The sequence below is a fragment of the Lynx canadensis genome, chromosome A1 (assembly GCF_007474595.2).
Source record: "Lynx canadensis isolate LIC74 chromosome A1, mLynCan4.pri.v2, whole genome shotgun sequence".
NCBI lineage: Eukaryota > Metazoa > Chordata > Mammalia > Carnivora > Felidae > Lynx > Lynx canadensis.
The window spans coordinates 182,580,050-182,724,228 of record NC_044303.2 but is presented as its reverse complement, the minus strand read 5'-3'; positions in this window follow the sequence as shown (position 1 = coordinate 182,724,228).

The following is a 144,179-nucleotide window of genomic DNA, read 5'->3' as shown; positions in this document are numbered from 1 at the left end:
CGATCTCGCAGTTCGTGGGTTCAAACCCCACTTTGGGCTCTGTGCTGACAACTCAGGGCCTGGAGCCTGCTCAGATTCCATGTCTTCCTCTCTCTCTGCCCCCTCCCTTGTTCACATCTGTCTCTCTTTCTGTCTCAAAAATAAACATACCAAAAAGAAGAAGAAGAAGAAGAAGAAGAAGAAGAAGAAGAAGAAGAAGAAAGTGAAAATGGTGGCCATTCTGTCAGACGTAGGGGAAGAAATTAGGGCGGGGGTGGGGGGTGGGGAAGAGGTTATATGCATACATCCACCCATGAGACATAAAACCACTCCTTCACAGCAGCACCAGAGTTAAGGGTGATAATTTTTTCTAGGTACTACTAATTTTATTCCCAACCCCCTTTCCTCCTACTTTAAAAATTCATGTCAGTTTGCTCTGTCTCATTTCTCTCAGGCCCCTCAATCCATTATGGAGAGCTTTGTTATTAGCTATTAACAACACCAGAAAATATTATTCACTATGTTGAGAGTGGTCTTGAATGAATGATCTTTCCCAACCTGTGAATATATCCTACTAAAGAGAAATATGTTTATAAGGTTTTATGGACTGAGTTGCTGCATTGGAATTGGTTTATTGGAAAAAAAATTTAAATTAGATTCTTTTGTTTAAAAAGTTATGTGTTGAATAGCTGGGAGTCAGGAAGTGATTTCACAAAGGAAATATAAATATATTATGATGAATTTAAGTAGTACAAAGAATACAGAAAGCTTTACATGTAAATTGACTTTATAAATTAGATACCATAAGCTGATAATAGAACATAGTAATACCCATGGACAAATTCCAGTCAACATAAAATTTGAACGCTTTGAAGATACAGCCAAATCTGTTCTGTTAGAAGTAATAGAAATTTTCTGCCAGTGATGGACTTAACACAGTGGATAACCTTTTCATTAGGCAATTATGTGTTTCAGGCCACAGGATATTCAGTATATATTTTTGTTGTACTTTTTCAGATGTCAGTGACCCCATTTCATAAAATTTAAGTCATACCGAGGTTTTAAACATCTGAAGAAAATCAATAGATGAGACATTGAAGACTATTATCTACCCACTGAAAATATTTTTTTCATTCTCTCTTTTAAAAAAAAATATTGGTCAAAGCTCCACCTAAACATCAAAAAAATCATTGAAAAACCTGGGTGATAATTACCCGTGTCTTGGATTTTACAGTAAAGCGCTTTTGTATCTTTGTAGCATTTGAAGTTCTAATCCACTTGGTACAATACCCTAGGAAAGGAGGCAAGGAATGTAAAACCACGCTAATCCATTGAGCAATGTTTAAAAAAATAAAAGAAAGAAAGAAAGAAAGAAAGAAAGAAAGAAAGAAAGAAAGAAAGAAAGAAAGAAAAAAGGTATTACTCTAAGTCGGGCTTTATTACCATCACAATCAATAGAAACAAATTTGTAGTCACAGTTCACCTTAAGTGACACTAATTAAAGAGAAAATGGTGTGTAATTAATGTGTAATTAAATTGCAATTCCTAATTAGTTTGTTTGGGCTATTAGGAACTTACCATTTAGGCTTTCAGGAGAAGCTAGTAGATTTTTGTCTGAGTCTAACTTCAAATATGTTTCAATGATACAGGGAGTTCTGTGTTACTTGAGAGAGTAGATCCAAGACCACGGGGTAAAAATTATAAGGAGCTTATACATTAAAATAGAACATTTAAAAAAATGGACTTATCTAAAAGCAAAATGAGCTGCCTGCTATAGATGGATGATCCCACCACTGGAGAAAAGCAAGGAGAGGTGGGATGACTGATATGCTGACCATTTGAGAGGCGGGATGCAGAAGGTGTTGGTGGAAATGTGGCGCAATCCTTAAGGCTGCTGAAAGCCATCAGCTGCTATCATTGTATTGTTCTAGTAACTATATCTCAGGGATACAGATATCGGACTGAGAGCTCTGAGGCATGTTCTGTATTACCTGCACTTACCTCTCCCAATACTTGCTAAAGTGAAAAATGAAGATGTTTCTGTGTCCACCTTTTGGTTAAAGTAGCCCATGTATCTCTTTCCACTCTCTTCACTGAAAAGCTAGAGAAAAAAGAAAACATAAATGATTTTAAGGATAACCATTTGTGCTTCATTTTGTAAACCAATCCAGATCTCATTCCCCTTCTTTGGAAAGGGGATAGGAGCAGGGATTTGTTACATTTTAAGGGATGTGTAAACAACTGTCTCTGACCTTCCCTAGTTCTCAGAAACAGGGCTTAGCAATTTCCCAGCATCACTCTGTAACCCTCTAATCGGAGAAAGCCATGCAGTGTCTTAATGATTAAGTATTAGAATGTTATTTCAGTTAGTTTATTGAAGATGTCTGCACCTAAAATACAATATGGGCACTCAGTAACAGGAAACTTAAATTACAGAGAGGCAGACATGGCAAAGTACTGGCAAAGCCCAAAACCCCTGAGAGAATGGCCCACTGGTATTGAGGAGGATTAGGTTTAGAAGTTTCAGGGATCCCGAGTGAGAGAAGTATAGAATTCTGGCTTGAGTGGTAAAGGATGGCCCTCACATGTGTCACAGTCTCCGAGATATCCCAAGTTGCTCTTCTTCAAAAGTCCATCTGTTAGGTTTCTTTCATTTGTACAAAAATTGACAGTAAAATAATGAGGATTTGTTGTTGTTTTGTTGGTTGGTAACTATGGGGTAGAATTAAAAGAAGAGCTGGGAAATGCCAAGCAACTGAACACTGGGAAATACAGGAACCAGGGTGACACTGATGTATCTAGAAAATGGGATTTGATGGGTTGCCACAACAGGGGAATAGCACACGAGAGAATCAATTCCTACAATTTCCTTCTTCTGCATTATCACACTCAGAATTCGCATGTCCAGGAGACACAGTGTGACTGGTCTGGGGTCACATATCCTCCGTCCTGGTTAGGTCGGGGCTCTTCAGTGTCAAGAGCAACAACACTTAGAAAAGCAATTCCCCTAGAAAAATCTGTATACTCTTATTAAAAGAGGGGAAATTGGATGTAGGGCAGGAAAAATAAACAACCGCCAAATAAATAGGAAACAAAATAAAAGCAAGAACACTTGTATACCAGTAGCTGCAGAAAAATAGGCTTTCAACATTCATTCCACAATTATTGATTGAGTGTCTGCAGAGTGTGAGACACTTCGCTCACATTAAAACAAGCTTTGCTTTCACACTGCTGCCTGTCAATGAAGGATACATTATGAAAAGAGACCTTTAGCTTTTAGTGGTCATTTCACATTAAGACTAAATATCCGCATCTGTGTTCACAGTGTTATTTTTCTCCAGTTAAAGATCTTTCTTCTCTCATTTGAAATTTCTTTTTTGAAGGAAGGTTTCATGTGTAGATGACGGTAAATCACAGGAAACAAAAAGCTTCAGTCTCAGTCCCAGCTCCAGTATCATGTTTTTTTTTTTTTCCAGTAACCAATATCAAGACACAATATTCTCACACACACACACACACACACACACACACACACACAATCATAACATTGTGGTAGATATTAGAATATCTCCGATCCAGTTTTCTAGTGGTAGTCACGGTTCTTCATTTGCAAGAAATAAAGAATAGGCTAGGGTATGATACTAGAAACAAAACTGATTCAAATCAGATGGAGCACAAAAAGAGAAATTACTAGAGGGCTTCAAAGGTATCTCAAGGCAAACTAAGGTCAAGAATTCAACAGAGTCTCATGATGGATGAACGGGAAACTGAGAGGAAAAACTCAAATCGCTACCATCTGACATCCAAGCATATCTGTACCTTTATCTTTTTTGAATCTTAGATGAAATGGCACTTCAGTGTGGGCTCCCCTGTTTTCTCTATTAATCAGAGATCTGTTAGGCAGAGCCTAACACAGGCTCGACCTCACAAACCATGAGACCATGACCTGAGCTGAAAGCAAGAGTTGGACACTTAACCAACTGAGCACCGTAGTGTTCCAGTCTTTGGTCAATACCTACAGTCACAGCCTACCCTATGGTCCTTTGCCCTCCCCAAATCAGACTACCTCACTCTTCTAAGAACACATCCTTCATTTTTACTTCTATGACTTTTATTTTCTCTGACATTTTCATCATCAATATTATTCATTCCTGTTCACATCCTCCCCACTCGTATTTTAGGTGCCATCTTTTAACTCATAAAGACTTCCCTAATCTAATTAAGAATTGCTCCTTCCTCCTCTCTATAGTCACAGTACCTTACACTGCCTTCATTTAATCTACTTAACTCAGACAACCCTTGATTATTATTACTGATGTTACTTCCAACAATAGATTACAAGTTTACAGAGTGATTGCTATGAATCAGACACCATGCATAGTCCTTGTCCAAACAACCCTATAATAAATACAATTTTTGCCATCTTATGGATAAGGAAACTGGTGCTTAGCAAAGACAGACAACTTGATCAAGAACTAGTAGCTAATAAATGGCAGAGCCAGGATACAACTCCGAGTCCATTTGAACCCCAATCCATCCTCTGAACCACTATATGATAATTACTGCCCCTTTGTGGGCATGTCTTTCTCCTGCACTTGATTATCAGCCCTCAGAGGCAAGGATCATGTTGAGTTCATCTTTATACACACTCTATGCTTAATAGAGTGCCTTTCAGATAGCCAGGAAACATGTTTAGAATTAAATCAAAACTGTGTGCTTTCAGCATCATGAAGCAATGGGAAGGCGTCTCCATGAGAATCATTTGTCTGTAATTTCCACGTGCAGAGTTCTTTGCATTCCACCTGTCATTTCCTCCTTTTGAATTCTCCTCCTAGGGTTTCTCATTATGATGCATCACCTAAATTCCTCTTAGTTAGGACATCTAATGCAACATGACTAGTGCAACATGAGCACAGAAGCCCTAGAGAACTGAATAGCAGGAAGGTTGTTTTCACCACACTGGATTTAAGGGAAGTTATAAAAAATATATGTTAAAGGTCAGCAGTGAACCTCCAAGTTAAGAGCCCTGCTGCGGATGGGTTCCATCCTTCTTCCTAGTGCACCAAACCACTGTATTCCCATAGAAATTGAGTTGAATAAGCTATGCAAGCATCCCCATTTATTTTTTCCAAGAAAATTGCCTTATTAATGTACAGTATGGAAATAGTGCTCCATGTCAGACCTAACAAGAAGAATTTGGACTGCATGTATACATTGAAAATTTCATCCTGTGTTTCCCATCCAGCGAATCTCGGGAGTTTTCTGATTGTAAGACTCTGCTTGCTTCTTCAGCAATCCCTTCCTCTGAAAACAATCCCTTCTGAAATGACCTCCTTCCAAAATATCCCAGATGTCAAACAGACATGGCAACAAGATCAGCAGTTCAGTGACCCCAAATAAATGTTTCATAGGGACTAGGTCTCCAGGCCAGGATGAAATCAACCTAAAATAATAGGAAAGTCAGGAGAGTACAGTGGTTAGCTTAATCGCATGGATTGTGGAGCCCTGAAGACTTGAGCTCAGATTCCAACTCTGTCCCGTAATAACTGTGTGACATGAGGGATTAATACATGCTGTCTAAGCATTACCATGTAAGTAGAAAAGTTAGTAGTAAAATTCTCCTTTCCTCTTCTTAGGTTTGCTGTGAAATTAAATTAGATAATATTTGTAAAGTGTTAATACAATGTATGTCTAACACAAAATAAGGCTCAGTAAATAATAGCTAATATATTTAGCAGTAATAAAAATTTACACCAAAATTTATGACATATAAGGTATTACCAACAGAATGTCTTCTTTTAAAAGAAAATAATGGGATCAGTTAACTTAGAGAAGCAGCCTAATAAATGAATCTAAATGGCAGAATTCATACGCTGGGGACACCACCCCATTTGTTTTTTTAATTTTTTAATGTTAATTTATTTTTGAAAAAAAGAGAGAGAGAGACAGAGCATGAGCAGGGGAGGGGCGGAGAGAGAGACAGGGACACAGAATCCAAAACAGGCTCCAGTGTCTGAGCTGTCAGCACAGAGCCTAATGTGGAGCTCAAACCCATGAACCGCAAGATCATGTCTTGAGCCGAAGTTTGATGTTTAACTGACTAAGCCACCGAGGCGTTCCCACCCCTATTTTTAACATCGGGATAGGGGGTGATTTTTCAGGCTACAGAAAGCAGACTGTGAACTACCTCCTCATTCTCTTATATACCTTAGCACATCAGCTTCAAAGGCTATAGTAGATGAGAATTGAAGACTGAGTTGATATTGCAAAGTGAAGAAAACATTTCTCCAACACAGGACTATCACTACATTTGGTCTCCTTAGGGCATGCTGGCAGAAGCAACCTTGTAAGTTTCAAATTCCAGAGGCTATAGATTTTTGTTCTCTTTCTTGGCAAATCTTCTTTGTCCATTTTCCATATGAAAGCAAGAAGGTCATTAATCACACTTATTTAAAAGATACTATGGTAAGCATCTTTTAAATATCCCAATTGTATGCTCAGTTTTAGACACCTGGATTTATAGGCTTCCTCCCAGGTAGTCTAGATTCTGTGCAATTTTTTTTAATGTTTTTACTGATATGCTCTGAAATTGTGAAACTGGTAATCTTCACAATAGTGGTAATCTATTACATATATATATTTTTGGTGCCTTGTTTAACTTTTTAAGTTTTTATTGTAAGGTCATCTTTTTTTCTTTTTTTATATTTTATTTTATTTTATTTTAAATTCTAGTATAATTAACATACAGTGTTATGTTAGTTTCAGGTGTACAATATAGGGATTCAACACTTCCATACATCACCCTGTACTCATCACAAGTGCACTCCTTAATCCCCATTACCTACTTCACCCATTCCCCTACCCACCTCCCCTCTGGTAACCATGAGTTTGTTCTCTACAGTTAGGAGTCTGTTTCTTGGTTTCTCTCTCTTTTTCTTTATTTTGCTCAATTTTTTGTTTGTTTGTTTCTTAAATTCCACATATGAATGAAATCATATGCTATTTGCCATTCTCTGACTTATTTCACTTACCATTATACTCTCTAGATCCATCCATGTCATCACAAAAGGCAAGATTTCATTATTTTTTATAGCTGAATAATATTCCATTGTGTATATATACCACATCTTCTTTATCCATTAATTTATTGATGGATACTTGGGCTGCTTCTATAATTTGGGTATTGTAAATAACACTGTCATAAACATAAGGGTGCATGTATCCCTTTGAATTAGTGATTTTGTATTTCTGTGGTAAATGCCCAGTAGGGCAATTACTGGATCTTAGAGTAGTTATATCTTTAACTTTTAGAGGAATCTCCATACTGTTTTCCATAATGGCTGCACCAGTTTAAGTTTTTACCAACAGTGCAAGAAGGTTTCTTTTTCTCTATAGCCTTGCCAGCACGTTGTTTTTTGTGTTTTTGATTTTAGCCATTCTGTCAGGTGTGAGGTGATATATCATTGTGGCTTCATGTCTTTAGGCTTAAAATGAGTCTCTTGTAGGCAGCATATAGATGGGTCTTATTTTCTTATATGCTCTGTCGCCCTATGTCTTTTGATTGGGGCATTTAGACCATTTACATTCAAAGCAATTATTGATAGATATGTATTTATTTCCATTTTGTTATTTGGTTTGTGGTTGGTTTTGTAGTTTTTCTCTGATCCTTTCTTCTCTTTCTTTCCTGGTTTGCTGGTTTTCTTTAGTAGTATATTTGGGTTTCTTACTCTATATTTTGAGTATCTATTAACATTTGTTTTTGATTTGTAGTTATCATCTTGTTTACACATAACATCCTCTGCATATAGCAATCCATCATTTGAACTCATTCTTTACTCCTCTCCCCTCTGTGTTTCAGATATTTGTGTCATCTTTTACATCCTTCTATTTTATGCTTCCTATTTTTCTTACTCTTACTTATGGTTTTTGCTTTCCACTCACAGGGTCCCCCTTAACATTTCTTGTAGGGCTGGGTTAGTGGTCATGAAATCTTTTAACTTTTGTTTGTCTGAGAAACTCTTTATCCCTCCTATTTTGAATGATAAACTTGTTGGGTAAAGTATTCTTGGCTGCAGAGCTTTCCCTTTCAGTACTTTGAATACATTATGCACACTCTTCTGGCCTATAAAGTTTCTGTTGGAAAACCAATTAATAGCCTTATTAGGTTTCTTTTTTATGTAGCTCTCTTCTTTTCTCTTGCAATATTTAAAACTCTTTTTTATTACTATATACATATATGTGTGTGTATATATATACATATATATATATATACATCATATATATATATCACTATATACATATATTTTTTTTTTCTATTTTAATTACTACGTGTCTTGGTGTGGACCTCCTTGGGTTGAATTTGTTGGGAGATATCTGTTTCCTTCCCCAGATTTGGGAAGTTTTCAGCTATTATTTCTTCAAATACATTTTCTGCCCCCCTTCCACTCTCTTCTCCTTTTGAGATCCCTATCATGCAGACATTATTATGTTTGCTGGAGTCACTGAGTTATCTAAGTCTGTTCTCATTATGCAGTATTTATTTGTCTCTTACCTGCTCAGCTTGATTGCTTTCCATTACTTTTTCCACCAAGTCACTGATACATTCCTTAGCTTCCTGTAGCCTACTATTTATTCCATCAATTATATTTTTAATTTCACTTCTTGAGTTCCTTCTCTCTGATTTGTTATTTTTTATCTCTTTGTTGAGGGTCTCACAGATGTCCTACACTTTTTTTCTGAACTCTAGTGAGTATCTTTATGATCATTACTTTAACTTCTGTATCAGGCATATTACTGATTTTTCTTTTGCTTGGTCTCCTGTTGTGATTTTGTCATGTTCTTTCATTTGGGATATATTTCTCTGTCTCCCCCTTTTGTCTTCCTCCCTGTGTCTGTTTCTCTGTATTAGGAAAGTCACCTACATCTTCTGCTCTTGAAAGTAGTGGCTTTATGAAGAAGAGGTCCTTTAGTGCCCTGCTGTGCAGTGTCCCCTGTTCGCCAGAACCTAGCGCTTCAGGGGAGTCTCCAATATGTATTGGTTGTGTCCTGCTATTGTGTCTGAGTTGCTTTTCCTTTCAGTCCAGACATCTGCACTGACTCTCTGCTTGTTGTAGACTATGCTTGTTCTCAGTGATGTTAGTGACATCCAGGCAAGCCAGTTCTGAGGAAGCTTTACAGGAGAAAGGCTCAAGGGCAGTGCAGCAGTGTTAGTAAAATTTGCACTGAGACATTGGTCTGAGTCTGGGTACCCTAGTAGTGGGTAGCCACCAGGGTATAGCGGATAGGAGTGGTGGTTGGGGTACATGGCATCTGTGCACACAGTGGCTGGGCAAGAGTGCACAGGGCGTTAGCAAAATTTGCATTGAGTAACTAATCCTGAGCTCCCCGGAAATGTGGTGGTGGCCAAGGGAACATGGCATCTGTGTGAGGGCAGCTGGGTATTGAGCATGGTGGCTGAGGCATACAAAGTCTGTGCATGTAGCGGCTGGGCAGGATGTGTGCAGCATAAGCAAAATTTGTGCTGAGACACTAGTCCTAGGCCAGATTTCTGAAAGCACAAGGGCATGGCCCTCAGAGGCAGCAGCTGGGTTGGGTGCATGCAGTATTAACAAAAATTGCACTGAGCCTAGGACCAAAGCCAGCAGGGTTGGAGTAAGCAAGTCAAGAGAACCTGTGGGTGGCGCTCACTATTAGCAAGTTAAGTAGCAAGTGTCATGCAGTGCCACTGCCCACAGGTGGCTCTGTGTTCATGCTGGAGGGTGGGGGAGGAAAATGGCACCCACCAGCTCTTCTATTCCCAGATAAGTCCCCAGTAAGCTCTGAAATCAGTATAAGCAGATCTCTCTCCTGTTGCACAAGCTGTCCTTTCTATGTTGCCTCTCCTTTGGCTATTGTCTCTTTATGGGCACGGACTGGGCTATCACTTACCACCTCCAGGTGCTGGGTCAGCTGACTTTTAAAGCTCCAGGCTTCAAGTCCCACTGGTTGGTTGTACAAACTCACAGAATTCAGCCCCTCTGGTTTTTAAGACCACACTTTTTGGGGACTGGTTTTCCCTGTGTGGGCTCCCTGGTGCTTTCCTCTGTCCACTCCTTCCCTCCTGAGGACAGCTCCTGACTACCATTTTCTGCCCTTCCTAATCTTTCCCACATGTCTTCTTCTCTACATGTACCTGTGGAGCTTATTCTGCCAGTCTTCCCTCTCTGGTTTATTGACTTGAATGTGAGGGATATCTAATTGTAAACATGGGTCTGGATGGGCTTAGTGTCCTCCTACTCCACCATCTTCCCAGCACCCCCCAACCTGTTTTGGGCTATCTACCTCATATTTAAAAGTTTAAAGTAGATAAATCTTAGAAGAAGCATTGTGCAGGTTAATTGCAAAATTACTTATACAGTTAACTACTGGGCTTTCTGTATTCTCCCCATTTTCTTATCAGTTTACTGCTGAAAAATAATGAAGGGAAAGATGGACCAGTAGATCAAAGGACATGAAGATGTTGTAACAGAAAAGAGGGGGGCAAGAAAAGAGGAAAACAATCAAAGATATTAAAAATAAAAAGCAATAAGCTAAATTGAAGTATACAGGAAATAAAAGGGACCAAGATACCAAGAAAAAGGAGAAGAAGATGATGAGGGAGCATAAGGCAAGCTGAGGGCAAAGCACAAGCTAGTACACACACCTCCCCCCTTCCACCCAGGTGGGATATGTGTGATATTCTTCAGGCATTCCTGGCTGCCCAAGAGCAAAGGAAAGGAAGGAAAACAAATGGTTAACTGTTAGAGATCACAGTCATGCAGGACATCAGTCTCCATCAGTTTACAAATTTCAGTAAATTACAAGAAAAAGGCAATCTTATCAATAGCCTAATCTCCAGAAACCTATAGATTCAGTTTACTGCAGCCCCTAATATCACCCTCCCCTCTGCAGTGATGTAGGGAACAAAGGCAAGAAGGAAATGGCAAATAAAATTGAATTTCTTTATAACCTGCAGCCCACTGACAAATACTTGAGTTAAATACAGAGTATAACATTTCTTGAGGAACCCCCTATTGTCCTAATATTAATGCCTAACTAGAAGAAAAACAACCTTAGCTTGACAATAGTAAGGCCTCAGTTACCTTAGGAGTCCTCTTTAGCACATCAAAGTCCTTCTGCCATTACCTCCCCAATTCCATAGTATATAACCAGTCATTCTTCACAACCCCAGTGCAGCTCTTTCTGCCCACAGGTCCTGTCCCACCAGCCCCCCTCCCCACCCACCCCCCGGCCCGCCCCACCCTGTGCCTTAATACATTCACCTTTTTTGCACCAAAGGTGTCTTAGAGACTTCAAGAATTCTTTCTTGGCTGTCTGCTCTGAACCCTCCACCACTCCAAAACCCATCAAAAACATGGGAGAAAAAATCTACTAAATAAATTGTCATTCAAATTTCTGGTGCCTGGTAGTAAAGCTCCTTTCCATGGTCCTGGAAAAAGTTTCTTAAAACCCTTTTCCTAAAAGATTTTGCTTGTGCTTATTCAGGGGATCTAACAAAATAAGGATGCTTTTGAGCTATTGATTGGTGCAAATGTGGCTTAATAGCAGAATCATTACTTTTTTAATCTTGGAACTGCCAGTCCCTACTATTTTCAACTGAACTTCAAGTTGTTCGATTACAGGCTGCCATTACTAATTGTTTTTAAATTTCATAGGACATATCTAGTTCAGGAAGTTTTGTTCTTCAGCAATAGATTTTTTTTTTTTTTTAAGGCCTTAGTTTTTAGAACTTTATCTGCTTGGGCTTATGAGCATCTAATTTTGGATGTCTTAATCTTGAAACAGCTTGAACTTGGTTGATCACTTAGAAAAATGTGGTCTCAGTGACTCCTGAGTAAAATATAATTTGGGTCACCATCCCCATTTGCTCAGTAGTATTAAAATGATGCATTCCTATAGGTATACATGGGCTGGTATCCCTGTCTGTCCTACAGTTCTTTACTGGAATTGAGCAGAAAAGGTCAAATGGGGGGTAATATGTCAAAAGGCTGTAATTAAGATTTAGAAAGATTAATACCGATGGTATTTAATGAAATTGGCTTTTAGAGGAATGCTCATCTATTACTTTGATATTTAACATTTTTTTCTTATTAAAATGTTAGTGCTGAATAGAAGCTCACAATCAGTGGCAGAAATATGAGTTTATAGAGCCATCAGCGAAGGGGGTCACAACTAATAAACAGAGGGGGGGTTGTGTGCATGGTATTGATGATAAAATTACTAAGCTTTTCTAGTTGAGATATAATTTTGTGGTGTTTTTTCCAGAGATTTAATTTTTTTTTATTGCAATAATTAGCAAACTGACTATATCACTTCAGTGCACTGATAGTTTTTTTTTTTTTTAGTCATTTCAGATGTTTATAAAAAATCTCAAATACATATAGAAAATTAAAAAAACCCATTGATAGAAAAAAAAATCTATCAATTTTTTACAGACAGGAGTAAATTTTGCCTCTTAGGGGAATATACTATCGTTAAATCCAGCCTATCGCATTGAAAAAAGATTCTAGTCTAAAGTAGCACTGATGCCTTTTGGTGTTTTGAAGAAGGAGCTGTTTCAAATTGTAAGGAAATTTCCATTTCAAAAATAGCTACTGAACTATCACAATGACTGCTTTGCATATATTTTTGGTCACAAAAATACTATTGTTATTTTTTACTATGGATATGCAAATGAGATGTTGATAGGATTAAGTTCTGTCACCTTCTGAGACAGTCTTAAGCTTGCACTATTGAAGTTTTCCTTTCCCCACCCCACTATTTCCTTTACATTTAATTAAAGCCATCAAACTCATTTTACTCTCCATTCTGTGTGAGGTTTCCCTCTCCCTTCTCCTTATGGCTTTTCGCTCGTGATTTTTGCCGGAGTCTTATTTCGTGTTCCTCACATTTGCTTCAGGTTGTGACTTATTTCATCTCAGGGCATCTTTTTCTACTTTCAGTTCAGAAAATTATTTTTCCATTTATATTTAAAATACAAGGAAAATTCAATAGGTTATTATCATAGGCCTATTTGGACTTACTATATCCCAATTAAATACGCTAGGTGCTTTGGTGCCATGTAAATGATTTATTGCATTTGTTTATGAATGAAAACTAAAATATGCATTTTGGGAAGCTCATAATGGTATCAAATGTGCGTGTGTGTGTGAAAAACAACTAATTGTCACTGTTATGTCTGTTTCTGTGTTTCTAAATCCTACCAACCATCCACCTTTTAAAAAAAATGCATGTAAATACACATGCACATTCACACGCACTCCAACAATGAGTGTTTAGACTTAATAAAAGGGTTGCATACTATGTTCCATTCTTGTAAACAGACTAAACACATACTCATAAAAAGGCTTGAATACCTAGCATTCTAAAAAATTTTGTTGTTTTTGTTGTTTTTTAAGAAAACCAATTTAGGTGTGAATGGAATAAGATAGACTCACTGAATTAGGTAGAATGAGAACTACCCCCCCTTGGAGGGGGAAGAGCTTTCACAGCTGAGGCATTTCAGAAAGGATTTCCTTCTGCGACAAAGAAAGAGAGAATTCATGTCCTGAAAATATTACCATATTTCCTGGGTTAGTTATCTGCAAATCATAAATTGATGTAATTAAATGAGTTGTTACATTGCATATATATATTTTTGTAACCATTTATTTTAAAGCTTATTTATTTATTTTGAAAGAGAGCTTGTGCATGTGAGAGAGGAGGAAAAAGAGAGGGAGAGAGAGGGAGAGAGAGAGAATCCCAAGCAGGCTCAGCTCTGTCAGCACAGAGCCCAACACAGGGCTCGAGCTCATGAACAATGAGATCATGACTAGAACCAAAATCCAGAGACCCTCGCTCAAACAACTGAGCCACCCAGGTGACCCAGACTGCATATTCTTTATATGCATGCATGTACACACACACATGCATTGCTGTAGTCCAATCAAATTAAGTATATTCTTTCATGTTAAAAATTATTTCATATTCCTTTTATAACTATGGCATAAACATCTTATCCTTAAATATGTTTTTCTTAATCCAAATTAACATAAAAATATTATTAAAATAGTTCTTTAGTTTCAAATATTTAATTAATATGTATTTTGATTAAATCACTAACTTTTGAAGTTTTACTGCTCTTGGCAAACTGTTTTGTACACATCCATTTTCCCATTCATATTATTTATTTGGAAATGGAATTTGGTGGATATCTGTAAAATTAATTTGCTTTAGAAACCTCTATTCTGCTCACAAAGCAGGAAATTCTCTGTAGATTATTATTTTTTATTTAAAAAAATGTTTTAATGTTTATTTATTTTTGAGAGAGACAGAGACAGAATGCGAGTGGGATGGGGCAGAGAGAGAGGGAGGCACAGAGGGAGGCTTCAGATTCAAGCAGTCTCCAGGCTGTGAGCTGTCAGCACAGAGCCTGACGCGAGGCTCGAACTCATAAGCTGTGAGATCATGACCTGAGTGAAGTCAGACTTTCAACCGACTGAGCCACCCAGGCCTCTCTGTAGATTATTTTAAAAGTCAAAATATATCCATACATAACATGTAAATATTAAAATATGTATCCAACTAGGAGACTGTGACCAGTGGAGACAAATGTTCTTAAACCAAAGAATGAATAAGAATGCTTGTAAAACCTCGTAAGTCCAGCTGAGTGTTCAATATGGAGATTAAGAAATTGTGAACACTCATTCTTAATTAACATTTTTTCAATTTTGAATATTAATTTAGTTCTCTTTGGAGACACATGAACGATATTATAGAAAAGGTATAATTTTGAAGCATTGCAATACAATGTGTGAAAATGCTTTAAAACTTAGAACTCAGTCAAATGAGCTATTTTGAAAACTACTGAATTGTAGTAAAATCTTTTCCATTTGCATGTGACCTTCCTCCTTTCCTACCTTCTTTTCTTCCCTCCCTTCTTCCCTCCTTCCTTTCTTCCTTTTCTTTCTCTCTCTATTTCTTATAAGTTTTCATGTGTGAGTGCAGTATATGGAGCAGTTGTATAATATGGAGCAAAGACAGTAAGGAATTTAAGGTGATGCAGGAGAGCCATTTATTTGAAATTGGGCTCATAATTTACTCAATTACATATAATGATGTTGAAAATCAGATGACAAAACAATATTACTTGGGCAATTACTTTTTGTTATAAAAGACATAGTTATAACTATATAGAGTATATATGTGTGTATATGCATGTGCATGTGTGCACATGTGTAACTAAAAAAGATTAAAAGAGTTAAAAAAACACTATCTGTAGTTGGTTGCATTATTGATGATTTTTTTCTTCTGTGTTTTTCCATATTTTCCAAAATTTCTGTAATAAATACGCATAATTTTTATTACAGTGAAATTTTTTTTAAGTTTATTTATTTATTTTGAGAGAGACAGAGAGCATGAGCAGGGAAAGGTCAGAGACAGAGGGAGAGAGAGAGAATCCCAAGCAGGTTCTGCACTTCAAGTGCACAGCCCGACACTGGGGCTCAGTTCCACAAACTGTGAGATCATGACCTGAGCCAAAATCAAGAGTCTGACACTTAACCAACTGAGCCACTGAGCTGCCTTTGATAGTACATTTTTAAATGAAGAAGGAAGGAAGGGAGAAACGGAGGGAGAAAGGAAGGAAAAAAAGGAAGTCTTTATAATCAGCAGAAATGCTTTTGTGAAGCTGAGGAGGTCACTTTTGACAGAATTTCCTGCTTATCAACTGTTCTCTTCTGTATCTGGATTTTTAAAGAGCCAAGAATTTTTAAGTATGGAAGATCTATCATTAGCATAGATCTTTGAAAAGAGGGAATAATTCAGTGTGAGGGTGTGTGTGTGAGAACATGTATTCAGACGACTTCATGACATATATTGTCTTAATTTGTTCTAGTTTCGCAGTAAGTGTAGTTTGCTTTCTCTAATTCCCTGAGTAACTCTGACTGGCATGAAAGAAAACACACCTGGAGCCATGATCTGAGTTTGTGAGAAGATGACACGTGATTGACTGTTAGCCCAGGTTTCAACAAGTGAATAGCTGTGACTCAGATAAAATGGACTCGAAGAGATTTCCCTGTACATTCATGGGAACAGGAATTGTATATTACACATGATACATGTTTTGCACTTACAAAGCATGCTTGGTACCTAGGAGGCTCATAATGAATGTTTGTAAATCTTTGCATTGTTAATAAAATTGGACAGTGTTATTTTGTTGTTGCTGTTTATTTTACTTTTTTTTAAAGTTTATTTATTTAAACTGATTCCCATTTCAGAATCAGTTTACAGATTCTGAGCACAGCAGGGGAAGAACAGAGAGAGAGAGAGAGAGAGAGAGAGAGAGAGAGAGAGAGAGAGAGATGGGGACAGAGGTTCCGAAGCAGGTTCTGTGCTAACAGCAGAGAGTCCTATGTGCAGCTCGAACTCATGAACTGTGAGATCATGACCTGAGCTGAAGTCAGATGCTTAACCAACTGAGCCACACAGGTGCCCCCCAAATTGGACAATGTTTGAATCTAGACCAATTCTTTCTAACTTATTAGAACCTTACCTGCTCCTACCCCATGATTTCGGAAGTATAATCAATACAAACATTATTCTCAAAGCACAGGCTCAGGTTTACACAGAGGGAGACACTTACAGTCTAGGATTTCAGGGATGTCAGATGAAAGACTTCTATTATGACAGTGTGCCCTGTGTCTGTTCGTTATCATATCTGGATTGTCTGTATCACTTAAAGTCAGTTTTTCTGGAAATGCAAACTGTGCATAGATTACCTGCATCAGAATCATCTTAAGTGTTTGCAAACATGCAGTTCTTGGAACTCACTCCAAACCTATTATTTACACTAAGTTTGAGAAAATTGGGTGATAGTAATAATCCCAAATCTAGACTCTTACATACAATCTTAGCATGATCTCAAAATAAGGATTATATCAGCTCTCTTACCCCATTCCCATATAATCTCTGTTCCAAGTAGATCTTCATATGTGGCAGAGAGGGTTTATACTCTACAGTGGGAAAGTGGTCTGGATCAGTGGGGGTGAACCTGAAAAAAATGTAAAAGTTAGACAAATATATTGATTGATCCGCAGAATTACATGGGAATGTTTTTGCCCTTTGTTAAGCTGTTTGTTGAAATTTAACATATATACAGAAAAGTTTATATATTGTAGGCGTGCAATCTAACATATCAAACATATTGTAAGCATAAATCTAACATACGGGTGCAATCAGCAATCAGATGGAGAATCAGAGCATTTCCAACATTCGAGAAGCCGCTATGTCTCCCTTCCTTTCATAACTTTCCCCCTGGCCCAGGGTAAGCATTATCCTGACTTCTAACACCAGAGATTAATTTTGCATTTTTTTGAACTTTAATGTAGATGTAATCAAACAGAATGAATTATTTTGTAATTGGCTTATTTCAGTCCACGTTTTATTTAATTCATCCATATTGTTGATGTAGTAGTTCTTTTATTCTTCTTCAGGCATGCTATCTGTTTGGTGAAATATGCTATGAGGTGTTTGTTCATGGATGGGTATGGATGGGTATTTTAGTAGTTTCCTATTTTAAAATATTATAGAGAGTGCCACTATGAGCATTCTACTACATGTCTTTTAGTTGAATATGTGACCAAGAGTAGAATTACTGGGTCACAGAGTATGCATAAGATCAGTGTTAGCAGACACAATCAAATAGTTTTCCAGAGTGATTTTATCAGATTTCCCTCTAGCAGTGTGAGTGTTCTATATGCTCCACATCCTTGTCAGCACTTGTCGTTTTTAAACCTCTTTCATTTAAGCCACTCTGGTTAGTATGTAAGTATCGTATGGTAGTTTTGAATTCACATGGGAAGTTTCTATACCTATCATTGTTAATTGGTTTGTTTATTTGTTTGTTTTAAATATCTACTTTCTGTACTTAAACCTCAGAGTTCTGATTCAATAGGAAAAGAAAGGGTCTTGGAATTCAGGATATTTTAAAGCTCTCTGAAGTGAAACTGATTCCCATTCTGACATTTGAACCACTGGCCTAAGATAACCGGCTTTCAAGGACAGAGAAGGGAATCGATTATTTAATGGATACATTCAAAATGCTCCCACTGGGATGTGAGCATAAGGAACTCATAGATAATTGGCTCAATGAGGCAAGATTTTTTTTTTAATTTTTTTTATGTTTATTTATTTCTGAGACAGAGAGAGACAGAGCATGAGAGGGAGAGGGGCAGAGAGAGAGGGAGACCCAGAATCAGAAGCAGGCTCCAGGCTCCGAGCTGTCAGCACAGAGCCTGACGTGGGGCTCGAACTCATAAACTGTGAGGTCATGACCTGAGCCGAAGTCGGTCACTCAACCGACTGAGCCACCCAGGCACCCTGAGGCAAGATTTTTAAAAATGTTTTTTTAATGTTTATTTATTTTTGAGAGAGAGAGAGAAAGAGGGAGGGGCAGAAAGAGAGGGAGACACAGAATCCAAAGCAGGCTCCAGGCTCTGAGCTGTTAGCACAGAGCCTGATGTGGGGCTCAAACTCATGAACTGTGAGATCATGACCTGAGCCGAAGTTGGGAGTTTAACCGACTGAGCCATCTCAGTGTCCCAAGGGAAGATTATTTTTAAGTTTGTATCAACCATTTTAACAGAGATTTTTAGATATTCTGCCAAGATATCCATCAAAGCAGGGTTATGCCCAAAATGTATAGTTCAGTGTTTCAAAGTAATTTAATATGTAACATAGGGCTCTATATTAGGGTTCTCTAGAGAAACAGAATAGGATATCTATAAAAGGAGATTTATTATAAAAATTGGTTCACAAGTATTATGGAGGCTGAGAGGTCCTATGATGTGCTTTCTGCAAGCTGGGGAACCAGGAAGGCTGGCAGCGTAATTCAGTCCCAGTTTGAAGGCCAAAGAACCAGAAGAACGAATGTCGAAGGCTGGAGAAGATAGATATCCTAGCTCAAGCAAAGAGAAGAAATTTGCTCTTCCTCTGCCTTTTTTTTTTTTTTTTTTTTTTTTTTTTTTTTCCCTATTTAGGCCCTTAACATTTTGGATGATGTCCACCCACACTGGTAAGGGCAATCTTTACTCAGTATACTGATAAAATTTCCAATCTCTTCTTGAAACACCCTCATAGATGTACCCAGAAATAATGTTTTACCCTACATGGCCAAGCGAACACATATTAAGGATCAGCTCTGAATATTACATCTAATTTAATTGTTGCAAATCTGGGGACATAATCCTATGAGTTATTTCGGGTATCTTACCTTTAGCACATTCTGATCAAGCTTTATAGTTTCCACCAGGATGAAAATGATGCAAGAAGGAAAATAACCACACCCACAAGCTTTTTATAGTCGCTGTGATATCTACACATTTATATCAAATACCTGGTTAGGATTAGGTGATAACAATCCTAACTGAGATACCAGAAACTACTGCTGAAACTCTGAATGAGCAATGGATAATTTTAGCTTTTTGGTTTTAGAACTCAAGAAGGCAATGTTGGGGATATCAAATTATCTTTATGTATGTTATCAGATCAGGGTGTTTTACCTGACAGAGAATCAATTTTAAGTCTCATCTAGAGAGTGAATGAGAGGATTTCAAGTTGCTTTACCTTCTTCCTTTGTGTCATTCTTTGACACATGCTGAATGACATCAGTGGGCTTTACTGGAGATACTTACTTTAGCTTTGGTTAAAGGCATTACCTGTATGTATTTCTTCTATTAAAGCCCACCACGCTGATGTGAGAGTAATAAAACAACAGAGTTTGGCGCCATCCATCTTTTGTTATAGATTGCTGAAATGATGTTGGAGAGTGTATTTATAAGTAGTGCATACTAGTGTTGCCAAATATTGACTTTGCTTGCTAACTCCATCACATAAAACTTCTGACGACAACCTAAGTAAAGTTCAGTTGAAGATAAAATATTGCAAAATAAATGCCAAAAATGGAAACCATTTTTCAAAACACTAAATTAGGAAGTTAAGAAATCGGGGCAATTAATCAATATTTCAAAATGATGAATATATTTTACAAAACACCACTTGAAATGAAAAGCTCAAAAGGGAGGTTTTTCTTGTATGCTTAAAACAATGTTTATTTTAGGCTGCTGTGGCATATTTCAGATGAGGCTTTGGAAAAACACTTTACGTAACACTTGGCTATAGTTACATTCTTCATCAAAACGATCTGAAGAAATACATGTAAATCATTTAGTATTTGATGCTAATAATTAGTATACATGTTATTGAGAACCTATGTTCTCAGTGCTTTACCAACATTTAGTCTGCTCTCTTTAAAGCCTGTATTATTATTATCCTGATTTTAGAAAATATACTAATGGTAAAACAATATTCAGTCATTTCACAGTTTTGTGCTAGATAATTCCAAAATTTAACAACAAGTTAGAGTCACCCAAGTTCATGGGCTTATATTCCTTCAGGGTAGGTGAGGTGAGGAGAACAAATGAGGAAATAAACAAGAAAATAAAATGTGTTAAGACAAATCAAGAGATAAGATAGGAAATGTGTATTGCCTAGAACATAGGACTAGGCAAAGAAGGGAGAAATTAAGGCAAGATATCATTGTTTGCATGCAGAAATCCACCTGCAGGCAAACTCTCAGCATATCTAAAATAACCAAAGAAACAAACAAGATATTGTGACCAGAGTGGAATTTAAAATATAGTTGTGAAGATATATAAATACAAAATATTTAGGTAAGAGTTCAGTAGTGGCCTTAAATACCATCTATATGCTAACGGTCCCCTATATGTTATCTCCATCCCAGTCTGATTCCTGGACTTATAAATCCACGTGTCGATATGATGCTTTAACTTAGATGCCACTTTGCCATCTCAATCTTTGCCATACTCTTTGATACATTTGTATCTTAGAATTTTAAATATAAGAGTCATTTCTCTTTGGTTAATTATAGCTCCATTGAGATGACTCATTTTCTGGACTTGCCAAAGAATAAGGACTGATTTTATAATATGATAAGTATAAACAATTTCTATTAGTAATTTTTTGGGAAACTTACAAGGAATGCCCTGATTTCCTTACTGGTCTAAAAAAAATCATTGAGGACCTATTCAAGCCAGTCCTAGACAACAGTAGGAGAAAAGAAACCAAATCCCTGTCTTCAAGGAGCTTATGTTCTAGTGTAGACATAGTGAAGCAAAAAAAAAAAAAAAAAAGGGAAAAAATTCAGGATAAATAAAGTGTATATTTATCCCAACACAAAGAAAGGCCATTTGGAGATGTTGTAGCAGGAAGGACTTCTTGAGGAAGGAATGCTTGATACAAATAAAAAGTTTTTTAAAAAAGGTACTTCGATGGAGAGCTAAGATTACATTTTTTGGAAGACCGAAACATCACAACATGAGCCACTACATATTACTATCTTTAAAGCTTTGAGTTATAGCAAGTTGGTTTTGTCCACCTCCATTTCGGCCATATGGAATTTTGTGTTGCCAACTGAGGTATAGCAAAGTATATGTACATTTTGTCTAAAATCTCATTTTTCTCACTAATTGGCTGACAATAAAATAGTTCCCAGATGATTACTAATTTAGACATTAAACACATCCCTGCCATCTCATTCTTCCATTTCCAGCAATCATCCACATATTTTTTTAATGGTAATTAGCCAACTTTTATTGTTTAGCACTTCGTAATTACAAAATAGCTTCCAGTCATCATTTAGATATGTCTAACACCATTCCGAATGAGTTATTGGAAATCCATGCTTTGTGTGTGATTGCAAAAAAATTAAATTTCTTCAATACTATTTTGCCTTTTTCAATGAGTACCTTTGTATCTCACTTCACTTGCTTTATACCTACCATCTCCTATTTGAATGTGAAAATTTTGCTGCAAAAATACCAGCTTCTAGCTTAATCTCTCATTAAAGAAACAGAACTTTTTACAATATTAAGATAATTTATTTTGGTGGTGTTCAACATTTAGACACTAGTATAATTATACATACTGATTTTATGGCACAACATTTTGGGAAAATGAGTATCAGTTTCCTATTCCTTGTTTTTGGTTTTTACTTCTAGTTATACCATTTCAAAATAAATAATTTATCATGTTTTATTTGAAATCAAGAAACCCAGCTATAAGGTAAAACCAGCTGATGTACTTCAAGTTCAAGAGAAATAATTCTAATTAAAAATTGGACAAGGAAAAAGCTTGGTATAAATATAAGTGGAATTATTAGAGACTTATTTTGTGTTACCTTGGGTGTACTTTTGATTGAGTTCCTATGATTTGGAATCAGTGTACTTGAATTTCCCTTTCCAGATGCCCGTTGACTCTTTGGTTGTGCCCTTTCTAAACCTCAGTGTTGGGATCGGTACAGTGGGATTAAATAGAGTAGTTAATGCAAATAATTGCTATAGGAACGTTCATGGAATAAATGTTTCTTTTATTCTTACAGAAGTAAAATTCTCCAGAATAGGGAAGACCTTATTCCAGATATAGGATTGCATATGCAGAATATATCTTGGTAGCATATACCTCTCATGGAGTTGTTACTTAGAGAAGTAGCTGGTAATACTTAAAACACTTTGTGATTAGCCACCCATAAAAGCCAGTGCTCCACCCGATAAGTCAGAGAATTTCCAGTTCAGTAATCTCCTAGTCACTCTGTGTGACTTTTATTATAGAAGAAAAGGATTTTAATAGCAGAATATACCAGTTCATTGGATCAGTTAAGTTTCTGTTATATCCATAGACCCTTAAAGCTCTCTTTGTAATCAGCCACTTCCATCATTTAACTGCCTTGTTTTGTGTTTTGGCAACAGACCCCAAGTGAATGGGCCTATCTGGGGATGAGAAGAAAGAAAACCACCCAAAGGCCCTTTTTTGCCTTTGCAAACTGATGGTTTCCAAGCAGTTTTCTGGTGTTTGGAAACACTCTGTAGTAACTGGGGGAAGAGGCAGCTGTGCTTTGGCCCACATGAGGTAATTTGCAGACACATTTTAATTGCCTTTTAGGGAGCATGAAGGAGTTCCAAATAGTCTAATGAGTTCCAGCAAACACCTGTGAAATGCTTTTAGACGGCCATGTAATACTGAAATTAAGAATGTAATGCAGCAATTGGAGGCATGGTGGTTTTTCTTTTTCTTCCTTCCTTTCTTTCTTTTTTTTTTTTTTTTTCCTGTCTTCTCTGAAAAGGATAGCGAGAAATGTTTTAAAGACTCCTTGAGTATAGTTGGTTTTCCACTCACCAAATGATACTTTACCTTTGACTTCTTGGACTAATAGAACGAATTCAGTAAGGCTTGATAGAATCTTCACATCAACTTTAAAAAAAAATGAAGACTCTTGAAAATACACTAAAATTCAAATGAGAGGGATATTAGGCAGATAGTTAAAAATCTAAAACTATACTTCTATTAGTCAATAAATAATATTAAATGGATAGATCTGAGATTTAAAATAATCATAATGATAGATGGAAATTGTGCAAGATGCCGCATAGCTTTTCTTCCTCTCTCCTTCCCTTCTCATTGTCTCCCTCTCTGCTGCCTCCCTCCCTCCCTGTCTCTCTTCTTTTCTTCATTCCTTCACTTTGTTAATGGTTCATTGTCAATTTAAATAAAGGTATTTTGAGAGATGAATGGCATTCTAATCTTTCTAGTAGGCTCTTAGGAACAAATGAACTGCAACAGAGGGAAAATTAGTATAATTTGGAGATTTAACAAAAACAAAAATTCAGAAATTATCGCCTCATTCTAACTTCAAACATATTATTATTTTATGAGTGTGTTTGTGTGTGTACCACTATGTAAGTACATCCTCTTCCTTCTGAGAACTAACAACTATCTTGAGATGTGTGTTCATCATTTGCAAAGACCTCTTTATACTTTTAATACATATAATATATAATATTTCATATACATACAGGCACAGACACATACACACAGTCCAACAAAATAGAATACTCTAAAATGAAATCACTGCATTGTTTTCCTGCAGATGTTCTTTTCTTTTTAGTATAGCTGTAAAAAACATCAATGTTAATAGATGTTGCTATAATTTGTTTATTTTCATGGCTGTATAATGTATCATGGTAAGAATGTCCACATTTTATTCTTTTGTTATAACATTTAGATTGTTTTCACTTTTTCACTATTACAGGCAATGCTTCTCCCATCTATGACTGTAAAAGTATTTCTTTAGGCAAAGAATGGAATTGGTAGGTGACAAACTGTATGCACTTTTGACTTGACTGTATTTTGCTGAATTTCTCTCCAAAGTGGTTATACCAATTTACTTCTCTACCAGCAGTGCATAAGAATTCCTATAGATCTGTATCTTTGCCAGTTGCTGAAATTGCCATTTTCAGCTTTGTCTATTTGATGGATAGGAAATTCCAATTTGATTTTGTATTTCCTGATGATTAGTGAGATTCTACACCTTTTGTATGCATATTGATACTTTATGTACAATCTGTGAATTTCCTATTATTATCTTTTTTCATCTTTGTTTTTTATTTTTTTAATGTTTATTTTCAGAGCCATAGAGCACATGAGTGGGGGGGGGGGCAGAGAGAGAGAGAGAGAGGGAGAGGGAGAATCCCAAGCAGGATCCATGCGGTCAGTGCAGAGCCCAATGAGGGGATCAATCTCATGAAGTGTGAGATCATGACTTGAGCCAAAATCAAGAGTCAGATGCTTAACCGACTGAGCCACCCAGGTGCCCCCCACCTTTTTTTTAATTTTCTTAAATGGACTTTAGGAGTTTTTCTATTTTGGCCACAAAAATGTCCTTGGTTATATGCATTACAAGTACCACCTTTTTGTCTACAGTTTATGTTGTTTACTTTGCTATATTTGCTTTTGACACACACAAAATTTGAATTTTAATTATTTATGATTTGTCTTTCTATGTCTCAATTTAGAAAGACTTTCCTAGTCTGGAGATAATAAAGTCACAATATTAGAGTCTTTTTTGTATGTAATAAAGTTTTGTTTTTCCTATGTTAAAAATTTAATCAAGCCATGTGGAGTTTGGGCTGTGTATTTTGTGAGGTAGGGATCCATGCTTTTCCCATATGGCTATCCCATATTGTTAGCACCTGCTAACAATGCTAACTATAGCACCTATCTTGCTCATTTGCAGTGACCTGTGTTACATATTAAGTTTCTATATGTACATGCCTCTAGAGCTGTGCCCTAATGTGGGAGTCTACTGGTACAGTAGCTATTTCCATTTAAATGTATTTAAAATTAAGCAGAATTTAGAAATTTAGTTTTTTTAGTCGCACCAGACATATTTCAAGTTCTCACTAGTGATATGTGACTACTCACTACTTTATTGGACATTGCAAATACAGAATATTTCCATTATCATAGAAAGTGGAATTGGACACTTTATTGGAAAGTGCTATTAAAGTATTAGGTGCTCTGGTAGGATTAATTCACCTCCTTCTACTCCTGCCTGTCACTGCCCCAGTGCCACAGTATCTTAATTTGTATGGTGTCTCTATAATCTTAGTATTCTAGGGTGGGTCACTTTTTCTTATTCTTATTTTTTGGAGGCTTCTTCCCTATACCTGAATTTTTGTTTCTCAATGTAATTTTCAGTATCAGTTCTAGGGAATTTGATTAGAATTTCATTGAGTTTATATAGAAATCTGGTGACACTTTATATCTTTATGTTATTGTATTTCCAATCTTAAATAGGATATACTTATTCATTAATTTAGAATTTTTTTTTAATTTAAAGTTTTCTCTACAAATATCATGTACATTTTGAAAAGCTTTAATTATAAGCACTTTAAAATTTTTGTTACTGTTCTAAATTGTACTTTTCTTTTACATCACCTGTTTATAGTTTGAGTATGGCAATATCATTACTTTGTATATATTGAGACTTTCTCTAGCATTCTCACTGAATAACTAAACCTTTTTCATTCTATAAAATCTCTTAAGTTTTCTGAATAGACAATCTAAATATTTGTGAATAAGGACAATTTTTTAATATTTTATTTCAATTTTTATAAACTTTATTTCATTTTTATTGATTTTAGTAGAGATTTTTAGTACCATTTGGATTAGATTTTATAGGAATGATAGTGCTAAAATCCCATGTTGTTTTTTTAGTCGATAAGTTTTTATAAGGTTAAGAACATTTTTTATTCCTACTGTTCATGACAGTTTTACTTAATTATAAATTACTCTTAAATTTTGTCAAATTACTTTTTTATAACTATGTTATAATATTGTTTCATTATTCCAGTTAATATGGTAAATTAATAGTAAGTATCATGATATTAAAATGTTTTTACGTACCTAAAAGTATCCAACTGATCCTGCATTATTATTATTGTTGGGCGTTGTTAAATTATTGGATTTGGTCTTCTAACATTTTGTTTAGGAATTTTTTTTTTCTATGACTAAAAATAAGACTGGCCCATATTTATCCTTTATCAAACCACCCTTCTTTATCTTATCTTTAAGAGTTGTGCTGACTTGGAAGCGTTTGCTTGATATATGACAGAGCTTGAAAATATCTATTCTTTCGCTATGTCTTGAAAAAGTTTGTATTTCAGTTATGAACTGTTCCTTGATTATTTGTTAGAAATTGTTATCTGGGCCCTGTGTATCATTTCTTGGTATAAATTTGATTTGCTAAATACATTTCTTTTAGAGTTAATAGTGGTCTTTTGATGCTTTCTTTTTCTTCTCAGTCACTTGTGGGAAGTTGAATTATCATAGGAACATTTTCTTTTTGTCTGTTTCCTAAAATATCATTCTCTTTTTATCTTGTTAATTTCTGCTCTGCTATCTTTCATACCTAATATTATTCATTTTATCTTTTTTGTTATTTATTTGCAAGCTCTGTTAGAGTGTATTGTATTAGTCTTTACAAAGAATCAGCTTTTGGTTTGGTTGGTCATTGTTAGTTTAGCTTTCATTTATCTTTTATTATTTTTTTGCTATTTTTTCTACATTTGCCTTCTTTCATTTTCCTTTGGATTTATCCTGTTGTTGTTGTTTTTTTCTACTTTCTTGAGTTGGATAAATGCTTAGACCATTTTTAATTGTGAGCATTTTTCTCATTCTTAAGGTAAGAGTTAAGGTCCTGTTTTTTTCTGATTCCTACTTAGCTTCATCCCACAATTATTTACATTTTTATTAATAGTTATTTCTAACTATTTTACAGTTTTTGTTTTGATTTCCCTCTTAACGCATTATGTATTTAAAATAATGTTTTTGGAAACTTGGTTCTTTTTTGTTTTAATGTTTGTTTACTTGTTTGTTTTTTTTGGGGGGGGGGGGTGAGGGACAGAGAGATGGAGACAGAGAGTCCCAAGCAGGCTCTGAGAGGTCAGCACAGAGCCTGACATGGGGCTGGATCTCAGGAATTGAACCATGAGATCATGAACCCAGCCAAAAATCAAGAGTCAGATGCCTTCACCAACTGAACCACACAGGTGTCCCTTTTCTTTTTTCTTTTCTTTTTTTTTTTCTACCTACATTTCATTCAATTATAGATTTTTGTGTGATTCTGATACTTTTAAATAAGCTGAAATTAGTTTTCTAGCTCAAGATGCATTTGCTTTTCTTCATATTCTGTGCATATTTGAGCAGAATGTTTGTTATATAATTGTTGAGGAAATAGTCTAATATATGTCCATTTAATTGAGATGGGTGAATAAGGTGTTGAAATCTTATCTTTTCTTACTATACTTTTTGTTTTTTTTTTTAAGTTTTTTTGTTCTGTTTTACAAATGACTTAATAGAAAAGATGTGTTAAAATACCCCAATATGATTGTGGATTCGTCAAAATCTATACATTTTTGTTTATATTTTGATGTTACATCGTTAGGCTTATACACGTTTGAATTCAATGAATTGAATATTTTATCATTAGACAGTAACCTTCTTTATCTCTAATAATGTTTTTAACCTTATGGCTTATTGGTCTGGTGTTAAAATATTTACAAACTTTCTTTTTGACTAATATTGTAAATCTCTTCATTTTTTTAAATCTTTTCATATTTCTATTCAGCTTATACAAATTGGATACTACATATAGTTTTTGTCTGTGTGTTTATTTATTTTAGTGCATTTTGACAACATCTATATTTTAGCTAGATGATTTAAATTCCATTTATAGTTACTATGATTACTTGTAACGGTTATTTTAACCATAAAATTTTATGCTAGTTTTTCCTCATTTTTAATTCTCTTTTCCTTTCATTGATTTCATTTTTCATATGTTCATTCATTCATCTGAAGTGATTTATTAAGTGCTAGGTGAATGCTAAGCACTCTCTTGTATGTTGGGAAAATAGCAGTGGACGCTATTGCCTTCTGAGAGCTTACAATGTAGACTGATGATAGATAATAAACTCATAAAGAATTATAAGATCTTGTTTGTCAGAGGTGACAAACACTAAAGAGAGAAATAAAGCAGGAGATTATCAGTGAATAAAATGATTACTGACCACCTATTTCAAGATTTTAAGGGGGAAGAGGCAGTGATTCTTTTCAGTGGAAACAGCAAAGTTTTAGGTGAGTGCATAGACAGAGACTTGGCAATTTACTCTGCCATAATATGAGAGGCGGGCAAGTCTCTTATTCTTCTCATTTTCCCTAATCATCTTCACTTTAATAAAAACATGATAAAGTCTGTCCATTCAGCCTTCCTATTTTCTTGAGCATTTCATATGGGAAGGTGATAGCTGTCCCCTCTGACAATGTTCTTTAAGAATGATCATGAATGCATACTGGATGTCACTTTGTCAGCATCTAAAGTCTCAGATATTACAAATTAATTTCCTCAAAAATGCCCCCAATCTTTATCATAGGAAAACTATGAGTGCTAATGAGATTATACTCATAATTATGATGAATCATTTGAAATGCTACTATTCAGTCATTTTGACTTCAAAATGTGGACATTTCATACAGATTAGCCTTATTCAAAGCCTCATAATACACTAGTGATATTCAGATCTGTTGCTTAGTGTGATTATTGTATGTATTGGTATTGTTAAAAAAGCTTGATTTTGTAAAAAATGATAAAGCCACATGTTTTAAATTGTATTTTCTGCTTTATTTGTGCAATGTGACTGTTTCCCCATCAAGCACCAAGAAGTATGGCTTATTGGTAGGTTAGAATAAATACGTAGGTACGTCAGGTAGTTAATATTACCATTTTAGCAGATAGAAGTATAGATTTGACATTTTATATTTTGTTGCTGAGTCTTGCCAGATTGATTTATGACAGACAATAAAGCTGTCAGAGGCCTTTTGTTGTTGGCAATATTTTAGTTCTCAAATTATGAGAACACTGAAAGTTTTGCTGTACATGGAGAAGAAAAGTAGTTCTTTGACTGATATGAATGAAATGACAGTTCATCCTGAGAATAAGGCCTGGTGCTATGACTGGGGTGTCACTGCTTCCTTAGCAATCAAAAATCCCATTAAAAAATCACTCCTATTACACATTTGGCTATAACATGTAGTCAACTTGGCTACCAGGGCAATGCTGTTTAGGAAATGGAAAATGAAGAAAGGAGTAGTTCAGTACAGGTTCCATGTCATAAAAGGACTATTTGCTCCTGGAAGACTTAAAACCTCTGTTTTCCTTGTCCAAATCATGTAAGAACATTGTTTTACTTTATTTCAGGTGTCTTGAACACATTTAGAAGTTCAGTTATTTTATGTTCTTCCCCTGAAATTACTGCTTTTGGGCAAGATACACATTTGATCTCTGTTACATTTATAAGTAGATTTTTAAAAAGTAAAGTTCTATCGGATCCTTCTTGCCAGTGATCTTTCATCAGAACCAAAATATGCTAATACAAATAGGAGGATCACAATTTAGATGGCCAGGAAAATCACGACATGTTCATAGCACAGAGAATGACTGGATTGATTCCAACTTACTAGAAACTACCAGATTGCATAACATAGGTAACATAAGTGTTGAGGCATAAAAAAATAACATTTAGGTGATGAAAAAGATCATTTGATTCTTCAGGATGAAGAGGGGTAGGATCAGAGGCCACTGTCATGAAGAGTCTGAAGACAATTAGGTTTTTCTTATTATGAGGGTTAACAATAGGCTAGAATTTCTCCTATATCTTATTTTGCTAAATTGTCTGCCCTCCCCCCACTCCCCTGCCCCCTGGCTGGAGTTACATTGGAAAATTCCTCTAACCCCATGCTCAAAAAAGAGTGAGGATTAAGGAGGTGAAAGGAGGAGGTTATTTATGTTTTTGTATGTAAAAATTACAATAAAGGAGGTAGCAATGATAAAGGGAAGAGATTTCGTTGTCTTAACTAACTCTAGAAAAAATTGGAACTTGACGACTGTGGAACAGTCCCATGATGTTATGAAATAGCTGCAATTGAGATTATCACTTCTTAAATCTTAACTAGTTCCTGGTCAATTATTACATTCTGCCACATAAATTTCTATTTGGGATTTTCAAAAGTAGAGTATTCTTCCTCACTTAAATCAAGCTTTCTCCTGTGATTCTTCATCCAGAATAGGTGGTCTACCTTTGAGTTAAGTCTCAGATATCACTTCTCACAATTGCTTTGCAAAGAACACAAAATAGGACTGAATTACAACAGTGTTGGAACTCTGTAACAATGCTAGTATAAGAATGCTACTGTCCTTTAATAGCATAGAATGTTTATTTTCCCATAAGAAGTTAATAGTATCTCAAAAGTCAGAACATGTAACATGGAGTTAGGAAGCATTTGTTTCTTGCCTGTCGGGCATGTGGTATGTAATCATTTCCTGCTACAGTTCAATGAAGACCTAGAAAGGAGTGTTTGTGTCAAGTGCAAATGTTTCATTCTATGAACATTAATTACCTGTATTATACACTCCAGACCAATTAGTTATATTTTATTTTTTCCCCATCTGAAAATCTTGGTTTTTAACTTGTATATTAGTTCACTTATATTTACTATAATTACTGATATATTTGTCCTTAAATCCAATATTTTCTATTTTTTCCTGGCTTTTTCATTTTTTTCTTCATCTTTCTTTTCTCTTAGGATAAGCAAACATTTTTATTAGTTCATTTTATTTTATTTATTTTTTAATTTTTTTTAACGTTTATTTATTTTTGAGGCAGAGAGAGACACAGCATGAACGGGAGAGGGGCAGAGAGAGAGGGAAACACAGAATCGGAAGCAGGTTCCAGGCTCTGAGCCATCAGCCCAGAGCCTGACCTGGGGCTCGAACTCACGGACCGCGAGATCGTGACCTGAGCCGAAGTCGGCTGCTTAACCGACTGAGCCACCCAGACGCCCCAGTTCATTTTATTTTAAAATTGGTAGATGATTAACCTAGAAATCACGACATACATTCTTGTTTGTTATTCTTATTTTTTTACATTTACCAGTTTATTGAATGATATGGTAAATGATAAAAAGTAATAGCCAGATGAAGTGATGCAGCGGGCAAGATATAGGGAAAGGGTACAGATCTTCCTTGCCATCTCTAAGCATGCTCCTCACTCTACGTTTTCCTGAGTTCACCCACCTGGAAACTCCACAACATGAACTCTAGAATTAGTAGCATCTACCTTAAAGTAACTTTATAATTTCCTGTACTTTAAAATCCTTATAATATTTTAACTCCATTTATATCCCCAATTCCTTTTGTGCTGCTTTGTCATGTATTTTAATAATACATGTTTTAAATACACAAGATCTTATTGTTGCTTTAATGAGTCAGTATTAATTTATATTTAACACATAAATATCCTCTTCAGGGCTCCTTATTTCTTTCTGAAATACTGTTTCCATCTGGGACAATGTTTCTTCTGCCAGAATAAATAACAAGTCATTGTTTTTAATATATGAAATTTATTGTCAAATTGGTTTCCATACAACACCCAGTGCTCATCCCAAAAAGTGCCCTCCTCAATACCCATCACTCACCCTCCCCTCCCTCCCACCCCCCATCAACCCTCAGTTTGTTCTCAGTTTTTAACAGTCTCTTATGCTTTGGCTCTCTCCCACTCTAACCTCTTTTTTTTTTTTTTTTCCTTCCCCTCCCCCATGGGTTCCTGTTAAGTTTCTCAGGATCCACAGAAGAGTGAAACCATATGGTATCTGTCTTTCTCTGTATGGCTTATTTCACTTAGCATTACACTCTCCAGTTCCATCCACGTTGCTACAAAAGGCCATATTTCATTTTTTCTCATTGCCACGTAGTATTCCATTGTGTATATAAACCACAATTTCTTTATCCATTCATCAGTTGATGGACATTTAGGCTTTTTCCATAATTTGGCTATTGTTGAGAGTGCTGCTATGAACATTGGGGTACAAGTGCCCCTATGCATCAGGACTCCTGTATCCCTTGGGTAAATTCCTAGCAGTGCTATTGCTGGGCCATAGGGTAGGTCTATTTTTAATTTTCTGAGGAACCTCCACACTGCTTTCCAGAGCAGCTGCACCAATTTGCATTCCACCAACAGTGCAAGAGGGTTCCCGTTTCTCCACATCCCCTCCAGCATCTATAGTCTCCTGATTTGTTCATTTTGGCCACTCTGACTGGCGTGAGGTGATACCTCAGTGTGGTTTTGATTTGTATTTCCCTGATAAGGAGCGACGCTGAACATCTTTTCATGTGCCTGTTGGCCATCTGGATGTCTTCTTTAGAGAAGTGTCTATTCATGTTTTCTGCCCATTTCTTCACTGGGTTATTTGTTTTTCGGGTGTGGAGTTTGGTGAGCTCTTTATAGATATTGGATACTAGCCCTTTGTCCGATATGTCATTTGCAAATATCTTATCCCATTCCGTTGGTTGCCTTTTAGTTTTGTTGGGTGTTTCCTTTGCTGTGCAGAAGCTTTTTATCTTCATAAGGTCCCAGTAATTCACTTTTGCTTTTAATTCCCTTGCCTTTGGGGATGTGTTGAGTAAGAGATTGCTACAGCTGAGGTCAGAGAGGTCTTTTCCTGCTTTCTCCTCTAAGGTTTTGATGGTTTCCTGTCTCACATTCAGGTCCTTTATCCATTTTGAGTTTATTTTTGTGAATGGTGTGAGAAAGTGGTCTAGTTTCAACCTTCTGCATGTTGCTGTCCAGTTCTCCCAGCACCATTTGTTAAAGAGGCTGTCTTTTTTCCATTGGATGTTCTTTCCTGCTTTGTCAAAGATGAGTTGGCCGTACGTTTGTGGGTCTAGTTCTGGGGTTTCTATTCTATTCCATTGGTCTGTGTGTCTGTTTTTGTGCCAATACCATGCTGTCTTGATGATTACAGCTTTGTAGTAGAGGCTAAAGTCTGGGATTGTGATGCCTCCTGCTTTGGCCTTCTTCTTCAAAATTACTTTGGCTATTCGGGGCCTTTTGTGGTTCCATATGAATTTTAGGATTGCTTGTTCTAGTTTCGAGAAGAATGCTGGTGCAATTTTGATTGGGATTGCATTGAATGTGTAGATAGCTTTGGGAAGTATTGACATTTTGACAATATTTATTCTTCCAATCCATGAGCAGGGAATGTCTTTCCATTTCTTTAAGTCTTCTTCAATTACCTTCATAAGCTTTCTATAGTTTTCAGCATACAGATCTTTTACATCTTTGGTTAGATTTATTCCTAGGTATTTTATGCTTCTTGGTGCAATTGTGAATGGGATCATTTTCTTTATTTGTCTTTCTGTTGCTTCATTGTTAGTGTATAAGAATGCAACTGATTTCTGGACATTGATTTTGTATCCTGCAACTTTGCTGAATTCATGTATCAGTTCTAGCAGACTTTTGGTGTAGTCTATCGGATTTTCCATGTATAATATCATGTCATCTGCAAAAAGCGAAAGCTTGACTTCATCTTTGCCAATTTTGATGCCTTTGATTTCCTTTTGTTGTCTGATTGCTGATGCTAGAACTTCCAGCACTATGTTAAACAACAGCGGTGAGAGTGGGCATCCCTGTCGTGTTCCTGATCTCAGGGAAAAAGCTCTCAGTTTTTCCCCGTTGAGGATGATGTTAGCTGTGGGCTTTTCATAAATGGCTTTTATGATGTTTAAGTATGTTCCTTCTATCCCGACTTTCTTGAGGGTTTTTATTAAGAAAGGGTGCTGGATTTTGTCAAAGGCCTTTTCTGCATCGATTGACAGGATCATATGGTTCTTCTCTTTTTTTTGTTAATGTGATGTATCACGTTGATTGATTTGCGAATGTTGAACCAGCCCTGCATCCCAGGAATGAATCCCACTTGATCATGGTGAATAATTCTTTTTATATGCCGTTGAATTCGATTTGCTAGTATCTTATTGAGAATTTTTGCATCCATATTCATCAGGGATATTGGCCTGTAGTTCTCTTTTTTTACTGGGTCTCTTTCTGGTTTACAGTCAAAGTAATACTGGCTTCATAGAATGAGTCTGGAAGTTTTCCTTCCCTTTCTCTTTCTTGGAATAGCTTGAGAAGGATAGGTATTATCTCTGCTTTAAACGTCTGGTAGAACTCCCCTGGGAAGCCATCTGGTCCTGGACTCTTATTTGTTGGGAGATTTTTGATAACCGATTCAATTTCTTCGCTGGTTATGGGTCTGTTCAAGCTTTCTATTTCCTCCTGATTGAGTTTTGGAAGAGTGTGGGTGTTCAGGAATTTTTCCATTTCTTCCAGGTTGTCCAATTTGTTGGCATATAATTTTTCATAGTATTCCCTGATAATTGTTTGTATCTCTGAGGGATTGGTTGTAATAATTCCATTTTCATTCATGATTTTATCTATTTGGGTCATGTCCCTTTTCTTTTTGAGAAGCCTGGCTAGAGGTTTGTCAATTTTGTTTATTTTTTCAAAAAACCAACTCTTGGTTTCATTGATCTGCTCTACAGTTTTTTTAGGTTCTATATTGTTTATTTCTGCTCTGATCTTTATTATTTCTCTTCTTCTGCTGGGTTTAGGCTGCCTTTGCTGTTCTGCCTCTATTTCCTTTAGGTGTGCTGTTAGATTTTGTATTTGGGATTTTTCTTTTTTCTTGAGATAGGCCTGGATTGCAATGTATTTTCCTCTCAGGACTGCCTTCGCTGCATCCCAAAGCATTTGGATTGTTGTATTTTCATTTTCGTTTGTTTCCATATATTTTTTAATTTCTTCTCTAATTGCCTGGTTCACCCACTCATTCGTTAGTAGGGTGTTCTTTAACCTCCATGCTTTTGGAGGTTTTCCAGACTTTTTTCTGTGGTTGATTTCAAGCTTCATAGCATTGTGGTCTGAAAGTATGCATGGTATAATTTCAATTCTTGTAAACTTATGAAGGGCTGTTTTGTGACCCAGTATATGATCTATCTTGGAGAATGTTCCATGTGCACTTGAGAAGAAAGTATATTCTGTTGCTTTGGGATGCAGAGTTCTAAATATATCTGTCAAGTCCATCTGATCCAATGTTTCATTCAGGGCCCTTGTTTCTTTATTGACCGTGTGTCTAGATGATCTATCCATTTCTGTAAGTGAGGTGTTAAAGTCCCCTGCAATTACCACATTCTTATCATAAGGTTGCTTATGTTTGTGAGTAATTGTTTTATACAAGTCATTTTTGAATGTGGTTCTATTGGTGACAAATTCTCATTTTTATTTGTGTGTGTGAAAATCTTTGTATTTTACCATAATTATTGAAGAATATTTTTGTTTGTTACAAAATACTAATGCAGCAGATATTTCTATTAGCATTCCATTGTTAGTTTTCAGTTTCTTTGGGAAAGTCACCCATAAGGCTTATTTCTTTCTTTGAAAGTAATAGATCTTTTTTTTTTCCCCACGAATGTTTTAAGTATTTTTTTCTTTGTATTAGATGTCAGGTTTGTTTGTGTGTTTGCTTGTTTGTTTGTGTGTTTCATTCTGCTTAGCTTTTACTGGTCTTTTTCAAACTATGGCTTTAGGTATATTAATGTTGGAATAATTTTAGCCAATATATATGTCAGTTTAGGTCTTAAGAAGCAAACACTAAGATGATATTATGTATGAGAAATTTATTAGGGGAAATGTTTTTGAGATAAAATAAAAAAGGATCCAGAAGAAGAAAGAGGACCTATTAGATCACAATTCATGTCTGTTCATATCCTCATGCCCCTTTCCCCTGGTATCTCTTCAAATACTACTTATGCTTCATTCTGTCTGGTGGGCAGTCTCTAAGAGGGCTTCTAATGATACCTTCCTTTGGTATTCATGATCTTATGCAATTCCCTCCCTTTGAGTGTGGGTAAGACACAGTGACTTGCTTCTTTGACTAGAATTGCCACTCAAAATAGTGGCAGGTCACTTTGCAGATTAAATTAAGAGTAGACCGTGGCTTTGGTCTTAGTCTCCTTTCTCCTCCTTCTCTCTCTCTCTCTCTCCCTCCCTCCCTCCCTCTCCCTTTTGCTTCTTTAAGGAAGCCAGCTGCCATGCTATGAGTTATGAGTTGTTCTAAGAAGAGGCTCATGTGGCAAGGAACTGAATAATATCCAGCCAACAACTGAAAAAAAAAACTAAGCTTTTTCATCTAAGAGCCCAGGAGGGATGGAATCCTGCCAACAACCATACTTAGAAGCAGATCCTTGGGGCACCTGGGTTGGTCATTTGGTTGGCATCTGACTTCGATTCAGATCATGATCTCACAGTTCGTGGGTTTGAGCCCCACATTGGGCTTTGTGCTAACAGCTCAGAGCCTGGAGCCTGCTTTGGATTCTGTGTCTCCTTCTCTCTCTGTCTTTCCCCCACTCACACTGTCTCTGTCTCTCAAAAAAAAAAAAAAATGAATAAATGTTAAACAAACAAAAAAAAAGCAGATCCTCTCCTAGTCAAACTTTCAGATGAGACTGTAGCCCTAGTTGTTAGTGTGCCTGAAATCTAACTAGACACCTTGGAACAAAAACATCCAGCTAATGCTTGTCTAGATTCATGACCCATAAAAATTGTTAAATGTTCTAAATTGTTACATCAAATTATCCACTGTAGTAGAAAAAAATGACATGCATGAAAAGATCTGCATCATTGGCTTACATCCATTGTTTGTATCCTTGAACATAATATATAACTTAGTTTTCTTTTTTAATCCATAAAATTGTATATTTTCTAGCATATCTTTCATGAATGTGTGAGATGATGATGTTACAAGAGAAAATAATATAACAATAATAAATTGATGAATTTGAGTCAGGCTAAGAAGATATTGAAGCAATATGTTTATAAGTATAGATTTTTGAGTTATGCAATCAATTTTGAGCACAGCTTTCACCGTTTAATACATTGCGGTCTTGGCTAGTTATTAATGTATGCTTTAGTTTCTAAATCTGTATAGTGGGGATAATAATAATCTGTATACTTGGGTTGTTTGAATAAATGAGATAATTGATATAAAGCAATTAGAATATGCTGACATCTCATAAATCAATAGTTTTACAAAATATTGCTAGTATCATCAATATTATTGTTATTATTTTGTGCATAAGTGTTTTTTAGGCCTGAAAATTCTTGAATATAGTTAATTCCAAAAGAAAAGAAGATCATCATGGAATGAGATTATCTATATATTTCTGAATTGATTGCATTATTCTAAAGAAAGAAAAAGGACCCTGACCAAAGTGTGATAAAAAAGTAATGGGAGGGGTATGCTATATATTCTCATTATAATATAACCAGGCTCATGTCTACACCCTAATCTTACTACAATAAGATGTTTGCGCTACAACAGTCTGTAAAAATGACAGGCTCAATCTTAGGCTAAATGTAGACTTTCTAGAACTATGTTGAATAAATGGTGATTTGTCCCCTCATACACTCCTCCGTTTGCAGAGTGGGGTGCTCACGAGCAGCGCAGTGCCCATCATTGATTAACGAATTACAGAATCACTCCATCAGTAAATCAGCACAACATCTGTGACCCTATGTGTCACCACCACAAGCCCCTTGTCTATTCCCTTGGAGCTTCACTGAGGCGGTTCTCCTGACATAATATATTCATTATCCATTAGATCTGGCACACGCTCTGCAGTGCTCAATTACGATACAATCGAGCGAAGGGTCTGGTGTCGGCCGATGTAATGACTTTCTGATTATCTGTCTTTAAATGATGAATGAAACGAAAATGTACTGCTCAAACCAAATATAAGATTGTTAGGATGCCAGATGAAAATTGTACAGAGTCTCCTTTATGGGAGAATGGCAGAGGCCTGTTTTTATTCAGCAACAGCTCCCCAAAGATAGTTTCCAAATTCTTCCCACCTTTTGGTTATGATCACTACAAATCCACTGAATCTAAGTCCTAAATTGACATTTTGAGGTCATTGCGATACCTTTTGAGTAAGGATTTAATTCACAAGAACTTGCAAAATACTTTCGCATTTGCCTAGTCTTTCGGTTTTACCTGCATAAACTAACCTTCCAGTACTAGTCTTATTGCCTCTACTTTGTCACCTGAATCAGATTATGTTTTTTTGTTTTTTGTTTTATTTTTTTGTTAGCTGTTTTTGTCTCTTACAGCTCTCCAGAGCTGTAAAATAATTAAACAGATTGATACATAGACAGGCATTTAAAAAAACATGCCAGGATTATAAATAAGTGGGAGACTCAAAAACATTTTGTTGTTCAAATAATTATGAAGCAGGTGTTTGATAGTACAATCATTTCTGTTTCTGTTTACATCTTTAGTTATTATTCTGTTAATTATAATTGAAAATCCAATAAAGCTTCATATTGGAGCACTCACAAATCTGACTTAAATTACAGCTTCTCAATTTATTCCTTTAAATAGAACACATTGGACTTTTGGTTATAAAACAATTTTTAAAATCCAATCCCCTTCCCAAGTCTTTAAATCCTGTATAAAAATTGAGCCTTTTAAAAGATACAGACATGAAAGAAACATAAATGTATTGATTTTACATGTCACACAGTTAGGCTTCCAGGATGTTTATTGTTTTCCTATCTGGAAAGTTCCCATAGTGGCCCCACCATCATAAGCTTGGGCAAGTTTCTGCCACACTCTGTGCTCCATTTATGTAAAGAAATTATAGAAAATAAGAGATCATCTGATTAGAATTTCTAAAATAAAATTGCAATTTATTCTCTTACTTTAGTTTCCCTATATGAGAAGCTGACCTGAAATTCAGCCTCTAGATCCAAACAGAGATCATTTGGATCTCATTTAATTGGAGCAAAGCGATAGTCTTTGGGCTTGTGGGAGATTGATAGCTCCAGGCATAAGGGAATTGATAGCTCAAAGACCATTGAGAATAATTTGAGAGGTGATGTCCTCTCTATTTGTTTTTATTTGCAACAAATTAAATCTACTCTAGGGTGAAGAAATGTGTCTGTGCCTACCAGATGCTCCCATTCCTAGGATTATGACTGCCTCCTTATCTTTTACTGTAAAGAATGACTGCACTAGATATTGGTTAAATGTCTTGAGGCCTTTTAGGTAAAGTAAAAAACAAGGGAAAATTGTCTCTAAGGGCACCCTTAAATGAACTCACTAATTAATTAAGTACATCTCAGCATTCTTGATTTGGGAACTCTAACAAGAATCTCATGAACTGATAGTTTGTAAAACTAGATAGGATAGATGAATATATATATATTTTTTGTTTGTTTGTTTTGTTTTTAGCCAGAATGGAAAATATTTAAGCGGAAACATTAGGATCTCCAAAGAAATGTGAATTAATTTTAAGATCATTCGCTGCTTTATTTTTGTTTCATATTTGTTTATTTAAAAATAAATACTGGGGCACCTGGGTGGCTCGGTCGGTTAAGCATCCAACTCTTGATTTCACCTCAGGTCATGATCTCGCAGTTTGTGAGTTCAAGCCCTGCATCCGGCTCTGCACTGGCAGTGTGGAGCCTGCTTGGGATCCTCTCTCTCTCTTCTCTCTCTCCCTCTCTCCCTCTCCCTCTCCCTCTCTCTCCGCCTCTCCCCCACTCATATTTTTTTCTCTCTCAAAATAAATAACCTTTAATAAATAAATAATAAATACTAATTTAAGGATGTGCTCACTTTTATTTACATGAATGATGTAGTAGCAAGAGGTCAAAAGTTCTTTTTACTTTGTAAAGACAGAATGTTTTTAGAGTCTGTTTTCAAAATGTATGGGTTTAGTTATAGCATTCTCTTCATTGTCTCTTAATCTTTTTTTTTTTTTTTTTTGGTTAGTAAATAAATACAAAGCATATCCAAATCAGAGTCTTCAATATGTTTGTCTTTAAATCACAAGACTCCAATACATTGGGAGGTGATAATTTAATTATATCAATAAAATATTTGAGGACATGTGAATGCCAGCTTTCTGTCTTTAGGCAAAACACAAATTATTTCAAAAAGGTACAAGCCTCTTGTCAAATAAAAATGGCACTTTACACTTTATGTAAAACTTCTGGATCAGAGAAAAAGAATTTTATTCATTATAGAAATAGTGGTAGCCAGAGTGTTTTTACACCAGTTTTTAGAGCTCCAGTTTCTATAAGGTGATACTAGGTCACACGTGCATACACAGTGACTTATATTGCAAGGTCTCATGGAACCCTTTTTTTTTTCTTTTTTTTTTTAGTTAAAAAAGAGCTAGCCTATCCTTTACTATAAAGGGAGATGCCATCTCTATCTTCCAAAGTTCTAAGGAAATCCTTCCTTTTGCTGTACCAGAAAACATCGCTTCCACACTCCAAGGCTGTGTAGTATACAAACATGCGTGAAAAGGTATTCCAAAACAAAAGTGTGTCCGAAGACATGATACAATATGACAGATCCATGAAGAATTATCTCCCAACACCTATAGTTTACATTTTACAGAAAAAATACAATTATTTCATTATATTGCTTTAAAAATTCATGGTTTTGAGAGCATATTTACATTTTACATTTCTTTGACAGCATACCTCCGAGCTAGATTTTCCTAATCCTATTTTCCAGATGAACAAACAGAGTCCAATAGACTAAGTAAATTATTTCAGTTCCTGTAGCATTAATTGGTCAAGCAGAAACATCAGTCCAGGTCTTCTGCATCCAAATACATTATATTTTCCACAAGGCCAGAGTACGTCCTTCTCTTACCGCACTTACTGGCAACTGCATGTAGAAGTGGTTAATTGTGTGATGGGATTAGAGAAATGTTTTGGGAAGCCTGTCATCAAAGAAACAAAAAATACCTCTTTGTCCCATTGCATGTGCATGAAGTCCACTCTTGAGGATTTTTTTTTTTCATTTGGAACCACTGCAGGGCTCTTCAAACTTTAAAGATCCTTGGGATTCTCTGCAGTTCATCCGGCAATACTCTTAGTATGAAAAAGGCATGAGGAGAGGGGTGTCTGGGTTGCTCAGTCGGTTAAGCGTCCGACCTCAGCTCAGGTCATGATCTCCTGGTTTGTGAGTTCGGGCTGGCATCAGGCTCTGTGCTGATAGCTTGGAGCCTGGAGCCTGCTTCAGACTCTGTGTCTCCTCTCTCTGCCCCTCCCCTGCTCATGCTCTCTCTCTCTCTCTCTGTGTCAGAAATAAAGAAAGTTAAAAAAAAAAAAGTGGGGCACCTGGGTGGCTCAGTCAGTTAAACATCTGACTTCGGCTCAGGTCATGATCTCGCTAGTGGGTTGGAGCCCCACGTTGGGCTCTGTGCTGACAGCTTGGAGCCTGGAGCCTGCATCACATTCTGTGTCTCCCTCTCTCTGCCCCTCCCATGTTCATGCTCTGTCTCTCAATAATAAATAAACATTTTTTTAAAGTTAAAAAAAAGAGACATGAGGGGAAAAAGGCTGAGTCCGATTTTTATCTCCTCTGTCTTGGTACTGATCACACAAATGTTTCATTCTCCTGAGACAACGGGGAACCCAGGGATTTGGATACAGAACAAACTGGCAAGAGAGATAAGAGTGTGCACATATTTTGCTCAGTTTTTAATTTTTCTCACTCATGACTTGCATCTCAGTCTTGACCTGAGTGGCTACCTCCGGAGTCTCACTTCTAACCAGGAAAAAACTCTCTACTATCTTTTACATAATCATTTCATGCAATGTCAACTTCTGTAGGTATCCTGCAAAGTTAGAGAAAAACTTTGCCCTCTATTATACTACTGCTAGTACACATGCTTAAAGAATTATTTTCCAAACCTCAAAATAGTAATGAGTGAGGCATACAAGGGGGTCCACAGTCAAATAAACTTGGGAAAAAAATAAATAAAGCCATTCATGTCTTTTTATGAGGGCTTCTCAGTGGCTTTATTATGCTGATGTGAACTATAAATCTCCAAGATAAAAATATATAATATATATAGGAAAATGTAGTATAGGATGTTCCAAATTTATTTCATACTAGAGCCCCATTTTCATGGAGCGCACTTTAGAAACGCTGCTTTAAAGAATGTCTATAGGGTGAAAACCACAAAATATCAGTCAAACCATTTTTTGTTACCTTAAAATACCAAAATCTCAATCTCAATGGAAAAATTACATTGCTTCTGTTTTCAAATATCTTGTTGCAGCATAAAAAAATATATAGTCTGGAGGTACACATACACAAACACAATTTGAAGATAATTTGGATTATGTGTGTGTGTGTGTGTGTGTGTGTGTGTTTATTTATTTATTTTGAGAGAGAGAGGGAGAGAGTGAGAGCAGGAAGGGGCAGAGAGAGAATCCCAAGCAGGTTCCATGCTGCCAGCACAGAGCCTGACACAGGGCTCAATCCCATGAACCATATGAACATTACTTGAGCCAAAATCAAGAGTTGGATGCTCAACCAACTGAGCCACCCAGATGCCCCTTTTTATTCTATTTTTAAAAAATGTTTATTTGCTTTTGAGAGAGAGAGAGAGAGAGAGAGAGAGAGTGGGGGAGGGGGAGAGAGAGAGGAAGACAGAGGATCAGAAGCAGGCTCTGCACTGAGAGCAGAGAGCACCATGTGGGGCTCAAATGAAGAACTGTGAGATCACAACGTGAGGTGAAGTAGGATGCTTAACCAAATAAGCCACCCAAGTGCCCCAATATTTTTTTTTAATTTTAATCATGAGTCTAATATATTGAAAGAGGGTTATTTAATAATATAAGTAAAATATCCAAGTTAGCTCGGGAAGTCCTAACAAATGTTAATGCTACTCAGAAAAATATAATTTTTTTAATGTTTATTTATTTTTGAGAGACAGAGAGAGACAGAGCATGAACAGGGGAGGGGCAGAGAGAGAGAGAAAGGCACAGAATCTGAAGAGGCTCCAGGCTTTGAGCTGTCAGCACAGAGTCCGATACGGGGCTCGAACTCACAAGTTGTGAGATCATGACCTGAGCTGAAGTCAGAAGTTTAACCGACTGAGCCATTCAGGCACCCCAGAAATTATAAATGTAGGACTATCTTATAATTTCTTATGCCAGCTTTAAAGCAGACTTTGGAAACCTTGGCAGGCTACCTTAGATGTAATTCCTGTGTGTATCATTATAATGCAAAATACTCATTTAAATATTTTTAATGAAGTTTCACTTCCAGCCATGATAGAATAACTGTTAGTGGACTAGCTCTCAGGCCATAAGCAACTCTAAAAATGGACAAAGTATATACAGCAAGTGTTTTCAAATTTAGACCATAAAAATCCAGGACTCTAATTTCTTAGAGCAGGAAGACATGAGGTCAGCCCCACTGTTGCCCCAGATTTCTGACTAGAGTCAATTTTTAAAAAAAAATTTAATGTTTATTTATTTTTGAGAGAGAGAGAGAGAGAGAGAGTGTGAGTGAGGGAGGGTCAGAGAGAGAGGGAGACAGAATCCACAGCAGGATCCAGGCCTTTGAGCTGTCAGCACAGAGGCTGATGTGGGGCTCAAACTCACAAACTGTGAGATCATGACCTAAGCCGAAGTTGGCCTCTTAACCAACTGAGCCACCCAGGTGCCCCTGACTAGAGACAATTTTTATACTGAGGAGAGGCAGGTAATGCCCATGGCAGTCCTCACTGAACTGAAGAGGTAGAGATGACTTCAGGACCGCTGAAGTTACTGGAGATTATGGAAGAGCACAAGAGAGAAAGAAGCTGTATAGAGAATAAACACCAAATATCTGCATTACAGCATTTGGTTTTGTTGCCCAAAAATTAAACTGTATATGCTCAGGCAAGACAGTAAGAAATCTGTCAAACAAGAGAGACTGAATAGCTCTGAGCTGAACAAATATTCCAGGAACTTCGTAGTGCTTGGAGACTTTGAAGTTCTAACCAACCAAAACAGATATTCTGCTGATCACCCAGGTCATTTAAGCCAGGTCATTAACCCTGCTGACCTAAGACCCTCAACTTGGTTTGCCTTAGTTGTAGTGGAACTATAGATCCAGAATAAAGATTATTCTAAACCCTCCCTAACAAAACATAAAACCAAGCCTCAACAGAATCAAGCAGAATCATCAACAAATTAACTGGCTACTTGAATAAAACTCAAAACTAAATACCACTCAATCTAGACTCTCAACAGTATAGCTTTCAACTGCCTAGCAGTTAATAAAAAATCACCAGACATTCAAAAAGGCAGGACAATGTGATCCATAAAAGAAAGTGGGGGGAATAGTTAAAACATATAACACTATCACATTTGCTTTCTCTAGCTGATTATTATGTTCAAATGTCCCAAAAAATTGTTTGTTCAATTCAAGGACTTGAATTATTAATATTTTGTCCATTTCACTGTATACAAAATATCACCAGTCCCCACATGTAATGTCTATTTGATTGATTCCCCAGATATGGAAATTGGCTACCTTTACCATTTTGTCTACTAAATGGCAGCTTTCTTTTTCCCCACCATTCTTTTCTTATTCCCTCTCAACATGCTCTATTAGTATTACTAGTACTATGTTTATGTCTATATGTCTCTGAACTTTCATTTTCAATTTCTTTACATCTCTTACTGTAGACTAGTAGCAAACATCCTGGTTCATGGACTACACCTGGAGTAGAAATGGTACAAACTTCATCAAAGGAGAATGGTATGGTGTTCCTAAAGAAAAAAAAAAATCAGCTATCTGATACTAACCTCTCTCTGCTGTAGACACTAATTCAATGTGTTAGCATCACTGCATTTTTTTTCCTGAATTTCAATACTGGCACAGACAGCCACTTTGGAAGCTTAGGTTGAGTAGAAATTATGTATCAGCAGCAAACTAAACTCTTTAGTTTGAAACTAAAAAGATAAAGTAAAAAAGAAGGTGGTTTACATATGTGAAAGCTAAGATACATGAAGATGTCACCCTTTAAATCCTGTACCTCTGAATGACAAGCACACCTCTTTTTTTTCTGGAGGATTAAGCCTTTGAAGGCCATAGATTCCTGTGAGAGCACACCATTCTTTTCTCTGTAAATAAAGTTCATTTACCTTATTAGCTCCAATATAAAGTGTCAGGTAATAGTCCTGAAATAATAGGAGCAGGAACAATGCAAAAGCCATTCCTGAGAGAAGAAAGTGACCAAGAAGCTTATTTGTAGGGAAAACTTGTGTTGGCATATGATTAAGCCAACGTCCCATTGTGATAATGGTTTGTTAATCTTCACAGTCCAAAGAAACAGGGTCTAAAAGAGATTTCAGAGGTGATTGACTAGAGAAGAGAATCTCCATGAGACTCCATCCAGTTTTGGAAAGAGAGCTTTGTGCAGAGTTACACAGCCAGGGCCATCAAGGAAAAGATTAAGGAACAAATAGCTAAAACCTTAGGATTTTCCTAATTGCATAATCACCTGATTAGTGTAGGTTGAATTACATAATTGCACAGTGAGACTTGACATTTCAAGACAGAGCATGCCATTCAAAAAGGGAAGTAGGGAGGGGTTTGGAGATGGAGTTCACAGGGAAACATCACTGCCTGACTGAATACTGTATACCAGGGAAAGCTGTGCTATTACAGGGGAAAAAAATCTCTATCTCTCTCTCTCTCACCTCTTTCGTTCTCTCTCTCTCTCACACACACATACACACCTATCAGCTTTCTGTCATCTATCTATCTAGATACATATCATCTCTGTTAGTCTTCTTACCACTATGTTTTTATGTTTTATTTATTTTTTAAGAGAGTGTGGGTGGGGGAGGGGCAGAGAGAGAGGGAGACACAGAATCTGAAGCAGGCTCCAGGCTCTGAGCTGTCAGCACAGAGCACGATGTGGGGCTCAAACTTACAAATGGTGAGATCATGACCTGAGCCGAAGTGGGTTGGTCAACTGACTGAGCCACCCAGGTGCCCAGTTGTGTTCTTACCAGTCAGCCTCCAGTTTGTGTTGAATACAACTGATATGGTACCTAGCCCTTTACATCCTTTAGAAAATAAACAAACACATTTATGGTTTTTTTCCTTTCTTTTGGCTTGCTTTGCTTCTCTTCACTTTTTTGGTCTTCTTAATGGCCCTCTCTTCTGACCGTGTCACACTTTCATAAATTGAAATAAGTAACAGTTTGTGAATTTTTGAGATTTTAGGGTCAGATTTTTTCTTATTCAGGGTCTTTGAATTTTGAATACTTTTTCACCTTTTAACTCAATGGGTATCTTTTTATTTTTTAACCACAGTCTATAATTTGTTTTAATTATTTGACTTCCTTCCAGTAAGATATTGTGACTCTTAAAGATATAGTTAAATTACTAATATCCAAGAGAGAATTCCATTAAAAAAATCGCCTTTTCTTTGAAATAAATACTTAAATACAACTCCTCTCAATTTATTCTCTTTCTAGAGGATGAAACTTGAACATGAATCTGTATCTATTATTGCTAAATAATACTTGTACAATATATTTTTCTTCTCTATTTCTGTGTTTTATGAGATTCAGGTTTTTAGATTTTTCATAACCATGTTTTTATATCCAATAAATGATTTGTTGGGCAAAGCACATATTTTAATGGGAGCTCATAGTTATTGCCCTTTATAGAATCAATTGTTGGAGTCAACTTTAAGTCACTAATATGGGCATCTCACATGTTTCCAGCTTAATTTTCAGAGCTACACATCCTTAAACACACACACACACACACACACACACACACACACTTCCCTTTAAAGCACCTTATGTATGTCAATTAAGATGCTTTTGCTTGCAAAAAAAAAAAAAAATCAACTCAAACTGGCTTAAACAATAAAGGTGTTTATGGCCTGAATATGTGGAAGGAAAGAAGCAGTGTTGGCTGTAGATACAGTTCCTCAGCCTTTTAAGCGGTCTTTCCCTGTGATTTTTGTTGACTTTGGTCTCCTCCTTGTGATGGCATCATGCTTAGGTCATTACATGACTGCCTCTGTACTACATTAATCACATTCAGGCATAAGAATGTCTATAGGAGAATAAAAGTTACTTTTTCTACTTGTTTATGCTTCTCAATAGCAGAAAGCCTTTTCTAAGATACCATTTCCACTCCCAGATGATTATACTTGATGTTTCACTGGCCAAAGTTAGTTTACATGTCTGTTCCTAAACCTTTCAAACAAAAGGGATTATAATATTTGGCCTGGAAATGTCAGGATTACTCCTGGGTTATGAATAGGATCCCTGTCCCTTGAATCACATGGAAGAAGAATTAATATTTTAGCAAAATCAACGTTCACCTACTTGGGCAGTTGAAAGGAATAAATTTTAGTTAGATAACTACCAATGTTCTACATATAGGAGAAGAAAAATTATTAAGTGAATTTCATCTCACATCAGAAATCAATAATGAGATTTTGGTCCAAAGTATTCCAAATGGAAGTCAGCCTTGGGCTTTTTTTATGGGGAAACATTTTGATCCGTAAATTTTCTATCTAACCCCATTATGAATAAAGCAAAGCAGATACTACCAACAGATAAAGCAAGGGGAGATTCATGTCAATGTCAATTGAGTTCTGAATATAGCCGGGTCTGGGGTGCCTGGGTGGCTCAGTCAGTTAAGCATCTGACTTTGGCTCAGGCCATGATCTCACCATTCATGGATTGGAGCCCTTCATCAGGCTCTGTGTTGGCAGTTCACAGCCTGGAACCTGCTTCAGATTCTGGGGTTTCCCTGTCTCTCTCTGCTCCTCCCCCACTCACGCTCTTTCTTTCTCAAAAATAAATAAACATTAAATAAATAATAATAATAAATACAGCCAGGCCTGAGGCCAGCTTTAAATATGGGCTTCCTTTTATAAAAAAATATATATTTGAAATAATTATCTTTTATACTTTACCCTGTTTGAATTATTTCTGCCATCTGTAACCTTCTCCCACCCAACTTATTTCTAATACATATATAGTTTTAAAATAAAAAAGACATTATATCTTCCTTCAGGTTGGGTCCTTGCACCTTGACTTTAGAGTCAGTCTTAATGGGAATCATATAATGGTGAAGTTCAATTCTCTGCTATAATATTGAGAGCCTTGTTGTAATTTTCTTAAACTAGAATAAATTGAAAGCCCCTGTACTATTGTATGAGGGAGCAATAGGAAAAAAGTAGTCACAAGTTTAGAAACAAGAGTTAAATTTTCCTCAAATGAGGAAAAATGATGATGATGGACCCAAAGACAGAAGCCAAAAAAGATGAGACCTGACAGGAACTAATGTTTAAATTTTATTTCTGCATTAACAAAGGACACTATTGAGAATGTAACAAAATAATACAAAACCTGGAAGGATTCTAAGCCAGAATACTGTTCCCGACTATTATGATTTTAGATAGTGACAGTATTGAATGTAGGCATGATACGAATATTTAAAACATCCTAGACTAATTGGACAATGGAGAGTTGCCAACATAATCCAAGTTGCCAACACATTCCAAGAAAAAAAACAGTCCACCAAAATTATTTCAGATTAATTACAGTCAGAAGACACTACAGGTAGGGAAGCAAAATAGGACACTTGCATTTTTCCAGCCAGGAATGGTAAAGGCTGACCTACATACTAACAAAAAGAAGGAAAAAAAATATTCTAAAGGTAAAACTCATTGAATTTGTTGTAATAGGAAGAACATTACAATTACTGCCAGATGTTTTGGTTTTTACTTCTGGCTCTGGTGGATAGCTACATGATCTTGACCGAATGTATAAGAACAAGAATAGTTTGTAAATATCCACTAAGTTACCAGATTTATGAATTCTTACATTGTGTTTTCCCTGTTTATGATAGTCTTCCCATTAGAGATCAATTGTTACATTTTCTGCACAGAAAAAAATAGCATAACTCAAATATTATGGCCCTACCCACTTCCATCTACAGTTGAATAGCAGGGCAATTTAGAGCTATTTAATGTTAGAGTGGCAAGTACAACTATTCAAAAACTTTCAGTGTACTAAGAATAAATGCTACTAAAATAAAAACACTTAAGAGAAAAATATGTTGTTAAATGAGTTCATTGGTACTACCATATTAATTTACATCTGTCAAATCTACACTCAGATGTATTCCACAGAAGCCAAATGTAATGTGACTCCATGGAGACTGTTATTTTTAAAAATATTTATTGTTTTCTTTTTTTGTCACATGTGAAGTGAATAAGCTGGCAAAATGCAACCCTGCCAAAATTAATTGAATAAAAATATGAGAAATGTGCCTTTTCTTGGCTTCTCATAAACTAAAAGCTGCCATCTGATCTCTAGAAACTTAGATATAATCAAATATGTGATAGGAAATGGATGTGTGTGTGTGGGGAGGGCATTCTCTAACATAAACTGGAAACCATGAAAAGACAGTGAAGAAATAGGGTATAATCAAAAGTTATGGAAAAACAAGGAAAAATAACCAACGGTCAAAAAATTCCATGAATACACTGCATAATAAATGGAGGATGCTTGTTCTAAGCTATCTGGTCCATTTAAATTAACTTAATATACCACTGTTGTATTCTTCAAAATACTCATGTTTATTCCAGCGAAGTTACTGTTGCTGACATACATCAGAAAAATGTTTTTAATTGTTTCTAATGCCTTCTCACCTTCTTTTGAATGTCCATGGAAATGATAAATTAACTAAATATTTCATTTAAAGTGAAAGATATTCACAGTGATAAAAAATCAAAACCCAACTATATTTTGTCTAGAATTTATGTATTTTAACAGAAAGATATAGGTAGATTGAAAGTAAAGTAATGGAAAAATTATATTATACAAAAAGTAAACATAAGAAAGCTGGCCCACCTAAATTAATATCCAGTGAAGTAAATTTCAAAGCAAAGAATATTATAAGATATACATATTCAATGGAGTGTTACTCGGCAATCAAAAAGGATGAAATCTTACCTTTTGCAACTACGTGGATGGAACTGGAGAGTATTATGCTAAATGAAATTAGTCAGAGAAAGACAAATATCATATGACTTCACTCATATGAGGACTTTAAGAGACAAAACAAATGAATATAAGGGAAGGGAAACAAAAATAATATAAAAACAGGGAGGGGGACAAAACAGAAGAGACTCATAAATATGGAGAACAGAGGGTTTCTGGAGGGGGTGTCAGAGGGGGGATGGGCTAAATGATAAGGGGAATTAAGGAATTTACTCCTTAAATCATTGTTGCACTATAAGCTAACTAATTTGGATGTAAATTTTAAAAAAATAAAATAAAAACAATTTAAATTTTCAAAAAACAGATTATTATAAGATATAAAGGGGGATATTAAATAATGATAAAGGAAACATTTCATTTGAAAGACATAGCAGTTCTCAATATATTCATCTAATAAGTGAACAGTAAAATTCAAGAAACAAAAGTGATAGAGCCGATAGGAGAAGTAGAAAAAATTGCAGTCAGAGATGATAATATCTATTTCTCAGTAATTGATAAAATAAGAAGACAAAAAAAAATCTTTGGGATATAGATTAACAACACTATCAGTTAACTGGATCTAATTGACATTTATAAATCCCCAAACACATATTAACCCACATTAAGCCTCAAAACTACACAGCATACTTTATTTTCAATAGAAAGACTTTATATAAAGACTTCACCAAGATTGACTACATGCTGCCTCATAAGTCTCAATAACTTTCAAAAATAAATGAAATTTGGGGTGCTTGGGTGGCTGAGTTGGTTAAGTGTCCAACTTCAGCTCAGGTCATGATCTCATGGTTTGTGAGTTTGAACCCCATGTCAGGCTCTATGCTGACAGCTCAGAGCCTGGAGCCTGCTTTGGACTTTGTGTCTCCCTCTCTCTCTCTGCCCATCCCCACTCACTCTCTCTCTATCTCAAAAATAAATAAAACATTAAAAAAATTTTTAAAAAAGTAAATGAAATTTTACTAAGTACATTTTTTATCATAACACAAATCAACAATCAGCAATAGTATGGTAGCAACAAAAACCACCCAGATATTTTTAAATCAGCTGATTTATTTTTAAATAACCTGTGGGTCAAAGAAACTTTTCAAATTAGAAAATATTTGGACTTAATGTCAATGAAAACACCACATGTCAAAACTTGTGAGATAAAGTTAAAGCAGTGCATAAAAGGAAGCATATCGTTCTAAATATCTAAATAATAAAGGTATAAAACATATAGTTTTAAATATCTAGGTTAGGAAATAATAAAGGTATAAAATCAATGAGTAAGTTTTCATCTCAAGAAGTTAGGAAAAAAAAAGAGCAAGCTAAGTAGAATTTGGGAAATAATAAAAGAAGATAAGATTGGCTATTAATGAAATAAAAGACAAACAAACAAACTGACCAAGCCAAATTGGGTTATTTGAAAATATTTATAAAGTTGGTAAGTCCCTAGCAAAAGTTTTCAGGAAAAGACAAAAATCACAAATAACAAATATCAGGCATGAAAGGGAAACTATAGATTCTACAAACATTAAGGGAAAAAGAGTATTGTGATCAACTCCATGTCCATAAATTTGACAAAGTAGATGAAATGGACAAATTCTTTGAAAAATACACTTTACCAAAGTGATTCAAGACTCTCCTCACTCATGGCTAATATTCATCTTGAAGATAAGATTTGATTGTTTTCAAAAGCAAATCAGAAGAATCAGGATAATTATTTAGTAAAAACATTTGTCTTAAAATGGTATGATGCCTATTAAATAATTATATTGAATGTCTTATGAGATTAAAAAGTGATTATTGATTTTCAATTGAAAACAAATTATTTCAAAAACATTTTGAACAATAGCATCATCTAAGAAAGAACACAGCTTTTCAATACGATTAGTTTAAGAGGCAGGACATTGTTCTATTTAATCAAAATTACTCATAATTATATAGTCAAAAAACATATGCCATTTTCTTTTTTTTTCAATGTTTATTCATTTCTGAGAGAGAGAGACAGACAGAGACAGAGTGCGGGCAGGGGAGGGGCAGAGAGAGAGGGAGACACAGAATTGAAGCAGGCTCCAGGCTCTGAGCTGTCAGCACGGAGCCCGACGCGGGGCTCAAACCCATGGACTGGAGATCATAACCTGAGCCGAAGTCAGATGCCCAATGAACTAAACCTCCCAGGTACCCCAAACATATACCATATTCTTTGTGCATGGAATGTTCAGCTTCAACCTGCAGGTATTTTCTACCATATTCTTTTTTTTTTAATTTTTTTTAACGTTTATTTATTTTTGAGACAGAGAGAGACAGAGCATGAACAGGGGAGGGGCAAAGAGAGAGGGAGACACAGAATCTGAAGCAGGATCCAGGCTCTGAGCTGTCAGCACAGAGCCCGACGCAGGGCTCGAACTCACAGACCGTGAGATCATGACCTGAGCCGAAGTCGGACGCCCAACCGACCAAGCCACCCAGGCGCCCCTACCATATTCTTTTAAAAAATGTCCTCTTTCCTTTGGTCCTGTAACCTCTTTAAACTTCTTTCTCTGCTTTCCCTCATACCATCAGACTTGGAGAAGTAGTGACAGCATACTTGTTCATTGATTCAAAGGACATACATTCATGGACTGTAAATGTGCTTTACACTGACATCCTGGTAATTAAAAAAAAAAAATGGAATGCCTTATGGAGCATGTTGCCTTCTGCTTATCAGTCATCACCACTTGTTCTTATTTTATAATCCAATATTTTACATATGTTAGTTTCCTGTCTGGTGTCTGTAGGCATTTGAATTTAAATAGGTTTCTTCTCTTACCACCTTGCTAAAACTGATCCCTCACTGGTCACTAATTAGTACCTAATTATCAAATAAAAGAGAATTTTCACTGTCTTTATGTTCAAGTATATCTCTATAGCATTTAGCACTGTTGATCATTCCTACGCATCTTTTTGAAACAGCTTTATCTTGCTTGTTTGTGAATGTGTGTGTGCTTATGTGTATGCATGTGTGTTTTCCAATAAAAGTCTCTTGATTTGCTTCCTTGTATTGCTTTCCTAGGACTACTGTAAAAAAGTATGGAAAAGGAGGTGGCTTACAACAACAGAAATTCTCATAGTTCTGGAGGTTAGAAGTATGAAATCAAGGTGTTGGCAGGACTGTCTCTTACAACTCCAAGGAAGAACCCTTCCTTGTCTCTTTTAGCTTCTGGTATTTGTTCTCATTCTTTGGCATCCTTTGATTTGTAGATGCCTCACGTCCAGTCATACAACTGTCTTTACCCTGTGTGTCTTCTGTCTGTGCATGTCCGTGTCCAGATTTCTCCTTTTGATAAGGACATCAGTCATACTGGATTAGGGCCCAACTTAATGACCTCATCTTAGCCTGATGAAATCTGTAAAGACCCATTTCCAAATAAAGTCTCATTCTGAGGCACTAGGATGTAGGACTTTAACATATCTTTTTTATGGGAACACAATTCAACTCATAACACTTTCTGACTCTTAGAGATACTCCTTAGTTTTGTTATCTGCTTGCCTTTTCTCCTGATATTCTATGAAAGCATTCTCAAAGGATTGGTCCTTGGCCCTCTGTTCTGATTTTCTGTACTCTCTGTCTTGGCAATAGTGTGATCTCAAATATTTCCGCTGTGCTCACACTTTCTAAGTTTCCATCTCTAGACTGTCTTTTGAACTTTAGTCTTACATTTCAAGTTGCCTGCTGGAATTCTCCATTTAGATATCCTGGAGGCATCATAGACTAAATATATTCTAAATCTAAATATAAACTTTTCTTTGATTACTATTATAGATTTGAAATCCTACAAGTAAAATAGTAGGAAACCCTCTCCCTTTTTACTCCACATCTAGAGAATTGCTTGGACTTTAGGTTTAACTTTTACATATCTAGGAGTTGCTCTAAGCTTAGGTTCAGGAGTCACATTATCTAGTTCACATCCTGGCTCTACTAATTGCTAGGTGTGACCTGGGTGTCTAATGTTCTCAAGTGTGAAATAGAGTTAATATTATATACCTGATAGGGTTGCCTTGTGGAAATAATAAAATGATGCATTAGTGCTCTTAGTAGAGTGCCTGGAACAATAAATGATTGTTGTGGCTGTAATAATTGTGAATAGTAAGAATAATTACTATATGTCACTATATCTCCATTCTCATTTCCTCTGCGCTGTTTTCAGACTTCATTGTTATTCACTTGCAATTTATAGCTAACTTGTCCCTTTCTCTCCAGTCTCTCCATATTTGAATCCAGTCTGCAGACATCTCCCAGATTCATCATCCTGTTCATTCCCTAGGGCACCATCCTTCACTGACTCCCCATTGTCTACAAAATAAAAGTAAAACTTCTTAGATTGAAATAAAAGGCCCTCTGGTCCCAAACCTCGTTTCCAACCTCATTTTCCATAACTCACCTTCATATATCAAATACTTTGACCAAACTGAGCTATTTGACTTTCTTCACACATGCTGAATATTTTGGCACTGGGGTGCTCTTGTTTATGTGGCTTGCCTGCCTCAAACTCAATCTCATTTAAATCCTGACCAGGCTCGCAGGCCCAGGTGGAACACTTCTGCCAAAAGCCTTCCTTAATCATTCCATCTAAAAGTGATCTCACTCTACTTTAAAATTGAGTCGTGCCTTTCATTTATGTATTCACTTCCCAAATATTTATTGAAAGCTGATCATATTTATATATCAGGCACTAAATTAGGGACTGGGGAACAATGGTAAAGATAATAGACATGACTCCTATGCTCAGAGTTTGTGATCAGAGAGACATATGTTAACTATATTTAAAAATGAGAATGTATTTCAATCTGTGACAACTACTATGAGGTATCATTTATTCTTATTGTATTAATTCATTTATTAATCTTATTTCCCTAGAGTGTAATTCACTTGAGGACAGGCCACACATATTAAGTATATTTAGATTATAGAAAACAATTTTTTTTCTGTCAAAACCAATCTGCTCATTTTCTACAACTAACTTTTGTGTATCAGATACTGTAACCAAACTGACTTAGTTGACATTCTCCATACATGCTGCATATTTTGTCACCTATGTGTGCTCTCTTTATTCCCCTTCATACATAGTTGAATTTTTTTCCTCAAACATGGTTGAATTTCTTACTTAAGAGTTAATAAGAAGGAGAGACTGCCATTTTAGGTAGTACGTAGAAAGTTTAATGATATGATAATACTCACCTTAAGAATAACTATCCAGATGAGTTACAGAATCCTAGAGCTTTAAAAGCATATCTGAGAGCAGAGGAAACAAAGATATTTAAATGAACTAAAATCTGAACAGTGATGAGTCTTTCCTGAGAGGGAAGGACTTAGGGCTGAAAGAGAACCTGCTGGAGGAGCCTCAGCCTTCTTGGAGTGCAAGACAGCAACTGACTGAAAGCTGGGGCAAGGCATGAGAACTGAGAAGAAACTTCTTAGAACCTCTGGGTTTTTACACAGAGTGATCCAGTGGTTTCCAAACACTGGAGATGGGAAAAGAGGACTGACAGAAATCCCACTAAGGCGCTCTTGGTCTTCATTAAGGGCTTTGCAAGGATCCTTCAAAGGTTGAGGCAAGGAATAGGGTAACAAGAAGTTTCCCCAGGCACAAAAATCTGGGAGTGGGAGTGCAGGGGAAAGAGTAGTAACTCTCTAGTGATCCTCAAAACATTTGGTACCAATAGTGAACTGAATCGGTTTAAAGCTGCAACAAAATCTAGGCACAGTTCCCCTAATGTTTAGATTGATTAACCCTCCCTCTCCCTAACACTATCACCTGACAAAAGATGAGACATGCCATGCACATGCATTAGGGGTAAATATTGTTTACTTCAATCTCTACTGCCTGTGTATATACAATGTGTAGCATATAAACCCCAAATTGTGAAACGTGAAGAAACGAGAAAATGTGACTGATAGTCAAAAGAGGAAACGCTCAATAGAAGCAGATCCAGAAATGGCCTAGATTACCACATGAGGACTTTACAATCACTATGATTAATATGTTAAAGGATCTCATGATGATAAATATGTTAAAGGATTTAGTGGAAAGAGTAGACAACATGCATTTAAAAATGGGAAATTTCAGCAGAGAGACAAAAACTGTAATGAAGAACAATATGGAAATGCAACAAATGAAAAATACAATATGGAAAAGAAAAATTTTGACAGATGGAGCAGACTGTACATAGAATTAAAATGATTCAGTGAACTAGTAGATAGATCAGTATAAATTATCCAAACTGAAAACAGATAGAGACACTGTATTTATTTGCTATGGCTGTCATAACAAAGTCTCACAGATTGGGAGTCTGGAACAACAGAAATTTATTTTCCTGCAATTCTGGAGGCTGTAAGTCTGAGATCAAAGTGTCAGGAGGGTTGGTTTCTTCTGAGGCTTCACTCTTTGGCTTGTTGATGATCATTTTTTCCCTGTATCCTCACACGATCATACATGTCTGTAGACATCTCTGTACCTGTATCTATGCAAATTTCCTCTTCTTGTAAGGATATCAGTCAAATGGGATTAGGACCTACTCTAATGATCTCATTTTAACTTAATTATCTCTTTAAGTCCCTATCTACAAATACAGTCTCGTTCTGAGTTACTGTGGGTTAGGACTGCAACATGTGAATTTTGGAGGAACATAATTCAGCCTGTAACAGACATGTGGGGAAAATATCAAATGATCTAATATACACGTAATTACAATCCTAGAAGAGTGGAGATATATAGTGGTACAGAAGAAATATTTCAAGAGATGATGGAGGAAATTTTCTACAATTAATGAAAGACATCAACATAAAGATACAAGTGTAGAGAATCTCCTAGATGGATAAGTACACCCAGACACATCATAGTGAAACTATCAAAAATAAAAGAATAAAGAGAAAAATTTTAAAAACATCCAAAGGGTGGAAGATACATTAGATGAAGGGGAACACTTTTAAGTGTGACATATGATGGCTAAATTCTCATCCTAATGGAAGACCGGGAGACAATGAAACAATATTGTTAAAGGGTTGAAAAGGGATGGGGGGCTGCCAACTTAGGATGCAATATTCAGGAAAATTATCTTATAAAACTGAAGATGAAATACAACCTCTATTGGACATCAAAGTGTGGAATAATTTGTCTCTAGAAACCTGCACTACCAGAAATGCTAAAATAAATTCTTCAGGCTGAAGTGAAATGATAGCAAATGGAAATGGAGCCCCAGATCTACAGAAATCAATGAAAACATCAGAAACAGCAAATCTGTGGGTAGGTCTAAAATACTGCTTCTACTAAAGTAAAAATGATAACAAGGCATTGTGGGGTTTATAACACATATAGAAACAAGCACAGAAAGCATTATCTAACATCAAGGTGGTTAATGCCTTTAATACCCAACCATGGTAGTTTCTATAAGAAAATATTTTTGCAAACTCTAAAGGACTACTGAGTATATATCAAGTGAGAATTTCTTCTTCCAAATTAAGCAAGAAGGAAAGAAGTATTCATCTTTAACTTCTTTATTTCCTTTTAAAAAATTGTTCTTTTCTTAAATTCGCTACATAATTATATAATCATATATGTTACATACTAGAAATATATGTATACAGACATACATATATATTCTATGAGTGGGTACCAACCAATACTGTACAAAATTCTCTGATCAATAGGAATTTGGAAAAAAAAAGTATGGAGGCAACATCAACACCAGCTAAAGAGCAGAGTTTGAACGCACAGAATTCTCTATAGACGTCTTCTGTGGAAGCACTAAATTTCTTTGGATCAATTATCTCTCCCAGAGCCACAGGCTTTGCCTTGCCTTGGTGCAACAGAGGCCTCATCATCCTTCCTCTTAGACTGGGCACTGATTATCAAACATCCTCTGTTGTGCTGCTTGAACTACCATCCAATTCCCCTGCAGTCAATCTCAAGTAAAACTGAAAGGCTGTGTTAAAAGAGCACCAACCTTCAAAGTTGCATGCAGAAAATATTCATTTTCGCACTCTGTGATTGAAGTCAGAGATGTCTTACTGTCAGAATTCTCAAATGTCACTCCTTCTATAAGAGAGTAGAGGCCATAGGAAGTGTGTGAAACTTTCCTTTAAAAAGAACTCCAAGTGAATACTTAGTGGCAACAGAAGGTGCCACGTTGAAAAATGAAAAGCTTCGGGGCCTTGTGAAAAAACAGAGCTCTAGGATTTGGTTCTGATGATGATGATCTCACTGTATAATGTGGCATTAATTTCCTGATCCCCATTTCAAAAGTGGAGGGTAAAATGTTGACCTGGCTCAGGGGTCACATGTTGAAAGACTTGACGGTTAAGTGCTGTGAATTAGAGATGACGATTGGCACTGGTACCCAGGAGATTTGACTCCCAGTCTCCTTTCTTGCACAATCGGTCTCTGTGCCCATAGGTATTTGACATCTCTGAGGTTCCATTCCCTTGTCACAAAATGAGGCGTTGGAATTGATGAAGGTCGAGGTTCTTTTCAAGGCTGAAATTGTATGAGTGAGTGTCCTGAATTTTCTTCTTGTAGAGTTACTTTTACATAAGGACTTTTACATAGAGCAAAAAATGACTTAGAGTCAAAATTAACCTTGAAAATCCCATGTTGAAGACTAATTGAACATCTATCATTTTTATATCATCTCAACATGAATTTTTCTTTGATGTTAGATTTTTTAGTTTTTTGTTTGTCTAAGGCTAAACACAAGTTGGAACAGTTGGCTTGTGTTTAAGGGCCTTGTGTGAAAAAATGCTAATCCTTGTACACTTTGTCCAGAAGTATCATTTTTTTGTTGTTGTTGCTGTGTGCTATGCAGATTTGGACCATACAAAATATTATTCAGGTGTTCACTTTATTTAAATTAAACTTCAGTGCACTAATAACAAATTCATAAACCAGGTTCTTCCTTAAGCTTTTCAGTTCAGTATACAAAAGTTACTATTCTATTTATAAGTGTAACAAATTTTAGCAATTACCTTTAAGGAAGTCTTTGATTACTGTGTGATCCCATTTACAAATTTAGTTAATGAGACAACTTCAAACTTTTAAATTGCATGAATAAATTTAATATATTTTTTTTCTTTTTAATTACTTCAATTGTTTGGTGAGCCTCAGAAGTTATATAATATTCACATGTTTTACAAACAAAACTTACAAATATAGGTATTTTAAGTTCCCTTTTATGTTCCAATAATGTATATAAGCACAATACGATTTCAGCTTAAAACACATATAAATTAATTTTACTTTTTAAATTGGAATTGCAAAACTTTCCAGTTAATTTATTAGGTCAAACTATTGTATACATTGTAAATACATGAAAAAGTCACATACATATAATTTCCTTAACACAAAAAAATTTTAATATGTACTATAGTTTTATTCTCTTAAGTATTTTTTCTGTATCTCATTATAAATATACCCAGGGTTAAAATATTACCCACTAAGAAAATAAGTATGTCATTTTATGCAGTTTAGGGGCTATCTTCTTAGCCAATTGAAATCAAATAATGAAAAGGATACCAAGCAATAGAGCTATCCAGATGTGAGGACATCTATGGTCCTTTGTCCTGACCCCAGTTGCTAGACTGAGCCCATTCCTATAGTCACTATAGCTTCGACACTATAACTCAGAAAAGAAAATGATCCCAAACTTCACTTCCTTCAGTGTGAGACATATTACTACCTAATTTAACCCAACCATCTCACAGAAATCTGCTCTTCCCACCCAGACTACCACATCACTTCATTGAATTTGCACCTTTATGCCTCCTAAGATTTTTGAAATTTTTTTCTGTAGAGTTGCAAAAATACATTTGGAATGATGGAAGCTTGCACAGAGATATTGCTCTGTAGTCTGGTAGGACTACATAACTTTTAAAGATACTATAAAAACTCCTGACTGACTCTGAGGGTCACACATCTTTACAGTCTTACCAAAGACAGATAAGCCATTCTCACTATGAGAGTTGTGTGAAACTAAGGCTAAACAAAGACACATCCAATTTTTTTTTTTCATAATTACTTTGGGTAGTGGGGTGCACATTTATTGAAGGGATGAAAAACAAAATCACCTGCTTTATAGTTTTTATTTTATTTTATTTTATTTTATTTTATTTTATTTTATTTTATTTTATGTTTTATTTCCTCACCTTTCTTATTCACATAAACTTGAATTGCCATAGATAAATGCACTCACAATGCAATCTCTTTACATATATATTTTAAATATAATGCTATAGTTCTCAAATGCTGTTCTAGGAATGGTAGGGATTTAGAAAAAGACGTATCCCTAGGATCCTTCCCCAGAGATTCAACTTTATGAGATCTCAGTTGACCAAGGATTCTATGCATTTTTAAAAACTATGTAAGAGCCATTAAGATATGATTTTGGAATCTCTAGCCTACTGGATCAGGATCCAGGAATTCTTACTACTCACATTTGGCAACTATCTAGATATATGCCCTGAGCAACTTCCTTGGTCTCTCTTGATATAACATCTTCATGTTACACATGAGGGAATTGAGGAACATGTGCCATTATGATCTGAGTCTAATTTCTTCTCTCAGTGTGTAAGCTCCAAGCTGATTGTCAGCAGGTTTATCCCTAATGTATTTCAAGCAGAGAGGAATTAAAACCAAGGAATAAACACAAAAGTATGGGAAAGGCAGGAAGTATAAAGGAACTAAGGAAAGAGGTGTAAAGGGAGCAAAGAGGTGAGGAAGGTTATTAAAGAATGGTGAGGAAGTTGCTCTCATTCCATGGCCAAAACCAGCACACTCCCTCCAGGAGTCAGAGGGTCAAAGTAAGGACCCCCAGCAGTTATTTGGTATATCTATTCTAACCGGGATCCAAGAACTGGGGAAACATTCCTAGGGTGATCTCTGGTCCCAAGTGGCTAACTGCAAAATAGAGACATGCTGAACTCCATTTATCATCTAACTTCTCTTGTTGGTGATTATGGCATTTTGGGTCCTTAAGAACTCAGAGCCCATATCTAGTAATTCCCCAAAGATTTGAGTTTCTCTTTTCCTCGTGCATAGTAATCTGGCAAAGTAGATGCAGGCCATTTTACAAAAAGGCTAGAGGGTATTTTCAGTATATACTATGGCAGGATCACTAGGAGTAGGGCGTTCTTTCTGCAAAAACCCAGGCTTCCTTTATTCAAAGGGTTCCACACCAGCTAAGCTATTCAGGTCTAAGAAGTGGGAAACAGGCTGTTAGTCTCCATTATGGTGACTCAAGAAAAGTCTCTTATAGCAGACCTAGATGTTTAACTGATTATGTATATAAATCAATACAATAGTCAGTTAGCCATCTAATTCATAGGCAGAAAATATTTTTTTCTAGAATAAGCCAGATAGTAATTATCTTAGACATTTCAGGCCAAATGATCTCTGTTGTCATTGTGGTATGAAAGAAACCATGGAAAATACACATGAAAAGACAAGATAGTGTTCTAATAAAACTATTTTGAAAATGGCTGACATGCCAGATTTGACCCATGGGCCATAATCTTCCAATCTGTAATTGAATTCCTTCCAAAGGAACTTTGATTTATTAGCTAACACCTAAAATCCCTCTAAAAATTGTCTAAAAGCCACTCCAGTCCTGCTGTCCATTATTGTAACTATATTCTCTTTTCCTTTACACCTCAGCCACTTCATTATTGCCACTGAAATCAGGGAGTTCCTTCAATGATGTCACCTCCCATAATAATCACCTGCAGAGGTCAGCCATCACAAAACTTTTAAAAGATCCTAGTAGTCCTCCTATTCAGGCTTTCTCAATGAATGAAGAATTGTCCAGATTCTACCACGAAACACAGAAGGCAGTGAACAAGGAAGTGGGTAGCACATCATAAATTCGCTACAGCATCCCTATCTCCTAATCTTTGGATTTCTTCTTGAACATTTATTCCATGGACACTCTCTCATTACAACCTCATTAAATATTTATCATTCTTGAATCAACGTTTCAGTCAACCAATCAAGCAACCTATTAGAGGCATGTCAATCTAACACATGGAATCCATTTGTTGTGTACTGTCTTCCTTGGCCTAACAATCAGAATCCTGTCCTGTACATGTTACCCAGGTTCTACCAATATAAGTTAATGAAGTCTTACAATGCCTTCAGTATGTAAGTTATCTCTTAGGCCAAAATTTGCTCTTATAATTCTGGGCCTACAGAGATCTGACTCTAGGTTGGGGCATGAAGGCAATAAGTTGGGATGAGTGTGTATCTTGAAAATAACTGGCATCATTTTATCAAGTAACTCTTCAGTTGAGTTTACTATGGGTTCTTCAAGCAAGGAAAGGCTGGTTTCCTCTTCGCTGGGCAAGAAGAATTACTTCTGGAAAAGGATGCTCAGAGGGATTTAGAGTTTCAAAGCTTTCAGATATATCTGAATTAACTCAAAGATCTTCACTGCCATTTTCAGTTTTCTAGTGCTTGTTAACCAGGGCTCAGGCATTTATATAAGAGACTTGCAGAAGTTGTGAATTCAACTTAGGTTGTTATTCTCCAGCTTTTGGGATCAAATTTTGGAGTTGAGTTTTGATGGCTTAGTTCTGTGACCTCATTAGAGCTTTATTAGGGTTATCACAGAACTTCACTGTTCATATTTTGAGCTGAGAATTTACAGCCAGGAGATCACCATATTCTTTCTTTAAGTTCTCTAGTATAGTCAGAGCCCCTTCCCCTCAGTCCTTGTAATCATGCTCACCATGAAGCAGTCACTCGGCATCTTCAAGCCCAGCTTTACTAAGCAGATCATTCCACAAGATTAGAGGGAATAATTTAGTTACTGCATTGTCCCTTTATGGAATGGATTACCCATTTCCCATTTTCTGCTAGTAATAAGATTACAACTGCATTTAGGCTCAATCACATTACATAACCAATTCCAGATTTTTGTGTGTTTGTTTCTGGGAACATTCCTGGTATAATGCTGCATCAATTAGTGTACAATAAGGAAAACAGTATCCATTTTAGACAGTTTAAGAAGTGAGAGGTTTAATACAAAGAATTGGAGGTGAGGAGCTAGAAAAGCAATAGAGAAAAGAAAGGAGAGTTGAAGAAGCAAAGGAGTTGATATTGCTTAAAGTTCAAGGAGTTTTCCTTATCTGCCTGTAATTGCTGCTCTGATGCTGCTGATGGTGCTTTTGGAGCCATGCCATCGCTGCTGAGAGAACCTACATGACTTGATGCTGCTGAACCTGACATCTATGTAGCTGCCTGTGGTCACACTTATTTGCTCACTGCTTCTGCTTTACTGCCAGAGGCACTGAAATAAGAAGGAAGGAAGGGGAAAGAATGCAGAGAAGGAGGGAGGAAGAAAGGAAGGAAGGGAGGGAGGAAGGAAGGAAGAAAGAGAGGGAGGAAGGAAGGAAGAAAGGGAGGGAGGGAGGGAGGGAGGGAGGAAGGAAGGAAGGAAAAAAGATAAAACCCCTTCTCTTTTGCAGTAGTCTTCTAATCTCCAAATGGCACAATCTGTTGGCAAAATCTAATAGGAAACCCAATTATTGCAAGAAGACCTTAAAACAGTTTTCTGGCTTCCAATCCTGGGGATAGAAAGAATAGCACCAAAGGTACATGTGAAGCTGAGGGACAACAGACAGTGTCTGGAATTGAAAAGAATCTTCAGGAGTTGTATGGACTCTTTCTGGCTGCCTAAGAGCTTGTATTGTTTTACAGATGTAGCTATCACTGGATTCAGTTGTCCCAATAGTTTTGCTTTCTACATGATATTACTAGTGATTTTTGTTTTATATGTGGGAAATAAACATTTTGTTATTTCGTTTTTGTGGTAACTGAAGCAATGAATTCATTATACATACTCTAGTTGGCTTTGTGGAATTCATTTTCCTATTGTAACCAATCACTACAAATCTTCAAATGACAGACTCTTTCACCATTTCAATCCCCGGAGTCATTTATTATGGCTGCAAATGAATAAATTGCTTGGGGCCCAATTCTGCTGGTGTTATGTTGAGAGATTTAGACTAGTCAATGTAAATCCCCTGCATGTTGTCAAAAAAAAAAAAAAAAAAGAGAAAAAAAGAATAGGAGAGAAAGAAAGAACGAAAGAAATGGATCCTGTTTTCTTTTAGCTCTTTGCACTGTTAGTCAAAACTAATTAAAATGCAGTGAATTACAAAAAAATAGTACCAAGTTGCTCTTTTGTAATGGAAAGTATGTAGCTGCCTATACAGAAGGATTTAAGCATGTGTGAGCCAAAAATTTAATATTAAACCACTCTGATATCCTTACTTTACTCTGAATTCATGATTACTGTGTGCAAGGAAATTTTCTATTTTTTAGAGGATTTTACAAAGTGTAGAGTATGTTTGTTCTTTGACCCCAAAAATCCATAATCAATTGAAGAGACAAAATGTACAAATAGAGGTAACAGTAATAAAATATAAAAATAGGTGATATTTCACAAGAACTGCACAAGAACTTAATGTCCCCTCACCATTCAACTTTGCTTCTCCATCAAACCCCACTTTTGTAGGCATGACCTTTAAAGCCCACAGATAATATTGAGCATAAAGAAACCCATGTAGCGCAGAGAATCTTAGGCTATTTTATTGAATACATGTTGTGCTTCTCCTGGCTCTACTCAAAAAGTAAACTTTCCCCCACGTTTATAAAACCATGCTTTTTCCAAAGTTATTACATCTCTGAACCACAACTTCAATATAGTTGTATTATTATCCATCGTATTATTTTGCTAGGACTGCCGTAGTAAAGTACAAAAAAAAAAAAAACACAAATGGGTGGCTTAAAACAATGGAAATTTCTCCTCTCAGAGTTTGAAAGATAGAAGTCTGAAATCAAGGTGTCAACAGGGACATTCTGTCTTACAATAGTCATAGGGAAGAAGGCTTCTTTGTCTCTTGTAGCCTCTGGTCTTTGCTGGCAATTCTTGCTATTTTTCGGCTTGTAGACACATCATTTCAATTACACGGACTATCTTGTGTCATGTGTCTTCACTTTGTATTTTCCCTTCATGAAGGAATGTCCAAATTTCTGTCTCTGTGTTCAGATTTCCCCTTTTTATACAGACACCAGTCATATTGGATTAGGCCCAACCTAATGACCTCATTTTCACTTGATTGCTTCTGTAAAGAACCTATTTCCAAATAAAGTCAGATTTGGAGATAATGGTCATTAGGACTTTGATGTATCATTTTGGAAGGACTACAATTCAACTCATAACAACCATCTTCCAAAATAAGTGTTCAGAACTATAATTTTCTCATGGTCTTTGGTATATTTGATTTACTATACTAGCAAGTACGCTAAAAATATTCTAGATTCCTCCAGGTTCTACTTTCTTGGCACTTGCTATGGCACTAAAATTCAAGGTGTCCTTGCCCCAGAACCATCATGTATTTGTAAAAATATTAAATTAGGTAAATGATACATAACAAGTAAGAGAGATAAATGTAATGCATTTATCTGTACTTTATGTAATAATGTGTTAATCATACTTCATCTTTAAAACCCATAAGCAAAACAAAAACAGAAAAACACTAAGCAAGAAGTCAAACTGCTGAAATGTTTTTTTTTTTTCTTGAGATGGTGTCCATCATAAAATTATGCACATAAAAAATAGAACTGTTGTAAAGAAAGCATTAATGATCATGGTGGCTTGTGGCTAGAACACGAAGAGAAGAATCGAGGCAGATTTTAAAATCTTCTTACTCTGTAAGCTGGATATTCAGCAAATCTTACTCAAATTCTGATCATGCCCTTTGTAAGCACTCCTCCAAGTGAATGTTATTGATATTAAGTAGAAAGAAAGTCAAAAGTCAGTGAAATGAGCCCTCTCTCCCATCTATTACACCTGTTGTACCTGCCTCACTTATTAACAACCAACCACTGCTTACAAAAGTGTCTATGAAAAGGAGCTCCACCAAATTTTAGTCCACAGCCTCTTCCATGGAAGTGGCAACAAGTAGGAAAGGTGAAGTACAATACATTTGTAAATCTAAATGTAACCACATCATTGAACAAACAGGATTTGTGACTTTATTTTTCAGCCTCACTTTTTCTTAATCTGCTCCATGGGTCAGCTTCTTTCCCTGCCCCTGTACGAAAACTTAGGCAGTCCTCTTGACTTTTCTGCTGATTCTGGGTTAATGAAAAGACAAAACAAAACAAAGCTATGGTCCCTTAAAGTTACAAAAACAATTTTCATTCGGAAATTAGAATGTATATCCTCTTATAATAACAAAATCACTACGTTTGATTAAAGTTAAATCTTTTTCCCCTCCTCCAGGCTGTTTTCAATGGGTAGAAACACCTTCAGTAAGAGATGTTGTGGGGGATGGAAAGGGGTAGGAGGGGAGCTAGCAGAGAAGACAATTCTTACTTTACTAATAAATTTGGGAGGGGGCTTCACATTTAAATTTTAAAATTGTCTTTTCCTCTTATGAGATGCTTTTGTGGACTCCTCATATAAACTCTGCTCTTCCCCACCACTGGCTTCTGTCACCTGCAGATCTCTTGATGCTGGAAATGCCAGGGTTTTTTGGTTGTTTGTTTTTTGTTTTTTGTTTGTTTCTTCCTCAACCTCTGGGGCAGGGGGCAGGGGTGATCCCCATAGCTTCTGTCATTTGAGCAGCACGTGCTACTCCAGATGTATTTGGTGAAGACTCAAGAATACCCATGCTGGTTCTCTCAGTTTTAAGTTACCTTTGATCTAAAGGACAAATGGCATAACCTTTGCTCCAATAGACTGGAGAGGCAAGTTTCCCTAGGCCATCACCTGTTCCTGACCCATCATTCAGCAGCAGCTATCACATTCCTTGACCTCAGGTGCAAGTCTGACCCCAGCCCTCACCCAACCTAAGCATAGAGGTACATCCCAAACTCCCTGAAGTGATCTCACCTGAAGCATCTCCCAACCAAGCTTTAAGTGGGAGTCATTTCAAAGTGGGACTCATCACAGACCATAACTCAGGTCATACATACTTCTCTGGCACCTTCAGATCCTTCATACAGATAAGGAAATTCAGGCTGATATCACATATTCACACAAATTTACTCTAAAAAATACCTATCTTTGTTTAATATCTCACTTGGGGATTTGCTATTGATTTTCCTTACTTCTTGGTGGAAACTTCCACCTTAATATCCTGTTATACTGCTATAGACTCTGTGCTATAGAAGCTGTAACAGTGGGAAAAGAAGACACAGGGACAGCGGCCAAGTAGTTGTTCAGCTTATAGTCTCAGCGTGTCTGTTTTCTATTCCATCTTCAACTTCTCCACGTGATTTCATGCTTTGCTGTGAATTCAAACTTCCCTCAAAATCTGCCCCATTTCTCCCTTTAAGGGAGAGCTCAAAAGAGCGCATGTCTCTTGGGACAGAGGGAGAGCCCAAAGATGGCATACACTGGCCTCCCTCCCTGAGAGTATCCCAGCAGGCAGCACATGTGTGTCAAACCAGGTGCCTTCCCCTCAGCCTGATGCTCCAGAACAAGCAAATGGGCTTCTGCACAAAGTCAAAGTTGTGGAGCTCCTCCCTCGTCTGCTTCTCTGCTGGGCCCTGAGGCAGGTGAGTCCTCTGCTGGAACTCTTTCCTCACATTGCTGTATTACCTTGTGGGTCTCCTGGACAGGAGCTAGATGTTTTGGGTGCTCTCAGGTGACAGTCTTTAATGTCAGAGCGACCCAAAGTGGGGCACAAATGCTTTGCTACTCAGGGAGAAGCTCCAAGTTTTGAGTGCCCTCGTGACTATGGGCAGTCACCAGCAGGAGTGGGGGTTATAGCCTCAGGCTGGCTTGTGTCCCAGCCTCTCCTACCCACTTTCTTGTGAGTCTTTTCTCCTTTCTCCATTAATTAGAATCAGTCAGCCAGTTTCCAGCACCCACCTCCCTCCCCGCCCCCCCCCCCAGTTGTTTCATATGGAGCTATAGATGCAGGGTATTCATGGAAAAGGTAAGTTCAGGATCCTGTAACATGCCATCTTGAACTAGAATCTATTAATATTGATTTGAATGTGGATATTTGCCTTATATATATTCGCCTTATAATATCTTGGACAGGGAGTCCTTTAATAAAGGACAACAGGGAGGCCCCCTTCTTTCTAAATTGAGATCCTTATTCTTTTCTTGACTGATTCTATTCTTATAATCACAGAAATTTAGTTTCTTTACACCCCCTATCCTCATATTTCCTGTATCTTACTATGTTTTGACCAAGTCAAGGCAGTGGGAATCATGATCTGGCAGAAGTGATCTTCCGCAGGTACAGACAATAATGGGGTACATTTTTCATAGAGAATTTAAAAACAGAAATAAGACCAACTGAAAGTCAATCTGCTTTTTATTATTACTATGCACCAACAATTCTAAATAATGCTGTTATTTGTTGTTGAATTGTATTCTCCCTCCCCCCACCCCACTCAAAAAGGTGTGTTGAAGCCCTAGTCCTCCATGCCTCAGAATGTGACTTTAATTGGAAATAGGATTGTTTCAGCTGTAGGTAATTAAGTTAAGGTGCGGTCATACTGGAATAGGGTGGGCCCTAATCCAATAAGACTTAGGTCCTTTTAGGAGACACAAAACCGGGGGAAAATACCATGTGAAGATGTAGGCAGAGATTGTAGTAATGCATTGATAAGCCAAGGAACAACAACACGGAAGGTGTTTCTTCACTAAAAGCTGGGAAAGAAGCATGGAACTGATTCTTCCTCAGAATACTCAGAAAGAATCAATCCTGCCAACACCTTTATTTCAGATTTTAGCCTCCAAAGCTGAGAGAAAATAAATTTCTGTTGTTTTAGTCCACGCAATTTGTGGTACTTTCATATGACAGCACTAGGAAACTAACACAAATACTAATGATAAAGTACTCCTCCTCTGTCTCTTAAAATCACTAGTTACTTGCATAACAAAACAAAATAGTAAGTATTAGTAAATATTTACAAATTGTTCAGCCAAATACACTTTATTTACAGGTCTAATAAAGTTATTTACTGCAGTGCAATAGACTTTCCTTCTGATTGAGACTTCGCTTTGGATTTGGATAGAAAGGCCAAAGGTAGGAGGGGGAACTTGACAAGCAGGACACAGTGAGGAGACTAGTGGAAAGCCATGTCTGCCATGTGTTGGCAGTGCTTAAAAGAAGTAAGTGTGCTGACAGTATCTATTTATCATGATAGAAATGCCAGGGTGAAAACGCCCTGGCATTTTTATTATGATGTCCTGCCCTCAGTAACCACAGCCATTGTAAAAATACCTGTAGTTTGCCTTCAGAGCTAGTTTTTCGTCTACTTCATCCACTTCTGAACTTAACTTCCAATCCCAGCTTCCCACAAAATCCTGGATAAAATCGGGCTTGTGGTTTTTGTTTGTTTGCATGTTTGTTTTGCCTTTATTGACCACCTTTATGTCTAAGAGTCTTTGAATAGTCAGCAGTCTGGAATACCATAGAAAGATGGCAAGTGTGACCCAAAATGTCACATCAGGTCTTCTGAGACCAGAGAGATTTCTTTCTTAAATAACTTACCAAAACTGATATATTGCTGATTTGCAAAACTATCTAAACAGAACAACAACAGAGAATAAATTAACAACTTGTGTGTGTGTGTGTGTGTGTATGTGTGTGTGTGCGTTTGTGTGTATTTTAAGTCTTATCCCAGGGCCCTGTTTTGACCAGAGAAACGTGTACCCCTTACTTCTTCCCACATTCAAAATACCTCAGATGGATATTATGCATTCCCAACCTGTCAGCTTTGGCTGAATTACAGAGTGCTCAATTATTCTCTAATTGAATAGCTGCCCAATGCAGGCCACGTAATGACTTCCTGATTATCTGCCTTTAAATGATGAATGAAATGAATATGTAACATTCTGTTCAAATATAGCATACTTAGCATGCCAAATGAAAACTGATTTTGTGCTCCTCTCTCTGAAAAACGTATATTTTATTGTAATTCAGTTCAATGGCTGTTGGGCTGCTTGTTTTCTAGTCATCAAGATAAACATTGAATGAGCTATCTAGGAGAACATTAGTCTTCATTTTTGCTTTCCAACAGATGCTAAAGGTGTTAAACATTGTTTAGATTATTTGGGTTCCTCTCTTTACATCATCTCATTGGGAAAAAATGAGGAAGGTCATATTTTTACGAACAGTTCTTATTGGCAATGTTCCAATACACATTGGCAAAAAAACAAATCTGTTATGATGAATGTGTTGCAAAGACAACAACATTAAAATATGAATAAATTATTTATTGGCTAGAGTGCTTTTTTATACAGCAGCAATTTACAGTATTAGTACCAAAAAGGAGTACATGATTTGAAACCTGATTGATTGCCTGGTGTATAATAATAGTAGTTTGCATGACCACAATAGTTCATTTTGTTTTCTTTTTACATGATTTTACCTTCAATATACTAATGTTTTAGAAACCAACTCAAGAAACTCTATGAGCAAACTCATTGTATGTAATCTTAACTTTTAAGAGACAACTTTTCCCACTCACTAGAAACAGAAAGAAGAGGACACTCAGGCAAGTAAGGAGAGAACTATGGAGAGATGGGATGAAGGAAAGAATTTTGTTAACTCTTCTAATATATGGTTAATATTGCACAGTTAAATTTGTTCTTAGGCAGCATTCCTAGGAATGGTTTTATATATCCTGGATTGGCTTTCAATAAAATGCCGTTCAAGATAAGAGAATGTTCTCTAACAGCCTCTTGAAATTTCCCCTTAATTTTATTTTCGTAAGTGGAATTTCTTAATTAGAACAGAAAAAAAAAAAAAAACCTTTTCACACTGATATTTATTTCAAGATGTCAAGATAATTGATTTAGTACTCTCCTTGGAATATATTTCTTTGTCTTATCTCTCTTCTTTTTCAGGTTCTTTTATTCTTTCTTCTTTTCTATATGTTCTGTTTTATTTCTAGTTATCAAAAATGAACTGGCAGCTCCATGGATAAATCCAGCCCACAAATGCTTTTGGTTTGGTCCATTAGCATTTTTAAAAACTTTGAATTTAATTTCAGCTTTTAACACAGGCAGGTTTCATATAAACACATGGCTATCCAGTTTCTCATTAAAATTCATTTCTTGGAATACAGGCCTGTAGGAGTTGCCTCCTTAGATGAGCCATACACTGACTGGTTAAAATCCAGCCCATTTTTCTTATTTACATGGTAAAACTCTCACCCATAGACTTTTTTTTTTATTCTTAAAAAAAAAATTAATGTTTGTTTATTTTTGAGAGAGACAGAGACAGAGTGTGAGTGGGCAAGGGGCAGAGAGAGAAGGAGACACAGAATGCAAAGCAGGCTCCAGGCTCTGAGCTGTCAGCAAAGAAACCGATGTGGGGCTCGAACTCACAAGTTGTGAGATCATGACCTGAGCTGAAGTCAAACACTCAACCAACTGAACCACCAAATGCCCCTATATTTTATTTTTTTAATGTTTATTTATTTGTTTTGGGGGAAGGAGGGGTAGAGAGAGTGAGAGAGAGAATCTCAAGTAGGCTCCAGGCTGTCAGCACAGAGTCTGATGTGGGGCTCAATCTTGTGAATCAGGAGATGATAAACTGAGCTGAAATCAAGAGTCAGACACTTAACTGACTGAGCCCCCCAGGCAACCCACATCCATAGGCTTTTTAAGTTTGCAACCTCTAGGACCTATTTCAAAATCCAGTCTTGGTCCAATTATATCTACCAAAGGGTGTGCTCAGCCAGGGACACACAGGACCATTGACTAAGTTTCAGAAAGTGATGTCAGATATTCTGCTTAAAATTATTTCTACCTTAAGAGAAAGAAATTGTGCTTTTCTAAGATTTAATATACCCATTGTCATGGTGCCCATTTTCATTGCATGTATCAGATAATGATGTGTTTTACCTCATGGGGTTTTTGGAGAATGGCTTACTTTCCACATCATGGAACAATGGACAGTAGCACCAACTTTTTTGGGCACTTTGAACATGGTATGATCTTAGGGTTTTATTAAAAATAAGAATCATTAAAAATAAGCGCCTGGGTGGCTTAGTCGGTTAAGCATCTGACTCTTGATTTTGTCTCAGGTCATGATTTCATGGGTTAGGAGTTTGAGCCCTGTGTTGGGCTCTGTGCTGACAGTGCAGAGCCTGCTTGGGATTCTCTCTCTCTTCTCTCTCTCTCTCTCTCTGCCTCTCCCTGTTGGCACTCTTTCTGTCTCAAAAAAAAAAAAAAGAAGAAAAGAAAAAAGTAAGAATTGTTTGATAAACTTTTAGGCAATGCACAGCTGACATTAGAAGATGCCTGTAAAGAAATAGAGGTAATAAATAACATTAATAGTATGAATACAAGTGAACACGACAGAATGGCTGTACTCCTACCCCATTATAGTCTTTATCAGCCACGTTATGAGCTAAAACCATTATGATCTGGTAAGGTCTGATAAGTTGTTGACTAAAAATGAATTTTTCAAAATAAAGGTGACATTTAACATTCAGTGTGAAAGTGACTGTTTTTGTGTTATGAAGAAAACATTTTGAAACTGGATGCTTAAAAGCCCTTGTATTCCATTTTGAAAACTACCGTGTGTCACCTATAAGAAGAAAAATGTCTAAAATCAATCTTTTTGACACATATATGTGTACATGTAACAACCTTAGCTGCAGAATCATTCAGGCTGTCTTAAGAGTCTCCCAAATAGGAAGCTTCGGTGCATTTTTAAGTCATTTATAAACTTTTAAAATGCATTCCTTGGGGCGCCTGGGTGGCTCAGTCAGTTGAGCCTCAGACTTGGTCATGATCTCATGGTTCATGAGTTCGAGCCCCACGTCGGGCTCTGTGCTGACAGCTCAGAGCCTGGAGCCTGCTTTGGATTCTGTGTTTCCCTCTCTCTCTCTCTCACCCTCCCCCATCCATGCTCTGTCTGTCTCTGTCTCAAAAATAAATAAACATTAAAAAAATTTTTTAAATAAAATAAAAAATAAAATGCATTCCTTCCTGAGAATTTGTAATGTAATAGCAAAACCTTTCTTTAAATGGCAGATTGGATTAAAAAGATTTTATTATTGAAAAAATGATCCATAGTTTTATTTCTGATACTTGGATCTATATATATATATATATATATATATATATATAAATACAAATATGTGATATAAAAAATAAAAGTATATAACTGTGTAGTATATGTACTAATATATATACACACACGTATGTCTGTATATATACACATATTTTTTAAATTATCTTTCTCCTAGCTATGACAGTTATGAAACCTAAAATTAGAATTAAAAAATATAACCAGATAGTTAAAGTGGTGTATTATACTTTCAAAACATAATCTTCAAAGCTAACAAAAATATTCAATTGGATTCTCCCTTAAAAAATGTATTGCTTTGGGGCGCCTGGGTGGCGCAGTCGGTTAAGCGTCCGACTTCAGCCAGGTCACGATCTCGCGGTCCGTGAGTTCGAGCCCCGCGTCAGGCTCTGGGCTGATGGCTCGGAGCCTGGAGCCTGTTTCCGATTCTGTGTCTCCCTCTCTCTCTGCCCCTCCCCCATTCATGCTCTGTCTCTCTCTGTCCCAAAAATAAATAAACGTTGAAAAAAAAATTTAAAAAAAAAAAATGTATTGCTTTATTATATTGGTTATAAAGTGTCCATTTTAACATCTCTGAAGTTAGAGGTGTACCTTACATTTGATGGGCCTATGATAGTTAAATTGTCAGTATTTTCCCATTTTAGTGATACCTGAAATTATAGAACATCTTACATTTAATGGAATATAATGCTAATAATTATGCAATTGTATTTAATAGGGAAAATAAATTATGGGGGGGAATAAACTGTGTATAATGAATATATAAATATAATTTATGAAATACTTTGATTTCATCTTTTCCTAAAAATACACTTTATTTCATTTTATAGGTTTTATAATGTATAAATATATTGCATAGTAAATATATAATTCAAAGATATTTACAGAATCATATAAAAATAGCTATTGATGGGAAATATAATCAGAAAAGTTAAGATCTACAACTCCAACCAGTGTACCACATTATTTAATACTTTTTATCTTTTGGAAATCTGGCCAAGTGAGAAGAAAAAACAAAAAAAAAAGGAAAAAAAACTATAGTCAGAGCAAGGGAGGGACCTATGTTGCTTTTATGGGTTGAGTTTGCCTTTGTGGAAAACTTCACAGATAACACCAATGCTTTATTTCTTTTATTATTATTATTTTAGAGACAGCAAGTGTGAATGGGACAGGGAGGGGCAGAGGGAAAGAGAAAAAGAGAGACAATCTTAAGCAGCCTCCATGCTCAGCTTGGAGCCCCACAGTGGGGCTCAATTCCGGGATCTCAGGATCATTATCCAAGCTGAAATCAAGTCAGAGGCTCAACAGAGTCACCCAGGCGCCCCAGTGTTTTATTTCTTAAAACAGCTGTAGTCGTATGGATTTTCATTTTATTATTCAGCCATGTATATATTATACATACTTTAATGTATAATATTAATTAAAATTAATTTATTAATACAATATTATTTAACAGATATTGTAGTAAGCTTTTAACTCAAATATGGTATACCCTTTAAGATATAGTTGTTGCCATATCGTTTTTCCATGGTTTGCTAATTGCTTAATAGTACTGAGCACTGTTCTTTGTACTAGCGTCATAGGGGTGGAAAATCCAGAATTCTCTTCTCTAAGAAGTTACATTCTAGTGTGAGACAAAAACAATGAGGATGCCAACAAGGTCTTTTCATAATCGATAAAGGCTAAGAAGATAGAATCAGGGTAATGTGTTAGAATATATTGGCTTTAGGCTTCGATACTAGTTAGGGTGATGGTAGAAAACCAAATGTTACAGGGATTTCCAAAATGAGATTGATTGGTTCTCCAAAATATTTCCCCTATTTGTCCACTCCTATTCTTCTCCCAAGCCAGATAATCTGTGTCTTTGTTTTTTTTTAAGTTTGTTTATTTATTTGGAGAGAGAGTGTGAGTGGGGGAGGGGCAGAGAGAGAGAATCCCAAGCAGGCTCTGCACTGTCATTGGGGAGACTGATGTGGGGTTAAAATCACAAGCCAAACCATGAGAGCATGGTGTGAGCCAAAACTAACAGCCGGATGCTCAACCGACTGAGCCACCCAGGACTCCCGATAATCTGTGTCTTTAAAGTCAAAATCAGCCTTTTCCCTAATATCCCTGCTACCAGTACGTCTGCAACCTACCATTGGTCCTTCTTCACCCAGAGCCTTTGAGTCAGGAGACTTAGGGTTTCGGGAACTTTGTTCCCTAATTGTCTTCAGACTCACAACCATCTGCCTTCTTAGCTGTGATTGGTGAGGTTCAGATGTAACATGTTCTATCAAAACAAATACATATTCTCACTGCATAAAACAGAGAAGAATAAATTTCCTCAAAGAGCCAGGAGTTCCCTTTAAAGACACATCTTTGAGCCATTAAGAATTTGCTGGGTTCTTTAGACTCTACCTTTTGGATTTTCTAATACAGTAACTTCGACATACTGGGAATGAGACTGGGATAAACCAGCATTTGCTCTGACATTTTGGCACTGATGTTATTTTTTTGAAATGATTGCTAATACAAAATAAAGATACATAACTTTCAATCAACTAATTTCCCTTGACATCCTGTTTACTGTTGTGAGTCAGCACCCTGAATGGTGATGAGTTTTCTGTAGCATATTCCTGGAAGGAGAGGGCAAGTTAAAATTTTTCAGCCATAATGTTTTCTGTTTCAAACTATGTCTTTTTTGTTTGTTTGTTTGCTTGTCTTTCTTTATTTTCTTCTTTTCCTTTCCCTTCCCCTCACCTCCCCTCCCCACCCTTTCCCTCTCTTCTCCTCCTTTCTCCTCTTTTCCCTTCCTTCCCCTCCCTTTCCCTTCCCTTCCCTTCCATTTCTTGGTGTTCCTGGCCTCTATATATAGATAATAGATCTGTGGCTATAAACTTTTGTTTTGAGCAGACAAATCATCCTGTGTTATTTAGCAAAGCTAAAGAGTGAACAAAAAATGAAAATATTTCTAAGCAATATCTAGCTGTACACTTAAAGCTAAAACCTGAAGCTTCTATAATTCAAAAGTATTAACTATAAGCTGAAATATCTATGTTGTATAACCATTAACACAATTTAAGGGACTTTGTTTCTATTTGTCAGTTCACAAACTCCTAAGAAATTTGTTGGTTCTGACAAGAGAGTTATCTGGCCCAGGTGCATCCTGGTGTACATCCTAACTCTTCAGTCTGTTTTCTAACTCTGTCCCTGGAATCTGGATTTTGCCACCAGCAGAAGTTAGTGCCCTGGTTCTATCAATATGACAGCTCCTATCCATGCTAAGCTTCTTAGCATTTCATTTGTATTGTTAGGAAAATCCATGGTCTCTAATGTTGCCCCTCCTCACCCTTTGTATCTAACACTCCAGTGATGTTCCACTTTTATAAGTATTAATAAGTTGGCTGGGACTTCCAAAGCTCTGAATCTGGTCCTTGCTTTTTGGATGAGATTTGTGATAATGCTGGTTGACTCCTCTTTTGCTTCTTCTTAAAAACATTAATGGAGGGGCGCCTGGGTGGCGCAGTCGGTTAAGCGTCCGACTTCAGCCAGGTCACGATCTCGCGGTCCGGGAGTTCGAGCCCCGCGTCAGGCTCTGGGCTGATGGCTCAGAGCCTGGAGCCTGTTTCCGATTCTGTGTCTCCCTCTCTCTCTGCCCCTCCCCCGTTCATGCTCTGTCTCTCTCTGTCCCAAAAAAATAAATAAACGTTGAAAAAAAAAATTTAAAAAAAATAAAAAAACATTAATGGAAAGGTATCTTGTAAAAGATAAACTAATTAGGTTAAGATGATGGAAATTTAAAAAATTTAAAAAACTTCTATTTACATTAAAACAGCATTTAGTTACCAGCTTTTTAATATACCATAATAATATCTACCTTGCTTAAGCTTCCATAACTCCATGCCCTACTAAGAGCTTTATATATAACAATGTATGATGTTATTATGCTGTGCGTGTGTGTGTGTGTGTGTGTGTGTATGTGTGTGTAATTTAATGCCTTATGTTATCATCCGAATATCTTTTTGGTAAAATAGAAACAATACCAATCTCCCAGGACTGTTGTCATAACACCTAGGTAACATTTGTTCAAAGTGCTTGGCACACGGGTAGTCCTTCAATAGGGCCGCTATCGCTGTGATTTTGATGTATTGCTATTTCTGTCATTCTTAGTTGATAGATAAGGGACCTATTTCACAGGAATTAACTTGCTTCAAAGAGTTCACCTAATATGACAAGGCTCAGATTTGAATCAAGGACTGAAAGCCTACTTTAACCATTTTCTTTCCACCTTTCACCAAGGCATTTTGATTGTTTTGTTTTGTGTTGTGTTGTTTTATTTTGTTTTACTGAATCCTGCGCCTATTTGATTAAAATCTTTGCTTTACACATGCTTTGTTTCTTTCTGTTTTTTATTCCTCCATTCCACTGTTGTTTTTTTGTTTTGTTTTGTTTTGTTTTGTTTGTTTTCTTAGCACCAGTGACTTTGTTTCTGTGCAGTGTCCCTCCTGGGGGACAGATGAAGTTAGGAAATAAGCTGCAAAGCATTCCCTTTTCACACTTGCCTCATGTCTTACCTCTTCTGCTTGCTTTAGATCTTTGCGTTGATTTTCCCTATTATATATGTCAAAATGCATGTTTTGTTACATTGCAACTGTGGAGAATATTCTCTTACAGTTCTGTTAAACATGTAAAAATATTTTATTATTGTTTCTTTCATGTTTATCAATAAAACTTTAAAATTAAATGACATCATCACAAGTGCCAGAGGACTCAGGGCCAGGACCATGGTGAAGCAAATGTGGTGCCTGGGGTGCCAAATTTAAGGAGGCCCTTTATCTTAGTTTCGCACAGATGTAGACTCAACACCTCTAAGTGATATCTTCTTAAAACTGGCATCATTGGAGCTTCACCTCCTTTACCTAAGCCAGAGCTCTAGGAGTATCTAGATATTCTTAGAATCACCCATTTCCTTAAACTATTCCTGCATTGAGAAAGAAGACACTTTGTTATTTCGGCTTTTTCATAATAATGGGTTTAACTTCTAGCTCTCTTGGAATTTGCTGTGGCATGAGAACAAGTTGAAAACCAGACAGCGTTCTACGAAAGGCCAGGTGTTCAAAGTATAATAAACAGCTCCCTAAAGATGAGAAAATGAATATTTAACTAGATGACTACATTTGATTTCCTTCATTCATTTTTTATAATTTCACTGAAAACCTTCTTGATGGAAATCACATTGACAGGATTTTAATATCTTCTGGTAAATGAGACCTGTCATTCTAATAGGTATATTTCTTTACAGTACTATCTGGTAAACTTTGGTGGCCAGTAATTTGCTGGATAGTCAAGACATAGGGAATTTCATGCAGATTGTACATCATGAGTATAACATTTGTCCTGAGAGGTTGATAGTTATGATGTAACTAGTAACATCAATTAGGTACTGATTTTTTTTTTAACATAGGAAGAAAAAAAAATAACCATCTATGGAAGATTTAAATACTTAATTATTTGTATTTTCTTTTCAAAGGCAAAGATAACTATCCTGTCCATCAAAACAGAGTTTAATGCAGAGGGTTTTAGGTTCCTTCTTAAAAACTAGGCCCAAGAAACATGTACTAAAAGTTAGCAGTTAATATAGTTACCTTGTAAATAGAGGCTAAAACGTCTGCCTCTACATTTCCACTGTGTTTATCTTATGATTGTAGTTCCAGAAATTCTAATGTAGTGAGAAACAGGTTAGAGCTTCAATATCAGATTTTGCTAAGTAAGTATTTTCCAATTATCACAAATGACAGTTTTCATCTGATTGCCTATCAGAACTCAGAGAAAAGTCCCAAAGCAATGCAAAAGGCTGATCAAATCATCAGGTTTCTCTACACTTGTATGTATTCCTAAATATTGCCTTGTCACCTTCATTCTCATGCTTACGCTTGGAGGAGGCCCAAATGCAATTTTATTGCGGTTACTGTTTTTAACTTGTGCTACCAGCATTAAAGGAGATTTGCATGTGTGTTATTGTTGTTTGTTGTAAATTCTCTAAGATTCTCATGGAAGAATGAACCTAATATAAAGACATACCCATGGGAAAGCTATACAATATGAGATGTCCTGTTTTGTAACTTTCATAATGCTTTCCCATGTCGTTTCCCTGAGCTGAATTAAGTCCAAACCTAAGACAAATAATGACCTTCTAATAAACTCTATAAATAAATGTAATATATACAATAACCCAACAGAAAGACAAATAGTTCATGTGACCTTTGGGAAGAAAGCAAAAATATTAAAAGCTAGAGTTCTTTTTTTTTTTTTCCTACAAGTTTTGCCTTTATTTTAAAACATTTATTTGAGGGGCGCCTGGGTGGCGCAGTCGGTTGGGCGTCCGACTTCAGCCAGGTCACGATCTCGCGGTCCGGGAGTTCGAGCCCCGCGTCGGGCTCTGGGCTGATGGCTCAGAGCCTGGAGCCTGTTTCCGATTCTGTGTCTCCCTCTCTCTCTGCCCCTCCCCCGTTCATGCTCTGTCTCTCTCTGTCCCAAAAATAAATAAACGTTGGGAAAAAAAAAAAAAAAAAAAACATTTTTTGAATTGTTTGTTTGTTTGTTTTTTACTTTCCATATCATGTTTGTTAATGGTTATAGTGACAGGCATTGCATTTCAGAATCTACTCAAATCCTCATGGAAGCAGCAACTGAGACTGAAGAAAAACTGGTTCTATCAGGTTAATCTAGGATTTCCAAACGGAGTTTAGATCAAAAAAGAAACCCAAGATTTCCCAGTGAATGGGGATCTTGGTTTTATTCACATAAAGCTCTTCCATCACCCACTCCAGCATGATGCTTCTGAAATGCAGAAACCTGTCACTTGTGAGATAAACCCACTAATCCACCTCTGTCCTTGGCATTCTCTGTGTTCAGTGGGCAGATCTTTTTGGTGTGGATATTCCCTATCACTTATTCTCAGCGCTACCTTTGTGTCATAAGCTGATAGCTTTAACCGATGCTTTTCTTGTCTTCCAGATTCAACGAAGACATCCAGACGGCTCTGTGTGGTGTTTTGAGAGCAGCCCCTGTTGAAGCTCTTCTGTAGGTAATCCCTAGGAATGACAACACATGTGTCACATACCAAAAGAGTTGCTACTCTGTTCACCCCATCAAAGCATCTGTGAATTCTGGTTCCTAAGTGAATATGCAAATCAGCAGTAGCTTCATTTGATATTTTTCTTGCTCTTAGTCAGATTCTAACCTTTCCTGTTGTTCATGTACATGAAAAAGAAAAATGCATGCGTTTATCAAAAAACAAAACAAAACAGGAAAAAACAGAAACAAAAACAAAAATCCCTGCTCCTCTGTCCTTTGAGGCTGGGTTAGTTATCTAGGGCCCTCATTACACTCTCATTTACCACATAACATAATTCCCCTACTTGTGGGTTTCATCTCTAGGACAAAAGCTTTTTGCTGGTAAAGACGATAACCATTTTTAACCCCAAGACCTGGAGTGTAGGTGCTTCAAGAAAGTTAATTAAATGATTGAATGAGGTCATGATAACAGAAAACTTTTAAAAAATTGTACCTATATCCATACATAGACGTAGGTAAAAAAAAAAATCTATCCTCTACAACTCCATCATGTTTCAGTTTTGTGTATTCATATTTTTCACTAGTGTGGTCTCACTTTTCAATCTAAGTGTCCTGACTTGGCTATTCTATTAAATGAACACATGGAATTGTGCTATTTTCCTTGGTTGGGCGTGTTACACCTTCACACTGGAGAAAAAAAATGTCCATGCTGGAGGAAGATTTGATGTGTTCCAATGAGGCTCACTGTCTCCAAGCTGGTGGTTCTCACCCTAAGAGCTCTTCTTGTCACCCAGTGTGACTCCATCTAAGTGTTAGCCAGTTGGTGAATGAGATTTTGGAAAAGTTCCAAGCTGCAGTTAATTATGTGCTTTTTTCAAAACTTGACTTTATTGTCTTCGTGGGTGCCTTCTCTCTATTTAGTAAGTGGCTTGTTTTGCTTTTTTGCACATCTAATCTTACTTACAGTTTTCTTCCAAAAATAGAAACACAATATAGTACTGACGCAAAATGCACATTGCATTAATTTATGCAAAGGTTTAAAAAGGCAGTGAGATAACATATGTAACAGCGCTCTAAAAACAACAAAGACTCCTACAACTAAATGGAATTTATCATTTTTATTATCATGCATTTACTTTTGAAAAAATACATGGGTATGTCTGACTTTTGAACTTGTGACATGAGACATTTCGGTATTTTTTTGTGGAGTTTTGATGGGCTTTTCTGTTGTTGTTCTTTTTCTTTTAATACAAGATGGGTTGTATGTTTGTATGCTTTCTAGAGATTTGCAGTTTTTTGAGTGTTGGTTTTTTTTTTGGCTTTTCAGTTTATTCCTTTCACTTTGGTTTTGCTTGTTCATGCCTATAGAGAATAAACTTTATGATAAAGCTGATACATCAACTCTAAAAATGACAAGTCTGTGGGATTTAGAGGAGGGGGGGGGTTAGAAAAAGAACAAGCTGAGGAAAATTAAATAGTTCCCAAAGAGCATTTTACTTTCTGAGGTATAATCCCAAAGAAAATTGCTATAATGTAAAAGACTCGGAATAAGAACTCTTAATATTAGGTTCATGTAAACTATGGTCAAAGGAGCTAAGAAATTGATGACCCACAGACAAAATCAGCTGCTGTGTTTAAGACATTTCATGGGTGTATTCTGAAGTAGAGTCTTCAGTTGGTTAGGTACTTGGGCCGTCTGGGTATTATTGATCTATTGAAGACAAAGAGGAAAATGTTCTGATCGGTATGCTAAGAAGAGTTTGCTTCCTAGGGAAGGCAGGCAGTTTCATGCTTCCTAACTTTTCATTGCAATTGTGAAGCCCACCTAGGAAGACAGAGGTTTGAATTATTAAAGAAACTGAGTTTTCTAGCCTTGAAGCAGAATTTTTAATATTCTGCAAATTTTATAACATTTTGTTTGGAAATATACATTTCCCCTCATGTTTAGAGACAGACAGAAAGAAAATTCACTCAGGAGTGAGAAAAGTTAACCATGACATTAAAATTCAGTTGATTGTATTTAGGTGTAACTTGGGTTTTAGACACTTAAGGATTGGTGATTTAGAATTTGAACAGTTGGCCTGCTGTTATTATGTTTATCTCAGAATAATCTGTGGGGAAAGTTAATGTTTTTGTTAATATTTTAAAATCTTTTTTATCTACATAAGCTGGTCTAATAATAATTAAATTTTCAACTCATACATGAAGATTTTCCTTAAAACATCATATTTTTTGTATTATGACATGAATTAAATCTTTTTTAAACATAAGATAAAAGCACAGCAGGCAGCATAGATGAATAAATGTTTTACTTTCTTCTAAGGGGGAGGGTTGTAGAATAATACCGGCTTGAGATGAATTGTCTTTACAATTTCTCTAAATGTAAAATCCTGGAAACCTCTTTAACATCTTCAAATTACAGTTTCCCAGTCTATAAAATGGGAATTATAAAAGAATCCATCTATGAGCTTGTTACCAAGATTAAACAGGAAAACATGGAACAGTGTCTGAAATATAATAAATGTCCTAAGTACGCTGGATATTCATTTTATTCCAGTAGCTCTATAGATACAGTGAAATAAGGTAGAAATTTGTTTGACTCAAATGCCATGGTCCCTTCACAGTTAGTAAAATATCTCCAAAGTAAAATCTTTTTTTGTGATGGCAAATGTGTAAATATGTTTTGATCCCATTTTTCTTTGTGTTGGAAATCAGGCGTGTCAGTACATAACTTCCAAGAGAGGTAGAGGTGTGACAAGGTCTTCGTCCTGCTTTGACCGAAGTGCTCATTAGTGCCTGCTAATGAGAGAAGTTTAGGTCAGAAGCCAAAGAGAGTACACACTCATGGTGAGAAATGGGAGAGGTCAAGAGGCCAAGGTCAAAAATCAGGGATCCAGATTACATCCTGAGAGTGGATAACCCAGTGTAGAGAATCAGGTGGACACAAGCAGAAGATATACTCACTTGGAGAAGAGAAATGAGCACAAATTTTCATATCTGGATTGAATTAGAGCAGTTCATTCCTTGACATCAATCAGAATAGCATTAGAAGATTTTCCTCTGGAGTTGAGGCAAAAAAATTAATCTAAAGCATAATATTTTTTTTGATACCAGATAATAGAAGAATATTGCTTTCAAAGCAGTATGCCTATATAAAATGAAAATATTTGCCTGATGGAATGGGAATTAGGGATAGGATTGTTACAAGATATAGATCAAATCAGAGGATCCTGTTTAAAAATAGGTTTTCTTTGGTCTACCCATGATGCTTGTAAGCCATATACAAACAAATGCCTCAGTTCATGTTTGGGTTTGATTCATTCATTTGTTTGTTTGTTAGAAAACATGATGGTGCCATAATCTTTATCTGGCAAATATTTCTCTTTTACCTCAGAATGTGGACATGTTTGTTCTGCTTTATTTCATTTTCCCCTTGCAGCCAAGACAAAGAGATACTTTCTCTATTTGCAGAGCCATGTGATCATTGGTATTGTGTGTATTTTCATGCTATTATACTTGTCGCTCTGCAATGCAGTCTGTTTCCACCAAACATTCAGAAAGGTCTTTGTAAAACATACACCCAAAGATGTTGTTCCTGTGCTTTAGATCCTTTATGCACTTCCCTATGGAGTTGGAAGACTTTGTAAACTCTTTATCTAGACCTAAACGGCCCAGTATACTTTTTCATGCTTAACTCTCAGGCCCCATGATGTACTTCTCTCCTGCTTGCTCACCCCTCTCCAATCAACAGGAGCCTCGCATTCTTCCTGGAGCATCCAAGCCCTTCCTTAGCCTGAGATCTCTGTGTCTGGCTACTCTTAACTATGCTTTCCAAAGTGTACTTGTTCTTATCTTTTCTTCATGTTTCAGCTCAGATATTGCCCAATTTTAGAGAGGGCTTTTTTTAACCAACTTGTGTTATTTTGTCATTGCTCCATTGTTGTCTTTGCAACGTTTATCACAATCTATTATTTTTGTTTACTGATTAAATTAAATTATTATGGTTTCCTTTGACCCCCATAGCATGTATACTTCATAAGATTAAAGGCTTTTTTCTGTTGTGATTGTGACTCTGTCTCCCAGAACCAGAAAGAAATGCTTAGCAGTTGGTAGGGGCTCAATGATTTTTTTTTTTAAAGAAATAAATGAGTACATTATAGACTTATTATGTTGTCACTACCATAGTTGATAATCTTTCTTCGTGCTTTGAGTTACACAGTGTTTATTGAGGACTTACACTTTAAAGGAACTTAAAACTTGGGGACAGATTAATAAAGGCGTGTGTCCTTCCCTCTATGATAGGGCTAACACATATGTTGTTGCTCCTTGCCTTAGTGAATTCCTGGAGTGCTATGTGTAGACACATTCGAAAGCTGTGTCTCAACTCATGAAAGGATGACAGCAACACAGAAGAAGGAAGAAGAAATACTCATATCATACATTTGCCATTTTTGCTTAACTAACAGAACAGGCACATTTTCAAAATACTGTTCTTGTGGGGAAAAATGGCTTTCTGTAAGTCTCTCTTAGGCGCTATCCCACCTTTAGCCATAGGACTTTTTTACATAGACAAATCACTCTGCTTCCCCACCTCCACCCCTCTCCCCTTGTGCTCTCTCCTGGTGGCTCCTTTAACTGGTGGTCCATCCTTCATGTTGCAGCCACTGGCTCTTCTTCACAGCTTCATCCTCTGACTATCTCTGTACCCTCCCCAGACCGGGCTAATTCTTCTGCCCTGCACTTCTGGTAGCTCTCTAGAATTCACTTTTTAGCACTTAGCACTATTGTCATTGTAATGGATTAATGTCATTAGTGGATTAATGTCTGTCTCTCCAGCTGGACTGTGAACTCCATGAGGACAAGTCTGTCTTTGTTTTGCTTGCTATTCTCAATACCAATTACATGGGATTACACTGTGGTTTTCTTAGAAGTTCCCTGTTGATATAATATGATGCTAATTCCAAAGCACTAAATCTAATAAGACATAATTTTTTTTTAACATTTCCTTTAATGATTTTGTTACATTCTCACTGCTGTGGCTTTGTGCTTGTCTCTCAAGATGATGATTTTATCAAGTAAGCAATTTTAAAATGCACAACAGTTGAGGCGACTGGGTGGCTCAGTCAGTTAAGTGTCTGACTGCAGCACAAGTCATGATCTTGTGGTTTGTGGGTTCGAGCCCCACATCGAGCTCTGTGCTGACAGCTCACAGTCTGGAGACTGCTTCGGATTCTGTGTCTCCCTCTCTCTCTGTCCCTCCTCCGCTCACACTCTGTCTCTCTCAAAAATCAATAGACATTAAAGTTTTTTTTTTTTAAAGCACAACAGTAAATAATTATGAAACTGGGAAAACTACAACAATAAATAGATATTTTATCACATGGCAACAAGTAGAAACTTTCTGGGCCTAACCAACATCGTCTCTTTCAAAACTTTTTTTTTTTTTTAATGTTTATTTATTTTTGAGAGAGACAGAGACAGAATGCAAGTGGGTTAGGGGCAGAGAGAGAGGGAGACACAGAAGGCTCCAGGCTCTAAGCTGTCAGCACAGAGCCCAACACAGGGCTCGAACTCACGAGCCATGAGTTCATGACCTGAGCCGAAGTCGGACGCTCAATCGACTGAGCCACCCGGGCTCCCCATCATCACCTCTTTCATTTAGCATCATCCAACTACTTTCACCTGCATTATTCACTTCCTGTTCCAGATGTCTTTCACATCTTATGTTATGGAGATTGGCAATTAAAATTTTCTCTATCCACTTAGCAAATCCAGTGTGAACAGCCATTTTCTTTCTCAGGCTGCCTGCGTCTTCTCTCTCCCAACTGTTGTAAGCATAAAACATCTTTTTGTATTGGCGGAATGATTTGCTTCACTTATCAGCTGATTTTACTCACTTTAAAAAAAAAGTCTCCTTTTGGAGACTCCCTACTTTTTAAAAAGCACTGAAGACATGAAATGAGGAAAATACTTATACTCTCAGAGCCAGCTACTTACATTTATAACCTTGAGGTTGTCTTTGATCCTAAATCAGGTTTTAATTACCATTGTAGTTACATTGGTGAAAAAACGATTTTATTATTTCCTGAACACAGCAAGGATATGTCCAATACTATCTCATGAGTACAGTTATTTTAAGGCTTTTTTTACTAATTATAGTTGGTTTATTATAATTCATTATTCACTGGCCTTCTAGGCTATTTACTTAAGGTTCTAGTCAGCATTACAGCTGCTGCTGCAGCTGCTACTCCTCTGAGATTTTCTGACTTCATGAGAGTAACAGGACTCCTATTTGGAAGAGGGTGTAATTGGGCTCAAGGGAGATACTTAACTTGGTGTCCCCTGGAATGTGCTACAAGAGGGTGCATTTATTCCCAACTTCAAGAAGAGGTTAAGAATCTGGAGAATAGTAGATGAGCCCTTTAACCATTACAACTGACATAAGCAACAATGGAACTGTTCATGTCTCTATCTCCTTATTCAGCTAACTTTCTATAGCCGTTTTTTTCCCCTTTGAATTAGATTCCCACTTTGTAAATTTTCTTGATTGCTCAATCCCCAATCCAGCCTTATTTTGTCTTTTGTAAACAATAGTTTGTTTGTTTGTTTTTTTAGGCTCTTATGCAATTTATTTATTTCACAGACATTACTGAACACCTACTTTGCACCTTGAACAAATTTAGCAACTGATGCAGACATTCTATAGCAAGCAGATACAAAGACAGCGATTCCACCTCTTCTGTTAACTGGAAGAATCCCCACTCTGGCTATTAGGTACTTTGATAAGTTGGCTGCATGAAAGTTTGCAACAACATTCTGATGGCAGGATTGCCTTATTTTCTACTTGAATCAAGTAACAGAAACTTTCAGTAAGTTTGAAATGGAGAGAAGGGCAAGAGAGAATGTAAGGTGTCATGGACTAAATATATTTCTCTAAATGTATTAGCTAGGAGTTTGACCAGATTCTTTCTTTTTTACCCTGTTTAGGCAAGGGCAGACATTTAGCCACCCATATATTTTAAACTTTACTCTTTTCATTAGTGAAAAATATATTTTTATACAGTTAATTCCAGTTAACAAATCCTTTAGTGAAGATTTAGACTGGAATATTTAAAATATGTGTCTTAGCCACCTGTAGATCTCTGATTGAAATTTTCAAATGCTATCTAGCCTCCACTGGACTATGCATTTCTGATTAGAGGAGATCAAATGTAAACTAATGTTTCCAAGAGAGTTAATTCAGTGCAGAGGCCATTATATCCCACTGTCTCTACTGAAGTATTTTAAAATAAATTACAGATAACATAAAAGAAAGATTGTCATCTTGCTCCCTGCATGAATACTTGCTGAGTTACAGAATCAGCAGTCTTGCCACAGGGCTGCAACGGGAGCAGCGCCAAGAGGAGCGAGCGAGATCTGGGAGAGCACACCAAGTGTGAAAACCATGTACTAGTAAGGGCTACCAACAGCAGTCATAGGAGAACAAACCAGAATAGGATATGAAACATCTCCCTACCTGATTCAACTGGCTTAGTCCACTAAAATCCACCCTGATATCTCTTTCCTCCCTTCTTAACTTTAACCCTGTGCAGCTAGAAATAGAAGAGGATAGGAGGAGGGCAAAAGCAAAAATACACAACCCACAACAAACACAATTTGCCTTCTTCTTCCAACCTGACCCTGCTTCAGGACGCTAAGTTTGAGGTTTGCTTGGTGACAGAGAGAAGGAGATCAGGGTTCAACTGGATGATACCACAGATATAAATTGGTCTGAAATAAGCCTGTGAACTTTAAGGTGTTTATTTTGTTGTACTGAAATATGCATAAAATATACATAACAAGAAATTTACCATTTTAACCATTTTAAAGTGCATAGTTCAATGGCCGTGAATAGATTTCCATTGTTGTGCAGTCACCACCACCAGCCATCTCCAGAACTTTCTCATCTTTCCAAACAAACTGTGTGCTCATTAAATACTAACTACTCATTACCCTCATCTATTTTCTGTCCCTATGAATTTGACTAAGTTCCTCATGTAAGTGCAATCAAACAGTATTTGTTCCTTTATGTCTGGCTTATTTCACTGAGCGCTATGTCTTCGAGGTTAATACATGTTGTAGCATGGGTCAGAATTTCCTTTCTTTTGAATAATATTCCGTGTTTCTGTGTCTGTCTGTGTGTGTGTGTGTGTGTGTGTGTGTGTGTACCACATTGTGTTTATCCAGTCATCTGTTTATGGATACTTGAATTGTTTCCACATTTTGGCTATTGTGTTTAATGCTACTGTAAACATGGATGTATAAATATCTGATTGGGTCCCTAATTTCAGTTCTTTTCAGTCCATACCTCAAAGTGGAATTGCTGGATTATAAAGTAATTTTATTTAAATTGTTTTAAGAATTGCTTTGAAGAATTTCAAAGCATTTCAAAAATACTGTTTTCCACAGAGGCTGCTCTATTTTACATTCCCAACACCAAAGTACAGGATGAGTTCCAACTTCTTCACGTTCTTGTCAACACTTACTATATTCTGCGTGTACATGCATGCGTGTGTGTGTGTGTGTGTGTGTGTGCTGTTTTTGTTTGTTTTTTTTTTTTAAATTTTTTTTTTCAACGTTTATTTATTTTTGGGACAGAGAGAGACAGAGCATGAACGGGGGAGGGGCAGAGAGAGAGGGAGACACAGAATCGGAAACAGGCTCCAGGCTCTGAGCCATCAGCCCACAGCCCGACGCGGGGCTCGAACTCACGGACCGCGAGATCGTGACCTGGCTGAAGTCGGACGCCCAACCGACTGCGCCACCCAGGCGCCCCTGTTTTTGTTTGTTTTTGTTTCTGTTTTGACAGTAGCCATCCCAGTGGGTCTAAATTGATATCTCATTGTGGTTTTGACTTGCATTTTCCTACTGATCAATGATGTTGACCATCTTTTTGTGTGTTCATTAGCTATTTCTGTATCTTCTTTAGGGAAGTGGCCATTTAAGTACTTTGCCCTTTTTTTTTTTAATTTGATTTTTTTGTTGTTAAGTTCCAAGACTTCTTCATGTAGTCTGGATTTTAATCCCTTTTTGGATATATGATTTGCAACATTTTCTACCATTCTGTGGATTGTCTTTTCATTTTGCTGATAGTGTCCTTTTCTACACAAAAGTCTTTAATTTTGATGAAATCCAATTTGCCTAAATTTTGTTGTTGTTGTTGCTTATGCTGTTGGTATCCTACCCATGAAACCATTTGCAAATCTAGTGTCATGAAATTTTCCCCTTAGGTTTCTAAGATATTAATAGTTTGCTTTTATATTTAGGCCTTTCATCCATTTTTAGTTAATATTTGTATAGGGTATAAGATAAAGATCCAACTTTATATTTTTGCTTATGTATATGCAGCTTCCCAACATTGTTTGTTGAAAGACTATCTTTTCCCTATTGAATGGTCTTGGCACCCTTGTTGAAAATCAGGTAACCATAAATGTGAGGATTTATTTCTGAGCTCTCAATTCTATTCCACTGGTTTACATATCAGTCTTTATGCCAGTACCACACTATTTTGTTATTTACTTTTTAGTATACAACTAAAAAGAACAGTTATGTAATTTACCCAAGATACCTGAAATGCAATGGGATAATGGGAAGAGGGCATTGGGCAGTATGGTTAGAGGCAGTGATCTGAAAAAATAAAAAGTTATTTTAAAAACTAAAAATTAATACCCCAACAGGTTGAAACTATTTGTATTAGTCGGCTTTTCTACTTTGAAACTACAAATCAAACAAGCATAAACCTTAAGGTTAGGTTGGATGATCATTGACTGTTCTAAGCTACACTGACTCAGGTGTGGTGACTCGACTCCATGTGTCTCTCTCATCCTTCTCTTAAGACCAGAAGCCTAAGCGTGATCTTCTCATGGGTTTTCCAGAACCATAAAAGGGCAAATAGAACAAAGGAGCCTCTTAAGGCATTAGGCTTAGAACCATCACACTGCCATTTCTGCCTCGTTCTGTTGGCCATAGCTTATCTCATGGCTGGACCCATTGCTAGGGGTAGAAGAATATGCTCTTTTAACTGGAAGAGTGAAAAGTAAGTCATATGGGAAAGGAGTGTATTTAAGTCACTTAGGCAAAAGTCCTTAATAGTTTTAAAGTAAAAAATTAACTTCTCTTGTTATTATTTATATTTCACTTATGTCTTTCTTTTATGAGAAAATAGAGAATAAAATCTAATTTAAAGGAGAAAGTTGGGGAGGTTATGGAATCAAAAAAAGATAAAAGATATACTTTTTTTTTTTCCCTTTGTTAGATGTTTGGATTCATTTTCATTAAATGTATGAGTGCTGCCACTTCAATACCTGCATGTCTGGTTTCCTTAGTGTGAGCTACTTGAGGCCAGGTGTCTTATTATCATAAAAAGTACTACCACTAATGAGCAATATTTATAAAGAACTTACTATGTGCCAGATTCTGTATTCAATGCAGTACAAACACTGTTCTGCTTCATTCTCCAAACAGTGATCTTAAGTAAATAACAGAGTCCTCATTTCACAGATGAGAGAATTATGGCACAGAGAAATTTAATTACTGGACAACTTCATACATACTTTACCTGATATCTAATCTGAATAGTAGACCCATAATTGCAAATGAGGGCAGGACTAATATGATACAGACACATGGGGCACGATTTTTGCCAACTCTCTTAAAGTAAATTTTCCAAAAGGAAAAAAAAATACATTTGTCAGAAATACTGTAGCAAAAATTAAATCAAAGCAACCATAAAGTGAAATAATTAATTCAGTTTGAACCTCATCATTGTAAAGAATTCACACATTATCATTGGCATAAAAGTAATCCATTGGTATAAAAGTAAAATAAGGGCAGACTATAAATTCTCTTGGAGAGACCTGCCCACTTCTCAAGTTTTTCTTTGAATTTTTTTGTTTGTTTTCACCTAACCTTTGTGTGCTTGGTAAATTTGGGTGCTTGGTAAATGAATAAATGTTATAAATAATTTAAATGATGAAAACAGACTTAATTGAGGTATACAAAACACCTCTTATGAGCTAAAGTTCTTATATTTTCTTTCACTAAAACAAGATTACACTAGCTTCTCATTGAGTTATAATTAAGTCTCTGGGTCCAGAGGTATCCTGTTTTGCCTTGGTCCATGAACTTATGCTAAAAAAAGCGGGGGGTGGGGGAGAAGAAGATGAAGAAGGTTCTGTGGGTTCTGTGACCATTTTTACACAGCCTACATTTATTTGGATTCAGAATGAGATACAGAAATTTTAACATTTATTATGAAAATAATATGGTGGCATAGAATAAGATGGTCTGAATGAGTAATTTCATATGGCCAGAACACTGTGCAAATTTAAATGATATTAATGCTTTCATTTCTTCATAGTCAATATTTGCATTTCTTAATAGTGAAAATCTGCTAAAAAAATCAAATGAATCATGATCCTCAGGCCATGAGCAATGGGGGATTATTTTAAAAGCAAATTTCAGGCTTAGCTATACATCTCTTGATAGAGGTCAAAATTTTGAACATTGGGGTGTTAGAGGTCTAATTCAGCTGTCCATGGTTTCTAACATGTTTGAATGTTAGCAATCATTATACTTGGAACCAATAAGCATCTAGAGCTGTTCTTTTTTTAGAACTGCCTTTGATCTACAGAGGACAAACAGGAGCCTAAGTTAGGCTTTTAACAGGGTTATTTTTATGATGTGACTTATTTACACAGTGATTCTTTCTGAAATGGTGTTCTTCCCCCTTCTCTAAAAAAATGGTCCCTTTAAAAAAAAAGAATACAATGAAAATGAAAACTCCTGTAAACACTATTAAAACCTGAAGAAAACATACTGGTAATATCAATTATGATTGCTAAAAGTGATTATGATTACAGTTTTTCATGAAACCCTATTTTCTGTTGCAAAGGAGTGGAGTACTACCAGAAAACCATACTCTTAGCCACATACAGAACTAGTTAATATTTTTTTCTATGTATTGGAAATCAGTCATTAAATTAATTCCAGAAGAAACATTGATTTTTTTTCATTTAAGTATTTTTCTCTGGAGCACAGATAAAGTTAATTTCTCCCCACATCAAAGATGTTTTATTCTTTCTTACAGAATAAAATGTAAAGCCTTTGAAAACTGATAGTGGCATTGTTTGAAAGGCACAGTGCAGTGCTTCTAACATTCTCTAGGTTAGCAAAGGGAATAAAAAAGCTGGTTAGAACTGTGTTTTAAACAAGGATAAATAGGGTGTAAAAAAAGACCTCAGAAACAGACACCATAAACACAGCATAAATTGTGATAATTATTTTGGCCTTGTTTCTGTGGTTATTCTTCATTCAGAGACATTTGCTAAGTGATAAATAGTAGTGTATAGGAGAAGGGTGTTATTCTTAACAGTAATGGAACCATCCAGATTGGGCTTCAGAGCAGCATGTTTTATAAAGTTGAGTGTTAGTGCTTGACTTAGGACAATTCCTAAAGCCTTGCTTGGACTCTTCCTACCCAGATAATTATCATTTCAATCCATTTCATTAGTTAATATTTTCTATTTCAGGCCCCCCTTAGAGAATAACCAAAACACCCAAAATATCTGTACTAATTCACCCTCTATTCCTTTATCTGCCCCTGCACAATTTGATGGACTTATCACTGATGTATATTCTGTCTGTGCTGGTAGTGCCAACTTCATATAACTTAATTTGGTTTTCAGGGATATAATTTTATGTTCAAATCCTATTTAAACAAACAGACAAAAAAACTTGAATGATTTGAATTGCCTCAAAGCCCAAATTTTTTAGCATGATCTTCTAAAACAGTTTCACATGGTACATGGAAAGTGCTTTCACACTGGAGATGTTCTGCAGGCCCTCCCACCCACAGGTGCCACATAAAATGTCACATCTTTTCTGACGACCTTCCTGGTGTTCCTGGGTAGAATTTGCCACTCCACGCCATATCTTTTGTTCTCTGTATGCTAAGAATGGAATTATCATGGAATACTTACTTATTTATGGATTGTATGTTTCCTACTAGATATTGTGCAACCCTTCAAAGTATGGATTACATAACGTTCATTCTTATCTCTCATGATTGTCCCAAGTAAATACATGTTTATTAGTGGAAATAGTGCTTAAATAGTTACTGAGTCTAAGTGTATGTTTGGTTTTGTTCATTTGTTTTTATATCTCTCTCCAGCCCTTAGACTAGGTTCTTAGGGGTCAGAATCCATATATATATTGTGTTCACTACTGTGATCCAAAGCCTGATAATGGCTTTTGATGTTTAAGAGTTTGTGAACATCAAATTCTTTAACTCAAAAGAAAGAACTTCTACTGATAAATATTTTGGTGTCATGAAAAAGATGGTTTTAAGATATAGCTATAATTTTCAGCTAACATCATCCTCAATGGGGAAAAACTGAGAGCTTTTTCCCTGAGATCAGGAACACGACAGGGATGCCCACTCTCACCGCTGTTGTTTAACATAGTGTTGGAAGTTCTAGCCTCAGCAATCAGACAACAAAAGGAAATCAAAGGCATCAAAGTTGGCAAAGATGAAGTCAAGCTTTCACTTTTTGCAGATGACATGATATTACACATGGAAAATCCGATAGACTCCACCAAAAGTCTGCTAGAACTGATACATGAATTCAGCAAAGTTGCAGGATACAAAATCAATGTACAGAAATCAGTTGCATTCTTATACACTAACAACGAAGCAACAGAAAGACAAATAAAGAAACTGATCCCATTCACAATTGCACCAAGAAGCATAAAATACCTAGGAATAAATCTAACCAAAGATGTAAAAGATCTGTATGCTGAAAACTATAGAAAGCTTATGAAGGTAATTGAAGAAGATATAAAGAAATGGAAAGACATTCCCTGCTCATGGATTGGAAGAATAAATATTGTCAAAATGTCAATACTACCCAAAGCTATCTACACATTCAATGCAATCCCAATCAAAATTGCACCAGCATTCTTCTCAAAACTAGAACAAGCAATCCTAAAATTCATATGGAACCACAAAAGGCCCCGAATAGCCAAAGTAATTTTGAAGAAGAAGGCCAAAGCAGGAGGCATCACAATCCCAGACTTTAGCCTCTACTACAAAGCTGTCATCATCAAGACAGCATGGTATTGGCACAAAACAGACACATAGACCAATGGAATAGAATAGAAACCCCAGAACTAGACCCACAAACGTATGGCCAACTCATCTTTGACAAAGCAGGAAAGAACATCCAATGGAAAAGACAGTCTCTGTAACAAATGGTGCTGGGAGAACTGGACAGCAACATGCAGAAGGTTGAAACTAGACCACTTTCTCCCACCATTCGGAAAAATAAACTCAAAATGGATAAAGGACCTGAATGTGAGACAGGAAACCATCAAAACCCTAGAGGAGAAAGCAGGAAAAGACCTCTCTGACCTCAGCCGTAGCAATCTCTTACTCGACACATCCCCAAAGGCAAGGGAATTAAAAGCAAAAATGAATTGCTGGGACCTTATGAAGATAAAAAGCTTCTGCACAGCAAAGGAAACACCCAACAAAACTAAAAGGCAACCAACGGAATGGGAAAAGATATTTGCAAATGACATATCGGACAAAGGGCTAGTATCCAATATCTATAAAGAGCTCGAGCTCACCAAACTCCACACCCGAAAAACAAATAACCCAGTGAAGAAATGCACAGAAAACATGAATAGACACTTCTCTAAAGAAGACATCCGGATGGCCAACAGGCACATGAAAAGATGCTCAATGTCACTCCTCATCAGGGAAATACAAATCAAAACCACAGTCAGATATCACCCCACGCCAGTCAGAGTGGCCAAAATGAACAAACCAGGAGACTATAGATGCTGGCGAGGATGTGGAGAAACGGGAACCCTCTTGCACTGTTGGTGGGAATGCAAACTGGTGCAGCCACTCTGGAAAACAGTGTGGAGGTTCCTCAGAAAATTAAAAATAGACCTACCCTATGACCCAGCAATAGCACTGCTAGGAATTTACCCAAGGGATACAGGAGTCCTGATGCATAGGGGCACTTGTACCCCAATGTTCATAGCAGCACTCTCAACAATAGCCAAATTATGGAAAGAGCCTAAATGTCCATCAACTGATGAATGGAGAAAGAAATTGTGGTTTATATACACAATGGGGTACTACGTGGCAATGAGAAAGAACAAAATATGGCCCTTTGTAGCAACGTGGGTGGAACTGGAGAGTGTGATGCTAAGTGAAATAAGCCATACAGAGAAAGACAGATACCATATGTTTTCACTCTTATGTGGATCCTGAGAAACTTAACAGAAACCCATGGGGGAGGGGAAGGAAAAAAAAAAGAGGTTAGAGTGGGAGAGAGCCAAAGCATAAGAGACTTTTAAAAACTGAGAACAAACTGAGGGTTGATGGGGGGTGAGAGGGAGGGGAGGGTGGGTGATGGGTATTGAGGAGGGCACCTTTTGGGATGAGCACTGGGTGTTGTATGGAAACCAATTTGACGATAAATTTCATATATTGAAAAAAGTACAGCTGTAATTTTCAAAATGTGGGTTGTGGCTCATATTTGCTTTATATGCTATCAATTTAGTTGACTGTAACCACCATTTCAGACAAAGAAACCTGACGTTGGATTGTATGAGTTTTCTACTGCTGCATAACAAATTACAAATTTAGCAGCTTAAAACAACATTAATTTATTTTATCACAGCAGATTGGGTATTGGGGTGCAGGTTAGCTGGAACCTCTGCTCAGGGTCTCACAGGCTGCTGTAACTGTGTGTGGGGACTGGGTCTTATATTAGTCTCAAGATTCTTTTTTGTGATATTGTGGTTTGTAATAAGAAATACATATGTGGTCTCTGTCTGATTTCTGGTAGAGTTCCTGAAACTCTTGGAATTTCCTAAGTGATGAGAACACACAGGTAGTTTTTGTTATGTTAATCGATGAGTTTTTGGACTGCACCTAAGAATGGGGGCTGGTTGCCAGTAGAACCAAGTTAGAACTTTCAGCCTTGGGCAGTTAGAACTGCCTGACCCCTGAGGATGAAAGAGAGGTTAGAGGTTGAATCAGTTGCCACTTGCCAATCATTTATCAATCATGTCTGTGTAACGAAGCCCCTATAAAACCCCAAAGGTCTTGGTTCAGGGATCTTCTGGGTTGGTGAATATGTTGAGATTCTCAAGGAGTGGTATGGTACACCTGCAAAGGGTTATGGAAGCTCTGCACCCTTTCCCTATACATTGCCCTGTGCATCTGGTCTATTTCTGAATTATATCTTTTTATGGTAACTGATAATTAGTGAAAAAACAAGTTTTTTGAGTTCTATGAACAGCTCTAGCAAATTAATTCAACCCAAGGAAAGGATTGTGGGAAACTCACCTTTAAAGCCAGTCAGTCAGAAATACAGGTAACATCTTGGAGTTGTGACCGGTATCTGCAACCCACAGAGGGGATTGCGGGAGTCTCCAGTTTCTAGCGGGTTAGTCAGAAGCACAAGTGATAACTGGGTTTCCAGTTTGCATCTGAAGTGTGTGTGAGGACAGGGTGGGGAGGCAGTCTTGTAGGACTAAACCCTTAACCTGTGGAATCCGATGCTATCTCCAGGTAGACAGTGTGAGAATTGAGTTAAATTGTGGGGCAGGTAGCTAGTGTCCAGAGAATTGTTTGGTGGTGTGGGAGAAACTTTCCCATCTCATGCTGGAATTATTACCAGAACCTTTTATGTTCCAACATCCTCTACTTTCCCAAGTCTCTGACGTGTTGACCCTCTTTTAAAGCAATCATCTGATTAAGTCAGGCTCACCCAGCATAATCTCCCTTCTGATTAACTTAAATTTAGCTGATTAGGGACAAGACACTTGTAGTACAGCTGAGAAATGGCTTTACCTTTTCATATACTGGAACCTAATCAAGGAGTAGCATCTTATCCACAGGCATTGCCCCTACTGAGGGCAGGGGATTACATAAGACCATGACTCATTGGAAGTCATTTCAGAATTTTTCCTGTCATATTGCTTTAATAATATGTGTGTTTTTACATGTACAGGCTTATTGTTTAGATATGTGTATGTCTGTGTAGATAGTGGGTCATAATGCAAAATGCATTTGCAATGGGTCACATCCAAAAAATTTCAAAATCACTGGCTATAGGATAAATTTACAATGCTTCTCATATTCCCAAAAGTAAGGAAATGATTACTCCAACCATAAACAATGCTAAACAGCTTTAGAAATCATTTTTTTGCTATTCATTACTGACTGTTGTAATTTTTTCATCTATTCAATTAATCAATCATTATTGACTATTATCTCATTATTAACGCATCTTTGCATTAAGAAACAAAGACCATAAATGCCTTGAGATTAGCAGTCATGATGGAAGATACTATGTATACATAAATAAAAGACCAATGTAATACCAGATAGGAGTGGGGGGAAAACTGTTAGAGAATTTTGAAAACAAAGGTAAAAGTTTATATTTTGAAGAAGTTTTAGTATTATTATGTATGCTGAAGGACAATGTTTCTTTTCCAGTTTTCTAAAACTCAACTTCATAGCTCAATAATAAAGAGAAATAAGACAAGTAATTAAAAAGAGAAGAAAGGAAAAGATTAAAGAAGAACTTATAAAGGAGCCTGGATCTGAAATAGGATTCTCACATATTTTAAAGAAATAATATAATTCTACTCAGCAATTAAAGTAAAGAAATTAAAGTACACTTCTAATATCATATCTTATATTTTTTATAGTTTTATTACTCGCCTCAAGTCCCTTCAAGTCTCAGGGATGGAGTGAGAGAGCACCCATTCAGATTACCGTTGATAAGGTTTGTGAGTCTTTTCATTTGCTGAGTTCACATTTGGTTTGGCACAAGCTGTGAAAACCCCCAAATCAAGCACAAACCCTGCTCTCATCTGTCTCTGCCACCAAGCAGAAGCCAGTGGCAATGAGGAGATCATACACATTACACTTTGATTGTTATTTGGACCTGCAGACTTTCCAAATTGCTCATAAATGAATGTCAATTCTCCTAAACGAAAGCATATTTTGATTAGCTAATTTTATTGCAACACACTATCCATTGTTAATTCACTTGAATACCATTGTACTTTAAAGCCTAGGTCAAAAATTTTAAAGCCTCTGTCTCATTTTCTAATATACATCTATGAAAAGGGTTTCTCTGTTTCTAACATTGAGGTATAGGTATTGTGGGCTGTGCAAAGAAATGTTCTTCCTTAGTATCTTGAGACTTTCTGTTTCCAAATGAACTCAGATTCAAGGTTAACCTACAAGAATCATTTCCTGGGCAGTTAGATGAGGATTCAGTTTAATGATTGTGAACCGATTGTCAGAGGACTGGCTGTCCACAATTGTCATAAAGTACCCTCTATTTCTTTATTGCCTTAAAATTTCTGTCTAGGCCATTGTCTTCCATGATCCTTTGATATTTCTTCCTTAATATCGATAGTATTGTTCTTGTAAAGATCTCAAAGAACTTAATGAATGTGTCTCATTACTCTTTTATTAATGTTGTTGATTAGATTTATGGATTTATGGATTCATAATTTGGGCTCATGAAAGATTTGTTCTCAGTGAGACACAAAGCCCAAGAGATAAATTAACCCTCCCCCATCTTCATTCTTCCTTCACGTTCCAACTCTATTAGAAAAAATAAGCATGGAATGCAAAACAAAAGAAAAAATTATAGTTGTCATTAATTGATTGTTTTTCAGCATTCATGTGCAGTGTATAATTATCAAAATTATGTTAAAATCCATAATTTTATATGAAGTGAAAAAGAAAGTGAAGCTCCATCTAGAAGGTAATCTAAACACTATAAACTCTATTAAATCTAACAAAGTACCTAGAATGACAACCTTGAAGTACTTGAGTCAAACCCTTTATCTCCTGTCCATGAGTTCTGTAAAGATAGCTAAAAATAAATTGTTTACTCATTTTCCTGTAATCGAGATTTCAGTTCTCTATTTGCACAGCTTTCTTAGTGATGTTGCAGCTATTTCCACTTCTGTGTGTATTAATGCAAAAAGAGTTCAAGGGTAGATGTCCTTCAGATAATTCAAAATACACGTTATAGTAGCAAAAGTTCAGTTTCAATTGAATAACCTGCACTTAGCACAGAATGACATTTAATTTAGATGTTCAGTAGTATAGATTATTGGTCCTGGGGGTTATACCTTGGCCAGTAATGAGTGCAAAAGTGACATATGACTGATGTTATTGTTTGCAAATTATTATACTGCTAGTGAAGGTAACTATTAAAGATAATCAAATATAGCACAGCTGTATAGTGAAATCATTACTTTCTGCAAATATCTTGTGATTTATTCAAAAGCTTTTGCATTATGAAGCACCAAAGAATTTGAGAGACTACCCACCATAATCCAAGGAGGTTGTGACCTGATAGATTAAATGGAATGATGAGTTTCTGTTGTCACAATGACACTGCCTTGAAGAAACAGCCTTGGCAGTACAAGGTTAGCTTGATGGGATTAAAGCAATGAATGGATTTACATAACATTTGAAATGTTTGGTATATGATCTTCTTTGTCAAGTAAAATATTGATTTAGCAGAGATGGATTTGCTGTTGAAAACATTCATTTCTGGTGTAGAATAAAATTTTGAAAAACATTTATCTTATTAATAGCTCTTACTCTCCAAATATTTTTTAATGGCAGTTTCTCTTTGGCTGGACCACAATTTCATCAATATCTGGGCTCCTACTGTATTCAAATTCCTTATGATGATCATATTCTCTTACTACTCCTCATTTCCTCTCCCTGAGATTCAGAGAATAACTTAGCAAAGATGGTGATTGGCAACTTTAAAAGTGATATCAGGCTTTCAGATAGTCTTTTCTAGTGTAACTGAGCTCTTGTCTGAGGTTCATCAAGACTGAGTAGCCTAACTCATCAAAAGAGTTAAAAAAAAAAAAAATCAAATGCCTCCAGTTCCCCAGTCCACCATTTCACTGGAAGAATTAATGTCATATTTAAATTTTCAGTTTTCTGAAGAAGCCCTTTCATTGTTCTCCATCCTACCACAGTGCTGAGTTTGTATTTAAATGTTTCATTTTGTGCATTTCAAACTGTCAGGCTGAAGAAATACCAATAAGTGTGTTAGGTTTAGATAATCGAAAATTCCCTTTACTCAGCTTCTTAGTCTATATTTATCTGTCTGGCTGTGAAATCTATTCCAAGAGTATTCATCTACCACCCAAATCTATTCACCAAGCATCAAGACTCATCAGTGAGATGGAATAATGCCATTTAATTAGTCTTTGATATACAGCTTAATTAGGTCTTAATAAGGGGTAGTGCATCCTAAAATCAATTATCTTGCTCTTTTTAATAAGAGCAACTAATTAGTAGGAAAATCACCACAGTTCTCTTTTTATCCTGAAGCTTTCCATGGTGCTAGGAAGAAGGTTATGAAGAATAAAAAAAAAAAAAAAAAAAAAAAAAAACCTCCAAAATATTTAGAAGAAATGTCATATTGAATGTAAAAGGATATATTCAAAATAGTTGCAATAGGTTAGAAATATATTATAGAAAATGCAATGCTAGCAATTCAGCATCTGCATATTTCATGGGTTTTTTGGGGGGTTTTGGGGTTTTTTTTTAGTTCTTGCAATAAAGAAAAGTTAAGTACCTTCCTATCTGTATGTCTAGCTCCTCCCTTAGCATTATTAAGTGTCCTAGATGCAAATATGTCCTCACTGATTAGGGTGCCACATTTTCAATGAATCATCTTGATTTAACTGGTGACCCTTTTGATCTAGCTTAGGAAGTGCCCCCATGATCTGCTGAAGAGAGTTACTACTTGAGTGGCTCTGAGTTCTAAGTGGTCTTAGGATTTTTCTGTTCATATTTTGTTTGTTTTACACAATATAGTAGATTACATATACTTAGCTGTGAAAAATAAGGATTGCCTTTTCATGATACTCATAAATATACTCAGCACATATTTATTCAACTTCTATGAAGTAGGTACTACTCAAGCCACTGAGATTTGGATATGAATAATATAGACAAGGTCTTTGCTTTCAAAAAAGCACTAACATTTTAATGAAATGAAATACAGAGGAAATGAACACAAAAACATGTAAGGGAATTTCAGAGAATGGCCTGTAAATGCAATCAAGTATGGTACTGTGGTAGAGAGTAACTGGGGACCAGAAATTGCTTCACATGGGAAGGTCAAGGAAAGGGTCTCTGAAGAAGTATGTTTAAGCTGAGACCAGAAGGAAGAGAAGGAGATGGTCAGGGGTAGGTCTAATAGAAGAGCAAAAGTAAAGGCCCTGAGTCAGGGAAAAACTTGTTATATTTGAACAAGAATGGCACTGTCCCTGGATATCAATAATAGAAGAGAGGAGGGGTAAAAAATGAGGTCATACAGAAGTTGTGAATGAGATCAGGCTGGACCTGGTAAACTATGGCAAAGATTTCCGATGTTATTCTGAGTACAGTACGAATGTGTTTATTTGGGGAATAGTGCGAATGACCTAACTTACAGATTTTCAGTCAGAATGAATATTAATTATAGAACCTAGGTGGTGAGTATATAGGTTTTTACCATACAGTGTCTTCACCTTTTCTATATATTTGCAAACTTTCATGATCAAATGCTGAGAAAAAAGTCAATATGGCTATTGAGATGGAAGAATTAGAATCATGGAGTGATCTAAGCATCAGATGATGTTAGTTTAAATTAGGATTTCAGGGGCGCCAGGGTGGCGCAGTCGGTTAAGCGTCCGACTTCAGCCAGGTCACCATCTCGCGGTCCGTGAGTTTGAGCCCCGCGTCGGGCTCTGGGTTGATGGCTCGGAGCCTGGAGCCTGTTTCCGATTCTGTGTCTCCCTCTCTCTGCCCCTCGCCCATTCATGCTCTGTCTCTCTCTGTCCCAAAAATAAATAAACGTTGAAAAAAAAAATTTTAAATTAGGATTTCAGTGGGAGAAGTAGAAAGCGAGACCCACTTCCCCCAAATGAGATATAGTATTATATCTATATACTATATACTATATACTATATACTATATACTATATAGTGATTGTATTAAAAATTAAACTCAGATTATGTTGGTCCTCTGGAAAAAAATTGTCTATGATTTTTTTTTTTTTTTTAAAGAGAGAGTGAAAGTGGGGGGAGGGGTAGAGAGAGAGGAAGACACGGAATCTGAAGCAGGCTCCAGGCTCTCAGCTGTCAACACAGAACCTGATGCAGGACTTGAACTCCCAAACCATGAGATCATGATCTGAGCTGAAGTCGAATGCCTAACCGACTAAGCCAGGTGCCCCAGTCTAATGATTATTTTATTGCACTTAGAGTAAGTTCTTTCCATGGCTTCGGATCACCCAGAAGAAGAGAAATCCATTAACAATCAGAAATGCCTACTTTGTCAAATTTGTCAAGAGTTGGAAGAGGACTTCATGGGCATCAGACTGAACCAGTAGAGTGTACTCTTAATTATGCTCCATTACTTATGAACTGAAGCAACACCATACCATCTGTCCAGGTGTATATGACTTGTTTTAATTCAGACATGTTTACAGATACGATAAGGAACTTAGAAGCCAGGTTCAGGCTTTGCTCAATTCCCTTTGGGAAAATCACTTGCCTCAGCAGGAAGCCAGCTTCCAGGAAAGTCCTTCAGAGAATCCATTAATACCAGCTGCTTTCTGCTAACTACTTCCTGGGAACACATAGTTCATAAGAGGGACAACAAATGAGGGACCTTTTTGAAGAGCCTCGTAATCAAGCTCAAGAAGGTAAAGTTTACGGACTTTCTGCCTGGCCCCAACCATAGTCATGTACAGTTGGTACTTAGCAAAAACAACTCTGTGATGAGAAGGGCATCTGTACCAGGGAGAGCACATGCATTAAAAGGTGTTTTTGTTTTGTTTTGTTTTATTTTATTTTTTTTTGTTTTTTTTTTTTTTTTTTGGTACTAAGAGCTGTAAGCCTCCTCTCACTCTTGCTTGCCTCAGCAGTATGCAGTCAAAAGATGTGGTAATATACATACAACTTGGGTATATGTCACATTTGAGGAGCACTTACTGGACTAAGTCCTTCTGTAAATTTAACCTATATTTTTACATTGAGCACTTTCAGAGAACATAATGAATTATCTTTCAAACCTCATTAGATCTTACCCGGGAGATTTAAGAAAGCAAAAAGCTAAAAGTAGGCGTGTTATGCCATAAAGGAAGTGCTGTAGCTTTAGTTGGATGCTCAGAGTTCAAGGGACTGTGTCACAGTGGTGAACAGGTGTGTTCTTGCTTCTTTCTCTGTCACTTAACACTGCACTACTGCCTCTTTTTGTCCTGCCTTCCCATAGTAGTGATCACAGCTTACCACCATTATTTAACATGTCTTACATGCTCTATGCCTCTTTGTTTTTCTTCTCAGTGTGTTAGTCAAGCTTTTTTGAGGGAAGAATTGTTCTGAAAAGCCAACTCCCCTCATGAGGCCTAGTAAATTGTTGCCTGCCTTTGATAGCTAATCCTGATTCAAATGTTGATCCTGATAGTTCAAGTCTCAGCTTAACATGCATGTGAGTAGTAGCTGCTGAATGGGAAAAGCAATAGAACCACTGTGAGACAGACTAAATCAGAGGTGCCACAGAATAGAAGAACAGATGTTTTGGTCTCACTTAATCCAAACACAATGGGATCTGGGGAGGGAAAGTGAGTAGGAAGGAAAGGGGAGCCTATTGTTGACAGAAATGGGTAAACTGCTCCAAGTCTTTCTAGTGAAAAGATTGGATTGAACATGGCATTTATACATTCAGAAGGAACTAAATGTCTGACCTAATCAACAGCAAAGGATTTAGGGAGAATTCTTGATAGGGTTTTCAAATTATAAGATTATCAGAATGAGGTTTACAACTAACAAGTTAAGGTTTATTAGTATTCTGCCAACACATAAGTTATACTCAAGTTTAGGGCCTCACTACAGGGCTCAGCTCCATAAAGCATTGACTAAAAGAAGGATAGATGAATTGATAAGCACAGAGGTGAAGGAAGGCCCTCATAATAGAATGAGTGAACACAATTTCTGACCCTAAAATACTATTATTGTTACATTTAGATATGAAAATCAAAGCTGCATTTCATTATTGTAGCCATATGCAGGAAACCAAGATTCATGCCAAAAGTCTCCAACCTCATCTCTTCCCAGGCATCTCAGTGAAATGTCACATTTGCTTTGTCCAGAGTGAGCCAAGGAACTGTTAATACTGGAAACTCTGGATAATAAACACACATCAACTGCATGGAGAAACTTGGCTCTAACTGCAAACTCTTAGAGGCATTCAGTTGACTAAGGCCTTAACAGTTGGCTCTGGCTTACTGCTGACTCTCTTTCTAAAGTCTAGTACTCATCTTCCACAGAAACCTCAACTGGTGCCTACTCCACACCAGCTACCGCGTTACTGCAAGCTTTCATATTCATTGTTTTTACACTGAATTGTTGTTATGTCTGCATGTCTTGTCTTTGATAATCGGTGGATAGAAGGTACAGTTAAATATAAAGAACTGGCTGCAGTATTTCAGATTCAAGCTTGTCATTTTCCTTGCTTTGTTTAAGTTCTCTAAGCCTCAGGGATTGTGGTGAGGAATGGAAAGATGCTTCCAAAACTCTTAGGATGTTTAGCAATAGTAAGCCCGCAAATGTTTACAGTCATTGTTTTAAGGTTTAAAGAATATTTTCCCTCTCTTGCATTATTCTATAATTGAGTATAATGTTAAGGACTCAGGTGCTCCCGCCCATTTTGTGTTTCCTGTAGAAAAGTTTTTTCTTTCTTCTTTCTGTTATCTTTCTTTATAAATTGTGCTCTTTTGACACACATATATTTTTTTTCATTGCCCACACATAAACCTTGGAAGTTAATACACAGTAGTATTTTTGCTAAAACCTCTTCCCACCCCCCATACCAGGTTGTTACAACGAGACCTGTTATTATTATGTCTCCCTACAAATGAGTAAATTAATGCATCATGATAGCGTTTAAGTCCAACAAATTTTTCCATATGACCAATAACAAAATTGTCTTAGGTATCTGTTTTAGCCTCTGTGAATTCTCAAATGACATAATTCAATGCAAGAGTAGAGTAGGTATTGATTACAATAATGATAGGAAGCACAAGAATGCCTCTGCCATTGCTTTATGTCCTTCTGTGCAGAGATGTATGTAGGTTAGAGGCAAAAGGAAGTCTGTTTCTCTATACGGCTCACTTCTACATAGTTCATGTAGCCATTTATGGCTTCTTTTGCTATTCTCTTTAATTGATTCCTTATTCAGCAAATAGAAGCAAGACACAATTAACCTTGTGAATAGTTCTTTAGGGGGGTACATATTCAGATTTGATTGGGTCTCAGTTGGGTCACTCTCATTGACCTGAAGGTCAAAAAAAGAACATGCTCGCTGCTTTTGGGTAAGTAATATTGAATTAAATCTCTTCAGAGACTAGTTTTAAGCCTGGAAAAGTCTTCTGGCTTAAGCAGCAAGAGATAATTGGAGTGTCTAGTGGCATCAAGTGAGTGCAAATTAATATTTCGGTGTGTTTGCTTGCTATATGTTTTTAAAGGACTCCCACTGAAAGTGAGTTTAGTTTACATACAGGCCTCACAGTTATCTATTGAGAACAGTAGCAAGTAGCAGTTATAGCACTAATTACTGGACAGCCATTCTTTCAGGATATGAAGATCAGGTCATGTTTTCCTGACACATTAAACAAATATCTACATGAGTCAGGGTGTTTCAAAAGTTAAGTGTCTTCTGAAGACGTATATTTAATTACAATTCCATAGAACAGTGTTCCTGTTTTTCTCTTGGTTTGAGATAAAGATATCCTCTTCTCTTGCTAAAGAATGAGTTATGAAATTTGGGGTTTGGAGGGCAAATAAATTAAGGGCAAGAGGGATCCTTGTGAAATCTTGGCATACAAATGTCTGTGAAACTACTCTAAATTGGAATGGCTTTTATGAAGTTTTTAGTCCCATAGCCAGGCACATTTTTTTTCTGTACTCCGATTCTCCTAACTTGAAGAATGGTTTCAATTTATTTAAAAAAAATAGTTTCTCTGTTCATTTTCTGACCCCAGCACATATTTTAACTTTAAAATATCTCTATTCCTCAAGGTAACACTGTAGATACACAGCACTCAGAAAGGACTATCTCTAATTCGATTTATTTTCTTATATACCAAACTATAACCATGGGGCTTAATTTTTATATAGTTTTAAAAGTGGAATATTTGGTCCTCAGGTGTGTTTTATCCATTAATTCCGGGGTTTTTAGGGCCTGTGACCTTATTGAGTGACTTAAAAAATGTTTAGAACATATATATATATATCTTCAATAGGGAAAAGAAAAAAAAACACTGAATTTGAGATCAATGCATGTTTAATTCAGTGTTCACAACATACCATATAAATTCTATTAGTTGTTAAGTTTAATATCAACAAAGTTTCCAAACATTTAAATCAATTTGCAAATTAGATAGTCTTGCTTTATAAGAATTTCTGGTGTGTACCATGACTGTTGAGGAATCACTGCCAATTATAAATTAAGGCAGTGACATATAACCAAATAGTTTCCAAAACAAATAATACCTCTTCACTAATTTAAAATCATTTTAATGTCAAACACACATGTATGTTAACATTTTTAATATGATATCAGAAAGTGCCTCCAAAAATAAAAGCAACTTGAAGATCTAAGGAATGAAGATCTAACATCTAAGTGGCCCTCTTGGCTCTCAGCAAATGAAGATATTTTCTACCTGCCTCTTATCATAAAATGCATGTGTTCAGAATTGAAAACAGAATCTTAAAGAGATATTGGCACACGTGTGTTCATAGCAATAATATTCAAAATAGGCAAGAGGTGGAATCAACCCAAATGTCTACTAATGGATAAAAGGTTAAGTTTTTGGGCCCTTAATCTGTTCCTAGGATTGTGCCATATATAGAAATACTTTGATGAACATAGTTTTTGTCTTGTATTCATACCACTTTTTCCATTATAGTGGGAAAGAAAAAAATTATATACACAAACACACACATATGCATACATATATATGAACACATATATGTATACATATATATTTCTCAAACTTCAGTAATTTAAAACCCATTACATTAAAAAGAAATGAAAAGTTTGACATAAATTAATTTTGTATAATTTTAATCAAATATGTACATTAGTAAAACCTGACTGAACAAATAGTACTTCACTTTTGGACAATTATAAAGAAAGCAAAATTATAAATGACACTATTCTTCTATTACTTTTATTTCCTTTAAATATGTGAATGTTTTTTTGTATGGCAATGTAGAGACATTTGTTAGGCCTTCACTTGGAAGAAATCATTTTTTTTTTTTTAATTTTTTTTTTCAACGTTTATTTATTTTTGGGACAGAGAGAGACAGAGCATGAACGGGGGAGGGGCAGAGAGAGAGGGAGACACAGAATCGGAAACAGGCTCCAGGCTCTGAGCCATCAGCCCAGAGCCTGACGCGGGGCTCGAACTCCCAGACCGCGAGATCGTGACCTGGCTGAAGTCGGACGTTTAACCGACTGCGCCACCCAGGCGCCCCTGAAGAAATCATTTTTAAATTGTTTTCCCCATGTTATTTTCTTTAGCACACAACAATAAAAATAGTACAATATGTCCACATGATTAAAAATGTAAATGCAAACCTCAACGTTTAAATAGTACCAGAGTACTTAGTTATAAATACTCAACTAGATGATCTAAAAATACATACATAAAATATTTTATATTATTAATGAAACAAAAACAAACTTAAAACATTTTCAAAAATAATTCAAAGGCACCCTCTGAGAATACAAGGGGAACCCCAGTTTGGGAAAACCTAAGTTAAAACACAATGTGAGAAGAGGTATACTAGAAATATATACAAAGTGATATTGGGATATGAGAGGATAATTTACTAAAGGGCATCAAGGAAGGCTTCAGAGAGAAAGTGTCAATTAACATTTAAATTGGACCTTGTTAGCTGAGTATGAAATGCCAATGGGGTAAATGTGTGTGTGTTGCCAGAGAAAAAAATTCCAACAGAGTAACTTTAGCAAAGACCAAGGCATGAGACAGAATGTGGTACATCTGAGGAAGCAACATGTAGTATATTTCGGAGTATAGCGGAAGATAGAATTAGAAAGGTATAGGGGGCAAATTTATAAAGACTTTGATGCCATACTTAAGTATTTTGCACTTTATTTAATAGGAATGTGGCACTATCAAAGACTATTAAATTGCAACGAAAAGGTTGATTATATTTGTGGTTTAGAAATATACTGAAAAAAAAACTATATAGGGACAGGTTTTGTAGCAAGAAAATAATAACTGCTACCAGGAGCTACAAATAAACCTAAAGCATTTGTCAAGGCTTATGATAAATTAACTTAAAAGCAACTATTTTGTTTAAGGTGGAGGAAACACTGATTTTTTTTTTCTTAAGGAGGGACCAAAATTATAAAAAGAGATTTGTATACTACTGTTATCTAGTTTTTGAAATACACTAAATACCACAAAACCTTTTTAAATAAATAGCTGGAGTTTCCAAATAAAAGGACTAAGAGGGCATCTTCTTATGTTTGTAAATATTTTTTGAGTGGGAGCAGGTCACTGAATTACAGATGTGGGAGAGATGAGGAACCCAATATTTTAAGACTCCCAATGCTGTGTTTTTCCCACTGAGAATGATTCATGCTTCCTTCAAGAATAGAAGTGAGAAGATATATCTTTTTGTGATAAGCCAAGTTGAGAAAAGGGCAGGCATGGGGATTTAGGTACAGGTCATAATAGATTGATTTTGGTTACAACATGAATTGGAAAGAGAATAGATGAAAGAAAGATACTCATACATTCTTTCGTGTAAAAGACATCACTTAGCAGTTGAGGCAGTCATTAAAAACCTGTTGCTAGCCTAACTTCCTTGATATCTACAGATGAGTGAAATTCATTATTTCAAAAATTGAACTCTTAAAGTTCCCTTCCTCAAACATTGTTCCTGTTTTTGAATTTTACTTTTAATAAATGGCATGCCTATTCCCCCATTGACACTCCCTCCTGGTTGCTGAAACTATAACTCTGATAGTCCTCTAGAATCTGCCTTTTCCCAAATTTTCTTGCCCAATTTCCTGGCTTCCATATTTATAGAATTCATCCATTCTGCTCTATGGTAACCACAAACAACTCCCTCCATTTAATTTCTTCTTATCTCTAGCCTCTATTCTTGCAATATTCTTATCTCTGATGTTTCCTACTTCTCAATACATCTTTCACAAATCTACCATAATAATACGTTGACCTAAATATAATCAATCCTTTGTAGTACATTGGGCCAGTATGGTTTCAGTTCCATGGAGTGATGTAATGCATTCAATATCAAGCATGACATTTGCAGGCTGAGAATCATGAGACAATGTCATTTAGCCTTTGTGTCTCAGTTTCTTTCAGAGTAAAGCTGTGAGGATTAAATAACATTGAGAACAATACCAGGTAATAGTGAATGGTCAGCAGTGTTGCTATGTGCTTTGTTATGTATGTATGTATGTATGTATGTATGTATGTATGTATGTATTTCATCTCCTTTTCTCCATCTCAGGAGAATCCAACATGGTAATCAAGGCTTTTTGTAATCTAGCCATTGTGTCCCTCTCCAGTCACATCTTTCTCCTAGGGTCTTTGGAACTTTGGGCTTCAGAGATAGACAGAGACCCTTTTCCCTGAATGAACCATGGTTACTCAGCTCTCTATGCCCTTGCACATGCTGTTCTCTTTGAGTTTAATACCTTTTTTTCCTTGTCAAAATAATTTAATTTCTGATGCTCTTCTTTGTTCATATTAAGTTCTTGGAGAGCAGTCTTCCAGCCCTAGAAGAACATCATGGCCCTAATGTTATACTCCTGCAACACTATATATACCTCCGTCATGACAGTTATTTCACTGTTTGATTGCTTATCTGTCTAATCAACCAAGCTGAACTCCCTAATGCCAAGACTCTAGGTCTTAGTCATGTCTAAAATTTCAGAATTCAGGCCAAATTTATCTTTAATGCCTTCATAATAAGGCATGAATTATGTTAATAGCCTTCGAAAATTTCAGGAGAGCCTCAGAAGTCTGTCTGTGGAAAATAAACCCATTTATTACTCATTTATGCAAATTGTGAATTATAAAATGGGAGAATATGTATCAACTATTTAAAATTAACCCCATTGTTTTAATATTTTAGCTATTTTTCAGTTTAAGACTTCAAGTTGCTCACTGGACACACTTGGTAGCTTTCATAGTTAAATATAATTGACAAAGTATATAGTTTTTAAATGATAAAAGATAGACACAGATTTCAAAAGAATAGTGGCCATGAACTATTTGAACACAAAGGAAATTTTGACCAGAAGTCTCTTGGAGGCCACCTAGAGAAACCAAAATGTTCTGGTAACTAGAACAACTGAGATTAAGTAAACTAATTCCATGGATCTCTTTTCTCAAAATGGTCTATTATTGCTTTGGTTGACAAAATAATTTTTAGTTTCAAAGAAAGGATTGTATTGATATTAGCAGGGAAAACAGTTGGGAGTTGTAATTAGATTGTGGAGAAGAAAATATTATGATACTGCATCTTTTGTTATATAGTATATTAGAGTTCTATTTTCCATTTTTCACTTCTTCTTCATGGGTTATCAATTTTTTCCTTAGCTTTCTCCATTTCTACAATATTCAGGGAAATCCCCCAAAACAATCCATCCTCTGAGGAATTTATATTGTTCCAAAAGAAAAGGTTCTCAGTTAAACCTGGGACACTGGCAGTGCTTCACAGTCCAAAACGAATTCCTAAGGAAATGCTGAAATCATTTTTGACCTCCTAAAGAGGATATGACATGAAATGTGCATTCAGTCCTTTCTCTAGGGAAATAATTTAGCATGGAATCTTATATATTTATTATCCTAGGAATCTGCAGTTTCTCTCTTTGTCATTCTTTGTGTGTTTCTGTCTCTTTGTTATATGTGTGTGTGTGTATGTGTGTGTGTGTACACACATATAAATATATGAGAGAGAGACAGAGATGAAATATTGTATAATCTTAAAACCATCCTCTGTATCATGTGCTACAGTGAAGATATATCCATCTGTCCCTGAAAGACTAGACAGGTGATTCAACCTGGCCAGGTACAACATCAAAATCTACTAACTCCACATATTTTTTAACCACTTTTCTTAGTAAGAATAACATCAGTCTGGAGGAGATTGAAGACATCAGTCTTGAATTTTCGATTATATGAGCCAATAATTTTGGGTTTTCTGTTGCTTATGGGAAAAGGAATCCATACTGATAAATGAGTATTAAGTAGTTTCCCATGGGTTCCAAAGGCTTGTAACATCAGTAAGAGGCCCTCAAAGAGATTTAAAACATAGATTCTCAGTCCCCAAACAGAGACTTTGGTTCATTTGGGAGGGAGGAGAGGAAGAGAGAAACACACTGGATTCTAGATTTTTAATAAGCATCTTTAATTATTCTAGTGTGTATAGTCTACATACAACATACTGGAAAAGCTAATATAATGATTACCTATTTTCTTTTTCAAAATTGTCCAAAGGCTCTGCTGAGAGAATATTTTAGACCAATATCAAACCCAAAATGAAAAACAACTTGAATTTATTTTCCTTAATCATTTACCTTTATTTTTTTTTAATTTTTACATAAATATGTATTTATTTTGAGAGAGAGGAGCGGGGAGGGGCAAAGAGAGAGCGAGAGAGAGAATTCCAAGCAGGCTCTGCTCTGTCAGTTCATCTCTGTCATGACCTGACCCAAAATCAAGAGTCTGACCCTCAACTGGCAGAACCTCTCAGGCTCTCCTCATTTACCTTTTAAATCTCTACCCTTTTCTTTGCTTTAACATCATCCCAACCACAAGGGTCCTGGGATAAATTTTTACAATATCAATAGCTCTACTGTAAGTTCTGAAAAATTAGCTGTACTTCTACCTTAAAATAATTTAAGACTTAAAGGTTATTTATTACTATTGTTTGTAAACATGAAAAACAATTTGTTCATTTACTCTCAGTTAAAATTTTATATGAACTACAATACTCAGGTCATATGGTACATTCCTTGTTCAGTTATCAAAGCCCAAGAAAATTTTACTGTCCAATGTTCTTGAGACAAGACTCAGATGAAATCTGTTTGTTTGTTTGTTTGTTTTTTTAATTCAAGAAAAAGGGAAAGAAAAAAAGGAAGGAAGACAGGTGAGAAAAATAAACTGAGGAAGAATGAAGGGCACTAATGAAAATTAATTATATTAACTACTGAATCTACTAAGAAGAATAGAAAACTATTTTTCTAGCAGTTCCATTCTACTAATTTCATTTAATTCACTGATTTGGTCAGTGAATATTTGTGGAGTGCTAGCTATGTTCCAAGCATTGCATTAGGAATAAAAGAATGCATACACATGGTGCTGCTTTCAAGTAGTTCACAGACTAATGGAGAAATATATTCAATGACTAGCATATGTATATATGTATGTATGTATGTCCATGTTCTGCTAGATATGGTCAGGGTTACAAAATGGAACTTTATATTTGCAGGAGAAATGTACTTTCTTATAAAGACACTAGAGCTGTATTAAATAAGTGATTCAAATAGTAATTAATTGGATATACTTCAGAGAATTATCTTTCACAATGGGATTGGTTTGGAGAAATTATCATTTCAAAGGATAAAAATACAGAAAACAATTTCTCTGCATTGGTTAATTGAGGGAGAGCAACCTGAAACACACTTAGAAAAATCCATGGACCTGCTTCTGTGTCTTGCAAAAGCTGTATAAGTTCTCATAGCAACTGTGCTGTTTATAATAGCCACTGAACCTCTCTAAACCATAGTTTCCTAACTTGTAAAAGAATGGTACAGTTTATTATATAAGGCATATGAAATATTCTTCATTCCTTTGTGTAGATCTGTATTTTCATTTGTTTTTTTCTCTTCTGCCCAAGGACTTTCTTTAATATTTTTGTAGTGTGGGTCTGCTGCTGATGAATTATTTCAGTAGTAGTTGCATAAAAGTCTTATTCATCTTTGTGAGGTATGTTTACTGGGTATAAGATTCCAGGTTGACATTGATTTTTTACTATTTTAAAGATTTTGTTCCACTGTCTTCTTGCAGAAAAAATCTTCTGTCCTTCTTATCTTTGTTCTTTTGTAGGTAGTATCTTTTATATCTGCTGGTTTTAAGGGTTTCTCTTTATTACTGGATGTTGGTAATGTTATTATGACTTATCTTGACATAGCTTTCTTCATATTTCTTGTATTTGGAATTTGTTGAGCTTCTTAGATCTACAGGCTCATGGTTTTCTTCAAATATAGACATTTCTACAGATATTTTTCTGTCCTCTCCTCTTTTAGGGACCCTAATTGCATGTATATTAGTTCACTTAAAGTTATCTTATAGTTCATTGATTTTTGGTTCACTTAAATTTATTTTAATCTATAGATTTTTGTAACTTAACTCTGTTTTCAAGTTCACTAATTATTTCTTCTCCAATAACCAATGTGCTATCAGGGACCATCTGGTGTATTTTTGATCTCAGAAACCAGTTTTAATCTCTAAAATTTTGATACAGGTTGACTTTTATATCTTTCACATCTCTGCTTTTTTGACAGATAATGTATAATAACTATTTTAATGTCCTCCTCTGCTAATACTAACATTTGTGTCTGTTCTGGGGCAGTTTCAATTGAATAATTTTTCTCTTCACTTTCAGTCATTTTACACTTCTTTTCATGTTTATTACTTTTTAATTGGATCTCAAACATGTTTTACTATGTTGAGTGCTGGATATTTTTGTATTCCTATAAATATTCTTGAGGTTTGTTCTGAGATGTAGATCAGTTACCCAGAAACAGTTTGATCCTTTCAGGTCTTGTTTTTAAGATTTGTTAAGCAGATTATCAAGGCTATAGATTTGTTAGCCTAAAGCTAATTATTCTCCACTACAGAGGAAAATCCTTGTGAGTATTCTGTATAATTCCTTGTGAATTTTGAGCTTTTTCCAGTTTGCCATTTGGGAACAGGCACTTTTTTGTTTCTGTCTGAGCCCTGGGTACTCTTTCATCAAATCCTTTTCCTGGCCACAGATAGTTTTCTTGCACACACATTACTGCTAAAGACTTTAGGGGTACCTGCTACAGATACATGGTGTTTTTTCTCTATGTGTAGCTCTCTCCCCTGAAATACTCTAACTTACAAACTCTGTCTTCCTTAGTCTCCTTGAACTCTCAGAACAATCCTTAACTCATGGATTTCCTTCTCCTTGTGCTATAGTCTGGTCACTTTTTCAAGGCAGTAAACTGGAGCAATTGTCAGTCTCACCTTGCCTTGAGGAAGCTGTAGCCATCATTACCTGGTATCCAGTGTCTTCAAAATAATTGTTTCATTTTTTTTTCTTTTTCTTTTTTTGATGTTTCTACAGGAGAGTAATTCTGGTCTCTATTATTCCATCTTGGTTAGAAACAAACATTCTTTAAGGGTAAGTTTTAAATACCAGAACAGGTTTACTCCCAGGGCATAATAGGATGCATTTTTATCTTTCATATTCCTTGGAGGACAGAGACTATTCCCCTTTTCAGTTTCTCAGGACAAGTGTCCTTGCAGAAGGAGATCTCATTATTCAGATAGCCTCTCGAGAAGATATCAGTAGCACAGTATTTGGTGGTTTGTGTGAGCTTGCTTCTTACCCAGAATAGCACATATTTTGGCAACCTTAGCCAGAGCTTTACTGTTGTTTTGCACTATACCCTGCTGATTGCTGTAATTGGTTGAGTTGTCTTCTAACTTCTCATATGATTCATTCATGATACGTATGGTACATATATGGGGGGGGGGGTTATTTTGGTCTCACATAGTTCTAGGTACCAGCAGAATACTGAGAAAATAGAAACACTATTTCTTGATTTTAGAAGGTGAAAGTGTAGGGAATCATAGAATTTATTGCATTAAAGAAAAATAGAAAATTAAGAAAAAGGCTAAATTAAAAATAGCCAGAAACTTCATTTTAAAAATTTAACAGAAATACCTTATTTGTTTTATTTGAATATATTGACTTAAATATATAAATTTTAAAATAAGGATTTGGGATAAAACTGACCATAGTCTTAATGATTTATGTTTATATCTGGATATATATGTTTATATATATATATATATATATATATATATATATATACACACACACACACACACACTCATGTATGTATATTTTATACATACATATAATAATCTTGTGTACACATATATGCATATGTGTATATATCATTTTCTTGGGGGAAATTTTGTATATATATGGGTGGCCAGCTTATAGTTTTTTTTTTTTTTTTGATTTTTGTTTTTGGGGGGGGTTGTTGTCTTTCTTTTTTTTTTTTTCAATATATGAAATTTATTGTCAAATTGGTTTCCATACAACACCCAGTGCTCATCCCAAAAGGTGCCCTCCTCAATACCCATCACTCATCCTCCCCTCCCTCCCACTCCCCATCAACCCTCAGTTTGTTCTCAGTTTTTAAGAGTCTCTTATGTTTTGGCTCTCTCCCACTATAACCTCTTTTTTTTTTTTTCTTCCCCTCCCCCATGGGTTTCTGTTAAGTTTCTGAGGATCCACATAAGAGTGAAACCATATGGTATCTGTCTTTCTCTGTATGGCTTATTTCACTTAGCATCACACTCTCCAGTTCCACCCACGTTGCTACAAAGGGCCATATTTTGTTCTTTCTCATTGCCACGTAGTACCCCATTGTGTATATAAACCACAATTTCTTTCTCCATTCATCAGTTGATGGACATTTAGGCTCTTTCCATAATTTGGCTATTGTTGAGAGTGCTGCTATAAACATTGGGGTACAAGTGCCCCTATGCATCAGGACTCCTGTATCCCTTGGGTAAATTCCTAGCAGTGCTATTGCTGGGTCATAGGGTAGGTCTATTTTTAATTTTCTGAGGAACCTCCACACTGTTTTCCAGAGTGGCTGCACCAGTTTGCATTCCCACCAACAGTGCAAGAGGGTTCCCGTTTCTCCACATCCTCGCCAGCATCTATAGTCTCCTGGTTTGTTCATTTTGGCCACTCTGACTGGCGTGGGGTGATATCTGACTGTGGTTTTGATTTGTATTTCCCTGATGAGGAGTGACATTGAGCATCTTTTCATGTGCCTGTTGGCCATCTGGATGTCTTCTTTAGAGAAGTGTCTATTCATGTTTTCTGTGCATTTCTTCACTGGGTTATTTGTTTTTCGGGTGTGGAGTTTGGTGAGCTCGAGCTCTTTATAGATATTGGATACTAGCCCTTTGTCCGATATGTCATTTGCAAATATCTTTTCCCATTCCGTTGGTTGCCTTTTAGTTTTGTTGGTTGTTTCCTTTGCTGTGCAGAAGCTTTTTATCTTCATAAGGTCCCAGCAATTCATTTTTGCTTTTAATTCCCTTGCCTTTGGGGATGTGTCGAGTAAGAGATTGCTACGGCTGAGGTCAGAGAGGTCTTTTCCTGCTTTCTCCTCTAGGGTTTTGATGGTTTCCTGTCTCACATTCAGGTCCTTTATCCATTTTGAGTTTATTTTTCCGAATGGTGGGAGAAAGTGGTCTAGTTTCAACCTTCTGCATGTTGCTGTCCAGTTCTCCCAGCACCATTTGTTACAGAGACTGTCTTTTCCATTGGATGTTCTTTCCTGCTTTGTCAAAGATGAGTTGGCCATACGTTTGTGGGTCTAGTTCTGGGGTTTCTATTCTATTCCATTGGTCTATGTGTCTGTTTTGTGCCAATACCATGCTGTCTTGATGATGACAGCTTTGTAGTAGAGGCTAAAGTCTGGGATTGTGATGCCTCCTGCTTTGGCCTTCTTCTTCAAAATTACTTTGGCTATTCAGGGCCTTTTGTGGTTCCATATGAATTTTAGGATTGCTTGTTCTAGTTTTGAGAAGAATGCTGGTGCAATTTTGATTGGGATTGCATTGAATGTGTAGATAGCTTTGGGTAGTATTGACATTTTGACAATATTTATTCTTCCATTCCATGAGCAGGGAATGTCTTTCCGTTTCTTTATATCTTCTTCAATTACCTTCATAAGCTTTCTATAGTTTTCAGCATACAGATCTTTTACATCTTTGGTTAGATTCATTCCTAGGTATTTTATGCTTCTTGGTGCAATTGTGAATGGGATCAGTTTCTTTATTTGTCTTTCTGTTGCTTCATTGTTAGTGTATAAGAATGCAACTGATTTCTGTACATTGATTTTGTATCCTGCAACTTTGCTGAATTCATGTATCAGTTCTAGCAGACTTTTGGTGGAGTCTATCGGATTTTCCATGTGTAATATCATGTCATCTGCAAAAAGTGAAAGCTTGACTTCATCTTTGCCAACTTTGATGCCTTTGATTTCCTTTTGTTGTCTGATTGCTGAGGCTAGAACTTCCAACACTATGTTAAACAACAACGGTGAGAGTGGACATCCCTGTCGTGTTCCTGATCTCAGGGAAAAAGCTCTCAGTTTTTCCCCATTGAGGATGATGTTAGCTGTGGGCTTTTCATCAATGGCTTTTATGATGTTTAAGTATGTTCCTTCTATCCCGACTTTGAGGGTTTTTATTAAGAAAGGGTGCTGAATTTTGTCAAAGGCCTTTTCTGCATCGATTGACAGGATCATATGGCTCTTCTCTTTTCTTTTATTAATGTGATGTTTCACGTTGATTGATTTGCGAATGTTGAACCAGCCCTGCATCCCAGGAATGAATCCCACTTGATCATGGTGAATAATTCTTTTTATATGCCGTTGAATTCGATTTGCTAGTATCTTATTGAGAATTTTTGCATCCATATTCATCAGGGATATTGGCCTGTAGTTCTCTTTTTTTACTGGGTCTCTTTCTGGTTTACAGTCAAAGTAATACTGGCTTCATAGAATGAGTCTGGAAGTTTTCCTTCCCTTTCTCTTTCTTGGAATAGCTTGAGAAGGATAGGTATTATCTCTGCTTTAAACGTCTGGTAGAACTCCCCTGGGAAGCCATCTGGTCCTGGACTCTTATTTGTTGGGAGATTTTTGATAACTGATTCAATTTCTTCGCTAGTTATGGGTCTGTTCAAGCTTTCTATTTCCTCCTGATTGAGTTTTGGAAGAGTGTGGGTGTTCAGGAATTTTTCCATTTCTTCCAGGTTGTCCAATTTGTTGGCATATAATTTTTCATAATATTCCCTGATAATTGTTTGTATCTCTGAGGGATTGGTTGTAATAATTCCATTTTCATTCATGATTTTATCTATTTGGGTCATCTCCCTTTCCTTTTTGAGAAGCCTAGCTAGAGGTTTGTCAATTTTGTTTATTTTTTCAAAAAACCAACTCTTGGTTTCATTGATCTGCTCTACAGTTTTTTGGGTTCTATAATGTTTATTTCTGCTCTGATCTTTATTATTTCTCTTCTTCTGCTGGGTTTAGGCTGCTTTTGCTGTTCTGCTTCTATTTCCTTTATGTGTGCTGTTAGATTTTGTATTTGGGATTTTTCTTTTTTCTTGAGATAGGCCTGGATTCCAATGTATTTTCCTCTCAGGACTGCCTTCGCTGCATCCCAAAGCGTTTGGATTGTTGTATTTTCATTTTTATTTGTTTCCATATATTTTTTAATTTCTTCTCTAATGACCTGGTTGACCCACTCATTCTTTAGTAGGGTATTCTTTAACCTCCATGCTTTTGGAAGTTTTCCAGACTTTTTCCTGTGGTTGATTTCAAGCTTCATTGCATGTGGTCTGAAAGTATGCATGGTACAATTTCAATTCTTGTAAACTTATGAAGGGCTGTTTTGTGACCCAGTATATGATCTCTCTTGGAGAACATTCCATGTGCACTGGAGAAGAAAGTATATTCTGTTGCTTTGGGATGCAGAGTTCTAAATATATCTGTCAAGTCCATCTGATCCAATGTATCATTCAGGGCCCTTGTTTCTTTATTGACCGTGTGTCTAGATGATCTATCCATTTCTGTAAGTGGAGTGTTAAAGTCCCCTGCAATTACCACATTCTTATCAATAAGGTTGCTTATGTTTGTGAGTAATTGTTTTATATATTTGGGGGCTCCCGTATTCGGTGCATAGACATTTATAACTGTTAGCTCTTCCTGATGGATAGACCCTGTGATTATTATATAATGCCCTTCTTCATCTCTTGTTACAGCCTTTAATTTAAAGTCTAGTTTGTCTGATATAAGTATGGCTACTCCAGCTTTCTTTTGGCTTCCAGTAGCATGATAAATAGTTCTCCATCCCCTCACTCTGAATCTAAAGGTGTCCTCAGGTCTAAAATGAGTCTCTTGTAGACAGCAAATAGATGGGTCTTGTTTTTTTATCCATTCTGATACCCTATGTCTTTTGGTTGGCGCATTTAATCCATTTACATTCAGTGTTATTATAGAGAGATATGGGTTTAGAGTCATTGTGATGTCTGTATGTTTTATGCTTGTAGAGATGTCTCTGGTACTTTGTCTCACAGGATCCCCCTTAGGATCTCTTGTAGGGGTGGTTTAGTGGTGACGAATTCCTTCAGTTTTTGTTTGTTTGGGAAGACCTTTATCTCTCCTTCTATTCTAAATGACAGACTTACTGGATAAAGGATTCTCGGCTGCATATTTTTTCTGTTCATCACATTGAAGATCTCCTGCCAATCCTTTCTGGCCTGCCAAGTTTCAAAAGAGAGATCAGTCACGAGTCTTATAGGTCTCCCTTTATATGTGAGGGCACGTTTACCCCTTGCTGCTTTCAGAATTTTCTCTTTATCCTTGTATTTTGCCAGTTTCACTATGATATGTCATGCAGAAGATCGATTCAAGTTACGTCTGAAGGGAGTTCTCTGTGCCTCTTGGATTTCAATGCCTTTTTCCTTCCCCAGTTCAGGGAAATTCTCAGCTATTATTTCTTCAAGTACCCCTTCAGCACCTTTCCCTCTCTCTTCCTCCTCTGGGATACCAATTATGCGTATATTATTTCTTTTTAGTGTATCACTTAGTTCTCTAATTTTCCCCTCATACTCCTGGTTTTTTTATCTCTCTTTTTCTCAGCTTCCTCTTTTTCCATAATTTTATCTTCTAGTTCACCTATTCTCTCCTCTGCCTCTTCCATCTGAGTCGTGGTCATTTCCATTTTATTTTGCATCTCGTTTAAAGCGTTTTTCAGCTCTTCCTGACTGTTCCTTAGTCCCTTGATCTCTGTAGCAAGAGATTCTCTGCTGTCCTCTTTACTGTTTTCAAGCCCAGTGATTACTTTTATGACTATTATTTTAAATTCACTTTCTGTTATATTATTTAAATCCTTTTTGATCAGTTCATTAGCTGTTGTTATTTCCTGGAGGTTCTTTTGAGGGGAATTCTTCCGTTTGGTCATTTTGGATAGTCCCTGGAGTGGTGCGGACCTGCAGGGCACTTCCCCTGTGCAGTGGTGTATAACTGGAGTTGGTGGGCGGGGCCGCAGTCAGACCTGATGTCTGCCCCCAGCCCACCGCTGGTGTGTGCCTTCTCTTCCCCTCTCCTAGGGGCGGGATTCACTGTGGGGTGGCGTGGCCGGTCTGGGCTACTTGCACACTGCCAGGCTTGTGGTGCTGGGGATCTGGCATATTAGCTTGGGTGGGTAGGCAAGGTGCGAGGGGGCAGGAGGGGCATGCTTAGCTCGTTTCTCCTTAGGTGATAAACTTCAGGAGGGGCCCTGTGGCAGTGGGAGAGAGTCAGACCCGCTGCCGGAGGGGGGGCTCCGCAGAAGCACAGTGTTGGGTGTTTGCGCGGAGCAAGCAAATTCCCTGGCAGGAACTGGTTCCCTTTGGGATTTTGGCTGGGGGATGGGCGAGAGAGATGGCGCTAGTGAGTGCCTTTGTTCCCAGCCAAACTGAGCTCTGTCCTCCCGGGGCTCAGCAACTCTCCCTCCCTTTGTCCTCCAGCCTTCCCGCTTTCTGAGCAGAGCTGTTAACTTATGACCTCCCAGATGCTAAGTCCCGCTTGCTGTCGGAACACACTCTGTCCAGCCCCTCCTCTTTTGCAAGCCAGACTCGGGGGCTCTGCTTGGCCGGTGGGCCCCCCCTCTGCCCCTGGTCCCTCCCGCCAGTCCATGGAGCGCACACTGCCTCTCCACCCTTCCTACCCTCTTCCGTGGGAGTCTCTTTTGCACTTGGCTCCGGAGACTCTGTTCTGCTAATCCTCTGGCAGATTTCTGGGTTATTTAGGCAGGTGTAGGTGGAATCTAAGTGATCAGCCGGACGTGCGGTGAGCCCAGCATCCTAGTATGCCGCCATCTCAGCGTGGGCCCCTGCCAGCTTATTGTTAAGAACAAATAGATTAGTGTATAAATTTTAGAGTATGCTACCTCCACCTATTCACCCCACATTTTCTCATGGTATTGTATAGTCTAGATGACCCATCATTTATTTCAAAATATTTTTAATGATGACACTTATGAGTCCCTATTTCTTCTATTTTTCAACTGATGTTTTGATGCATTCTTGTTCATATATCTTTACAAAGCTCTATAAATGTTTCCATGAATTAGACTTTTAGAAAATAGAGAGTGTATACAGTTTTACTCTGATTAAAACTGAAAGATTGCCTTCCATAAATAATTGTTCTTGGTTTATATTATAATGTGTGTAAAAAAATAAATAATGCTTGCCCCTTTGAGCCATCAGGTCTGGCATGAAAATATCTACTTGAGTAATAGAATCTACTATATGTTTTTAGTTGGTTTACTATTATTAGTAATAAATATATAAGGATAAGGTGACAATTACTAATTTTGAACTACTCAACTGAATTGGCAGTCTAAATAATAACTATTCATTATAAGCTGATGATTATATGTAATTAACTTATTACAAAATAGAAGTATGAATCCTCCATGTCAATGTCTTAAGAGACCAAAAGAGAACATTTACCTTCTCAGGTTTGTGTGCCAATGATGTAAATACTCCATTCCTTACAGTTTTGTGCTAAGAGCAGATATCATAAACAATTCTCTCCACTTTGAGAGAGCTGGCCTGTAAGTGGGTGGATTTCTGTATATAACCCTTTACATATTTTGCCAGGGGAAATAGAATTAGATAAAATTATATTGTGAATTCACCAGAAAGGAAGCTTGTAGGAGCAAAGTGAGTAGTAATATAATGAAAGCAGAGTTTCCTGACTAACTTTTTAGGGTGTGTGAGGTGAATCCAGACCATATTTCTTTTCAGTTTAAGTGTGGAGAACCAGACATTATTGACCATAATACGGACAAAACATGTCAACAAGAATCCATAATACTGCTACAGATCCTTCTGGGACTGTTACCCAAGGAGTCTTTTTTATTAGTATTATTAACTTATCTCAACTGTTGTATGGACAACACCCTCAGGGACCATGTCTTTACTTGCATCTGTTACTCTGATTGCTAATCATGGAATAACGAACACAAAGAAATCAGAATAGACCCATTTGCTCTTTCAGAGTATTACCAACAGTAATATAGATAATAATCTGAGCAAAATAGGGTTGTTGCAATTTATTGGACATGCTGCAGTAATGCTTCCTATGGGCACAGAATGAAATAAACCAACAGTCTGCATTTTAAACATTGAGTTTTCCTAGCAATGGCAGATGTGGGTAAATAGATCATATCCTCTTAATGAGGACATATTAAACTTTAGCTCTTCTGCCTGATCTACATGCATTGTGTGCTCCCCCCCCCCCTTTTTTTGGCATTTCCTAGTGCTGCTTATGAAGAAGCTGGTTGCAAAATCATCAAAAAGATCTTTTGTTTGGAAGCTGATGTGAGATGCATAAACCTTTGAGCTACAGAATTAGCATGGAAAATTCAGGGAACCTATACTGTATATGTTGAAACTTCCCTCTTTAGTTTGTTACACTAGGGCTGCCTTAATGGAAATTTGTCTGAAATGTTGAGTTAACTCTTTTTCTTCTCTGCATGGACCAGTTGCTGTCTGTCAATATCCTGTCTAAATTTCCGTAGATAAGAATTTCACTGAAGATGTATCCCCATCAGGAAGTATTATGAAAATGTGTTTTAGCACGCAATCAGAGCAGTTGTCAATTTCCTCATATTTCCAGAATTTTAAATTATAAAAAATAATTAACTAAAAGCTAACAAAAGGCATTATTAGTACTCTTTTGTAAAATTAAGTCACCTGCATTACTCAAAAGAAAATGTGATGCCCCATATATTGATGCAAGAAGTATTCTGAAACAATTCTTTGTGCATGTACTAACCATCATAGTGGAAACTTGTGAGAACAGTAGACACTTGAAGCAAAATTACTTGGATGTGTGTATGCAGCTGCCATTCTGATATTTATATTGCTATTTTTTCCGAGTTATAGATGGCAGAATGTCCATCTCTAATTCAATCAAGGGAAAAATAGCCAACCCAGAAAGTATCAAACACACTCACATTTCCGGTATCTGTTTGTAATATAAAATAATCTCTCATTTTGAATAAAATTCAGAAAGACAAATTTTAACATACTTTATACCAACTAAGACTCAAATATCATCTGTAGAATGCCAGGAAATTCATCAACACTAGCAAATTTGATTAAATAGAAGCTTTTAGAAGCAGGCTTGGGTGAGCTTATTCTACTATGCAATGTAAACCAAACATTTACATTCAGTGATAATTAAGGAATCCTCCCTCAGATCTTTCTTTTCCCCCAAGGCTCTTGACTTCTGCATCTTCAGTATTTTATGATGGCAAGCTATTGCATGTATATATCCATAGAAACATTTCAGACAGCAATGAACTTGGCTAGGAAACAATCCAGGGAGAGAATCTGTTGAACTGTGAGACTATAGGGTCTTCGTTTCAGGTATTTTCCTTGGAATAACTGAAAACACCATTTATTTTTTCATTAACTTTCATTTAGTGGGGAATTTTTATTAAAAATCTGGCTTCCCACTTTCTGAGATGTATCTTTGGCATTAAGCAGTAGAAAAACATTCAGCTGTTTCCCAATATCCAGTGATAGATACTCTCTTCAGAGAGCCTGCAGCCATAGGACCCGAGCACAGTATCCTTGGTACGTAAATACATTTCAGTCTAAGAATTGAAAATAAGCTCATCAAAAGTTATGGATAAATCATTAGACAAGTTGATGAAGAAAAAAAACATTCTGAAAATTATTATAAATCAGGAAGGGATATGAATGACTTGAGAAATAAATACATGATAGTCTCTGTCATCAGCAAATCAGTGATGCAAATACTGACATCAACTAGTGAAAGTTACCCCTGCCAGCAAATTTTGTAGAGAAAATGGAACTTAGCATTTATTTAAGACAGAATTAATTAGACGATTAGAGACATGTTATGCTTTCTTTTCACGAATGACCTCAGATTAGATTCTGTGGTTTACAATCTCTGAAAAAATATTGAGAGGAAAATTAACACAAACTAAGTGGAATCTTGGCTCATATGAATTTCCCTGTAGAATTACAGTCATATTTATAAATCTTAAGAAACAGACTGAAAACTTGGTTTCACCTTTCAAGAGAAATTTCAGGAAAACCTCACTTAGGGGAGGATTGTTGATTGACTTAAAATTGATCTTGCCCATATAGGTTGACAGTATTTATGTTATAAATTAATTATAAGATGGATTGCTAGGGTCAGACTGTGAAGGGTCTACATGTCTATGAGAGTGAGAGCTTATGGGTGGAGTTAGCTGAAAAATAGGAAATTGTTGTTGTTGTTGTTGTTGTTGTTTTACTTTTTTGGGGGGTTGTAAGGATCTGTACTTTTTTATCTTTAAATGTCCTGGTAAATATCTTCCAAAGGATGAATCCTTCGGGTTCCTGAGAAAATGGGTAATGAACACATGCAGAAACAAGAACTTCCTTTAGAGGATAGATACTCTCTATTACTCAAGTACCATTTTGATTTGCTATCCATGCAGGGCATTTTCCCCCCTTAATTCTCATTTGTGATGGTAATCGATATTCAAAATAATTTTGACCAACAAGACATGTCTTCACAATATGCTGATGTTTCCATGAATATAAAAAGACATTCTCCTCCAGGCAGTTGCATTGGTTTTAAAATGCTAGAACTATCCATTTTGAATGTAATTATGCAAAATAAATGAAAGAAATCTACCCTGCTGATATTTATGTAACAACTTCTAGAATAAATCTTCTGATTTACAAATATACTGGGACCATTAGCTAGAAGCCACACCACATCATTATTTCACAGAACTTTAGGCAATTGTGATGACTTTTTTCAAATCAGCATTATTTTGCAAAGTAAAATAAAACAGAGAAAACCAATTGACTTTTTCCCTAGCATTTTTGAAGAAAGCTGCTTAAAAATCAATGAAGGTTGTGCTTTCAGAAATATTTTTAGAAGTGCATTTTATTTTTTGAAACTGTGATTCTTTTTCCACAATTCATCTTATTTTTTTAGAGCCACTTAATATTCTTGAATCATATTTAACTTCCCTGGGAAACTGTAAAGAATGGGTTGAAATCCATAATTGTATTAAAGCTTTGGGTCCAAGTAACAATAGCTATTCCACAAGTGCTGGCGGATGCCTTGTCATAAGGTATACAAGCAGAGAGAAAGTGAGATTTTTCTCTGCTTGCTTTTAAGTAATACCCATCCAGCAAGGGAGGGGGTGGGATTTGAGGAAAGAGATAGATAGAAGGGGTTCTTTCCAGTGTTAGTAGTCAGATTTGTCTATAGACAAAATTGCATCACAACATGTACAAACTGAAATATTCCATCTCAGCTTTCCTGGGGAGTATTCATGCTTTCTTGCCCACTATGAGCATATATGATGTCCTGCCCACTTTACAAATGAAACATCTCTGTTATATCCTCTTCCTTTAACATCTTAATTCTATGCCAGGTAGTCAGTGTTTTATTTGATCAGATACTCCCTAATTATGTTTTTTTTTTTAAATAATGGGTAACATATTAACATTTTTATAAGAATTTCTTAGAAGCAGTGTCTGTATTCAAACGAATGTCTCCAGGAGTACAAATCTCAAATGCAACTTTGTGAGTAAAGACTCTTGTTTAGATAAGGCATTCCTTAATACTTTAGTCTCACCACAGAGAATGGCATTTTATGACTCTGAATAGATAGCCCTGGAGATGACAAAAAAGGTAATACGAAGGAGTCAGGGGTACACTTTAAATCTTTTTTTTTTCCTTCAGGGTATATAAAGGTGTGTGGGTGTGTATATGTTATATATATTCAAAAATTTTATTTAAAAATTCAAAACATTCTATTCCTATACATATGTATGTTTATACATATGTATATATATACATATGTATGTTTATACATTATATGTATAGTTTTCCAGGAATAGATGTTTCCTTATGAATAAATATCTATATTCTAAATATCTTTATTGATATCTCAGAGTTTTAAAATCAGCTGAAAAATCATAAAAAAATGAGAATATCTAATATAAAGAGGAAATCCAAGAAAATATTATTTATTTCAAGTAAAATTAAATGTCCACTTCTCTCCAGTCATAACAAAGACTGGGTAGAAATAATTGTCTATTTCAGTTAAATGAGTTCTTTGGGGTGCTAAGGTAGTGAGAATGGGTACTTTGGAAATTGGAAACAATTCTTTGCATAGTTGTTGAGTTATTATTTGTGTTTCTTATGTGCCAAGTTCTGTTTTGAGCGCTTCACAAATATTTTATTTATTTCCTAAAATAACTTTCAGAACAACAACGTTGAGATAGGTACATAGGTACTGTTACTGTTTTCCCCACCCTTTCCGCCCCCAAATGAACAAACTGAGGCACAGAGAGGTTAAGTAACTTGGCGGAAGATCACATAGCTGACAAGTAGTAGAGCTAGGATTCAAAAACAGGCAGTCTTGCTTCAGTGATCTTCCTTTAAATAACACCACAAGATTCTCAGTTCTAAGGCAGTGCTTCTCACACTTGGGTGTGCATAAAAATGGCCCAGGGAACTTTTTAAACCTGGACTCCCCCAAGATTCTGATTTGATAGGTCTGGCTGACTTTTTCCCTACTGCTTGTTTTATGTCTAGCATCTTGTCATTGGTTTCAGTTGGGTTTTAAACTTTTCCCAAGGTGACTGATGGTGGGAGATTTTTCTCTTTCAGGAGAAAACTTTCACCTTCAAGCATGTTTTGCAACCCTGTGGCCTCAACAGGATGATCTTTGAATAAGCTAACATTTATACATCTCCCCTAACCTGAATTACTTAGCCATGTCCATGATAACCTTGTTAGAAGGAAAACCACCTCCTGAAACATGAGCCAGCTTTCTCCCTCACAACCCTCCCCCTGCCCCCCCACCTAACACCTGGCAGAACTTTCTGAGAATTTGCTGTGATTTCTAATCTGTCACCTTTTGGATTCAACAACCAGTTTGTGAAGTGGAAATTAAAAAAAAAAAAAAAAAGAATATCTCCCTTAAGTGAAGAAAGTAACTCCTTGAGTACAGAGAAAAACAGCAACAACAACAATAAACAATACTATAATTGGTTTGTCTCATTTGACATTTTTGTAAAGCAAATATACAGATGAGATTGTTTAAAACAGTTTTTAAAATTATACTTTAGATCTTTATAGCAATAGGCTTAGTGGACAGATTAACTTACACATTCTATTCCAGGGAGATTTTGTTTATTGTGCGTGTTTATTTTTAGGTTTCTGATATAGAGCTGTAATAATAAGCCATGTACTCTATTAGATTATTAAAATATCACAGCATCTTAGTACCCCTTCCTTAACATTAGACCTGTGCCGATATCTAGTTTGCTCACTTACTCACTGATTATATAAAGATATAAATACCATTTTCTTCTGGAAAAGTGAAAAATCTTATCTAAAAATTTCATGTCTGTGTTTTTTTTAATTTGTATAATAAAAGGTATTTTAAAAAACATACTTTTGGAATTATGTTATTAAAAGCACATATAAAAAATAGCTCTCTCCCAATCCAAAGAATATGTGATCTTAGAAGATACCTGTGGATCTTTTTGATACATATATTCTACTGGAACTCTTTTCTCCTAAGATTTTTTTAACATTATTTTTCTCTGTGGAACACAATGAGAATATACAATGAACCTGTCCTATATTTGGAGGAAATTTTTCATAGTTCCTCCATTAAAATACCTAGCTTTGTCTCTCCAAGACTGGTTCTAGGCCTTGGTAAATAATACAGGTTAAATAATTTGATTTACATCTAGTGAAAATGCTTGCTTGTCATTGTCATAACTATCCTATTCACCTACTTCTTGGTATGGTCTCTGAGGTTTACTTTAAGACTGCAGTGGATCATTCCTAAAACTTCTGCCTAGCATCATAACAAAGATGAAAAAATAAAATCCTTAGTTTATTTCCTTCTTTCACTTCCCATTAGAATTCGCCATTTTGAATGTCTTGACATATCTCTCTCTTCATTCACTCGCACAACAGACATTGAGTATCTCCTGTCCTACCTAGCCAATTATCAGTCATAAGCAAAACCCAGTGGAAATACATGGTCCACATTTTCCATTTTCCCTATATTCTGCAGGCCCCATTATCTGACACTTAAAATATCAGTTTCCCTATTCTGTCCTAATCCAAATATAATTGTAAACTGTTTCTTTTAATGATGCCACGATTCCACTGGAGTATACAAGTTCTTGACTTACAAGTGTCCTTGATAATTCTTTAGTCCAGCATGTGAAAATGAAGTTTGTGTTCAAATAAGAAGAAAAAAAGAATATAGGATTCTTGTCTAAGGAAAGTCTCCAAAAACAAACAAACAACAACAACAACAAAAACTTCTGTGTTCATTTAGCTCTCTGGAAATCCTCCAAATGTCCAGAGAAATAATTTGGGAACATGTTCCTAAACATGTACTAGGAGATTTTTACAAAATTACTAATGTAGAGCTAGGTTTTCTTTTTTACACTGAAAGCTACATTCTATGCTGATGAAACTAATTTTTCTTTCACTTCGCATTTCTTTTCTACCAATGGCTATAGGGGAGGGAAAAACTCATATAAAACAAACTCAATATACAAGTACTAATGGACTCAGTAACATTTAGTATTGGCAAATTGCTGAAAATTTGTCAGGTAATGTGATTTTGTTTTCAATTTCTGCCACTGAAAAGTAATGTAATGTCTAATGCTAGGAAGAGGGAAAAAAAAAAAAAAAAACAACCCTGTACTCCGTAAAACTATATTACCGTATATGGGTTTGGCATTTGAGAAGCAAATGAGAGCAAGTTGCCCTTTTCGGTATTTCTTAAACAGTGTGTAAAGTTGTTAGATTATACTGTAACATTTTAAGAAATCCTTTGTGCTATAAGAAAATTGCTTTCAAGAGCATGGTGTTGTATACCAAATGTAAAGCATGTGAGTGAGAGCTTATATGGCAATATAAGGCATAAAGACCTAGAACTGAGTTCAGAGAATAGGAACATCCAGTGATCAATAATTAGGCCAACCTGGGATTTTAGTTTCTTGACCAAGAAAAAGAAAAATGGTTATGTTCCAGATACTGTATATAAATGCAATTCTTAGTAATGAAGATTTAAATCAAGTACCTACTTAGGGCAATTCTATATTCTTTTAAAATACTGCAAGTGCAAACTCTTTAAGATGTATCAAACTAGTACATGATATTTCTTTTCATCTTCTGCATTTCTTTTCCTTCTAATTTTGTGTCATCTTTCCTTAGGCAAGTTTTTCAATTGATTTCCAGGATCTCAAAAATGTTAACTCTCCAAACTGACCTTGTTGTTTTCTAGTCTATGTTTAAAGAACTCTGCCTTGACTTTAACAAATTTGTTAACACATTTTGATTTAAAAAAAAAAAAAATTAACACGATGTGAAGCGTATGCTTTTCTACTCTGCTGTTTTTCATTTTTTTCCCACAAAATTATCTCTTAGGTTTATTTTCTCCTCTTACTCACTAATACTTTTTCATGAACCGTTCATCAAATAAAAAGAAAGTATTTGTGTGTTCATTTCTTTAGATTCCCAGTATGCTTTTCTATGTTGTCCATTTTTATTTACTAAATAAATTTTCTATGTTTTACCATCCGTAGAACACCTCAAAATATAATTATAACAATATAGGAATTTAAAGTCCAGTCATGTGTACAGGATAGGGAGCTCCATGTTTAATAGTAGCAACAGTTGGTGGTATTTTATATTTTATTTTTTTAATGTTACTGGATTTTTTAAAAATTAAGTTTATTTGTTTATTTTTGAGAGAGGGAGAGAGAGAGATATTGAGAATCCCAAGCAGGCTTCACAGCATCAGCACATAGCCCCACACAGGGTTCAAACTCACGAACCACGAGATCATGACCTGAACCCAAATCAAGAATCGGATGCTTAACTGACTGAGCCACTTCAAAGCCCAATATTCAGTGTATACAGAGGTACCGGATACTGCTTGTGACTGGTTGGCCCAAATGTCTACTTGTCTCTAATTGTGATTCTTAATAATGTTTCAGTCATCCATATTTGTAGGATTTTATTCTCTTTAGCATCTGATGCTCTTTGAATTTGTTTATTGCTCATATTTTTATAATCCTTAAACATTTAAATCATGTTTTATATTGTTTCCAATTTAGTAGCATTCTTTGTACCAGCATCCCATAACAATTTACTTCGGAAAGCAAATAAATGATTGAGAAAGGTGCCCTTCTCAGCAGTTCCTTCTCTTAGTAAGCTTTTTTTCCCCCTTAGTCCTTTTCAGCTTTCTGTTGGCCTTTTATCTTTTCAAAAGCATTTCTGCAATTTCCCTATTGCTCTTTGACTTACCATTAAAGCAAGCATTTGCTTCCATGTGTTTCTTTTTTGTTTTTGAGTGAGATGTGTATCTCACCTTATTCAGCTTAAAAAAAAGAAAGAAAGAAAGAAAGTCTTCCTGAAGCTTTTCGTTATTCATTTTCTTTGCAGAGTTCAATCATTTGTTCTCATTTGTATGTTTCAACTTATAACAGTGAATTGTTAACTTAATTCTTCAGAATCACCAGAATCGTTTCATCTTTGCCTTGTTTTTTAACCATTTTGGGGGTTTTGTACTTTTGTCATTTGCCTTTTCAGAATTTCATATTATCCTTTTGCCATGTTTCAATTTCATGCTACACTGAAGTTGTGACTCTTCTTAGGTCCCTTTTCTTTTTGTCATTATTTACTTTCCTTTATCTATTCCTGTTCTATTTCAGCTTTTCATCTTACACCATTCCAAAATTACATGGACATTTTCACCATTGTACAAGTTTTTGTTACCTTTTTTCACCTTCTTCTTTGTTCTTGATATGAGTTATGCTGCCACGTTACTTACTACAATTATAATTTAGAATTTTTATAGAATTATACTTAATAGTCATTATAACTTCACTTACGTGCACTTTAATTCCCCACGTATATCTTAAAATCAAATTTTATCTCTTTATATTTTATTTCTATTGTAACTTACTATTTCATATTCTCTTAATATTTTTTCTAAGACTATTTTAAACTAATTTTACTGCCCTGACAACTCTCATTTCATTTATATTTTATTTATATCTCTTCTTTTGTTTAACATGTAGCACTTAGCCTCTGATCTTAATGTTGTTTCAAATTTTCCTACTTTGATTCCATCTGTTGCTCTCTTTCAAATTACATATAATATTAATAAGAATAGACATTTTTTAAGTTTTCACCTGTGTAGATTTTTTATATTTACATTATGAAACGATTAAGATATATGCACTATTTATACTACCAGTGTCGTTTAAAATTTACCCACTAAATAGCCCCTTCCATTGTATGTCCCATTATGTTTTATATGTATCTTCTGATTCCTTTGCCTATAACAAGAATAATTCCCTGAACAACTTAGCATTTCTGTAACAAACTGTCAGAGTAAATCTGTTGAGGAAGAATTAACATTTGTAGCATCAATAGATATTTTTTTCTAATGAGTATTTACAAAAATAACTATTAAATGTTTCAATAGGCAGGATATCCTTTTCCTAAAACCTTGAGATGATGAGGTTGGTTTTCAAAACCACTTTACTGACTGCATATGTCATATGAGGGCTATGGTATCATGTATGGAAGAGGGGTTAGTAATTTAGGTGTAGTTCTATTTGCATCCTAAGTCCTAGCTGTGTAGATATTTCTTCCTTAAGTACCTATGCTTCTCCTAAGATTTAATTATTTTCAATGTTGTTTTTTTTTTCTTTTACGTTTATTTATTTTGAGAGAGAGAGAGAGTACATGGGCATGCATGCCGTACATAATTAAGGTGGGGGGCAGAGAGAGAGAGACAGAGACAGAGAGAGAGAAACCCAAGTAGGCTCCATGCTGTCAGCACAGACCTAGACTTGGGCTTCTATCTCACCAAATGACTGATCTCACAAGCTGCAAGATTATGACCTGAGCCAAAATCAATAGTTGGAGGCTTAACCAGCTAAGCCATCCAGCTGCCCATCTTCAGTACTGTTTTAAATGATCCTTTTCTTCTTTTTATAATTTTGCCACCTAGTTAGTCCTAACTGATAAATGGTTTGGTTTTGCCTGCTTTTGAATTTTACAGAGAAATGAATACATACATATACTCTGTATGTATTCTTCTATGACCTGCTTCTTACTCAGAGTAGTGTGTCCTAGATTCATCGATGTTAATGTATGTATCAATAGTTGGTTTATGGTTCACTGCTGTATAGTATTCTATTGGATGGAAATATATACATGTTTGGATACTAGTCTGTTTTGTTTTGTTTTGTTTTTTTCTTTAGGATAAATTTCCAGAAGTGAGATTGTTAGGCCAAAGACAGGCCTATTTTAAAGACTTTTGAGATGTATTAAAAACTTGTCCTCTCACTATTGTATTTGAGTTAAACTTCTAATTGTTTCTGAGAACACCTATTTCTCTCCCATCTCACCAACACTGTGCTTTTGCATTCTTTCTAATTTTTTCATGTTAGATTTCAAACTCATTCTCTTTAGTAATTAGTTCATTACAACATGGATGAAATTTCCCACAAGAAAATGGTGTATTTAAGCATGAAGATATGATGTTAAGGTTGTTTGATAATTTCTACCTCTGGGGAATACTGTTTAGATGTGACTAATTAATCTATAGTATCTTGGACATTATCCTCAAAAGGAGTCTGACTATCAGACCTTGGGCTCTTACTGAAAGGAAATTGTTTCCACAAATGTAGTTTTGAGATACAGCAATTTTGTTCAATTTTAAATCTGTGCACATAAAACTCGATTGCAATGTGTGACCGGCATCTATTTTCTGGCTAGATTTGCCTTCTGCTTTCCTCTATCACACTTTGACCCTTGTTAAGTAAGTGGCATCTTTCCAGAGGAAATGATTAAATCAAACAGCTGGTTTGTAATCAGGAACATTCAAAATAAAAGCTTAGCATTCCTGTTAAATCTAAGAGAAAGAGAAATAAATATTGACAATGAATTAATGTTTTGGGGTATTAATAGAATTTTGTTTCTTAAAAAACTTTCTTTTATCTATATCTCTTAATATTATATTTCAATTCTTAAGTATATTTCTTCCTCACTTCCTCTTCCTCCATATGGGATTAAATTATGTCCTAAATTTTTCATTTATCAATCCTTTCCTTGTAACTTTTAAACTAATTTTCAAAGAAAAGGGTCCAGATACTAAGTTATCTGAGGAAAGAGAATTTGAGATGTTAATTCTTTATCTTGCCCTTCTTAGAAATCTTAGGGAAAAAAGAAAGGGAGTGTGACAGAAGCAATCAGCCTAGACCTTTCCCCAGGTAGGGATCAAAGTGATGTTTATAGATCTTGATCTTTTGCTTTGACTATTAGATTGAAATTTTCTCTTAATCTATGGTTGACATGACTGAAAAGCCTCCTCCATAGATAACTCTAGTACTTGACTCCTTCTAGCAGGTAGGAAAGGAAAATGGTAAATAATTCTACCTCTAATCTCTGAATTTCTTCTCCAAAACTTCGGTAAGGAATTTTTACACAAAAATGCCTCTTATTTGTTGGTATTTATTTTTTAGCCAAATAATAAGATGCCTCAAAAATTTAAAAAAAAATTACATTCACATTTTAAAGTACTTTGCTATCATTTAACTTTGATGTACTAGCTTTTTTTTTTTTTAATTTTTTTTTTTTAACGTTTATTTACTTTTGAGACAGAGAGAGACAGAGCATGAACGGGGGAGGGTCAGAGAGAGGGAGACACAGAATCTGAAGCAGGCTCCAGGCTCTGAGCTGTCAGCACAGAGCCCGACGCGGGGCTCAAACTCGTGAACCACGAGATCATGACCTGAGCCGAAGTCGGACGCTTAACCGACTGAGCCACCAAGGCGCCCCTGATGTACTAGCTTTTAATGTGTGGAGAAATCTCCAATAATCCTGCCTATATTGATCAAATTTACATTGGAAAATATTGTATATATTTATTATTGCTTATATATATTATGTACATATATGTATGATATATTGAAGCACCTGGAATGCAGCACAGCCCTTAAAGACACTTAATAAATATTTGTTTAGTAAATGAAAGACCTATGGGAGTTCAGACTGTATTTTTCCTTTAGGACAGTTAACACAATTGCTCCAATGAATCCCCTCTCTTGAAGTTTCATTTTTTTAAGTAGTCTCAGTTAACCTATAGAGGACTACGTAAAGTTAAGCTTTGTTTTCCACTAACCTTTGGACTAAGTGGACCAGTTTAGCCAGGTCTAGAATTTCTATGGTGTATGTATACCTGCTAAGTGATCTTATACCATTGCATACTTTGACCCTTAATTCTAATTCTGGCTTCTTTGCTTGCAAACTTGGTGATTTGCAAGGTGAGATACTTATCTGAGTCCCAATTTCCTGACCTGTAAAATAAGGATAGGAATTATAAGTCTGTGATGAAAATTGATATTCAAGTATGTAAAGCGCTATAACATAGTGCCAAACACATAGATGTCCAAGAATGTTAATTCCTTAGCTTTAATAATTAGATATACTGTTAATATATTTTTCTCTAAACATGTTCCCCAAATATCTGGTTTGATTAAAGTCAAACCAAATCAGTAAGATTACTGAATCTTATGGTAGATATAGTAGATATAGTGGTAGATATAGTATAGAGATACAAATACCAAGATGGCATCAGCTCTACCTGTAAGTGACTAACAGTCTTCAGGTGGGGAGAAGGAGAGATGGAGAGAAATAAAAATCATTATAGCTTCGGCATAATGCAGGAGTTTATTAAAAGATTTACAAGTGGGCTTATACTTGAGCTAGAATTGCAAGAGTGAGTAGAATAAAGGAGGGAAGCATTTTTGATGCAGGAAACTATTTCTAAAAGCACACAGAGGCAGCAATGTGTGGGAGGGCTTTGGGGATTGGGAAGCCACCAAGTATAGCTGGACCATGATGTTTGTGAAAGTTTTAATAAGAGATTATTCAAGAAAACTAATTGGTGCACATATGAGTTCACCGTTTTTTGACTGCGAGTAAAAGAATTCTCAGGCAGACTAAAAGAAATGTATTGGTTAATTACACTACATATAAGGGTTGATCCAACGGTTTACAATATCAACTAAAACAACAACAACAACAACAAAATCAGCTTCTTACAGTTTATATCTCAGTGCTCTGCCTTCTAGGGTGTCAGTTTGCTGTAGTAGGCTCTCCTTTTGGTCAAAGAATGGCTGTCAAGAGCAACAAGCTTCCATGCTTTCTCGTTGCCTCCTGAGAAAGAGAGAGATCTTCATAAATCAATCATCAAACAAAGTTATGCATTTTATCGTGGTTTAGCTCCTATATCACATACTCATCACTGAAACTAGCATTGTACCTTGGGAATTCCATTCTTCTTGGCTTAGTCCTGAATGATACTTGCATCCTTAACCCAAAGCTGTCTTAAGGAAGGTAGAATTACACTGATTGCCCAAGGCCTTTCCACTTGAGTTCTGGGTGGAGTCAGCCTGCTTAATGGCCAGGGTGCTCTACAGTTGGGAAGATAAGCTAAAATGCTGCTATAGCAAGAATCATGTGCTCTCCAGAGTCTTGGCAGCAAGGGCCTCGAATGCCATATTAAAAATTTAGAATTCATTTTATTGTAAAGAGAAACTATCATTTCATGTGAGCATTTTATCTAGGACTGGATTTAGCCTGTTTGTTGTAGGCTGTAAGGGTGCTAGACATGAATGAGCTGTTATCCTCCTTCCAAGGACACCATATTCTCATATTATTCATGTAACCCAGACTATGTTTGATATTGAGTCTAAACTATAGATCTAGTGTAGGCATTCATCCAGTTTTTAATATGTTGGCATAAATGTGATATTTTCCTGAAATTTTTGTAAATGATAAAAATAATTAGCTGATACTTCTAGCTCTGTTCCAGATGCTAAGTTTTGTACATAGATATGTCACTTAATCTTCCTAATAACCTTTTAGGTTATTATTTCTTTTTTTCCAATTTTGCAGTCAAGAGAACTGAGGCTTAGGGAAATTAAATAATTTGCCCTAACAGTAGCACATCCAGGACTCAAAGTGAAGCTTTCTGATGATCTAAAATCTACACACTAAATATGGTGACATTTATTTAAAAATAATATATACTAGGTTCTGTGAATGATTATCAACCCCACATGTTGGGGGAGGGGATAAAATGAACCATAAACCTGGCACAATATGCTTACGCAGAGGGCTTAATAGAACATACCTATAATCTGTATGAAATTTTCAAATGTGTAGGTGAGTAATTGTTAATTTAGGTTAGTTCTCAAGCATAAAGAAATTTCTAATATTTTCTCTAAATATTTAAAAATGAAATTATTTAAAGAATTTTTTTTTCAACGTTTATTTATTTTTGGGACAGAGAGAGACAGAGCATGAACGGGGGAGGGGCAGAGAGAGAGGGAGACACAGAACAGGAAGCAGGCCCCAGGCTCCGAGCCATCAGCCCAGAGCCTGACGCGGGGCTCGAACTCACGGACCGCGAGATCGTGACCTGGCTGAAGTCGGACCCTTAACCGACTGCGCCACCCAGGCGCCCCTAAAAATGAAATTATTTGAACTGAGTAAATCCTGGAAAAGTGGGGGAGGAGGAAAGAGTGGGGCTGAGTGAAGAGACTGGAATGAGTTTTCTCTTCCTTAGTCATTGCTTTCTTGATAGAGGCCAGGAGGAACTAGCAGATGATTTTGGCACATACTACTAAATTATTTTGGTTGATGGAAACTTGGAATTCTGGATAAGATCCAAGTGGATGTAAGCACTTTAGGGAATTGGATAGTACATGAAATATGACCTAGAATAATGTGCAAAATATTGGATATTGGCAAAAACAGTCTTGAAACCCTTCTGTGTCCTGATGGGCTCTGATTTTGAAGCTCCTTTGAGGAAAAACGTTGAGGAGTCATCCTGTCTATCATGGGCTCTTTGGACTTTATGCCCAGTACATGTCAGCAGTTAAAGCCAGAAATAAGATGCTAGGTGCATTAAGAAAGAGATAGAAAATATTTAAAATATTATAAATTAATGACCTAATTAAACAATGGCAAACTGCAGTATCTGGAATAGTATATCCCATTTTAGTTTCTTCAGCTTATAGTTGTCTAAGATGTATAGTTTTTATAACCACATAATTTTTTGGGCAAAAGAAAAACTTTAGAATTTGCCTCTGGTATGAAACCTTGGCAAATTATAATATATTGGTCAAATTCTCTTAGCTTGTAGAAAGAGACTGCTCTATCATATTTAAAAAAATAACTTGAATGCTTACATTTAAAACATAGATTTATATCTTTTGAGGCTTTAATTTTTCTAGCCAGAAATTCTAAGTTTACATGTAAAAGAGGTCCATTAATGTTTACCTGTGTTTCACTTCTCAGGCCAGAAATACTATTAGAATGATTATCCTTATTTTATATATCTTAGTTGGAGGTTTCTTTCACTATTACTATTTCATGTTTTGTCTTATGGGTTGCATTCTTCTTTTTCTCTTTTAAGATTTATATTAGTGGGGCACCTGGGTGGCTCAGTCGGTTAAGCGTCCAACTTCAGCTCGGGTCATGGTTTCACGTTCCGTGAGTTCGAGCCCCACATGGGGCTGTGTGCTGACAGTCAGAGCCTGGAGCCTACTTTGGATTCTGTGTCTCTGTCTTTCTCTGCCCCTCCCTTGCTCGCTCTCTCTCTCAAAAATAAATAAACATTAAAAAAAAATTTTAAAGATTTATATTATTTTAGTCACCATTTTGAGTTATTTCAATTTTATATTCCCACATTTGGGTGTGTCTCTTCGTCCTTAGTTCAAATTAAAATCTAGTTCACTAGTATTCCCAGAGTCATTTAAAGGTTTAAAAGTTTTGGATTTCATTTTGAATAGTCCCTACTCTCAGATACATGTCTAAATGGTGTGCAAGTATCAAGACAAACTGGTAAAAATTTTATACATCTGAAGGGTTTGTCAAGATGACATTCAGATAATTGAATGAATTTCTCTGACTTCATTTGCATATTTGACATTACGCACCCCCAGCCTTGCTCTGCTATTAAGTAAAATGACTTCACCATTACTAGATGTCATTCTGGGGCTTTTTCATGAGTAATAAATTATGTATTGTTAGAGGTCAACATGATAAATTATGTTGTTTTATTTTTAACGAGAGTATAATTCTAAGACCACTAACAAGATTAATAATTATGCAAGTTGATATAATGCTAGATATAATCAAATGTTACATTTATGGTAGATGGTAGGTAGCACTGATGTCTCAGTTTATGTCCTTGCTTTCATGTATAGCTACTATGGGAACATGGAACTCAAAATACCCAACTAAATAACAGACCTATGTTGTAGAGTTGAATTTTTTTTCATGTTTTTCAAACTTATTAATGGATGCGATCATAGATTAAAGATACTAGTGTCTACTGGCAATAACCATAAATACATCTTTAAGACAAGGCCACAGCACCAGAGTTCATAAGCCTAATGAGTTAGGAATTACCCAGTTTGGACATTTTATCCAGTTAATGTTGTCTTAGTCTTAAAATCATTGAAAAAGATATAGCAATCTGGGATGCATGTACATGACCAGAGACAAAGCAGAATCTTGCCTTCATTTTATTTTTATAGAAATTTATATTGCTCTTTGGTGTGTGTGTGTGTGTGTGTTGTTTGAGGTCATACCCCAATAATAAGAAAAAATAATAATAACAAAGTCAAAAACAAAGATCTGTCACCTACTTGGTGTCACTTGGTGTCTGTGGAGAAATGAAAAGTTATACAGCATAGTGATTGAGAGTATTTATTGGTTTTATTATCTAAAGAATGTTGCATAACCACTCTGTGCCTCAGTTTCCTCAACTCTAAATGGGGATATTAACAGTTTGGATTGTTGGGGTAATAAATGATAATGTGTAAAGTGTCTGGCACGTGCTAAGTTCTTGATAAATATTATTATGCTATGATAATAGTTTTAACTGTCACAGAAACATTGCAAGGTAGATACTATTAGAGGATTCGATGAATTAATTAAGACGTAGAGCAGGGCTGCAACTCAAATTGAGACCTAGCTGATGCCTGAGCACATCTCTTGCTCCAACATAGCATGCAAACAAAGCCTAGGAAACAGGAGACCTGCCAGCACCATTCCACAAATGCACACTGAAGGGCTTAATGGAGAAAATAATTGGTTACTAGCTTGATTTTTCTCCCTGTTTTATTTTCTGTAAACAAATACTACATAATTTTATCCTAAAGTAAAATTTAAAGGGACTTTAATAAGGTATTTACAATGTGCTAGGCATTTTCCTAAAAGCTTTATATGGATTAGATTACTGAATCTTTACTCCATAGAGTACTTAAGTAAATTTCTCAGAATCACACAGGAAGAAAGAGAACTTGCATTCTTTACCACTATACTTTAAATAAATGAAGAGACATTATATTCCTGGTTATGAAGACTCAGTATTAATAGAAATCTATTAATTCAATGCATTCCCAATCTACCAATTATATTAATATTTCAATGGAACTTAACAAGATGAACTTAGAATTTATCAAAAAAAGATGTACAAGAATAGAAAACAATTAAGGAAGGAAATGGTGAAACTTGATTTACAAGATAGCAGAACATGCTGTAAAAACTATAGTAGTTAAAACATTGCTGACCTGGCATAATAGCAGACAAATAGATAACAGTAATGGAAGAGAGAGCTCAGAGATTCCTGTATGATTTTGAAAGTCTAACAAATAATGTGGCATTTTAAAGCATTTACACTGGTAGGAAAAGGGAATGGTGAATTCTTCAATAAATAGCATTTGTTAAATAGCCATAATATTGGGGGAAAATGTTCATTTTCTTACAAGATGTAAAGCCAAACTCTTTATGAATTAAGAAACCTAAGCATAAAAAGTAGAAAACCATGAAGATAATCAAAGAAAATTTAGCATATTTTTATAATTTGACATACAGAAGACTGCTATGCATATCACATCTATTAAAGAAAAACTGATAAATTTGACTATATATTTCCATGATAAGATTTATTATTTTTAACAAAATATCATTACTATGCATAATACTATGTATTTACAATGATCACATTGATTTCATTATGCTAATTTTTTAACTACTTTATATAGAGATGACTTGTATATTTATCCTATTTGATCAAATATAATTATATCCACAGTAATAAAGAAAAGTAGCTAATTGTTGATGTGAAACATAGAAATTTCTACTTTCTATAGTTAACTGGCAGAAAAAAAATATTAGAACTCTAATATGTTGGATATCTTCATGATCATCTACCTAGACATTTTTCTAAGAATTTTGGGTTCTCTTACCTTTGTCAGAATTCTTTATATCTTCATATAGCTTTGAGTTACTGTCTAGGGTCTTTTCATTCCAGCCTAAAGAACTAGCATTTCTTATAGGGAAGGTTTACTGGCAGTGAATCCCCTTCAGCTTTTGTTTATCTGGGAATGTTTTCATTCCTCCTTTATTTTTTGAAAGATAGTTTTGCTGGATATTCTCATCCAGCCTTTATGGTTTCTGATAAGAATTCTGCTGTTAATTTTGTTGAGGATAACTTGTATATGTTGAGTTACTTCTCTTTTGCTGTTTTCAAGATTGTTTATCCTTGGCTTTCAGTAAATTGACTGTAATGTGTCTTTATGTGTGTCTCTTCACATTTATCCTTCTCAGAGTTCATGGAATTTCTTGGATGTGTAGATTTGTACTTATATTTAATTGGGGGAATTTGGGGCCATTATTTCTTCAAATAGTCTCTCTATATCATTTTACCTCTCCTTTTCTGGGATTCCTATTCAAAGTATGTTATAGTATTTTTAATGGCACCTCACAGGTCTCTTAGGCCTTGTTCATATTGTTCTTTCAGTTTTCTTGCTGTTATTCAGATTGGATTATTTCAACTGGCCCACCATTAATTCTCTAGATCCTTTCTTTTGCCTGCTCAGTTCTGGTGTTTGAAATCATCTCAAGAATTTTTCACTTTAGTTCCTGTGCTTTTCAGATCCAGGATTTCTGTTTGACTCCTATATATATATATATATATTTTTTGCATTCTTTACCACTATACTTTAAATAAATATATATATATATTTAAGTTTATTTATTTATTTTGAGAGAGAGAAAGCATGAACGAGGGAGGAGCAGGGAGAGAAAGGAGAGAGCAAGAATCCCAAGTAGGCTCTGCACTGCCAACAGAGAGCCCAGTGTGGGGCTCAGACTCTTGAACCATGAGATCATGACCTGAGCTGAAGTTGCACCCTTAACCAACTGAGCCACCCACGTGCCCCCACTTTATAATTTTTACCTCTTTATTGATATTCTCTATTTATTCATACATTATTCTCCTCTTTGGGGGTTTTGGTTTTGTTTTTGTGTGTGTGTGTATGTGTGTGTGTGTGTGTGTGTGTGTGTGTGTGTGTGTGTGTTTTGTAATTCTTTTTCTTTTTCCTTAGCTCATTGAACATATTTGAGACATTTGAGTTAAAATCTTTGTCTAGTGAGTCCAATGTCTGTGCTTCCTCAGGGACAGTTTTTATTAATGATTCTTAGCTTTCATTTTATCTTTATTTTTTTCCTGAAAACTGGGCATTGTGAATATTATAATGTAATAACTCTGGAAATCACATTCTTCTCCCTTCTCAGGGTTTGTTTTGTTTTTATAGATGTAGGCTGTAGCTGTTTGTTTAATGCCTTTTGTATTTTGTTAAATCTGTATTTGTTATCTGTAATCTCTAAAATATTTTGTAAAGCCTGCATTCTTTATATAAAATATTTGTTACTTTTTTAAACTGAAGAATGCTTGATGTACAATGTTATATTAGTTTCAGGTATATAATATAGTGATTTGACAATACTATACATTATGCTATGCTCACCACACTAAGTGTAGTTACCATCTGTCACCATACAACATTCCTTTACCTTGTTGTTACATAGTTTTGACAGATTTTCTTGGAGGCCAGTAGGGGGGAGGGGAGAGAGAGGGAGAGAGGGAGAGAGAATAAAAAGAAAGGAAAAACTCTTCCAGTCTTTGCAGGTTGACTCTGTGACAGTACTCCTTTAATGTTTAACCATCCCATTTCTAACTCTGCCTTAGCCTTAACTTTCTGCTTGCGCTGGGCCTAGATGTTAACTAGAGCCGAAAGCTTGGGGTCTACTCAGGTCTTTTCTGAGCATGCCTTCTGCCCTGGGCGTGTATATGGCTTCCTTTTCTGTTCCTCCTCCTCCTCCTCCTCTTCTTCCTCCTCCTCCTCCTCCTCTTCTTCTTCTTCTTCTCCTATTCATTCATTCATTCATTCATTCATTCATTCTCAGGTTAGTTAACATACAGTGTAGTCTTGGTTTCAGGAGTGGAATCCAGTGATTGATCTCTTACATATGACACCCAGTGCTCATCCTGAAAAGTGCCCTCTTTAATGCCCATCACCCATCTAACCCACCCACCTCCAACCCTCATCAACCCTCAGTTTGTTCTTTATTTAAGAGTCTCTTATGGCATGGCTTTCTAAATTCCAAAGTATATACAGGAAGCTTTTGAATAGCCTAATTTCTCAAAGAAACTCTCTTTGCAGATTTTCCTCCCAGGTTTTCAGTCCTCTGTCATACACCTCAACCAGTCCTTTACATCAGGAAATAATGGGTTATTTCATTTGCCCTACATGTTTTGGAAGAATGCCTGCTAATTTGCAACCTTGAGTGAATTATGATTTAGGTGACACAAAAACAAGCACCTTGCAGCAGTCCTGTAAGTAGTCTCCTGACAGAATCAATACAGTCCTTTGTGAATGAGAAGAGAAGTGCTCTGCTTCTTCTGGAACCAGAGATAGATTCCCACACTGGGTATGTCTGTGGCCATCTTCAGTACTTTCAATAAGCCAAACAAGGATGTGGGGCAGGGCCAGATAAAAGTTCCATTTGGCTACTACAAATTTTTTACTTCTTTACAGACTTCTGACATAGTAGATCCTGACAATTTTTGCTTCATTTGTTGGTGTATCTATGGAGAAATGGGATCTTGGTGCTATCTGCAATGCCATTGTCACTGACATCACTCTGGCTTTATAGATTTTTTAAATGTCTATATGATGGAATATAACATAAAGAACTTACAAGGTGAGAAACACACTGAAGATATTTGAAAATATATGATAGACAAAAGAGTAATATCCAGAATTCATCAATTAGTTCCAGT